Below are 111,262 nucleotides of genomic sequence, written 5' to 3'. Positions count from 1 at the left end.
AAACTATTTTTTAAAATCATTTTTTGTCTCGCACAAAGTGTTTTATCAAATTGAAAAGTTAATAATACAAGTCAGCATGGGGTTGGCTTTAGGAAAACTCAAGGTTAACTTTAATGACTAACTTTCCCATGATAAGCCCATGCAGCCAGTCACAAAACTGACACGAATAATAAAGGCCAGACTTAACACAGAACATTTCTGTCCTACCATACAAATTTTCTAACATCTGTTAAAGTGAGGGTTGACTTATCAAGCATGGACTGGTCACTGGAGAAATATAAATCCCTTTATTTCATATATTTAAAGCAGACAGTATGTGTCTGTGTTTCATATTATATACATGATTGGGGGGAAAATGTCTTTACTCGGGGAAAAAGTTTGGGAATTTTGGTTCCAGCAACATGTGGGGATCTTGACTGGTTTCATTCCAATTACTGAGAGCCTTCAAACAATGTAATATTACTCCAAAGATCCAACCTAAATAACTCCAGGCTTTATTTTCAGGAAAAGCAAGAAAACATTTTTCACAGTCAAAGTGTGCAAATATTTGCTTTGATGAGTCTCAATAAAAAGCAGGTCAATAAGTTTACAGAAAAATATGATAATTGGACAGAGAAACAAGTGAACTGAGGAAAACAGGTTTAGGTTAAAAATGACACATTGTCATGTTATTTAGTGCACTGTCTGCAGTAAATAAGTTTTGAAAAAAATATTTTAAAAAATAAAAATAAATTATAACTCATTTCCTGTTCATAAATCTCAGAGACTCTAACAGGAAGTCTTATATTTCTGAACATATACTTTTTTGGAAAATCTGCAGTACTACTGAGGAATTTTTTAAAAAAAGTTTGGATATATTTAATTTCAGTCATTAAATTAATGTAATCTCCATTTCTGGTGTTCTGATGCTGTAAAAATATTCAATAGTTCCAATTTTAGGAAAACCTGTTTTCATCTCAGTGTAACAATTATATAAAATGATAAGTTGATGCAATGAATTTGTGACATTTTGCATGATATATATTTGATGTCTTTCCAAACTGGCATCTTATTTCTCAACCTTCATTTTTCAAACTTTATGAGACAAATCATGATCACATTTACATCAACATAAGTGAACTTTATATTTCAATAGGTTTGGGTATTGGCTTCCGAATATGACGCATAGTGGTTCCTGCTTCTGATGGTTTAAATGGTGCATGCTTTCCATATGGTCTTGGAATTGGAAGTTCACTGTCATCATCAGGAATATAAGCATTTGGTCGAGGCTCAGCTGTTGTTGTAACACCACCAGATATCTGGTACTGTTCTTCCTCCTCCTCTCGCTGGAAAAATAATGATTCTATGAAGCTAATGTATGAACTGTATTACTAAATGGCACAGGAAAGAAATCATTTCTTTAGTGTATACAGCTGTCATAATGACGAAAAGCCTTTATAAATCTCCCTGTACTGATGTTTTACATTGACATGTATAATATTCTTTTGTGACAGACTTTTTTTAAATTAAAAGATGCCATTTTAAAAGAGTCTTTTAACAAATCATTGAAAGCCTGATGCATGTGTTTTGCCGACAACCCAACAAGAACACAATCATTCTTTCTTCAGGAAAATTTACATTAGTAACATATTGTGATAATTTAAACACTTTTCTTTAAGGCAGAGAAAAATGGACATTTGGTGTCCTCTGTAAGTCAATATATCCTACAATCATTGGACTGAAGTAGCGTATATATCATCATGTAGACAAAGATGATATGGATGAAATACAAATGTAAACATTGTCTATTCTAGGACAAATCCATTGTGTGAGCCATGCTTATCTAGATAACTTTGGAGAAAAAAACCAAATGCTAGAAAATCATGCAGAATATTCTCAGGCCCTACCTTTATTTCTTCATTAAATCTGGCCTATGTTCAGAAATCTCCCTTTTTTTTTAATCAAGAGATGAATTTCCCTCCTACATCTTCAGTTCTAGAGTAGACCCAGTGTTTATTTAAAAACAGTTATCGTTGATAAATTTACAGGTGATTTTCCAGCAACTTGCATTTATCCCGGTAACTAATGTCTATATAATAAGGTGCCTTTTGGTGTTTGAAAAACTGCCAAGTTCATAAAATTTAATCTCACCAGTTGTTTCTCATCTTTCTCTCTCTGTCTTCTCTCCTCATCTTGGAGAAATCGCAGCCACTCCCGTGCAATTTCATCATTCGGTGGTTCTCCCTTCTCCATGCGAATGTAGCATTGCTCAAGTTCTGCTTCTGCCTCTTTAAGCTGTTGCTGCTGTTTCATTGCATTGGCCTGGTTCATGGACAGCTCCGATACCATGGCCATCATCTTTCGTGTGGTGTCCTTAATTTTAGATTGAAGCTCATTGACCTGGAAAAGGTAACATGGTAGTAGAGTTAAGAATTATCAGTTGTTCAGAAAAATTCCAAAGACGACAATTTTTAGAATTATAGATGAATCTTTTTTACTGACCAGACGCAAAGCAGTTTCAGCTTATGGATTTATGATGTCTGTCCATCCGTCTGTCCAATTATTGTAACACTAAGGTTAGATCATTTTCTCAGACATTATTTATTGCAGTCAGATTACTTAAGATGTAAATATTTCATGTGGAATACTGCAGCCATCAATGAAAAATGAGGTCATGTCATGTAACTTGTCACGCATATGCATCATGAAGAATACCAGTATTGCACCCTTAACTCAAAACTAAGTCTATACTTTTTGGACAAATAAAAATATGAGAGGTAAAACCTAAAAACTGAATATCAGAAAAGACTAGGATCACTTTGAACAAAATAAGATCTACATCAGATTTTAACAATATATTTCCAAATTCTACTATATTGGTACTGCAAAGAACAGTTTTATTTTCAATGTGGGCATTAGTCTTTTCTGTTTCTGATGCAAAACAATGATGTCATTTTATAGCAGAAAATGTCAAATGACATGCATCAATGTTCCATATAACAGTGTAATCTTTTGCTTGTATACTACAGTGTATGCACAGCTGTGTATAAGCAAGGAATTTATGCCCTCTATTTCTTTATGTTCAGATGTATATTTACCAAAATAGATATGTGTGCTTATCAGTTTCTGTATACTCAAAAGATTTGAACTTTCTTGCACTTGTTACAAGGTTTATAGTATTGGATGCCTGACAATTCTCAGCTATATGATTGGGAATAATTTTCTTGATGAAAGAATCCAATTTATTCCAACTACAGTGCAACCCTGACATAACGCACCCCGCTATAACGTGAATTTGGATATAATGCAGTCGTGGCATGGCTCCCGAAATTTTGTATATTCATTTGCACATGAAAACATTTTTTTTCTTCTTCAAAGTACATGAAATAGTGAATAACAAGTTTATTATCAATATGGGAAGAGATCACTTATGAATTTGAATTTAATATGATTGTGGCATGGTTCTGAAATTTTAAATACATGTATGTGTATATTTCTTGTACCGGGAAAAAATATTTTTTTTAAGTATGAGAAATAGTGTGTAAAACGTTTATTATCATTTTGGGGAAGAGTTCGCGTATGAATTTTAATATAATACGATCGTGGTGTAGTTTCTAAAATTTAACAATATCACCAGGTTCTTGAAGTGTTATGCCAAAATAAACATTATCAAACATGTTACCAGCAAATAATGTCCGCTTTATTAGCTGTAAATTGAAAATGGCTTGAAATTGTACATCCGTTCAGCTTTAAAAAAAATTTCTTTTATAAAAGTGACTCGTGACCATTGCAGGCCTACTGCACTTAGTTCTCAGGTTTTACATGTGTATGAGATTCACTTACGAACTCATTATTAATTTCCTATCTTTTTAAATAAAAAATATTTTACCATTATGGTAACGCAAGTTCCCAAACATAATTCATTCTCTGCACTTTGTGCCAAAAAAAATATTATCATTTTGGGGAAGAGATCGTTTATGAATTAGAATATAGTACAATGCATAATATGATTGTGGCATGGTTCCTAAAATTTTAAATACATGTACGTGTACTTTTATTGTACCCAGAAAAATACTTTTTAAAAGTAAGAGAAATAGTGTGTAAAACGTTTATTATCATTTTGGGGAAGAGTTCAAGTATGAATTCGAATATAATACGATTGTGGTTTGGCTTCTGAAATTGAATAATTTCACCAGGTTCTTGAAGTTTTATGCCAAAATAAACATTATCGGAAATGTTACTTGAGACTGATCCATGAGTAATGCGAGTAAGTCATCTTTGTGATTGCCTTCAATTAATCCTGTATACCATCAGTGCTCAAACAATAGCCAACATGTGTTTCTTTAAATGCATACACAAACAAGCAGCAGAAAATGCGGTGGTTGATAACAGATTCTCACAATTTAATAAACATCAAAAAAAGAAAACCGCCAACATGTTTGCTGGGCTTGGCGGTGCTATTAGACGCAATCAGTTGACCCACAAATAATGTCCGCTTTATTAGCTGGAAATTGAAAGGGTATCAAATTGTACATGCTTTTAGCTTTACATTTTTTTAAAAGTGACTCTTGACCATTGCAGGCCTACTGCACTTAGTTCTCGGGTTTTACATGGGTATGGTGTTTGTTTATGCATTTGTTATTAATTTCCTATTTTTTATACAAATATTTTACCATTATGGAAAAGCAAGTTCACAAATGCAAATCATTCTCTGCACTTTGCACCATGATTAGTATAGTAGTTTTCACATGTTTATTTCGATAGTCACAAAATCTGAAGTAAAAGTTATATGCACACTGAAAGCATGTGTTGATTTGTAATTATTCTTGTTGTAGTCGTTCAAACGAATAGGTGTACATGCATTAATTATTGAAAATGTGCAATGGATAAATGTACATGGAAACACATATGAGAAAATTTTAGTTTAAATATATATGCAATTTTTGCAATGGAATTACATATTTTATGGATTAATTTCAAGTCACGACAGTACGATATCAAACGGCAAGTAAACGGTGTTGATGCTCTGTTCATGCTATATATTAGACATTGAATTCAGGGGGAAAAATACTGAATATTGTAAATCTGTGTGCAATTTTTCAATGGAATTGCATGCATTATAGACGAACTGAATGCCACAATGGCACGACAGCAAACGGTGTTGATACCCTATTCATCAAATACCATAGACATGAATACACGTATATGTACCAATGAGTTGTTTTCTCAAAAAAGTAAAATACTGTAAACCCCACATTAACGCGACCCCGATATTAACGCAATCCAATTTTGTGGACCCCAATTATCGCATTATAGCGGGGTTCCACTGTACTTATATTAGTAATATAGTGTAGTACTATACATACATGCTTACAAGTCAAAGTCCAATGCAAACTGCAAAGCTCTAGATCCGTCATCACATAATGCATCAACAGATCTGGGTCTGTGCAGTCCATTAGGAGTACTCGGTATAAAGTAAAACCCAACAGAGACAATAATCTGCTAGCACATCAGGCAATGGCAGATGAGGGTATATGCTGTATATAGTTGTAGGCTATTTATAAGTGAGTACATATGGTAAGTATTTTTAAGTATTGCTATTATTGGATTAGTTGAATATATAGCAGTTAGCTGTCTTGCCTTTTAAGGAGTTATGGATTTTATGAAAAAAATGAAACATTGCGGTGATGCTATTACTGCAGTCATTGACCAGCATCACAATATATCACTTACTTTTCTAATTGATGGTCATGATAATGGAGCAGCTATCATACTGGTACATTGAATTTATACATACAATACAGTGTAAGATATCTAATCATTAGGACAGCACATACATCATCTTACTAGCATAAAATTTCCACAATTTACATCCTTTTTAATTGAGTAATGGATTGAAAGTTGCTCTGAATACAATTAGTTAAGGGTTCAGGAATGAAACTTTGATGATTTAAGTCCAACCTGATGTAGCTTTATTTGTTTGTGCTGATGCTTATACATGGCGGTGATAATGAACATTATAATATGGTACTCATTTGAACTTTAACTGGTGTTGAACATTTTTTGACAGACATACAACCATTCATTAAAATTTATTGTTATACCAGATTTTAGGACCATTTAGAGGGTAAAGTGAATCCAGTCATTTTTAACACATGACGATGAAAATTCACCTAATGATGTACGCTACCCCTTCATTATCAACTGGTTCATGGGAGTTATAAGTGTACTGTGTTATAAATAAAATGTTATAATGAGAAATGTGTGCTCTGTTTTAAATACAATCGTATTATAATGTCATACATTGATGCGTTTGTGTTTGTTATGAAGAATGACTGAAACGATGAAAGTAATTACCTTCTTGGCAAGTTCAAGAGTATCATCTTTCCCACCCTCTGCTTTGCTTCTCACTCTGTTAGATAACCGTGTCACCTGTTCAAATATCAAATCCTTTTCCAGCAATTGTTCTTCTTTTTGGGCTAACCTCATCTCAAGCTGATGATAGACATAAAAAAAAATTGATGGATTCATGTATGGAAGCTGTCTTAATGACTTAAAAAAAGAAAAAGTAAGTTAGTATAAGCAATTTTCAGAACCTCCTGCTCTTGAAAATTGGGAAACGTAAGACTAAATACTGACCTGATGACCCAATTTGGTATATCAAATCTGAATTCTCAAAAAAGACAAATCATGTTCCTTTTTACACTCGTGTAAAGAGGAAAGAAAAATATCTTTAGCAAGAAAACTGTATGCCTATCTATTTGTCCTTCCTGTTTCTATTTTATACCTGTCAAGTGTATAATCTCATACAAAATTTTTATCAATCACTTTTATAATTTACCAAATGCAAAATCAACTGTTTGTTTAGAAATGAGGGGTTCTTATACTTGGTGAAAGATTAAAATGAATACTGTGTATGTGTATATAGTGAAACTGCAGACACCCACATAAAAAGGATACCTTCTGATAAAGGACAATATTTATTAGACTCCTTAATTTCATTATCATTTTCAACCTATAATAAAGAACAGTTCTAGAGAGGGAAGCTTTTATAGTACCTTGTGCTCTTTATAGACAAGGTCTTGTCACTTCCAGTCAGAAATTATTGGGAGATTTTTTAAAAATATAACATATACCACAAATGTTAGAAGGAAACCTCTCAGAACCTCCCCCTCCAGACACATACACACACACACAATACTTCACTGAAGTCATGATATGTTATACACTTGTTACCAGTGAACAGAGTAACTTAATTGTAATTAATTCAATAAGCATTAACTGTGAATTCTTTGGCACCAATATTTGTACTATACTTATTTAACTGAATTAAATTCAGTGGAAACTATCTGTTAACAATAAGGTCATCATTAAAATCTACACATTTTGGCACTAAATGTAGGATATTTTTTTTACCGCAAAAAGAGAGGATAAAAATATCATTGCAGTGTAATACACATTGTTAATGTTATGTTCAAAGCACAGGTTACAGTTGAAAAGTCAAAGTTCAAGTTTAATGTGCAAAATATCACAATAAATTTCAATTTAGTATTCTTGCTGGACTAAATTTCAATTCTGTATTCCATTTTAACAACATGCCTACTTTATTTCCGCTCTAAATTAATAGATGAAACAAATCTTTTACAATATGTCATTCAATGGCCCCCTCTTATCAGGTCCCTGTCAAGTGGGGCCACCCCTTGGTGGCACAGCCCTAATGCAGACACCATTGCATCCTTTCATTTTTAATATTTCACTACCCATACCTGGGGCTCCACTCTTACAAGTCATTGTTTTCATAGCCGAAGGAGATTTATAAAAGGTAACTAGTGTATTAGAAATTCTAGCCAAATAAGTAGTTGTGCAATGAATATAAAACAATATAATATCAATAAAACTTTGGCATGCAGTGTTATACAAAAACTACAACACTGTTGACAAAAAAAACTCACATCTTCGATCTTTTCATGTAGCTCTGCTGGAGGTGGATCCTTGCCCTCCAGATATCGAACTCTACTATCATCGTATGGATTCTCCAACTCCTTTTCAAGTTCTAGCATTCGGTCCTGGCAGTCTTGTAACTGAAAATATGGTTCCATTTTGTTACTGTATATGCATATAATGAAGAACAATGTAATCAGAAATTTTACACTGTTTTGAGGGGAAAAGTATGATTTTTTGGGTTCAAGTTTTCAGTACTTTTTGGTTTCTAAAATCACACAGATGAGAAGGCTTTCCACTGGAACTAGAACAGTCATGGGAATAATGCTGAAATTCTGAAAATCTAAAGTTGGAGTCATCAAAGTGTGACTGCATATAGTATCAATATAAAACAGCACACCTCATTTAGTTGAAATCTACCACCTGCATGTGACTGCCCAGAAAGATCAAATCAGAAGATTTAACTTCAAATGAAGAGCTTTTGTAAATCTGTGTTTGAGTATGTAACTGAAAATCAACTCAGTCCAGATCTCTTCAATATAAGCTTCCAACCAAATCTGGCTAAATTCCAACCATAAAAAAAAAGAGATGTGTAAAAAGTGTAGTTTGGCCTAGTAAAGATCATAATTCTGAACAATAATGATGAAGAATGCTGCAAATCAAACTTGTACAAACTGCATATTCAGTGATTTGTGTCCAACTAGGATGAGGTCACAAAAGTTCACAATAATGAGATCTAACTATGACTTGTAAGCTGTCAAGTTACTGTGCATGCATGTATTGAAAGAAACCACATAGGGTTTCTGGTAACTGTTTAACAGTAACAGTAAAACAGCTGTTTTTCGTCCAAAATCAAAAAATAGTAAACAGCTGTTTTTTTTCTAACTGTTTTACTGTTTCTAATGGACACTGAGACATTGGATTTTGACACTCTCAAAACTCTTCTGAAGGCAATGGAACCTGTGAAACTTGCTGTTGAGAATCTAAGTCGAGAAGACACGAAGTTGATGAGTGCTGACACAATTTTAGAATTCATGTTCAACAAGCTCTCTAACCTGAATAATGACATTAGTACCAAGCTCATGGAAAATTTGAAGTGTCGCGATGAAGAGCGATTGAACAATGATGTCATGAACCTCCTGCACAGTCTCAAAGATCCATCTGTTGCCCTGTCAAAAACTACGCTAAATTTCGCAGGAAATCTAGCGTCTCATCTATTTGAAGTCAACGATGTAGAAGATGTTGTCGAACAGTCGTCAAATGATGCTGAAAGTGTGAACTTGTCTCTTCAAGATGAATTGAATTTGTTGCTTCAAAAAGATGGATCATCAATTGCAGTTGGAGGGCAAGACAGTTTCAAATGGCACAAGTCCGAATTCACACTCTTCAGGAACTCTGGCCAGCACACTGAAAATCTCCAGAAATTGTACAGTGCAATTCTATCCATTAAACTGACATCAATGGATGTTGAAAGAGTTTTTTCAGTCTGTACGAATTTCTGTACAAAATTAAGATCGCATCTCTCAGACAAGTCGCTTAATGCACTTGTATTCTTGAAATATTATTATAAGAAGTAAAAATGTATTGATTTAGAACTTATCACGAAAGATATATAATAAAATGGTGTTCATCACAAAAATAAGCTATTGACTGTAAAATTAGTGAAAATATGGAAAAAACAGTAAAAACAGCTGTTAACAGCTGTTTTTTGAAAATTGAAAACAGTAAACAGCTGTTTTTCAAAAATGACTGTTTTTCAGAAACCCTAAAACCACGTCTCACTGCCCTATTTAAAGGGCATAAGAGGAACAATGCAGAAAAGGGGTGTAAAGTTGCTCAGTAACCATGACCTTGAAGATAAAACCTTGAATGTGATAGATGAGATGCCTTCAAAATGAGCAGTATAATTGTGTCATGATTCATCCATGGACCTCAAACACTATATGATACAAATTACAACAAAAGAAACCTTGAATGTGATAGATGAGATGCTTTCAAACTGAGCAGTATAATTGTGTCATGATTCATCCATGGACCTCAAACACTGTATGATACAAATTACAACAAAAGAAACCTTGAATGTGATAGATGAGATGCCTTCAAACTGAGCAGTATAATTGTGTCATGATTCATCCATGGACCTCAAACACTGTATGATACAAATTACAACAAAAGAAACCTTGAATGTGATAGATGAGATGCCTTCAAACTGAGCAGTATAATTGTGTCATGATTCATCCATGGACCTCAAACACTATATGATACAAATTACAACAAAAGAAACCTTGAACTATTTACCTGTGACCTTGATGATGATGATGATGATATGACATCAATCATGTAATGCAACTAATCTTCAAAATGACAATATAAGTATTACAATGCTTCATCCATTTATCTTAAACAGCTGTAAAGATAGAAAGCAAAAGGAAAAAGATGACCAACACCTACAATATTGACCCGTGATATTGTGTGAAAATGAAAATGGATGGAAAAAAGGAATGAAAGGCTTTATTTAATATTTCCCATTTCTGTGAAAAGCAGGGTAAGATATATTCCACTTCAACATTTGTTTGTGTGCATAGCTGTATAACATAAAGAATTATGAACATCAGTGTATGTACTAAATGCTGATGATACCTGTATTTGTAATGTGACTAGTTCATCTTCAAGATTACTTTTGTTGGGCATTTGTTTGCGTAGCAGTTCTATTGCTCTACGTTCCTCATTAAGCTGCATCTTGAGGAAGCGAATCTCTTCTTCTCGACACTGCAGCTCCACGTTTCCGTTTCGGATCATCTGATCTATAAAATAAAGATACAATGGTCACATTTTAAAAGTACCATATATACTTATGTACAAGTGGAGTCCAACTGTACATAACACAGATCCTGATCTACCACTGCACAATGTGCCAGCTGACAATGGTCTATGTGGTCTATTCTACTTATTACTCCTCTCAACTGCATAGACCCAGATCTGCTGGCACACTGTGACAATGGATGTGATTTTGTGCAGTTTGCAGATGGATTGGATTTTTAAATGAGTATATATGGTACATACTTTTTTAAATTGATTTCTCTACAGATTCTAACACTTATTTAACAGTTATGAACTCTCAATGATATATTATAGGCTGTCAAGTCAAGAAAACTGGATTACTTAGGAAAAACAATCTGTCATCCTTTGCCTAACACCCATTCATACATTTGTTAATGGATGAAAGAAAACTCAAAACTTCAGAGATCATATGCAAAGCAAGTCTACAACTCTTCAATTAGCAAAGCTTATTATTACTTTCAAAATTATATAAAACCTCTATCACAGATTTCAGATCTGCAGTGATCCAATTTTAAATTTTGCATTCAAGATATGTTACGACCATAAGGTCTGGCTGAATAACTGACTTGAAATAATGGTTTTATTTTGATCATATTTACAGTCCAATTAGAGATTAGAGTGGTCTGCATATTTTATGTGCATCTGCAAGAAAGACAGAGAGGGAGAAAGTACCTTGTGTGTTAACTTTCTCATAGAAAATGCACACTTCTTCATTTCTCTCAATAAGTTTTATGCCCCTGCATAGAAAAGTAGACATGGTTACTGTCAAGGTACAAATAAATTAGTACATCCAAACATTGTAAATACATGTTAAATTATAATGATCCAAATACTGAAAACATATTTCATTATAATGATCCAATATTGAAAATATAACAATGACCCAGTATTGACAATATATTTTATTATAATGACATAATATTGAAAATACATATATTATTATAATGACCCAATTTTGAAAATGCATATTTTAGTATAATGAACCAATATCGAAAATGCATATTTTAGCATAATGAACCAATATCAAAAATGCATATTTTAGTATAATGAACCAATATCGAAAATATACATTTTATTAAAGTTACCCAATATGAAATTACGAATTTTATTAGAATGGGTATCTTATGGGCATGGATTGAATAAAGTTAAAGCCAATGATATTTCTAAATCCTGAAATTACTTGAATGATTTTTTTTTATTATTCTGGATCCTGAAGAGCCAATAATAGGCCCCTGCTCCATTATAAAGTATGGTGAAATTCCAGACTGTAGAAATTTACACCTGAAACTGTTTGCTTCCAATGTTCCCATTGCAAACAAAATGATGGGCCCAGGCTTTATGCTCAATCTCTACCATATATAACCACTTATTAGTCCAACTACAAAAACAACATAGACCCTAATCTGCCATTGCATAATGTGCCAGCAGATCAGGCTCTGTGTTGTATGTTCCAGTGATTATGCCTAACAAACTGCACAAACCAATGGCAGATCTGGATCTGTGAAGTTTGCAGTTGGACTTGACTTATAAGTGAGTATATACAGAAGATTTCAAAAATCTCTGCATATCTGTATATACGAGATGCATATAAAATAAACATGTTTCTACTTTTGTACATGTATTGAAATTGACTTATAATAACCATTGAGTTTTTATTATCACCAATGTCTATCCTGTAAAAACAGCAATAACAATGGTCTCACCTTTCATTCCTATGTGAAACAGCCTTTTCATATCTGTTGCGAAGCTTTGTCATCTGTTCCTCTGCTTGATTGATCATCGTATTCAGCTTGGAAATGTCCATCTTTTGCTGTTCACGCTTCTCATGCATTTCTTCCTCAATATGCTGTTGCTTAGCAACTTCATTCCGCATGCTGTCACGCATGACAATACTGTTCATATGCTTTAGCTTCTGTTTCTGAAGATGTCTGTTAGAAAAAGTATACCAACAGTAATACATGTACATGTGTTATTTGGGTGTCTATTGAATAAGCCTAAAACAAAATGAATGTAAATATCATGGCATTGATTTTTATTCACATGTCAGTTTCAAAGACTGTATGATTGCAGGAAGAAAATTAAGCTAAACTGCATAAATATATTTAGGTCAATAACACCAAGAAGAGTCTCCATATTACTTCATAAAATTATTCTGATGTGAAAACAAGATATGTGTCAATACAACATCACTACTTCAACAATTATGATGCCACTGAAGAAGGGCTATGTTCCAAGTCAAAAAGGGTTCATAACTCCATTAAATTTTGTTTGCAAATTATGACCATCAAATTTGGACTATATTGGGGATCTTTTAAATGTAAAGCCATATACCAAATTTCATTTAAATCTCTGCAGTCTTTCCAAAGCAACTGACATGAACAATTTTCAGCAGGAGATGACCTGACAGGATGGGATAAACAGACAAAGGTAACACCATATGCCCCCTCCTCAGATATACAAAAGGACTTGACATGATGTGACATGACAGGATAGGATGGACAGACAAGGGTAACACCATTTGCCCCCTCCTCAGATATACAAAAGGACTTGACATGATGTGACATGACAGGATAGGATGGACAGACAAGGGTAACACCATATGCCCCCTCTATACTATATACTATAGGACATGACATGTGACATGACAGGACAGGTTGGACTGACAAGGGTAATACTGTATGCCTACTCAGATATGCTACAGGACATGACATGTGACATGACTGATGGACAGACAAGGGTAACACTGTTTGTCCACTCTTAAGATATGCTACATGACATGACATGTGACATGATGGATGGACATACAAGGATAACACTATGTCCACTCCTCAGATATGCTTCAGGACATGACATGATGGGCAGAGAAGGGTATCACTGCCTGTTCCCTTGGGCAACAAACACTTTGTATATTACTTTTTCTGCTTGTGTAAGGACAAATTCATGTTCTCCATAATAAATAATAATGCAGTTGTTAAACAAACATGAGAAACAAATGGGAAATAATCTGGTAAAAAAAATTGTATGCCAGAGGGAATTTATATTTATCTAAAAACATCCATTGTATTAAATTTTTAAAAAAATGCATGTGGCAGGAGATACTACAGGATAAGCAAAATAAAAAACAACAACCAACTTGCATTTTTAAATATTTTATACTGACCTATCTTTTTGCAGTACCGCAGTGCGTAGGATCTCAATCTCATTCTGAAGAATCTTAATTTTTTCTCTCATCTCCGCTGCCTTTTGTGTACTGGTTTGGATCAGATTCACACACTTGTTACGTTCATTTTTAATTACATCATACAGCTGGGCAAACTCTTTCAGTCTGTAAAGAAAAACTAGTTTTCAGGCTTCCAAAAAATACAAGTAACTAAAAATTATTTAAAACATTTTTCTATTAATCATATGAATAAATTCTAACTTTAGACTATTTCAATTTCATACTTAGGGTAGAACCATGTACCCAAGATAGTGCTGTAATTAAACCTGTGGCCTGGAAATATACCTAGTACATTGAACATGTAATGGGGTGGGATGACTTGTATAGCTACCATCATGGTTTGAACTCTTGGCTTCTACATGACAGTCAGGTAAGTACTAAGAATTCCCAATTTTTCAGGTGGTACCAGTTTTCATGAAGAACTAGGTTTCATGGATTTGTAATCGTTATACACACTAATGTAGAGACCAATAAACAATTCTTCTAGGGTAACAATAGGACCCTTTCCCCAGTCCATAAAATTAAGTGCTAAGGAAAAAAGAGTTCTTTGCAATTCCAAGTTATCAATAAAAGTAACCGACAAGAAACAAGTAGGCTAAACTTCAAGCTTGTAGATAATCTGGAAATGTGTTGGCATAGCTAAACATTCACAAGCATAAGAAATCAATAGAAATAATCAAAACATCCATCAACTTTTATTGTGTAAATAATCTGGAAATATGAAGGTAGAGCTGTAAATTTGGAAGCAACTATCACTAAAATGTTAGGGTTGCCAAAATAACCTGAGAATGAACAAAATAAAAACAGTCCATCGTTTCTTTGAGAATTTCTGGAATGTAACAAAATTCCTATAATATTGCTCACTTCAAAAGCATTTCCTGGTGTTTCTTTTGATGGTCCTGAATCTGTAACTGTTTGGTTTTTAGGTCCTCCACGGCTTTGTGATACCTCATCTCTGCTCGCATAAAGTCCCTAGCTTTTTGCTCCCTCTCATCAGCCTGAAAAGTTCAAGCATGGAAATACTGTTCACATTCATGCGCTCACTGGCAAGGATTTTTCAAACCATTAGCAATGTACTTCTAGCTAATTACACTGGTACCAAACATAATTTTCATTCCACCTTAATTTTATTCCTGGAAAAATCTATTGAGAATAGTGAGGGCTGGGAGTGAAAATAATACCCCTCATGTTCATGGTTACAAAAAAGGACAAAGAAGTGCATCTACAAAGTCTGATTAAGTTCCTTTTGGCCAATGAGGAGGACATAGGGTAATGGACAGATGGATGAATGGATGGACAGACAGATGTATAAATGAATGGGCAGGCAGATGGTATGAAAAATATACAGCACTGACTCTGTACAGAAATTACAAATGATCTTAAATTTTTAAGTGTTTTGTTCCCACATTAAAGAAACCAGTGGGAACCAGCCTACTGAGAACTGGAAATGATATACTGGTGTAATGATGTGTGGCTGAGTAATCAGCTTATTAAGAAGACTAACATGTGTACACACCAAGCTGTTAACTGATTACCTTATGGTTGTAATATGGAGAGTTTAAGTCCAAATGCAAAATGTTTTATGAGGTGTTATAAGTAATAATGGGATCCAAGTTAATTCAAAATATCTTTTGAGTCTTTGAATAAAAATTGACCGTCATTTCAAGGAGATGAAATAAAAAGAGACTGACCAAAAAAATTAAATCTGGTAGAAACTCACAAGTTACTTTTTTAGTTTGTATACTGTTCAACTGTTGACTTCTCCCAATGCTAAAAAACATGCTAAGAAAGATGAGACTTAAGAATACATATGAACTCCAACTCAGGTACTTATCCTTTGGGGTGAACTTAGCTTGCAGAAGTATTGGAAAGCAGTCAGCAGCCTTAAAACCCTGCCTTGGGAAAACTTAAGTTTGAACTTTTCTGCAGGATGAGCATGAGTTGTTTTGTGATACCACTTGTAATGCTGGTACAAAGAATACCATTCTCCATTCTTCACAAAATACAAAGTGATTCAAGGAAAATCTGGAGCAGAAACCTACTGAGGGGCTGTTATGTGTGAAACTTAATGAAAGAAAGGAAAAATGCTTATGGAGTTTATGTGAAGAAAATCATTGCAGTAAACAATGAGATACACAACTCTCCCTTTCTCATTTAATTTAAAATATGCTGAGCAGTGTTCATTCATTATTATTGTAACACTGTCCATCAGAATCTGATTCATGTTCAAAATTAACTGTTTTATTTGTAGAATGAGAAGAGTAAATATTATGTCAAAAATTTCACTTGCTTTGATTTCAATCCCCATAAAAAAATGTAAAATTTATGTCAATAAAAAAAATCTACCAATTTTGAAGCAATCTACTGTCAATTTTTTTTAAATCTGTTGGTCTGATGTCCTGATTCTATCACATGTATATACTAAGCATATCAAATAAGTTCAGCCAATGTTTGATTTTACCTTGATTGCTGCCAACCTTGTGAGCTCAACAACTTCTATCCTCAGGTCACTCTGTTCATACAAAAGATTCTGTTCTTCAGCAGCACTGGCCTCCAGTCGGACATGTTCCACTCTGGTCAGGGAGTTCTAAAAGTAAATCAGTGGATGATTGATATTCTTCAATTAATAGTAAATTCTTAGTTTATTTGAGAATATTTTCACTAGAAACGATATCATTTGCTATATTTGATGGCTGCAAACCAGTAGAATGTTTCCTGAGTAAAGAGGTCCATTAAAATAATGAAATCAAGGCCCAACAAACTCTGTGCCTAAAGTCCAGGAGTTAACATGAACATTATACCTTGACTACCATTTGCTGAATACTCAATAGGATGGTGGCTACCATATGATATCATAACTTATTCTATATTTTTCAGCAAACATCTATGCAAGCATTTCACAAAGAGTAGTAGCTGCTAATTCAATACAGTGATCTCTAAATACAACTGTTCAACGGTTATACGTATGTTTGTCTTATACGGTGGTATGGTATTCATAGGGCTGTGATTGATCACGATAAAACTGTTGAAGGAGCCATAAAAGTATATCATGTCGTAGGTAAGGTTTGTTTGTAAAGCATTGATTTTTAGAGCGAACAGATTCCTATTAAAGTATACTGTCTAATCCCTGTCAACTGAGTCTGAGCTTAGCTACCAAATACTTTTCCAAACAATCCACTGTGCTACCATCTAGTGAAAAATTCTGTAAAAAATTCAGGTATTATAACCCTAGAATATCAAGTTACAGTAAGCAAGTAGTAAGTTATTCTCTCACCTGCTGACCCAGAGCTCTCTTTGTGGACTCGACTTCTTTCTGAAGTTCTTCTCTCTTCTTCTGCAATGTTCCATCATCCTTCGGCAAGACATCCACCTGTGATTGGACAATCACACTCAATAATGACATAAAGTAAAGGCAGCATGATTAAATTGATAAACTCTGCTGCTAGATTGAAAGATTTAGTCTGATTATAATTTGTGAATCCTTATAAAATATGTCAAATATAAAGTATTTATAAATGCAAGACACTTACTTTTTATGTGGTAAATTCGTGCCAGATATTTGGCTTGGAAAATCAGTTTGTTTAGTCTTGTAGATAAACTGAGAAAACATGATCACTGCAATTGCACTTGCATAAAAACCTGATTGTAGTGACCTCTGCTTTAAGCAAACACCTGTTATTTATAAATAAAATTATAGTGCATGGGTCAATATTTAGTATATAAATGCAGTCATGGGTGATGATCTATTAATTGCAACCACTGACCATGATTTTTTGGCTAAATATGTGTTTCAATACTGCTGTGCATGTGACTGTATCATGAACAAGATATTTAATCCTTTGTAACCACAACTGCTTAGGGACAGCAGGCAGAGTGTACACTCTTCTGAATTGCAATGCACCAAGCAGTAGAGGGAAAAAGCTGACTGGTTATAAGTTTCATTCAATTTATAGGTAAAATTGTATGGGGAAGACCATGAGCCAGACGTATCTACTTGTCACAAACCACCACTCTTGTACCATGGTTGTCAAAGTTCCTGTTTTGATAAACCAGTCCATCTATAAAGGATTAAAAATCATGGATGCACAGTCAGTTCAAAGGTCTGTATTGTCTATCTTTTGTGAAAACCAGCGCTATGCCAATATTGACAAAATGAGAGTTCTCGCCCTGCTTTTACTACAGTGTGTGACAGGTACTCTGTTAAATCAAAGGTCTTTGGAATTACAGTATGCAATGACTATGGAAAATGGGGTCTTTGTGGTTTTTTTTCTATTATTAAGTTATTTGGTGTTCTGGATGAGTTTTTTTCTATGGTTATTGTAAAGGTCTGTACTATTTGTTGCTCTATTGATGTTACTGTCATTAAAACCCATACAAGAGGAAGGACATGCTATTTCATTATCTGTTTACTCTAGCACATTGTTTATTGAGTTGACCAATTTATTATTTATGTTGTAGGTGATCAAGGTTTTGGGTTTGGCAGCAAATAAATTTATTGAGTACCAGTAAGTGTTATCATAGCTAATTTTGTAATTTATGGGTATGATAAGCATGTGTTAACCTTATCATTAATTTTGCAATACATATACCATAATGCTAACTGACTACATTTGAACTTCAAATAAAAATTATAATTGATGTATTATTAGCACTAAATAAGTTTTTATATCTGAATGCATTTTAATAAGAAATCAGAAAAAAGAACAAATTATATGTACAGTAATTATAAGTAGATTTCCTTCTTGAACCCAGCCGATTTCCCCCTTGAAAACTGGCCCATCCCACACAGTTGTGTTATGAGAGCACTGACTGATATGCATGGTATTTTACGATGCACAGGAGCAGTATAAAGAGAACATTGACTTTCCAACTCTGATGACCCAAATTTGACTTCAGGTGTTGCCAGTTTTGAAATATATTTGTTGCTAGGTACACGGTTTCTTTGGTTTTCTGACAATCTCTGCTACGATATATTCAACAGCAGTACCTAATACTAATCGGTCATCAGAATTTTGCAAATGGTTGCTACAGTTTGTCCTAAAAAATAATCATGTTTGAAAAGGGATGCACTCATGAATGTTCCATTCCTGATATGACTCCTATGCAACTTCAATTATTTCCCATATTATCTAATATTTTCCGTTTTGATTCCCTCCTTAACTTTAATTATGTTTTTTTAGGCTACTAACTTTTAATAAAACTTATGTGTATTCTTAAATCAAGTATTCCTACACATACCTTTATTTGGAAATGTCAATGTACACATTGATACAAACTTTAAAGTACACTACATTTGCAGACACCAAGCAACTTGAAGGCAAAAACCTGCAGATAACAGCAACTTAAAGACAAAAATCTGCAGATATCAGCAACTTGAAGGCAAACATCTGCAGACAACAGCAACATATGTGCAAAGAAATCTGCAGACAACAGCAAAGCCTCATAAATTTTCTGTTGCAAAATATGTTTTGTGCTGCAGTAAATCAGCATGTGAACACTGTTGCCATTTCCAATTCTGGCAATCATGCAAACATGGTTATATTATTTTCTAGTTCTTGCCGTGTGATAAAAAAGAGAAAGAATTTTATACCTGCATTAGCATGAAACACATACCTGGGTTCTGGAGTTATCAGTTAGCTAAAAATTGCTTGATCTGGAAAAAGATAGTCAAGCATTTCTGTATGGATGAAAAAAGGTGTAAATCTGACTTAAAACTAACAGCTACATACCTGAGACCGGACTTTTTCATGTAAGAGTTTGGTATGATTCAAATTTTCTTCTGCTACCTTCAACTGTAGCTCTGCTTTTTTCAAATTACGCAAATCCCTATCCTTTTCTCTAGTTTTTCTTGAAAGAAGTTCATGTTGACTTTTCTTTTCAAATTCAGCATGCCTTAGATTCAGCTCAAGAGTAGCTCTGAAAATTGAAGTTAACTATATTAGTATTATTACAAGTTTAATGTATGTACTTGTATGTAATATTGGCAGATTACTTGATGTATTTAGTACTGGTAAATTGCTTGATGTATATAATACTGGCAAATTACTTCATGTACTTTATTACTGGTAAATTACTTGATGTATTTAGTACTGGTAAATTACTTGATGTATGTGATATTGGCAAATTACTTGATTTACAAAATACTGGGAAATAACTTGATGTATGTAGTATTGGTGACTTACCATGATGTATGTAATATTGGCAATTACTTGATGATACAATACTGGCAAATTACTTGATGTATATAATATTCACAAATTACTTGATAGATGTAATATTGGCAAATTACTTAATGTATGTACTATTCATGAATTACTTGATGTGTATAGTATTGGTGAATTACTTGATGCATATAGTATTGGTGAATTACTTGATGCATATAGTATTGGTGAATTACTTGATGCATATAGTATTGGTGAATTGATGTATATAGTATCGGTGAATTACTTGATGCATATAGTATTGGTCAATTGATGTATATAGTATTGGTGAATTACTTGATGTATATAGTATTGGTGAATTTATGTATATAGTATTGGTGAATTACTTGATGTATATAGTATTGGTGAATTGATGTATATAGTATTGGTGAATTACTTGATGTATATAGTATTGGTGAATTGATGTATATAGTATTGGTGAATTACTTGATGTATACAGTATTGGTGAATTACTTGATGCATATAGTATTGGTGAATTACTTGATGTATATAGTATTGGTGAATTACTTGATGTATATAATATTGGTGAATTACTTGATGTATATAGTATTGGTGAATTACTTGATGTATATAGTATTGGTGAATTACTTGATGTATATAGTATTGGTGAATTACTTGATGTATATAGTATTGTTGAATTACTTGATGTATATAGTATTGGTGAATTACTTGATGTATATAGTATTGGTGAATTACTTGATGTATATAGTATTGGTGAATTGATGTATATAGTATTGGTGAATTACTTGATGTATACAGTATTGGTGAATTACTTGATGCATATAGTATTGGTGAATTACTTGATGTATATAGTATTGGTGAATTACTTGATGTATATAATATTGGTGAATTACTTGATGTATATAGTATTGGTGAATTACTTGATGTATATAGTATTGTTGAATTACTTGATGTATATAGTATTGGTGAATTACTTGATGTATATAGTATTGGTGAATTACTTGATGTATATAGTATTGGTGAATTGATGTATATAGTATTGGTGAATTACTTGATGTATACAGTATTGGTGAATTACTTGATGCATATAGTATTGGTGAATTACTTGATGTATATAGTATTGGTGAATTACTTGATGTATATAATATTGGTGAATTACTTGATGTATATAGTATTGGTGAATTACTTGATGTATATAGTATTGTTGAATTACTTGATGTATATAGTATTGGTGAATTACTTGATGTATATAGTATTGTTGAATTACTTGATGTATATAGTATTGGTGAATTACTTGATGTATATAGTATTGGTGAATTACTTGATGTATATAGTATTGTTGAATTACTTGATGTATATAGTATTGGTGAATTACTTGATGCATATAGTATTGGTGAATTACTTGATGTATATAGTATTGGTGAATTACTTGATGCATATAGTATTGGTGAATTACTTGATGTATATAGTATTGGTGAATTACTTGATGTATATAGTACTGGTGAATTACTTGATGTATATAGTATTGGTGAATTACTTGATGCATATAGTATTGGTGAATTACTTGATGTATATAGTATTGGTGAATTACTTGATGTATATAGTATTGGTGAATTACTTGATGTATATAGTATTGGTGAATTACTTGATGTATATAGTATTGGTGAATTACTTGGTATATACAACTGGCAAATATGTAGTATTGGCAAATTAAGGAAATGGACATATCATGCTCATTCAAATAATAACATTATGGTTTATCAAAATATATGTAAGTAATAAAAATGTTTAACTAGATACATATAAAAACACTCACTTATCTCCTGTTAAAACACCTTCCCTGTCTTTAGCATACTCAAAATCTTTCTGTAAAAGCTCAAGTTCACGGTCTTTTTCTGCAAGCACTGATCTTTGTTTTTCAACCTCAATGTCCATTTCATTTTTCTCATCTTCCAATTCACTAAACTTTTGTTCCAACTGTATTTTGTGTTCTAACAATTCCTGATATTCATTTTCCAGCTGTTTGAAGTTATTTTCAATTTCACTGGAAAGGAATGTGGATAAGATATTTAATGGCGTGTAAGAAATATTGAGTACAACAGAAAATATTTGTAGCTGATCACAACATGCTTTCATCAGAATGATGATAAATGTTTGCTAATAAGAATAAGTCATTATGTAGGTTATAAAATTTAACTTGTTGAATGATTTAAAATAAAAAAAGGTATACAATAAAAATTCTATGTGGCAAAATCAGTAAAACTGACCAACAACTCTGCCAAATTGATCTAAACAGAGTATAAGAAAAAAGTCATTGTCTCCTCTAACTTATGTTTTTCTTTTTATTTGGTAAAGCTGCAAAAAAAATCAGTCCTTGAACTCACTTCTTTTGTCTTGCTAATTTGTCGGCTTCCTTGGCAATCTGACTAGGTACTGCATTCACTTGTACTAAATCACCCTAAAAAAATGAAACAAAATAACAAATTTCATTGACTTTAATCATCATATACATGACAATAATAAAGGTTGTAAATTACAGTCAGTAATATATTTGTTTGCACTTCAAGAAAGAAAGTAAAGATGTGTTATTGCTTCTACGCTAATTCCCAGAGAAGAAGTTATGAAACTGGGCAGAATTACATTACTCAATATCAGATTAATTGCTATTACTGAAAGCTATTTTTTCCACTACGTTTTTGCTTTAAAAATCTCTAAATTATTTAGGCCTAATGATCTATTTTACAGTTGTTGAGGTTTAAATGACTCTAGATGATGTATGTCTAGTACCAATCTCTGAATCACCTTATAGAGGAAAACATATCTAAAATCCAAGTTACACAGCACACATCTCTCAATTTTTAATCATTAATGACAAACCAAGCAGCCTGACACTGCACCTTATCTAGCCAGTCTGCATCACAAGCATAGAATGCATCCCAAAACACTGACTTCACACCTTGTTTAGTAACTTTAATATATAAAAAATCTGACACAATTCTTCATCAGGCCCTGACTTCATAATCATGACTTAAAACATAAGTCCAGACACAATACATCTGATTGGTCAAATATAAGTCAGATTTAACTTTAATCTAATCATGTCGCTAAGTTTTAGCCTGGACTTCAGTTATGTTGGTGAAATTCAGTCCAGACATTTTATATCATTAATCAGTTACCTTAAGATTTTCCAGTTTGTCCTGCAATTTCTCATATTCTTTGTTGTCCAAAGAACACTGCCTCTGAGCATGCTCCAAATCTTCCCGCAGTGTTTTTGCCTCCAGCTGCCTCTGTGAAATCTCCTTTTTCATTTCATCAGCAGCAGCCTGAAGTTCCTTGATCTTCTTCTCTATTTCCTGCAACAATAGTTGGACTGAACCTTAGAATTTGACTGTAATGGTCACTTAGATATATTCACAACTTCCTAATACAGAATTCTCTTATGCGTGGGTCCCTGTTCCCTTGGGTTTCCAGTCCTAAACTTTCAATTGTTCAATATTGTCTACAATTTTCTCTTGAGTGGACCCTGAGATTTTTGAAAAAAATATGGTCCTGGACTTAATTTTCCAAATCATACATAGAGCTGTATAGATATCAACATGATCAAGAAAACAGGTTATTAAATATTGTCCTTTACAAGTAGATGTATTTTGTATACAAATGTCTGTTATAGCATCCCTCAATGAAGAAATCATCTTTGTTTCACAGCTATATTTGCAGGATTCCTACAACCCTATGAGAAGACATTTATCTGCATTAGCCAAGCACCTGTCACATGATGTATTTTGTATATACTTCATACAGGTAGCTGCTTAATACAGATTTCATTGTTTATTGTATCAAAACAGTGTAAAAGAATGAAATGATGAATATCTTTCTTGGATCATAAGAAATAGAACATAGTCTAGTATATTTGTCAGATAGTGGGAAATGAGCTAGTTCTCAGATGTAGCCTTGTCAGATTAAAGTCAAATCAGTGATAATTGGGTGTGCCACACTTCACTATTCACTAGGTTGCAGGAAATAAGTGTAAAGTAAATGTCATTCCTAAAAAACTTTTAAATGACTAAGCCATTCAGGGAGCATATCAACTTTTATTTAAAGCTATACTCTTTAAAATTCTCAAGCTATGGTCAGGAAAGTTGTACCTGGTCCTCAGTAATGGACAGTACTAAAATCCATACTCCAACACATAACAGTAATGGATTCAATTACAATTTGACTGGAGAATATTTATTTTCAGTAATAACTCTGCATTAAAAATACACTTAGTTCACGCATATTTTATGTGCTTTTCAATTTACAAGCACAGGAATTCAATTTTTATTTTGTGTGATGCACATTCCTTATACTGGACTGCACAAACCAGACCAATGGCTTTTTCTCTTAGAAAGATTTTGACTAAACTGAAACAGGGTGGCATGTCAGCCCTGAAAGCAAAGTATTCTCAAATTTATTAAACTTTCTAGCAATTCTGGTTATAATTTGACATCATAGATTTAAAGAAAGGAAATCTGAGATGAACATTTGAATAAAGCATGCACGTAACATCTGTAATTTATGATCTGAATAATGACACTCTGTAATTATCTTGAACTTGTGCCAGTAATCAATAATATATATATATATATATATATATATATATATATATATATATATATATATATATATATATATATATATATATATTCACTGATAATTCAAGTCCAACTGCAAACTGCATGGATCCAGATCTGCCATCACGTAAGTACCTACAGATCTGATTCTAAGAAGTTTATCTGGAGTAATCAATAAAACAAATAACTTAAGCCCTGTTCATCTGGCACAATATGTAATGGCAGATCTGAGTCTGTGCAGTTTGTATTCAATGTATAGGTGAGTATATCTGATGGGAAGAAGGCAATACATGATCCTTATGTCACATTAGACTACTGCTGGATACCATAATAGTGTTGAGTATTTTATTCACACTGAAGAAATTCTCAACAGCAGATGAAATAATATTTTATGAATAACTCATTTAACTAAGCAACCAAATGTCAATTAAAGAATTTTACAATATTGAGGGACAGACCACTTCATTTTCAGGGGAAAGGGGAAGGAGCTGTTTTCTGTGAATAAAACAGCTTGGAAAATAGTTTGCCCTGATTCATAAAGAAATAAAAAATTAATTATAGTACCTGAAAATTACATTATCTTTAGGTAATTGAAAAACAAATATTCTGGTCTGAAAGATAATCCTCTGAAAAATAGATGGTTGGTGTCTAAGTCTACCAGCTATTTTTAGCTTGAAAGTGTATTAAGATATTTTATTTTATTCAAATTTTCATTTTCAGTTATTTCCCTTTGGCTAAAAAGTGTAGAAACATTTGTTCTCATTTGTACAAGGCTTTTTTTAAGGCTGTGTGCACTGAATCCCTTGAGACCTCAAAACACTTTTTTCTGAGTCTAAAAAATAAAACAACCAACATGTTGGCATGTATGGGATGGGCTTAGTTTCAAGTATGGATATATCGTAAGTACAGTATATACCCATACAAAACTGTTATACCAGAGAACAATATGTATTTGACTGACCTAATGGAAAAGTTAACTACCATCATGATAATTCATATTTCAATTCAAAAAGAGGATGAACATGTGGTAGTGTGCACTTTAAGTTAAAATAATATGATTATTCAATTTAGTTTGTATCTTTCAAATTTGTTCTCAACAAAAATTCATTGCTACTAAATGAACATAACCAAACTAAGATCAATATTTTCTTTTCATTACTGGCATGCATGCTATTTAACAAATGCACCGATTTATCATCAATGATATGTATTTTACTAAATTCTCAATTTTAGCCTTTTTGGTTGCTAACTTAAATTACTTATTATAGCTTTTCAGCACTGATTTAAACAGTACCATATATACTCTTATAAAAATTGAATCCAACTACAAACAACACAGATGATGATCCGCCATTGCATAACATGGCATCAGATGAGGGTCTATGTTCTACTCCTAACAAACTGCATAGACCTGCTGTTCAGTGGATCTGAGCATGCTGCAGTTAAACTTGACATATAAGTGATCATATACAGACTGAATTAAAACAAACGCTTATGGAATGGATATAAAAAATTCATGCATCTTCATGGTTCACATATACAGTTCTGATTTTTCTTACACTATTGTGCAGTTTCATCCTTACCCCTTGTTTAGGCATTCTTGCATATTCTCTGTCCATTATTTTTCTTTCTTCCTGCAGTCTGCAAAACAAAAGTACCTGTATTTCTTAACTTCTCCATTTGGCAGTTAACATGTGCATGTTTTAACTCTCTTTTGTGGCATATTCTCCTTTTGATTAAATTAAATGAACCATAAATATTCTGGGAATCTGTAATAAATCATTCAAAATGCAAATGAAATTAATATATAAAGTAATATAGTTCCTGTAAGCATCCAAAGATCTAGATGATTTTCTTGGTTCAGCTGATTCCCCGTCCAATTCCAAGACCTGCTTGCAGTAACACTTTACAATAGAAATGAGAGAGGAAAATTGCTATTTTATGTAAAAGTTAACCTTCTTCTCAAAATCTAAACCTCTTGGAAACAACTTATGGATCTGCCCAAGACCAATAAATCTGCATAATGATTTTTAAAATTCTGATGGTCTTTTACTTTTTATACCAACAATGACCATCAGAATATAAAAGCATTATGGAAACAGATTTACTGATCCATATCTGAATCTACTATCTTTATTTCTTTGTGAGAGATGGAAAAAGTCACAAAATGACAATATTAATCATAAATTATAAACATCAAGATATACTTAAGGAGGCAGCAAGAGTGTCTAGAAATCTCATTTTTGCAATGAAACTTCCATCCCCATGTCAAAATTTTGTAACAAGCAGCCTACCAGATCACTTTGATGCATTTACTGCTTTTCTGAAGCAAACTTGACTGGCACTCAATTATATTCCTCATATCCAACCTAACTTTGATAATAAATATGCAGTCTGTCTTGCAAATGCTGATTCAGGAATTATAGTGCATAAACTCATATAAAACTTTATGGCACAGGTGTTCATTTACTGGTTGGAATAAGTCATCAGTATTAATTTCACATGATTATACAATCATTCCCAGAGTCTTTACAAAACTGGATTAAAATAGCTACAGTTCAAACTCAGGCAGCACATTTCAAACATGTCTGAACTACCATAATACTTATGATCATGGAATAGATACTGAATATACTTGACTACATCTATGTTTAATCCACAACAAATTTTAAAAAGTAATTTCCTTTCTGCCTGTCTCTGTCTCTTTGGAAGCAACAGTTAAATACTAAATGTATTAAAAATATACATACGTTTCTAATTTATATTGTAGCTGATATTCACGATCCTCAGCTTGTTTATATTCATTTCTGTATTTCAGAAGTTGCTGTCTTAACTTGGAGACTTCTGTGTTTTCTCCATCGGGAAAAGTGTCTGCCTTCTCCAGATCTACTCTCTGTTTTTCCAGTACTGATGAATAATCTCTGGCTTGTCGTAAGAGTTTTGTCATATTATCTCGTGAACTGAATGGAAATGAGACTGTGAATCAAAATTATGTTTAAAAAGTCCCAAAATGACTACCTAGAATTGATACTCTTTAATTGTCTACATTTTCTTTCTTCTCACAATATTTTACTGTAACTTTGCCTTACTCAGGTACTCTGGCATACTCATATAATGGATAAATGGTGCTTGGAAGATGTTAAGAACTTGTGAAAAAGAAACTCTGAAAGAATGTAAGTTTTAATTAATTATCATAATGTAAGGGCCACATAACAGCAATACATTATTTTAGTTGTTGTTGTTGTAGTAGGGTTTAATGCCATTTTTCAGCACACGAAAGGCTATACATGGCGGCCAGTATAAATGGTGGAGGAAGAACCCAGGAAAACCCCAGAAAGAACCATGACCCACGAGAAGCTACTGGCAAGCTTTCTCACATACCCACATTGGCTGAACATTATTTTAGGCCCAACACATTTGAGTAAGGGCCTTGTAACAACAACAGATCATTTTAGACTCAACATGTTACAGTAAAGGACAAATAACAACAAAATACATTATTTTAGTCCAACACATTACATTAAGAGCTCTCAAATGCCTCTGGTGGTGGAAAGAATGTTCAAACCATGAGAAATTAGCCAACCTAGCTGCAATTCATAGGTGACCATTAACCTTTGGAAATGCACACCTTCCATATTTCTTTAAAGTGGTGGGACTTTTTTTATGACTCAAATTGGGGGAGGGGGTATTGTGGTCCCATGGAGGGGTGCTTTATGTATCTGAAGAAACTTTTCATACTAAATTAAATCTTAAGGCGTAGTTACTAATAATCAATATGTGTTCATTTCACATTGATATTAATTAGCTGACATAAAATATGTTATGACTTATACTATAAAAGAACTAACAACAAGCAATTATTGACTGTTAAATGTGTGATGGCCATGACTCTGTTAATCATACTTTTTTATTTTACTGCATTGTATTATTTTGGAAAGAGAAAGGACAACAATTTTAGTATAAATATTTTTCTGGATTTTTAAAGTCCTGTTGTTTTTCTTGGTTAAGTGTTTCAAACTGTGTATTTAACTAAAATTTAACATAATCAATCAGCTACCTTCCCAGCACACTCTAACACTGGAAAGAGTTAACTTAAGGTTACACGTCACAGCTTTGCATTTTGCACAAGTTCATTTCTAAAGAAAAAGTGAGTCTGGATATTTAATCCTTGAGATTAAAAGTCATTTACAAAATAGTCTGAGAATGCTTATGTTGGTATGAATCCATTTTCTTTAGGCATTCAATATGTACCTGATGAGGTGGGTATCTAGCGAAGTATGAGGTATGAATCCATTTTCTTTAGGCATTCAATATGTACCTGATGAGGTGGGTATCTAGCTAAGTATGAATCCATTTTCTTTAGGCATTCAATATGTACCTGATGAGGTGGGTATCTACTTAAGTATGAATCCATTTTCTTTAGGCATTCAATATGTACCTGATGAGGTGGGTATCTAGCTAAGTATGAGGTATGAATCCATTTTCTTTAGACATTCAATATGTACCTGATGAGGTGGGTATCTAGCTAAGTATGAATCCATTTTCTTTAGGCATTCAATATGTACCTGATGAGGTGGGTATCTACTTAAGTATGAATCCATTTTCTTTAGGCATTCAATATGTACCTGATGAGGTGGGTATCTAGTTAAGTATGAGGTATGAATCCATTTTCTTTAGGCATTCAATATGTACCTGATGATGTGGGTATCTAGTTAAGTATGAGGCATGAATCCATTTTCTTTAGGCATTCAACATGTACCTGATGAGGTGGGTAAGTATGATTATCACATGGTTTAAATGTGAAACTATGCACATAGACTAAATTGCCATTTTTAGAAAGCAAAAATGTGTACCAAATGTTTAAAGTGAAATTGAAAATAAAACGTTTGGCCAGTAAAATTGTCTTAAAATTGTATCTAAAGACCAGTAAATTTAGGTATCTAATATCCATATTAGCACAGATGAAGAAAAATTGGTTTGTCTGAATGGGGCCAGTGCAAAAGTACCAAAATCTGGCTTTTTTGAAGTATTTCTGCTAGTTTACAAACTGGATTTAAATGAATATAGAATAGGTCTGACTCAAATATACAATAAACTTGCCAGCTACATTACAGAGTGTAACCTCAACAACAACTTCTTTGCATTCCATTGGATACAATTTGTATAAAAAAACTGCTCCATGCTTGGTACTACCTTTGCTCAAGGTAACAATAACCTTAAAAGTCTTGTTCAAGCTGAAAGCTGATATTCTGATGAAGGATATTTGTTATGGTGGTGATTATAAGCCCCCTCCCTCTTTTGTGAGACATGCAATTTGTTGAAAACATGTTTAGAGAAATGTTTATTATGTTTAGGGATTTGGGTCCAAAAGTATGACTTTCATAAGACATGACATGGTAGCTATGGTATATGTCAGTAATAAATAAAGTTCTATAATGCTGGGTCATGAAATTAAAACTAATTGTGGGTGTTCACATTTGTGAATACAAGGTAAATAAGTTGCAAAAAAATGTATTTAAAAAACAATTCTCCTCTTGTTTGGGGTGGGGTGGTAGTGTCAGTAAAATTTCTGAAGGAGGTTCATAATTATTTTTCTAAAATCTGTGCATTCAAAACTTCCTAAATAAAATGCCTCCAGACTATCCTTTAACAATCACCAGGTTAAAGTCAAAATCCCAAGGAATGATAGTTGTTGTTGTTGCTGTTGTGGGGTTTAACACCATTTTTCAGCACACAATAGGCTATATATGGCGGCCAGTATTAATGGTGGAGGAAGAACCTGGGAAAACCCCGGAAAGAACCACCGACCCATGAGAAGCTCTTGGCAAGCTTTCTCACATACCCACATTGGCTGAATCTGTGACTCGAACCGCCGCAGACAGAGGTGAGATGGCAGTGATCCGTAACGAAGAGCGCTTTAGACCACTCGGCCACTCGGGGCCCCTCCAAGGAATGATAGTGTCATTGTAAAGAATAGTATAAATGAAATGTGAGTTTATGTTACTGGGAAAGCAGTAACTTGTAAAATATTGAAATAGTTTTTAAAAAATTGTTTATATTTGTACGTAGCTAAGGGTTCAAGCAATCCAATATCAAACAGTTTTGGAGAACATTTTCTTACACTACTTCAGCTAAATATTTATCTCCCAAATAAAGTGTCAATACACAAAAATGTATGGGAAAAAGTAACCTGTCACTAACTGCCAATAAAATAATAATTAGATGAAAATTAATAAGTTTTTTAAGGTCGAAAACTCTTTTTATCAAATATACAAAGAAAAGTTGGTGAGTGAAGTTTCTCAGTAGAACACAATTAATAAGAACAATTACATTTTTTGCAATAGAAAGCCTGGGTGGCTGAATCATGGCTAGTTATAAATCACCAAAGATTTCAAAAGGTCTCATTCTTTTCATGGGCTTTATCATTTTCTTTCAAAGTGCTGTCATTACAATGTTTTTTCTTTTCATTATTTCAAAAGACATTAAAACCATGTAATTTTATGTCCAGACTCCCCAAAATTCCTAATGCTTTAATAAACACTGGTAAATGTAACACTGATGATGTCATTATGTAATGATTACAACATTTTGAACTGTGCGATGAGTATTTATTTTCTATCTATTCTCATTTATTAGTTGAGTTCAACTGTAAACTGCACAGACCCAGATCTGCCATTGCAAAATGCATCTGCAGTTCTGGCACTATGCAAGTGGTTAAAAGTAATCAGTAGAACAATCAATACAGACCCTGATCTGCAGGTGCATTATGTGATGGCAGATCAAGGTCTGTGTTATTTGCAGTTGGACTCAACTTATTAGCAAGCATATATAGCAACAAAAGCAAACTGTCCAAATGGAACCCAAAGTGCATTCTCCTATGACAAATGATCCTTTAATACAAATTTTTTAGCATCTAAAGTTTCAAAAATTAATTTCAAAAACAGGTGGTCTTTTAGCACAGGTTAAATCAATATACAGGAATGTAAAAAAAAAAATATTATCTGATAAGTTAAGAACAGTTTTTTTAGCAATCAACATTCACTGACAGTTCTTATTGTTCTGTAATTCGCTAGGAATCTTACCCTTTCAGGGTTTCATAGAGTTCTGTATATTTGGCCCTCAAGTGAGCTACTTTTGTTCCTGTCAATTTTCCTTCTTGAAAAAGCTGTAAATGTAATATAAACAAAATCATGAAATTCATACACTGTGTAATACAATCATACAAAATAAAGTCACTATCAATACGAGTTTGTTCTATGTGTGAAAGCTGATTCTGCTCTCCAGTTTTTGTCATCTTTAATTTTGTATTCAGATTAAAATGTCATTTAATAATTGCTAAATGAAATTTCATCTTCAGGGCAGTTTAATCTAAATACAAAGGTGAAAAGTGGAAGACGATATTGCAAAAGATGTAATGTGTGTGTGTGTGTGTGTGTGTGTTCTAGGTATTTACTCAAAAAGATAAACATTACTGTGTGTGTTGTTTGTTTACTTTCTTTAGTATTATTGATGATTATTAATGATACTGATGATAATTTATAAGTCTTCAGATTTTTCAATACAAAGTACTTCAAAGAATTCCTTACATACTAACAAAAGATTATTTAAAATTAAAATCTCATTATTATGCATCTTTTTCAATGAATCTGAAGAAATTATTACATTTATTTTTTGAATAAGATAAAAAGTACTGATAAATTTTGTGTTACATCTGAGGGTATGTTATACTGAGTTAGATTTAATAGTACATACCATATTACACAGACCACACATACTCTCTTGTATGTCAAGTCTAACTGCAAACAACATCGATCCTGATCTGCTGTTGCATAATGCATCAGCAGACCAGGGTCAATGTTGTTTGTTCTACTGAATACTCCTAACAGACTGCGCAGATCCCGATCTACCAGCACATTATTGCAGTTGGACTTAATCTCCATGTTGATATGGCACCAATTTCATTTAGGACCAACTAGACCCAAGGATGAATACGTATGTAAAGTTTCATGTGAGTCATCCTGGTACTTTATGAGGAGTAGTTACAGCAAACTTACACTGGGATACATGACAGATGATTATGGCCATTATATAAGTTCTTCAAGTCTATGACAAGAAGAGCTAAAAGGAAAGTTGTTAAACTGAAGTGAAAAATAATATCTTTCACATGACAATTAGAAAATTCAACCTTTTTCCTGTCTTTCTTTTATTTATAGGCTAATAAGGTTTCTGTGTGTGTATGTGATTTGAATTTTCAATTTTAGCTTTTAATTTTTCAGTCATATTACTATGATGTCTGCAGTGTGGCAGTTTATGGTGATGTCTAGTACTGGGGCATCAAGCTGGAGACATGTAGCATCATATCCCACCCAGTCACATTATCCTGACTCCGAGCCAACCAGTCCTAGTACTAATGTCTTAAAGCTGAGTGCCAAGCATGGCAGCTGCTTGTACCATTTTTATAAGTCTTTGGTATGACTCTGCCAGTGTTCAAACCGGTGACCTCCAACATTTGAGGAAGATGCTTAAACCACTAGGCCAATGGAGCAGTCTAATATGGTTTCTGTGTCATTCTCAAATCTGAAACTTTACAGTTGTAACCAGTCCAAATTGTAATCCATGAATAAAAATCATAGTCATTTCCAGATAATGTAATAATTTTCCTTCCTGAATCCCAATTAATTGAGTAAGAGCCCATCAAGGATGATCCTGACAGGATCCTAGTATGATTATGAATAAGGCAAGCTTTTGCAGGTTTCTTCATCTGCCTGTCAAATAACTTACTTCTTCTAGAACCTGGAAGGCAGGACTAGCTGAAACCTCCACCTGATTCTCTTCCTGTTGAACCACACGAGGTGGAACAGCAGATATCGGAGCTGCATATTCCAGGGGGTCCCCAGTGTCCTGTTCCTCTTCTCTCTCATCACCAAACCCTCCTTCACTCATTTTGGTTCTAAAATACAAATTAATGGTAGATATTAACTAACATGTTAACAAATATAAATAATACAATACACTCAATGCACTGCTTCCATTCTTAATTGTCAGATCATACAAGGAACTTTCATATCTTCTATTCACCAATAAATATTCCTCCTAAACTGCCAATTCTCAAATTAAAAAAAATATAAGCTAAACTTTAGATCCTTTGCAGTTATAAATGACCACAGTCACAAATAATGAATACAATTAGCATAGAGGATTTTTTAAAAAAAATATCCCATTTCACAGGAATTAAAAACTAGTGATATAAGGTTGACTGAATATTCACATGCTAAATATTGCCTTTGTAAGTAACTCAATAATGTCATTTTTAGTGAGCTCTTAAGTTACATAACAAGGCATTTGAAATTTAAGCTAAGCAGATAAATCTGTGGCACAGGGACGTGCCTCTCTCTTATTATCTTTTAGTGTTTTGCACATATTCCATCACAACTGAACAAAGACAAGTAAGTGTTCATACTTTTTCATCAGGATATTTTTGGGATCATGAAGCACCATTACAAATCTCCAAGATCTGCACTTATTTTCATTTCAATTACAGTAGCAAAAATATTTTTTCAGTCAAACATTATTTAACACTAACAAAGAATGCTCACAAAACTCAATATACACATACATGATTATAAGATACCACTGAACAATTTTCGACTATGACCAGGGTCAGCAATGTACCCTCTGACCTTTGCCCTGATATGTAAAAAAACCTTCATAAGCATAATTCTTAATGAAATGTAAATATATTTTAAAAAATACATGCAAGGGGTAAATCTGACAATGTTATTGGTTATTCTGACCTCTAATTTTTGTAATTCTGACTACCATGTCAAAACACCAACCCCTCTGCTTGTGTAGCTCTGACCCTTCCAGTTTAGGATGTGTGTAACTGAGTTTAGATCATGCAAGGACCAAAACATAGAATCCAGTGAAGATCATTTCAGACATGTTTCATAGTGTTATACAGAAGCTTTTAATGGTAGTCCTGTTGGAATGTTCATGTCTGTTTAGTCCAAGACTATTTGCAGGTATGGAACAAATACATAATTATTTACTGATCTGAGTTTGTTGCATTTTGAACTAACTAACAAGCACTGCATTAAGGAAAACACTCTACAACTCTGTCACTCTACAACTCCGTCAGCCTTTGTTTTTCTAAGTTAGTGTGTGTGTGTGTATGTGTGTGTGTGTGTGTACAAACATGTCTGCATGTAAAGCAGTAGGAGATATGTTTGACAATTAAATTGGTGACTACAGACACAATACATAATTTTACTCAACAAAAGTCCTCCTAGATATGGAATAAAGAATACATGAGAACATGTGTTCATTTAATTTATTACAACAATGCTTGATAATCATGTTTGTGAACAAAAGTCAAATGTGTTCATGACCAAGAACATAGATGTTATGTCAAGTGTTGAGTGTCCAAATTTTATACTTTATTTCATTCTTTCAACACTTTTTCTAGCCACAGCACAGACTGGAATGCATCCATTTCTTTAGCTACAAGCAAAATTCCAACAGTCCTCCAAACATTTTTACCAGCTAAAGGACTAGTATAAATGCCAAACCCTACACAATAAATCACACAATATGAAAATTGCCGTAAATGCATAAAAACAGATAGGAGAAAATAGATAGCCACTCAAGCACACTGTAGGCCAAAATTTAAAGAACTAAAGAAGTTTCATTTTCAACTTATTTGTAAAACTTTGATACCTAAAAATCCTATTTTCATTGTTATTACAAATTTCTACTGCATCATATATGAATAACTGCATCTAAATAAATCGACCCACACAAAAGTTGGTGCAGGTATCAGAAGTGATGTATCAATAGAAGAATTCACTAATACAGAAATTATAGTGCTGTGAATATGCTGTATGATCCTGTGGAAATCTACAAAATTAAAATGTAGCACCTATGGTCATTGATATAATGAGAGTAAATAGGAAAACAAATAATGACAATTATTGTAAAGAATTACAAAAATAATGTGCACTCAACTATGGAAACTCAGTCTCTGAAAGCCCTAATTTTCTATCATGACATCAGTTTGATAAATAAAAACTAAGCATTCAGTGCAAGTTTAGGATGTTACATGCATGTTTAAATGACAGTACTTGATCACTCTGAAAATACTCACTCAAACAAAATCATGTTTGAAACACTCCTAAACTACTTTCCTCCTTTGGCGCATTCAAAAAGACATTAATGTATAAATAATTTGACTGTATATTAATTTTTATTTTATAGTATTCACAAAATAGGCCATCAAAGCAAACTGAGCCTAGACAAGAAAAATAATGCAGTAGGTAAATCCTACACAATTTCCATTCATTCATATTTGTAGCTGTAGATTTTGGAAATTCTGTTGGAGCAAATTTTACAAGAAATAGATTATAATCTGCACATAAGCTTTCAAAACAATGCATGGGAATTTGAAATTTTGAAGGTTTTCTCCTTAAATAATCTTTCATCTTGAATCCAGGTGGTACAAATACTTTTTAGCACTAGAATCATCCCTTTTGCACATAATAAATTATACATTCTTGACAAAAATCTTATTTACATGGGAGAACCATGAACATAAAGTTCTTCAATCAAAAATTTACTCTAGACCAATCATATTAAACTATTTAGTGCTACCTCAGCAAGTTTCTGATAGAACTAAAATTACAGAAATTGGCAGATTCACTATAAAAATGCAAATGAGGTTCTGAATTCGTATAATGTTAAACAATGTTATGTTGGAAACAAAAATCAAGAATTCATGCAGTATCACCATTATCATCAAACTTAACTTTCTTATAATGAATAAATAAAGTGAAAAAGCCAAGCTTAAAGTATTATAATAGAAGTCATACATTTCATGTATGCACATCTATTCAAATTAAATACAAATTGTTGTTTTAAAATATAATACTAATTATGCTTAACCAAAGCCTATTCAGTTCTCATTATTGACTGATCTGCACCTTAACTGCTACCAAGAAACAACCTGATGAAATTTTTTTTATCCCTATAAACTTTTACCATGGTGGCCATGTAATAAAATGGGTCAAGAAAAAAGTAAGCCGAGTCTATTCATGAAAAAAAAGGTAGTATGAATTTGTTTATCAACATGTGTAGCTTTCATTGTGATATCACCACTTGTAACATTCAATCTAGGTTGTACTCAGTCACACCTTTAGGTTGATCTCATACAAAAATGTCCACGTGCTACAATATTGGTTTTTATGTATGTACTTCTTGATGCATGTAAATAATGACCTTCCAAAGGTATATGGATATATGAGGGTCCAAATTAAGTGAATAATTGCCATGTAAAGATATTCTGAATCAGATTCTAAAAAGTGATACCCATTACTGAAATATTCAGTGTTGAATGCCAGGCTACAGGACCTGCATGACTTTATAATCACTGCATTTTTAATGCTTTTCGATTATTAATTAAGTTTCATTTCTGTATTACTCATACTAAATGTGCTTTTAGAAAAAAGGTATGCTTTTGATTATCGAGCAAACTTTACAATTAACTCAAGAGGTTTATCTTTCATAACTTTTGATTCTAACTAGCATACATAGTCAAAATAACTACATCATACTGGTACATTGTCATATCCTTTACAAATGTAAAGAAACTTGTATAATAGTTGTAAATAAATAAATAAATAAATAAATAATGACACAATGTGGTGTACTAATCAGGTAATGAAACGTAAAGTGTTAAGTGTGTGAAAGTTTCTGCGACAAGACAGATATAACTGATGAGGCAGAGATGTACATTATATCCCCGTGTATAACTTAAGCCCATGTTTCACATATTTCAAATTATGTTCATCAGCGAAAGTGAGAAGAGAGATCGCATGATTGAAAACAAAAAGCTAAAAATTCTAAATACCAATACGTTAAGAGATAAGGTCTTAATTTCCTCCTTGCGTGCACTAATCACTCAGATTATGACGCTTTCATTGCCAGTCATGAATTATTCCTGAACCGACAACATGGCTGTCTAAACATGGAAACAATCACCATGGTCTATGCGCATGCGGTTGAATATATGTCGTAAGAAATCTCTGTAATATTTAATATAGTATATTTATTTAATTATAATTTTAACGATAAATAAAGCAATATAATCATTCTGAATACGAACTTTTGAAATTATTGGACATAGTTAAGTGATTTTACTACAACGAGGTTGTCGTTAATTACGACCGTTATGTTGCACACATGTTTTCGGCGTTTTGCCGCATGTTTTGACTCGACGCTCGGAATTTGCGTGATTTCAACCAAAAATGAAGATCGAAGAAGTAAAAAGTACCACAAAGACTCAGAGAATAGCAACACACAGTCACATCAAAGGACTAGGCTTAGACGAAAATGGATATGCCATCCAAAATGCAGCTGGTCTGGTCGGGCAAGAATTGGCTCGAGAGGTTCATTTCATCTGTATTCTAGAATTTTCTAAACCATTTATAAAATTAACAAAATTATCACTGGTATCCGTGTACGGTATGATTCTCGAATAAAATAATAGATGAAACCGGTAAAAGTAATAGCAGTAAAGTGTATCATGGAGATGTGACACAGTGAATCTACTTTGGTATAGATACTCGTATGGTTATGGAACATTAATTTTTTGTTGTTGCTTAAATCAGCATTTGTGAATCGTACTGCCAAGGCAGCAGTATTGACCATTTTGTAGGGTTAGTTTTAACGCGTTCCAAATAATGCACAATGGCTTAAATTTATAATAGTAGCTTAGAAGTATATATCTAATGTACGATATTATCAAACAGAAAATTAATGAAAATCTTAGTCATGCCTCGCAGAAACAATGTCATAAATAATCCTTACTGGTACATTTTTTCTCAGTGACAGTACCATTATTACCAATTAGAAATTAATGTTTATCTTTGTAATAGTAGAAAAACCATCATAACTCGTGCTGCTATAGTCTTTTGAAAAAGAAAGTCCTACTTCACAAACTGTTAGAATTCAAAGCTACAGATGGTCTGCACTTAAATAGTGGTGAAGGAAGCTAACATAATAAAGCATGCACATGTAGCAATGATGTTCAGAACTTTGAATATATTTGTCTCAAAAAAAGTATCTTATTTGAAGGTAATTGATATCATATGTAGCATATAATTTGATGTAAGAAAAGCAAGCATTTCTTAAATATTTTGCCATATGACCTAAAACAAATGACTTCATATTTTAATCAGCATAAAAACAATGTGATCAAATTTTTTACAATAAATTCTTAGAAAGTTTATAACAGTTAAGAATTTAATTATTTTGTGATTAATGTTATTTTCAGCTGCAGCTATGTATGAAGTCTTGCACATATGTAATTGTTGTATGTCCCCCAAATCTTGATTCTCTACAGGACATGCTTTTTTGTTTAAAAAAATAAGCAAATATGCCTATACTTTTTATTAGTATGTCCACTCACGTCTATGTTGGCACTGGCATTGAGCACAGGCAAAGGGTGATCAGACTGGGATGGCAGTGCATATCAATTTTAATGAGCCTGGCCTTGAAAGCATTCAGGATTTTTGTGCTTGTTGGCCAACTTGTATTTTTAGTGTTTATTTTTGAGATAAAAGTGACCCAGTGGCAAGATTCAATTTATTTTGAGGTTGAAATAATGACAGAAGAAACCAAAGTTATGCAAGGACACAATTTGTAATTTAAGTAATCTATTAGACTGCAAAGAAAAATAATTCAGTAAACATGGGTATTTATTATTTATATTTGTATTAATAAATGCTGGTTGATAATGAGTGTAGAGCAACATTAGGAATAGAACATTCTATGGTGCAACTCATTTCAAATATTCAAACAGGAAGAAATATTTTTTTGTGTGCAATATCTGACAAGTTTTGATAGTGTCTCTTAATAGTTGAATGATATTCAATCAAGTGTATTGCTCGAAATTAAAGCTGAAGATCGTGTAGTATTGCTGCATTCTCATAAGGACAAAATCGAAGTCATGCTTTGTTTGGTGCCTGGCCTAAACTGACAAGCTAATATCATAGCCAAGAAATTAGTAAGTACACTAGAATAATGCTATAATTGGGGTCCAAAAATTGGATCACATTAATATAGAGGTTGCGTTAATGCGTGGTTTTACAGTATTTTACTTTTTTTCACAGAACAAGTCATTGGCACATATATGTGTATTTATGTCTAATGTATATGATGAATAGGGTATCAACATCATTTACTATTGTGCCATCACGGCATGCAGTTCATCTGTAACGCATATAATTCCATTGAAAAATTGCACACAGAATTACAATTTTTTCTTTTCTTCCCAGATCATTATATCTGAATTCAACGTCTAATATACAGCATGAACAGAGTATCAACACAGTTTACTTGCCACCTGATATCATACTGTCGGGGCTTGCAATTAATCCATAATATATGTAATTCCATTGCAAAAATTGCATACATTTTTAAACTATTCAATAATTTGTCACACATCATTGAACGGTATCTGTACAAATTTCATACTGCTAAAATTTTCTTCTGTGTTTCCGTGTACATTTATCCATTGCAAATTTCCAATAATTAACACATGTACGCCTATTCGTTTGAATGACTATAGCAAGAATATTTAACAATCAACACGTTTTCAGCTTGCATATAACTTTTACTTAAGATTTTGTGAATATCGAAAGAAAAGTGTGAAAATTAGTATACATATCATTGCGCAAAGTGCAGAGAATGACTTCTGAATGCATGTACAATTTCATGCCCTTTCATTTTCCAGCTAATAAAGCGGACATTATTTACTGGTCAACTGATTGTGTCTAATAACACTGTCAAGCCCAGCAAACCTGTTGGCAGTTTTCTTTTTTTGATGTTTGTTAAATTGTCAGAATCTTCTATCAACCACCACATTGTCTGCTGCTTGGTTGTGTATGCAGTTAAAGAAGAAACACATTTTGGCTATTGTTTGAGCAACAGTTTTATATAGAATTAATTGAAGACAATAACAAAGATGACTTACTGGCTTTACTCATGAACCAGTAATAAATAACATTCCCGATAATGTTTATTTTGGCATAACACTTCAAGAACCTGGTGAAATTGTTAAATTTCAGAAGCTATGCCACGATCATATTATATTAAAATTCATATGCAGACTTTTCCCCAAAATGATAATAAACGTTTTACACACTATTTCTCATACTTAAAAAAATGTATGGAGATTCCTACTTTCATTGAAGGCGGAGGGTAATACTTATCTGTGGATGGAATTTTGACACAGTTGTCGGCATAATGTAAACTAAGTATTGCTGACATGCAATAGCATTCTTTTTAAGAGGCCTATATCTAAATGAACTAGTAAAGAAGAAGATCTAGCCACTGAATAAAGTAAAAATCATACTTCATCCAATGAATTTAAATGAAGCATACAAGAATTAAAAGAAATATAAAGGCTAATAAAATTGAGAAATTTCTTAAATGTCACCTATGTTTATAGTCATGATTATTATTACTCTTGGTATGATTTTTAATTTGTACATGTAATTAACTATTCATTTGATTTCCTTTCAGAGTATTACTGACACATGTATACTTAGCTAAGGAAAGATGAAATATATAAAATAACTAATATCATGAAAAACTGTATGATGAAGTTTCTACTGTACATTTTTTTGGTGGAATACATATTTAAAACAAAGATTTTTCAGTAATTTACAAGGTACCTACTCCCATAATTAACAAATTTTACAATAATAACAGCAACAGTAATTAGAAGTGAAGGTGGTATCCTTTTGATCATGAGATAATGGTTCGGTGTTCCATTTAAACATCTTGGGGGAACCACCAAATTAGGAGTTCATATCTTGGAGACCTTTTAATGGCAAATAAGTCTTGTCATCAGGATATAATCTCTGTTGAATGTTACAAACACTTATTCATCTCTATGCTTTGCCATAATGGAGCTCTTCATGCTTTTCCACAATAGAGTATGTGCAAAACACTAGAAGAGAATGGTAGAGACCATTGACATTTTCAGCGCCATTGTAGATTTCTGTTTTACCAAGGAGTTAGATGGGGGTTGGTCATCTTTAATGACCAGAATTACATTACATGATATAGAACAGAGACATCAAAGTTAATCCTTGGTGGCACTGTGGCATAGACTTTGGTGATTCCTTGCTAGTGCTTATTTCAGTGCTAGCAGTGGATTCATTGTAAATTTGGTTTTATTTGTTATATAGTAAACTGTATACATGGGTATCATTTTGTTTATTATTCAGGCAGCTGGTGTGGTTGTGGAGTTGATCAGGGCCAAAAAGATGGCAGGGAGAGCAGTACTGTTAGCTGGTCCACCAGGAACGGGAAAAGTATGAAATCAAATCGAATACATTGATTTATCCTTTATTTACAATGCTGAATTTGTACACCTGTGCTTTAGCTTTATTTGATACCCTCCAGTGCTCAAAGATTTTTTTTTTTAGGCACAGGCCCCAGGCTGGTGACTTAAATAAACTCACAAGCCCTGACTTAAGTTCCACAAGTCCAGACAGTTCATATCTGTCATCTCTCAAGCAGGGAGAAAAACCTCTCGATTTTGGAAGTATTTCTACACCTACCTCCCGGTCTCATAATATCTCCCGATTTTTTTTAAAGAAACTCCCAATTATTACAATTTGTCTGGCAATTTTCATTTAAAAAAACAACAACTCCAAACAGCCCATACATAAATAGATATATGCACTCCACAGATGCCATATTCTATTTTATCACTTGTGAATACTGCTGTGAAAAAATAATATCACACTACAAAGTGATTTTCTTCAGTAAATAGAATGTTAAGATTGAACATTATTCACATAAATTTCAGATATTTTAAACCCCTACAACAGTACTATAGTAAAATATAGAAAAAAAATAAAGTTGTCACCAATTAGTTTCAATCCCTTGAATGATCACTGTGAATGCTGTGTAATTTTCTCTGCAAGCAAAATCGCATCTCCATTCCACCAAAGAAACTAAGCCAGTAAACATCTGGCCTTCCTCTACCCTATATGTAAACTTCAGTTACCATGATTAAATTAAAAGAAGGAATACAACACGATTTGAACTGGTAAAATGAAGTCCTAGGCATTGTAAGTTACAACAAAATATGGCATCGTTTATTTGCTAATCAATTGTTGGTGCTTATATACACACACTGTAACACATGGTTTCTTTGAAGTATGTCTGCAGTGATAAATCTACAATTTCATCCCAAAGAGTCCCAGGACTCGCATATGTTCAAATAATGAGTCCCGCTCAAATGTAATGAGTAAAATGATTCTGCTAATAAATGGCAAACACATTGAGATACATCAATTTTCTTTATTTATAATACAGAATTATTACAACTAGGTCATTATTAACTACAAGATCAACTCCTTCACATTACTTTAGTTCATAAATTCGCCTGTTTTTCTTAGATCTCCAGGCCTGTAATACTGTCTTGTAATCAAATGGCACAGTACATAGCTTTACAGCCATCAGTTTGTGCTGAGTCTCATTATTCAGACTGTTTCTAGCTTTAACCAGGATTCTGTTCTGGGCAGAAAACCCATGCTTGTACTGCTGAAGTTAGTGCAAGTGCTGCTAACTTGAGCAAGTTTAGAAAATCCTCTCTCTGGTGGCGGTCAATTAAATGACACAGTTTACACATCACATCTTGAGGGTACTTCTAAGCCATAACTACTTTCTTAAGGAAAGTCCACTCTAGTTTTGGCTTAACAGAGTCAGTAACAGGTTCTGATGGTTTTTTCTCAATACTTCTGCTACTTTCCCATTGTGCACTTTTTGCTTCTCCATAATATGTACACAGTCTGTCAGTCTCTTCATCTCCGTCTGTATCCACTTCTCTTTTTGACATCATGCTGATAGGTCGCATAGCAAGAATATCAAAGCTTGTAAGAAGGTCATCTGCTGGAAATCTGGATTGGATGTTCTCAACTAATGAGTCAGTGAAGAGTTTAGTGATTTTCTCAGAAGTTGTTCTTTGTGATATGATGATGCTCATTAAATTTATTGCCTTCAGGTCTTCCTGGAGTTTTTGCATGTATGGAATTTCAAAGCTATATACCTTCTGCAGATCGGCATTACACTCATCAATTTTCACCTTCACAAGGGCCACACCCACATTTTCTTTCTGGAAGAACTGGCTGAGAATGTTTACAGGAGCCATTGCTTCCATCATCATGTATGTTGTCGATATAAAACTTTCATTAGCTATCTTTTTCTTCATCCCCCCAGCTTTGTGGTTCTTGTGACTGGCTTCGGCCAGGTAGGTAAGCAAGCTATCAAGAGTTCTCTGTACAGCAGTCAGGGCACTAGAATAAGACAACCACCTCACTGAATGGAACTTCTAGAACCTCCTATATGGCATGTAGTCAAGCCTCGCGTTGACTACTTCCCTTAAAATAGTAAAAACGATCAGTCACTACTTGCTGATGCTTTTTTAATGGTTCTATTTTCTTTGCTGCCTGGGACATACACAGTGCCAACCTATGGGCAACACAGTGAACATTATGCATATGAGGATTTTCCCTTCTCAATATCGTAACTGCTCCTTTTTCCTTGCCCATCATAGCAGATGCTCCATCTGACCCCAAACTCATTATTTTTGCTATTGGAACACCCTTTTCTGACATTTCTTTCACAATGGATGCAGCGATTCCTTTCACAGTAGCATTTAAGCATTCAATATTGCACACATAATGACACTCTGGAATAAAGTCTTCATTCAATGTCTGAGCATACAAAACCAGCCTTTTCCTGTTGGAAATGTCAGTGCTCTCATCTGCAAGTAATGTTACCACAGGAGATTTCTTAATTTTAACAGTTACAGCATTGTTAGCAAATTCTGCTAATGACTCCAGCAGCTCACTGGCAATCACTGAAGATTCATAATTAATATTACTCTTTCTGAGAATGTCAAGATCTTGAATTCCCAATTCATGTAAAAGATTCACAAAAGACTTAAATTTTTTCAGTGGGATGTCTTCATCTGCCATCCATTTAACAACCTTCAGTAAGGCAGTTATGGCTTTGTCTTGATCTGACATGAGCTTCACACTACATTTTTCAAAGTTAGTTCGTAACTCTGGAGATATTAGACATAATTTGTGGTCAGCAAGATCGCATGTTAATGTTGAATTTTGAAAATTTCTGTTTCTAGCAATCTTGTTCATACCATTTACCTTTTCATTGTCTGTGCATATCTCACAATACATAAAGTCCTCATTTTTGTTTGCGCAGCCATTGTGATATCGTAGCCACGAGTGCGTTTTTAACCACTTCGGCTGAAACTGTCAAATTTTTGGTAATTTATGCATTACGCTGGAGGCTGAGCACGTTTGTATCCTGAACATCAAATGAAGAAACCAAATGCTGCTGATCAGTGGAATTTGAATCATGAAACAAAATATCCAATGTCCTTTGCTTAGGGTCAATTTTCATCTTCTTTGGTGGCATTTTAACTGGAAACATGAGGGGAACTGATGACATCCCATAATAGTATACTGTTAAGGAGCAAGTACCACATGACCGGTGCAAAGATAATATTTGCCTAGTGAAAAGAAAGTCCTGTTAAACAAAAATCACAGTAAGCACGTTGTTGTTCCTTTAAAATTTCTTGCATCCAAAGGAATGCACATATAAACAACAAATGAGTCCCAGTCATTTTTGTGCGTGCGGGACGCAGGGGTTGATTAATCATTGTATCTGAATGGTAGTCCTTTTCACATGATAAATGCAATGATAAAGATTAACTGTTAATTTGTCACACTGTCCTTATGCTTGTGTACTCAAGTCTAACCTTTAGCTATTATAAAGTTTAGCCACAGCTGACCAGAATATGAAAATGGGGATTTGTCCTGTGGGAAAATAAGGTGTCACAGGGAAAAATGGCATATTCCGCACTCGCACATTGGGGCAGGGGAGTGGGAACAATAGTCACCTCCCCCAATTTCACCTTTAAACATGTTTTGGTCTACATCCATAATATTTCATGGCTGACCGCTGTGTCCCCCCCCCCCCCACATACACACACACACAAAAATGTGGACGTCTCTGGCACAGCCTTTGACAATTTCACCCTCATGGACCTGGAAGATCAGTCAATATTTACTGAAACCAGCACTTAAAAATGCCATGTAAAAACCTCTGCTCACAAACTTTTTCCAAGCCTGACTGGAACTTCACTTGGAATACAGGACAGGCCTGAACTAAAATTACAGGGGCCCTATCATTGGGCTATCAGATTTTTTTAGCACTGGCCTCAGATTTTTTGTGTTTTCTGAATCTGGATTTCACCTTTGAATATGTTCCCCAATCACATTACGTTAGGAATATTATCCTGCTACCTAACAAATCCAGTGCTGTGATTGGGTAATTATTCTCTGAGAAACATAATTTACTTTTTAAAACTTTTTTCCTGCAGGTTTTAGTCCTTCATCCTGATCCCTGGTCAAACTTGCACATTTGGTAAATTAAAAAGTGTTTGTACAAAATTTTGTGACTCTTATGTGAAAAGAATTAGGAATATTAACTTAGTACATGTGTTTTTTCTTGGTAGATAAAGTTTTTCTTCGGCAGACATGAAACAGTTCTGGAAATAAATTCTGCATGCGCTCACTGTTTTGTGATACATAACTAATTACACTACCTGTTTCAGTGACCTGCACTGTTTACACAAATAATTTGTCCAGATAATTTTTTTTTTAAAACTGACATTGATATGGATAAACAACTGAAATTTGGAATTCAGCATTTGAAAAGAAATTTGCATCAAATTGTGTATTATAGTTGGGTAACTACAATTCCTTGCTTTTTAACTGATGATGATTCAGGAAATTCTAAAATAATGTTGTTTGGTTTTTGGTTTGTTTTGCTCTAGGCAAATAGTGATGCTGAGGTTGTGCAGTATTGGACTCATCACTTAATGGTAATTTTGCTTAATATCTGAATAACATCCCAAATAAACAGACTTAAAAAACAGTTAAATAATTAAGCATGACATGTTGTATAGTCAGTCTATTTATCCAGCCATCAGCAGTTAGACACACTGTTACATATAAACATAGTTTTGTCAAAAATTAATTAAAAAAAATACTGGAAATTATTTACCAATCCAAGCTTTGTTCCAGTGTGGATACAAACTTCTCCATCTTGACACTTGAAGGGAGAAGTGACTTTTTCCAAAAATTCTGACCAAGCTTGAACCTTGGCTATACGTGTTATGCAGTTAAATTTTTGTGAGCTGTTAAATTGACATACTGGCCATAGCTGATCATTCAGCTTACAAACTAGTTTTGAAGGTGACAAGATCTGATGGTCTGATACTAATGAAATTACTATACATGGTCTTCCATTAGAGTTAAAGTTGGAGGGTGAGTTGCAAAAGTAGGCAGGTGGTTTGGGGGACCTTTCACAATGGGAATACATTTTTTTTTTAAAAAGTAGCTGGGTGTAAAGTAAGTAGAGGAAATGCTGGAATGGAAGATAATAACAATTGGGGCATTGCCTTAACATATGCTTGAACCTTGATGTAAACATTGCACACAAAAAATGAATTAACACACTGTTTGTGGTCTCAGATAAAAACCAATTGGCTTCAAAATAATACAAGAAAGATTTCATTTTATACCCCTGCTTGTAGAGGCAAATGACTTTTTGTGACCATATTTTATGATACATTTTGTTAGCACAACTAGTTCTGCAGTTTTTGATGGATTGTAATGAAACTTGGTAAACATTATGGTCATCACATTCAAGATTTCCTTTTTAACAGTTTATTACCTCAGTCTTGTTAACACAGGTAGTACAGATTTGATTCATTGTCATGAAAGCCCACCTACCCTCAGGCCTTTAGCATTGGCACCAGTCTTCCACCTCCACTTTTTTGCATTCCTAATCCAAGTTCAAAGGATCAGTAAGTGGGATTACGTATATGTGCATGCCCTCCCCACCTTTAAGTCTGACTCCAAAAATATTTGTTCAGGTAGCTCTCTTGTGACTGCTATGGTCATAGTTCAGCAATTTCCTCAACCTGTTGGCACATGAGATCAGAAGGTTACACAGCCAGAGGTCTCTGAAACAATTATGCATATTTTGATGCAATTTTTTTATCTGGGATTCAGAAAAGCACTTAGGCAGGAGTCTTCTGTACGCATGTAATAGGTGGGCGGTAAAATTCTAAGACTCGGTAGACTTGCTGTAGCCACCTGCTGAGTGGGAAAATGTGTTGATCAGCTGTGCTGATATTTACAATGATAGAATTCAGTGGCTGACAATCCCCTGATGGGCATGTTGTTATTATAAGAGTGTCTCAAAAGAACTGGAATAGCTGGGTAATAAGTTCAAAACCCAGAGATCTGCATGTGGTTATTTATAAGAATACATCAAATAAATAACTTTAGGTTCCATTATTGTGTTTATTTCTGACTGTAGCTGAACAAATAGTGCATGTGACCTCAAAATCAAGACATGTTGAGACTTGGACAAAATGCCATTTGCAAATTTGGATAAGTATTTTGGGGTTAAACAGCAAACTGATGAAAGAGTATAATGAGATTCAGAAGAATGCTTAAATTGCTGAAACTAATGAGACATTTGTAAGGAAGTATGTGATGCCTGGTTTAGTGTTTGGATAAACCCTTACCTTAGATTGACAAAACTGATAAAATTCGGTCACACTCTGATGTTCAAAGAGCTATATGTCAGTGTTATAAAGAATGTGGAAATTGAACTCCATGGCAACCAATAGTTCTTCTAATCTGCAAAGTTCACATCTTCTGGGAGGAGACTGTAACTTTTGCTGGTGGGACTCCTTTTCTTTACCAGCAAGACCTGTGACAGTATATGAATATTCCACTGTGCTTTACAGCAGTCCAAAGTCTTGTGTGGTTGGCAGTAGGAAGTGCTTTTTTTTAGCTGTATATCTTATGTGCAGTAGTCAACTTTTGTCTCTTGGCTTTGTGGAAAGAAATGTTTGGTTCCATCATTTGAATTCTACAGGCCAGCCCCTTTTCAGCACACATAATTGTAGAGGTGTTTTCATTGATTGTATCTTCATCCTTCTGAACTCATCAGGTATTGTGAACATCAGAGACTGGTTTCTTGCTTTTTTTTGTGTTCATTAAGGTTTAAAATAAAATTTGAAAAAATGAAACAGACCCTTAGGGACTGTTCAGTGAGGCTTCCTTAGATGTCTCAGTGAGTTCGGTCTCATGCTCGCTTTCAACTCAGTGAGTAGCTGTAAGCTTCTTAACTTTTCAGTAATAGAGGTTAGTTTACAGTTAGTGGTGATTATGAATTTGAATTCCTTGCCAAACTGGGTTTCTGATCATGAATTCAGCTCCCTTCAGTAGCTTAACTTTCAAGATCCCCAGTCTCAGTCATATATTTGCTTGAAATGATCAAGCCAGACTTCTAGCACATTTAGGGTCACAAGATATTTCCTCACTCAAAGGATCATTTTGGCACCTAAGTTGAATTGACTGCAACTTGTCTTATCTGTATCCTTATTCATGTTGATGTGATGAAAACTATGTGTACCATCTCTTATTTTACCTTTCATCTTTGGGACACTAGAATTACAGCAATATTTTTGATTGGGCTTGAATTTAACTGCACAACTCTGGCTCAAGAGGCTATCGTCTTATGGTAGTGGACACTCCTACCATATGTGTAGTGCATAATTCTAATACCAGTTCCTCTAATTAGTTGATAACTTCAGACATGCAGAAATGGCAGATAGTGCATTACTGATATTAAAATATAGGTTTTTGGGATGTAAAACTAATTTTAATACTGAAATACTTACCAACCAATATTGCAAGGATTCTCTTTTCCAACCCTGCCCTGATGCCCTTTCTCGCGGTTCAAGAAAAGAGGAAGTAAATAGAATGTGGGGCTGTTATGCAGGCCTCAGACTGGGACAGGTTTTTATTCCTTAGTTCTGGAACCATCCATCCTAGTAGGAGGAATGAATCATGTACGATCATGTATAATCTGTAGCTTAAACATGAAATTTTGCATCCTGGCAGGTCATTAATGCAATACATTATAGGTAGGTAAATATTACATTATTAATATTAGTCACCCACCCATCCCCATAAGAAAAAGAAATTACATATGTATATTTGTATGTTTATAGAAAGTTTGAATAAAGGTAGTATTTTGGTTATTCTATCTTAGAATAACAGAGTACAGCTCATGTTCAGCACTGTACTGGATTTTGGCCAGGCATAGTATATTTGTGTCTAAACATAGTTTTTGAAGAAAAGTTTTGAAATGAGAAATTTTATTCACATTTTCAATTTGTTCATATATTTGCTACAAACATTAGATATCCTTGTTGTTACAAGGGCAGGGCGGGCTTGGGTAGATGGTGTCACTTAACTGGTTACCTGATTGAGTGACCAGTTACCTCTGATCTTAAAACTTGTATTGGTTATCAGAGTAACCATTACAGACCTAGTGGATGATATCATCAAGAAAGTCAAATTTCCAATATTTATTTAATTTATGTGAATGTATCATTAAGTCTGCTTCTTGAATATTAAATCATTATAAGAAAAAAAGAGAACTATATGCAGATTTCTGTAGATTACATTTTCATGAATTTTTTCTAAGTTACTATAGCAGAAAAGTTTAATTTTGAATAATAGTTCACATGGTAAAGCTTTTCTGAAAAGTGGATGTAATGTCCATTATTTTTCACAATTTCCCCCATGTTGTATGTTTAACATTTGATAAATTTGGAGATGTTTAATGAAGCTATAGTAAACTGATTTACATTATTCTGATTGAGTTGTAGTAAACATCGGATTTATTTGATTTTTGCATTCTTTACAGACTGCATTAGCACTAGCCATTGCTCAAGATTTGGGAAGCAAAGTTCCATTTTGCCCTATGGTTGGCAGCGAGGTATACTCCTCTGAGATAAAGAAGACCGAAGTACTGATGGAGAACTTCAGACGAGCGATTGGTTTGAGGATTAAGGAGGCCAAAGAAGTATATGAGGGAGAGGTTACAGAGCTTAGTCCTGTTGAAACTGAAAATCCCATGGGAGGTAACTCAAGATTCAGGGTCATTTATGATCTTATAAGTGGATTCAATTTGAATTTTGTATGGTGAAACTCTGCTGAATGTTTGGACTGTGAATTTATGGATGCAGTGCACCTGTTGTTAATGTAGAATTACAGATGGAATAGACAGTGTTTTGCATAAAGCAACTTACATCAGTACTTTTATGTAATTTTAAAATTAAAATTAAGTCTCTCGCTGTTTGTAAACAAGGACATTTTGTCATTTCTGACGTAAAACATTGAAAATTATACAGTGTACAGTTTGAAATTTGTTTAAGTCTCATGTTGATTCAACATCATTTTGTGCAAGCTATAATTTTTTTCAAAACTTTTTTGAATATTTCTAGAAATAAAATCATTAATTGGACACCTTTTAGATTAAACACTTCACACGACATAAATTATATACATGCCTGAATATAGCTGTTATCCCTGCCAAGTTATATCAAAAACTTACAGAAATGGTACTAACAGGTGCATCGCTTGACGCTCAGCATTAAGAGGTTAATATTAGGACTGGTTGGCCTGGTGTCAGGATAATGTGACTGGGTGGGACATCATGCTACATGCATGCAGCATGATGCCCCAGCGCTAGACATCACTATAAACTGCCACGTTGCAGACATCTTAGCGATATGACTGAAAATTATTAGAGCTACGTTAAAAATCTAAATCACATCACAAAGCTGTTATTCCTTGTTTTGAAGATAAGATGGATGTTCTGATACTGTACTTTAATGCTTAGTGAATGCATGCATTAATAATGTCACACAGCATTCTTCACGACAGGAACTTGAAACCTTGGGCAGAAATTAGGGGAGATCTCTAGATGTGCACATTTTTTTATATTTTTAATTAGTTGAATACTATATAAACTGTGGCTTGATGCATTTTAAAATAGAGACTTGAAACCTTTGGATGAGATTGTGGTTGATCTATAGATTTGCATACAGTAGAATTTTGATTCATCCCATAGGGGTGTAGAATGGGTCACAGGGACTGAAAAATATTTTCTCACATTCCTATATGTGTGTGGTTTTGTATTCCAGTGTGGTACATTGGTGTAGGATAGCTCTATCCTCCTTCTCATGTGACATTTTTTCTGGGAGGGTTTGTGTTCTTCACGACAGGACCAACCTAGTCTTTTTTCTTATCATGGATCTTCTGGCCAAGATCACAACTGTTCACCCTTACCTCCCTGTCTTTGGAACTCAGAACTTTGCTGTTGATTTTGTCCCCCTAGGGAGACTTTACTTCACTACCCCAGTTCTTGCTTCTGGCAAACTGAAGACCACACAGTGACCTGCTTGCAGCTTGAAACTCCCTGGGATCTGTCTTTTAACCATCATCTGTGTTGGTGTATAAACCTGGACTGTTTTCTGAGTGGAGTCCCAGTTCACATCCTCGAACTCCATTCCTTTCAGTATGTCACATTCCTTTCAGTATGTCAAGGCTTCAGATTCTGGATGGGTGCTCACCTGGAGCTAGAGGGAGTAGTTCTTAAAGAATTTTGGTATAGTTCTTCAGATGGTCTTAAGAAGTGACCCTTCATATAAACAATTTGGAAATGGAAGTGTTTCTTGCCTTACAAGGGCGTGTCAACCTCATAAGGCATCATTAATTTGTTATGGTCACCTCAGGTAACACCTCAGTAGGTGCTTACCTTTGATGTCAGGGAGGTACACATTCTGCTTCTCTTTGTGTGGAAGTATGGAACCTCCTCTGATATGCAGCCTCAGAGGAGATAACTCTTGTGTCTGCCATATTCTGGACATAAGAAACATCCTTTGGGACAGTCTGTCCAGATGGGGCTGTGTGGTCCTCACAGAATTGTCTCTCTAACAGTTGGTAGACGAGTCTCTCTTCCAACTCTGGGGGAGACCCTTAGTACACTTGATCAGGCCAAACAACAAACTCCCTCTATATGTCTTTCCACCAGATATGAGACTTCTGCAGTACATGCTTTCATTCTAAAGTAGAATCATCAGTACATGTATAACTTCCCATCTTACAAAACATTCCACAGATGCTCCACCAAATCATGCTATCCACTTCTTGGCTCATCCTTGTTGCCTAAATGTGGATGAAGTGGTTTTGGTTCAGCAACCTAATCAACCTGTTGGATAATGAACCCAGGATATTATCACAGAGGATGGACCTGCTGTTGTAGCAAGGCAGTCTGCTCAACACTTGCCCACAGAGTCTTTACCTTCGTGATTGGTTTATCCTAAGCTATCAGTTTTTAAGCAGTGTTGCTAGCTACATCATCCAGGCTAGGAGGCAATCTGCTTCCAGGGTTTACATTGCAGATTGGAGAATTATCTGTAATATATGCAGTAGGAAATGTGTTGAAACAAGCTGACCCCCTTTAAATGCAGTTAGGCTTTTTTCTCTTCCTTTTTGAAGAAAGAGAATGTTCTGTGTCCACTGTTAAGGGCTGTAGGGCAGCCTTTCTGACACTCATGTTCTCAAGGAGTCACGCCATTGGTTCAGACCCTCATCTTTCTGATCTCATCAGGTATTTTTAACTTCAAAGACTGGCTTCCTGTTTACTAATACCTCAACGAAATCCTTCATGTTATCTGGGTGTTGTCAAATCTCCCTTTTAGTTAAACGTTTTTGAGAACCTTACCCATAAGACTTTTCCTGTTCTTTTAAGTGTCAACAAGGAGAAAAAGCAAATTTCTTGCTTTGTCATTGGAAAAGGTTTTCTTATCGTTCAGAGATTTCTTTGATTCAGTTTCTCTTCTTTTCCAACCCCAGTTTATGGCTAATAATCAACTACCTTCGGTAGTTCTACTTTCTTTTGAGATTCCCAGTCTCAGTTGTATCTGTGCTGGGGATAATCAAGATGGGCTCCTCTGCCCATTTATGGCTTTACGGTTTTATTTGGCTTCCTGTAGAGGGAGATGGAAGGGTCAGAATCATCTCTTTCTACCTCCTGGGTTCCTGTGATCAAAGTCATCACCATTTCCAGATGGATTGTCCTCACTTTCAAGAGAAGTTTCAGTCTCTCACTGTGAAGGACTTTTCTTTCATGAGAATTAATTCAAGTCCATGAAGTTAGAGATATTGCAGAATCTTGGGTCTTCTTTAGTCATTATTCTTTGGATAATGTTATGAGAGCCATCTTCTGGTTGTCTTGCAGTACCTTCTTTTTCTTTTACAACTGATCGTTGGTGCACCAAACTGAATTCATTGCAAGGGGGGGGGGGGGCTATAATGACGGCACAATGTGACCCAATCTTTTACTGCCCACAGTAGTGACTTCTTCCATAAGGGTAAGTGCATTTGTTTTCTATACTGGTTTTGTTTATGCAATCAGCCTGGATCCTAACGTAAATTCATCAAGAGGCTAATGTTTTGCTCTATTAAAATGTAGGGTTTTTTTTGGTAGGCAATAAAACAAATTTTAATTATGTAATACTGTCCTGCTATTGTGCAAAGATTCCCTCCTCCTATCATACTTAGATGTCCTGTACTCTCGATCCAAATGAAATGAGGAAGGTATTCTGTATGTTGGCTGTGACTAAGGAGTCTGACAGGGATCATGTTCTTTTCAGTTGGAATAGTCGATAATTAGCTTGCATGGGGAACTACAAGTCCCATAAAGGAAAGCATTACATTAGTATCAGGTACATATTATATAATTAAATGTAGTTTATACCCCACCCACATTGTACATGAACTGTGCCTTAAAATAAATAGACACAAAGCTTTTTGCATACAGATATGCCTAGGTATAATTGCTGATTCTGTGTTTTTCTAGGTTATGGTAAGACAGTGAGCCATGTGGTGATTGGACTGAAGACAGCTAAAGGTACCAAACAGCTTAAGCTGGACCCCTCAATATATGAGAGCCTACAGAAAGAGAAAGTTGAAGTGGGAGATGTCATCTATATTGAGGCTAATAGTGGGGCAGTCAAGGTAACTAGCGGATCCTTTTTCTTATTTAGCGTGACTGGCTTTGTCATAGAGAAAATGAGCTTTTGAGATAAGCTGTTTTCTTTCATCCAGCCGTTAGTGCAAATTTGAAATCTCTGCTATTCCTAAATTACAAAATGACAATTATGACACTCGGACTGCCATTATGGCCACCTTGGTGTCGATCTTCAGAATCTTATCACAGCATTTATTGAATTGCTGGTTATATCATTATGGGATTTCCACTGAAAAAAAATTGTGTTTATTTGTCTACTTATTCCTAAATAAAATAAATGTGCTAATCAGACATCCTATATGGCTGTCATGGCTGCCATCATGAAAATCTTGTTGCTACTCGTCCTGAATAGAAAGACATATCAACTTTTGATTTTCAGCACAGTGCTTTTTATGGTGTCTGGTTGATTCTAAATAAAATTGATACCAATTTGACATCCATCTTATGTCCCCCACTAATGTTAATATGATTGGGTAAGTATTAAAGAAATATGATTTACTTTAAATTTGCTTTCCAGCAAATAACAACTGTGGCTCACTTTGATAAATTCTCAGTTTAAACAGCTAATAATTAACAAAGATTAAAGTACTTTGTATCAATGTGTGTGTGTCAGATTGGCAAAATCATTGATGTAGTGGTTCTTTCACCCCTGGTTGGGGAGGGATTATGCTTATATGTGGGTCCCCGACTGGCCGAGTGGTCTAAAGCGCTCTCTGTTACGGATCACTGCCATCTCACCTCTGTCTGTGTGGGTTTGAGTCTCGGATTCAGCCAATGTGGGTATGTGAGAAAGCTTGCCAGTAGCTTCTCGTGGGTTGGTGGTTCTTTCCTGGGATTTTCCTGGGTTCTTCCTCCACCATTAATACTGGCCGCCATGTATAGTTTATCGTGTGCTGATAAATGGCGTTAAACCATACGACAACAACAGCAAATTGCTCGTCATTCCTCTTGAATTTATTAACAGAATGTTTAAATTTAGTTGTCAGCAATTTGCACAAAACAAATACTAAACACAATGTTCAGAGATCTCTTCTGAGCACAACATGGTGTATTGCTGAGCAAAATACTAAAATTTCTGTTACAGAGACAAGGCAGATCAGACAGTTATGCCACAGAGTTTGACCTGGAGGCTGAGGAGTATGTGCCACTACCAAAAGGAGACGTTCATAAGAAGAAAGAAGTTATCCAAGATGTCACGCTTCATGATCTGGATATTGCTAATGCAAGACCGCAGGTAATAAATATATACCATTAATACTTGCTTATTAGACAAGTCCCACTGCAAACTGCACAGACCCAGATCTGCTGTCATGTAATGCGTAGACAGATCTAGGTTTATGCAGTTTGTTAGGAGTAATCAGTAGAACAAACAACATAGACCCTGATCTGCTGGCACATTATGCTACAGCAGATCACTATCATTGTTGCTTACAGTTTGACTTGACTTATAAGCAAGTGTTGACAGTAGCGATGTAAATTGAAGTTTGGATTGACCAACAGTAGATTGCATACTTTGCACATCTACTGGTGTCCATGCTAGGGTGTGGTTAAGGCGAATTTCCCTTGAGTCTGTCATTTTGCTTAAACACCTGCCAAGAGCGAAGTTCAGTTGGCCTTGTCTTGATCTCCCACCTCTCCTGTTCATTGATAATCAGAATAAAAGTGCATTGATAATCAGAATAAAAGGCCAACTTTAATGTTTGTTAATCCCTCAGAGAAAAAGGTGGAAATTTTATTTTAAAAAATAAGGTTTATACTCTGTAGATGAGAAATAACATTGTTGTCTGAGGAATTAATGCTGAAAATTTTGCATGATTCTGAAAGCGATTAACTCGTTTGAACTCATTTCATTTGATCAATCGAACATTTATAAATGTTATTGTGTGTAACATAAACTACCTTAATTAACTTATCCAACTCTTTTATAATTGGGATCAAAGATAACAAGGCAGCCAAGGGAAATGAATACTTGGTAAAATAAAAATTTGATTTCACAGATACGGACCATTGTGGGCAAGAGAGTTTCAGAGAATTCTTGAACTGGCACTTAGAGATATCCTCAAGGATGATAAGAAATTTCATTATTAATTCCAATTAATTAATTCATGACATCAATATTGTACTAACTGAGCAATACAAAAATTGAGCTTCAAGTTCAGCGTAGACAATTGTCTCAGGAAATAAACATCGCATGTTTTTGAAAAAAGAAATCTTGTTTGGTGGTGTATCAACAGTTAGTCTAGTTCCCTGCTCTATGGACTCCCGATTTGGCAGGATAATATTAAACGCCACTACAGGAACCAGACTCCTCGAGAAAACAAAAAGCAGATATTTGTTTATGCGTACACGTGATGCTTGTTGAAACCAGTTGGAATGATCTTTCATATTGTTGAACATTTTGAAAATAAATGTTATTTAAACAGAATAACGAACAGCTTTATTAGAAAAAGCACACGATTAAAAATTATTATCGACGTGATTGTAAAATGAGGAGTCAGTCAATAAACAGCCAATTTCCCTAATGCTGCCCCTACCACCCCCACCCACCCCGCCATTTTCTCAATGTGAAAGCGATTTTTTTTCTTCAATTTCTGAAGGTCCCTCAGTAACTCACACCTCACTCATAGTGCAGTCTATGTTTGTGGACCCTGTTGTGCACATGTTATTGAGGGAGAAGTGTATTGTCTTTTACTATCATATTTTTTGGCACAGAAGTAGCTTAGTCTGGTAGACAATTCTATAGAATAATATATAAATATATGAAGAAAGATCAGCTGTTAATGCTTTTTGTTGTGCTGTGGCAAATGATGGACAGGTCTGACCTCTAATATGGCAACCATGGTGGTCATCTTGAAAATGTTATCGATACTCTGGATGGATGGATGGTTAGATCAACATCAGATGTGTGTGTGTGTGTGTGTATAGATAGATATATATATATATATATATATATATATATATATATATAAACTTCACTTTCCATTTATAGGGAGGACAGGACATTATGTCAATGATGGGTCAACTAATGAAGCCAAAGAAAACAGAAATCACAGGTAAATTCAGAAAGAATTTCATTCAATTCATTAAATAGCGTAAGTGAAATTGTAGAAAAAATGAGGGATATGTATGTATTGGTAAATGGTAACATGATTGTATGTATAATTGGTAAACAGTTATAGAATAATATTTGGATTCAGGTGGCACCTAATTTTTATATCTATTATCAGTCATCGAGTGCATGTTGCGTATCATATCCACACCATTGGCTCCAAGGCAAGTGTCACAAAATAGAAACTGAGTGGGTTTTTGGACTAAATGAATAAGACAAACACAATGTGAGAAAGATGGAAATTTATTAAATGAATTAATAAAGAAAAATATATGATGTAAAAATACAATGATTCTCTCATGCTCTCAACATACGATTGACTCAAATCACTCTACACTACATTCACACATTGAAAATAAACCAAAATATTAAATCAATATGAAGTACAGATCCAAGAAGCCTCATGGACTGCAGATACGCTTCAAACAGTATTTTACACTATAAGAGAGGTTCACATAATCTCGAATGTGAACTCTATTAAGATTCAAAATAATCTTATGAACACAACTAAGATTCAAAATAATCTTATGAACACAGCTAAGATTCAAAATAATCTTATGAACAAAACTAAGATTCAAAATAATCTTATGAATATAAAAATGCAGTGGAACAACAATTGATCCAAACATATGCTTCTAGACCCCTTGTACAGTCGCACGATTCCTTGGGTTGGCCCACACTCTTATAGACCACTCGCACCCTTTATGAATCCACCACGCATACAGTCATACGTATACACACGTACAGACAGCATACAGTACCCTTTTTAATTTGCTACGTCTGCGTCCATGGCACAGACATACGTACATACATACGTATCGACAGCACGCAGCATTAAATATTCTGGAAACTCCAGACAGCTCTAAACAACTCTAGACAGCTTCAGACAGCTCTAGTCATATTCACAATCACATTGACAATCACACTTCACAGCGACAGTCACAATCACTGCGACAGACACAATCAGCTACAATAAAACCAAATTGGTCATAATAATAGTTTCTGTATAATCTCTAGATATATGATAATACTTTAACCTCTAACAGTGACTTGTAATTCAAAGTTCAAATCTGCGTTGTAATAAATGCATTATTACGCGATAAGACATTACAAACCAAATAAGCTTCGCATATCAAATAAAAATGTAAATTTAACACTTACCCCTATGGCTGGAGAATAATGGAGAGCGTACACTCCTTGATGTGATCCAAAATGACCAGTGTCAGTTTTAGAAATTGATCTTACTTAAATCCATAGGAGAGTGAGCACAAGTCAGGGTAGAATACCCGTGCATATCATGTTATTAATGTTCCTTCGTCACAAGTAATCTCTGGCTAGGTACATGTTAATACAGTTGCTTACCTGGAAAAACACGTATTCACCCTAGATAACGTTGTATGCATGTACAACGAAAAATAGTCGAATAGTTCTAAGACAAAACCAAGTTATTTCTTTGCCTAATTCTGTGACAGCAAGGACATGGCAAGTGAAAATGTAATCCTGCGACTTGTATCCTTTTTTTCTGTATATTGACTTCACAATCATATCCTCTTCATTGAGGTCAAGGTCATTCTGAGAGATAATACAGGTGATTTATTCTATTTCATTATCTAGCTGTCACTTTTTAACATCTGTGGATAGTTTGATAAAACTGTACTCTGGTTTGCACCTCACTATACATTAATTAAAGCAGTGAAGTTCCTAGCTCAAAGATGAAGGCCATTGGTGGTAAAAAAAACGTCACAAGATGGGCATTTCATGTGTTGTTTGCAGTACTCTTGTTTTACACTGTTTAAGTTATTTCCTTCCCCAAGTCATTTCATTTACCTTTTGGACAGGGACATGAAAAGCGTTTGTACATGTACATCTGGTTATGATATAAAAAAAATTAAGTCTACTTGGCAGCAAAGCCATGTGTGCCTGCATCTCTTATTCATTCATTGCTATATGAAACTTGTTCTCTAAAGCCAGTGAACAAAACTGGATCAGATATTATCAGAGGGCATCCTGGCATAAGGACCTTTCAAGTTTATACATAATTTGCCAGTCTGTGTTTAAATATGGCTGTCATTTCTAAAAATAGATATTTTTTTAAGACTACTTTTTCTCAAAACCACTCACTTCATAAAAAATTTGACAGAAAGCAGTTTGGTATAAAATGGGGGAGGAAAGTGAAATTAATAATATATACTATCCATCTGTGTGGACTACTGTGCAGGTGGATAATCAAACTTGAAGAGGTATATTTTCTTGCAAAACTTTGTGTTGAATTCAATTGACTTGAGAACCAAGCAACCAGTAACCTGTCTGCATGAACCTAATTAATGCACATATCTATTAATGTGCATCAACTTAACTATTTTTAGATTGGTTGAGCTGTACTGTTTTGTTACGTAAGATGTAGGCAACACTATAATTGTCTTGAGGGGTACTGCCTACCACAGGGAAAAGAAAATAATGGTGACCTTACCTTCACACTCCTCTAATTATGTTAGATTTTGCATTTGGGAGCGGGACCTCGAGTGGTCTAAAGCGCTCACCGTTCAGAATCACTGCCATCTCACCTCTGTCTGCATGGGTTCGAGTCCAAGGCTTGGCTAACGTGGGTATGTGGGGAAAGCCTGCCAGTAGCTTCTTGTGGGTCAGTGGTTCTTACCTGGGTTTTCCAGGGTTCTTCCTCCACCAGTTATATTGGCCACCATGTATAGCCTATCTTGTGCTGAAAAATGGCGTTAAACCCTAGAACAACAACAAGAGCATTTTGGAGCAATGCTGTGAAACTCTTACATAATTTACCAGTGGAGCGAGTAAAACATTGTATTCTGTTGAAAATCTTCTTGTGACCTCACCACAGTTGTATGGGGACATACTTGGTGAAAAATTGTATTGTTAATTTTTTTATACATCTTCATCAGTTCATGTCAACTTGAGCTAGCCATTAATGTTAGTACTGGAATTTAAGTGAGATATATGATTTAAGGACACTAAGCTTTTAACATATTAAGTTAATCCTTGGATTTTATCTTTCCCATCCAGATAAACTTAGGAAGGAGATCAACAAGGTTGTAAACAAGTACATAGACCAGGGTATTGCAGAACTTGTTCCTGGAGTTTTGTTTATAGATGAAGTCCACATGTTAGATATTGAGTGTTTTACTTACCTTCACAGAGCTCTAGAGTCTTCCATTTCACCTATCGTCATATTTGCTACCAACAGAGGAAAATGCACAATCAGGTTAGTGTTAGGAATAAGTTGTTTAACCAAATATTAGTTTGCTTGCCACATTTATCAAAAGTTTTACTTTATGTTTCTTAAATGCCTTAAACGATCCTTGTCATATTTGGCATGATTGATTATGACGCTAAGACGGATCATTCTTCAACATGCATGTAGGTCCCTATTTGTCCACTTTTCAGAGGCTTTATAGTACATCATGGACAAAGTGTGGGTCCTTTCTGCCACAAATGATGGCTTCTAGCTGCATTTTTGGGAACCTCCTCTCCTGTTGTGGACCCTGCCCCCATCTGGTTTCATTTGATTGGTTAATATGAGCGAGTCATAGATCTGCACAAATACAAAATTACTCCTTTGGCTATTAAGCAAAATTGTTGTTGGCAGTATTTTTTAAAAAGACACTTTTTTACATGATGCTGATGTTGCATATGACAGAATCTTGTGGATATAACTGATCACAGTTTTCATTAGATTTCCATGAACTTTTTATTTGTGTCTGTCATCTGGATATTTATAAACTAACAAATCACTGTAATCTTGCAATTTCCCTTTTTTATCTTGCCGCTGAATGTAGTGGGTGACTGAATCTTGTGAATATAGTGGGTGACTGAATCTTGTGAATACAATTTGTCTTGCAGTTGTTTGTTTTTTATGGACTGCTGTAAAACTTTGGTGCCTAAAGTGCAGATAGCTTCCATGATTTTTAGCGCCACTGATTATAGACTAGAACAGCTTATGTTATTGCCTGTTGTCTGTCATCTGTCCGCCTATTAGCACAAGTTTGCTGTCACTCCTAAGCTACTTGGAGATTTGCCATAAACCTTTACACACATTCAGTCCAAGGTTTATATGGTCCTAAATGAAAATGGCACAGCTTGGACATCCAGTATGGCTACTGCGGTTGCTTTCTTGAAAATGTTACTGCTACTTCTTATTAATTGACATTAATATGAACACCATGTTTTCACAAAAAAATTCTTATGGCATACAGTTGTTCCTGGGTGAAAATGTTGCTAATCTGACATCCAATATGGCCATCATGGTGGTCATCTTTAAATTCTTATTATATCGCCACTGCAGAAGAAATAATTGTGAAATAAACATTAGGTTTCACCATATGTCTTGTAATGGTTTTTAGTTTGTCCTAAATTAAAATGGTGCCATTCTTACATCCAATATGCCTGCCACAATGGCTACTTTGAAAACACTTGGCAGGTAAAAATGAGAAATGGACATTTGTTGAAGTCCTGGAAATTCGTTTTAGACAGTAGTTATGAGTCAAGACTCTTGTTTTACTATTGGCTCATCTCAGTCATCGGGTAATAAGGCATACAAGAAAGATAGGGTACATTTATGTGAACAAATCGTTCACCATTCCTCTGTTGTTGAAAATAGCTACAGTGAACAATACTCTTTGCTACAAAGGAGACTTGAATTGATTTATATATTTTAAAAGAAGTTTATTTCATTTTTAGAGGAACAGAAGATGTAATGGCCCCTCATGGAATCCCCCTTGATTTGTTGGATCGAGTGATGATCATCAGAACTTTACCATATTCACAGGAAGAAATGGTGCAGGTATGTCAACATAATTCTCTTGCAAGACAGTACAGGGAACATAAATACACTCATTTGCAAAATGTATCTCATCCTTGTTAAAGACTACTACAGTCAATTCCCATCCAGAGTATCATTGCATTTTTATTCATATACATATTTGTGTAGCAAAAAATAATTTTTAACTGATTTTGTTCAATCAATTTTGTTCCATGCCACGTTGGGTTTTTGGTTTAATATTATTCATTGGCAAATACCATTTTACCAGTCCTAGTATTTGCTTTAGTACAAATTCTTTAACAGTCAATTTTCTATTTCGTCTTGCTAGCGTCCTTCACAAAGCACATAAATAGTGTTAATCTGATTCATCCAGTCTGTTGGAGCAATAGTTGTATTTGTTTCTCAGTAAACAGAAAGCATGTTGGAGGGATTTAAGACCAAAAATAACTTGTGTTACAAAGGAAAGACATCAATGATTAAATTAGTATTTCTCAAACAGACCTTATACAAGTGGTTTATGTAGATCCAGTTTTGCCCCATCAAGTTAGTATTTACCATTAAAAAAAATAACGGGCCGCTTGGGTCGATTAACTTGCAGTGCAAGAGGGTCTGATGTAATATTTTGATGGGTTCCAAGTGTGAGGCCTTCATGTTTTGGAGCACTGAATATTGTCTTAAAAATGATACATTACCCTCCTTTGCAGATCTTGAAAATACGTGCACAGACAGAAGGCATTCAAATTGATGACGAGTCTTTACAAGTGCTTGGGCAGGAAGGTGTTAAGACTACGTTAAGGTAAGTCATGTTGTACCAAATGGAGATATTTTTGCCCATTAACAAGTATAACTTTTCCTTGGAATTTTTTATTTTTCCTCTTGACAGAGGACTTGAAATATGTGGGGAAAATTTCTTTAAATTTGTGAGAGATGTTGAAATTAATAAGACCATATTTATATATATTATCTATAATAAAATCCCATAGTTGACTGACTAGATTCAAATGGGACTGCCTGACCAGCTCCCAACAAATGTGATTAGGTAAGTGTTCACACATATATTACACATCACATGGGTCACATAGGCATTCAACACCAAACTGTTTCATAAATGAGCTTCATTTTTTAAAATTTGATTCTACCTACCTTTCATTAGCAAGTATTCACTTCATTTGGATTCATATACATCCATATTCCTTTGGAAAGTCATTATTGAGACTCCCCGAGAGGTGAAGGCAGCAAAATCAATGTTAGACTGTGTAGACATTTTTGGATGAAATGAACATAAAAGTGTGAATCCGCTACAATCCAGATTGAATGTCACACACAGAGATGTCACAATGAAAGCTACGCATATTGATAAATAAATTTGTACTACCCTCGATTGTGACAATTCCACTCGACGTGCTCTTATTTTGACCCCAAGTTTAGTACATGGCCATCATTGTAGAAGTCCATAGCAATAGATAATTTTCGTCTTGAAGTTTCATGGTGACAGTTAAGGTGCAGAGCATTCAATAATCAGGATTGAATAGACTTTGGTTAAAGAAAATTAGTGTTAAATTTCAAAAGAACAATTTGTATTTAATTTAAAATGAGTAAATGCAGATACATGACCCCTGTGACTTATACAATAACTGGGTGATGAGATTGCTCAGCAGGTCATTTGAGTATTTCTTATGCAGTGGTTGATCGACAGTCATCTTGCTTGGTGGAGAAGTTAATGCCATGACTTTTTTTCTGAGCATGCTTTAAAAATGAACAAGAAGTTACTCAGCATTTAATTTCTACCTACTTTTCAAACTACTCTCATTTAATGAATGTTAAACTAATGTTAAAATTTCAAGATATTATACATGCATATATGTTGGTAATTGAAAAAAACATAAAGTCATTATGTGGTTTTCACACATTTTATGATTCCACCATATCAATAGAGAGGGCATATAGTTGTACCCATATCTGACTCGTATTATGTCATGTCACATCAAATCGTGTCCCGCTTCCATTGTACCTGTAGCGAGAACATGCAGAATTAACCATATATGCCAATCACATTTTATCGTGTCCTGCTTCCACCATATCTGTAGAGACCATATAGTATTACCTATGTCTGGCTGTTAATCATCATGTCAAATCTCCTGCCCCGTTCCCATAATGTTACATCATGTCAGATCATATCATGTCTTGTTCTGTCGGTGTAGAAATTCATTTCAGCTCAATAACTTTTGAATGGACATAATGGATTGAAACCAAAATTTGGTAGGTGGTTTATTTTCAAAAGAGAAATAGGTCAGGATTGAGTTTCCTCATTTTTGGCCAGAATATATTGTCCACGATTTGAGGTTCAACTTCACTGTTCAGTTTTAACATGTTGGGAGGGAGTATTTGTGTTGTATTGACACATTTTTTGTTTTGGAGTGCAGATAAAATGAAATGGTAGATTTTTTACGAGGTTCTAAGTAAATATTTCTTTAAACTTAAACTTCAGAATGATGAGTCATCTTGTGCATTTTACAAAGTCATTTATATTAGAAATGTGATTGACAAGAAGTTACTTTTATGTACATGTAATATTACACAACTCTTGCTCTGTTGACATAGAGATTTAAAAGCTTGCAATATTTTTGAGTGCATTTGTTTGTAGACATTTAAAACATCTATTTAAAACTTTACACCCATCCCAAGGTGTAGCAGAGGAGCTGATAGAAAATGGACAGCTCTGAAAACTGTGAGCTTTGTAAATTTGTAACATATATGTTTTCAGTGCATTTCTGAAATATTCCTCTGACAGAAATAAATCTTAGATTTCTTTCCATTTTATATAGATATGCTGTACAGCTGTTGACACCGGGAAATTTGCTGGCAAGGATAAATGGGAAAGATTCAATTGGCAGAGAAGAAATTGAGGAAATCAGTAAATTGTTCTTCGATGCCAAGACTTCAGCCAAGATTCTGGCTGAACAAGAGGACAAGTACATGAAATAGAAAAAGTGCTGATATCAAATTGCATAATATCATTGGAAATTGTATAATAAAAAAACATACGACGCCAGTAGATTTGGCAATGAAATCAGTCAAAGATGGGAAGCAGGGTTGAAGATAAACCAGTGTGTTTTGGTCAATTTTCCACGCCAGAAATATTATGTCTCATTTTGAGAGGAACAACATTTTCGATTTACACTTTCATCACAAAGTCTGCCTGCTTGCCTGTCTATAATTTAGCTGTATAAAGTATAAATCTCAAACCATTCTTGGCATCTTCATGAAACATGGTACATTTATTAGAGTCGTGGTGTAGCTGTGCATTTTGCTATTGGGCATACTTCATTGCAGTATTTTTCTGGTTTTGATCCATTGCTCTATCCAGCCATCATTCACACCTTTGTGTGTCAAAACTCCAAAATCAATCAATATATCATTATGTATGTTTGCTGTTGGACTCTACTTATAAGCCAGTGGTTATGGTAGATGTACCTTTTACTATTGAGAAAATATTGGCATAAGTATCATGTGTGATATAGTTTATTCCATCTTGTTTTCATACATGTCTATGATACTGGAGAGGGCTTTGCCATGATGACAACACTAAAAAAAAAACCAGATTAATAAGATCCAACAAGTTAAATTGAATAATTTGCCATCGCTCAACCATGGTTAGTGTAAGCATTACAAACTTGTATGTACCTTCAGGCAATAAAAGCAGGATTTGAAGAGCAAATTTTTACCCCACTGGTACATAATATTGGGCATATAACTATCACAGTACATGTCTGTCCATAAAGATTTAAATTCCTGGAGCATGAATCAAGTTGTCTGATGTTTTTCACCTGTTTGGCACACAAGTCCAGCAAGTTGTGTCGAGGTGCCTTTTGATAGTTAGAATTTTCCACAGTCATTGTTTTTATGTTACCATTGGAAACAATGTGTAATATAATTAGGATACAAACTGAGAGTTGGATAGTTTTAGTAGGAGTCTTTGCAGAGGACTGGAGAAATATATCATCTATAGACAACTCTTTTAAAATTCTAGACTAGTTATTATCATTGTTGAGAAATAGCAGGTCACTTAGCAAGTGTTTTAATGTATTATTCCCTCTTTGCACATTATATTTCAGATAATACCATAATCACTGATTTTGCTGTTTCCTTATGAGATTGTTTTTTTTCCAAAATAAATGTATGCATCAAGGGATGAAGCTCACAATAAACAAAATTAGCACACTGTGTATATGCCTTATTACAATCTGCCAGTGCTGGTAAATCACAGCCTGTGTTTATACTACTCTTAAGAAACTCCATATACCCAGATTTGTGTGTGTTATGTGATAGCAGATCTAGATCTATACAGTTAAATTAGAATAAATTGTAAATATTTTGACAAATTAATGCCTATAATATTAGGGTCAAGTTTTGTCATGGATTTCTTCATTTAATTCCGTCTTTTTAAAGTAGATATTTAAATCTTGGAACTTGTTTGTCATCCGAATATACTTGTACTATGAAAACTATTCCATCGGTAATGTAAAGCATTGGAATCAAACTGGGCAATATTAGTAAAATTAAGATTAAAGTGAGCATTTTCAATTGGAGTATGGTGTTCATAAGTTAGCTATGAATTAAGGGTAAGAACTGACAGGTGTCACATATGAACAGTCATTTTGAGAGCTACAAAAACTTTTTTGGCATAAAAATAGATGTTTAATTTACATGTACTTTTACTTTGTTCATACATGTAAAAGTGTTTATTAAATAAAGAAGAAAATTACTGATGGTCATGCAAGCTTTATTTGTTGTTGGATGAAACAAAATTAAAGATTATTAGACAAGTACATCATTGTTTCTTTTCTGACAACTTTTGGGTTATGGATGAAAAAAAAGAAGGTTCATGTCATATATCCTTATTCCAAATACAGATATATCAGCCGATTTTATTATTAGTTTTTAAGACCTGAAAACTTGTATTTTGTCAGGGTAATTGGAGTTGAGTGTTTTGACCAAGGACACACCACCAACACGTACTGAGCCAAAATGATTACATCTTTTGCCCATGACCAAAATGTTCATCACCTGAAAGCTAAAGATCAACAGATGTAACAGAAGTGTTACGCAAGTTGCCAATAAAGTTAAACCTCATTTATTCCAACTCTTAAAGGGATGGATGAAAGAAAGGTTGAGCTAACCTGATAATCAAATGCGTGAGCTTGGCAAGCATAAATATGGTTCAGATAACCTGATAATTGGGGTTCAAGCGACAAATGTGTAAACATGGGTGTAGACTTGTGAAGCATGTGAATGGTAAGCATTTTATTCTAGTCATTTTTTGGGAAACTTGAATTTACTATTGATACCAGTCATTCTTTTGACTTTACATTTTTGTATACGTGTAAATATTAAAACAAAAAATCAAGCCACTTCCATAGCTTGCCATAGTGAATCCATGCATTTTGTAGTACATTCATCTTAAGATGTCCACATATGTTTTGGCATTTTTCATTGATCTGTTGACATTTGCCAGTAATGATTGGAAATATTTTCACATAGCTTCCAACCATCACGATATTGGCTTGAATTTCAGCGATTCACAGATTCATGCCACATGCAGAAAAATCACGAATTCCCCAATTATTTTAAATCTTTAATAAAATAACCAATTTCCCATTAAGCGCTAGTCATGATATCAGCAGTTGCCAAAACATTCCGGTACTGCTGGTCGTGATATTAGTGGAACTATAGCCGATTGGTCTAGTTGACCCGGTAGCAAGCATTTTAGCATATTTTAATCTCTATAAGAGTTTTACAAATGCTTTTAGGAGAAACTAGGCCTAATCAAATTTTGCTCAGTGCATTTGCAAAACACTGATTTGAATTACCATTCAGCATCGCATCTTGAAAATGTCCAACTGTGATTACCTTATTTCAGATCTTTCTTGCAGAGGTCACAAAATGCCAGTCCTCTAGTTTTCTTATAAAATGACCAACTAAATTTATGTCAACATTTTGCTCCAGCCAATCCCATACGTTTTTAAAAACTTTAAACATTTTGTGTCGTAGTCTTTCTCAACAACTCATAGCGCCACATTTTATACAAATTGAAACTTTTGACCAATCCAATTACTATCTACAAGTCATGCGCTAACTAATACTGTAATGAATAATTTACAAGGGTCGTTGCGGAATTGGACCAGACATCGATTTTTTTAAAATGGATTGGAGATGATATAAAAAGCAGACTATATCACGAAAAATTTGATTTAAGTCAGGAGAAAAGCCAAATTCCATTTTAAAACGGAGAAAAATCATGTCTGAAAATAGAAAAACCAATGGATGGAAATAAAAGTACTATATTCACAATTTTTTAAAAGACAAGACAAGACCATATCCTAATTCCTACAGATCCAGGTAGAATCCTTTCACAAAAAGTAATACCAATGTTTTAAAAAAAGGGTCAAGATATAAACAGATTTTATATATAGAGTACTAATGGATGAACTGACTGACATGAAAGACACATTTTCTTAAACAGATTTATTTCTTAAAAAGTAATCCTCATGATTGCTGTTGAACTGTAATAAAATTTTCTGTACCAAGACAATATTAATCCCTCTCCAAGATACTTTCTAGTATATGACTAAATGAAAGTTACGAGAAATAAAGTCGTTAGCTCCAAGGAATTTCTGCAATTCTTGTACAAGATTGCATTCAGCAATTGGAATTTGTTTCTGCTCGGCACACTGCTCTATCATTGTCTTGCATGTACAAAAAAGCTTGGGCCATTATCATACTCTCTGTACTGTATCTGAAACTTCGACTTGTCATGAAAACACATTCCAAATGAACTAAAAAATGTACTAAAAGTCACATGTGGCCAACAATATATGTTACACTATGATGATGAAGTTTGACATAACATGGTACATTATTACAATGAATAGCATGCTCTAATGTACTGAATAACATTATAGCATCTACTTGCAGATGAGACCATTTTTTAAATTCTAGGCATACATTTTCATTACAACTGTTACTTGTTTTGCAGCGGAAAGAACCAATTTCTTACAAAAGTTCCCGTTTCTTGAAAAACATCTACATACAAATCCAACACTGAAAACAAAGTTTACAATTTTTTTAACTGCTCAGCAGTTAAGTGAATATGTTCATGTTTGGGTCCTAATTTGTTGGAAGAATTCAAGTAACAATTTATTGTGCAGACTTTATAAATGCTAGAACCGCAAATAAATGGCACAAATCATTTAACTTGTGTACAGGTCTCAGTAAAATAGAGCTATATCATCGATTTATATTCTTACATGACTTAGATGTACCTTGAACTTGGCACAGATAAACAAAACCTTAACAAAAATCTAGATGGGTAATGCATCTCAACATTAAATGTACATTTTTGTATTTCTTCATGGCCAACTTCATCAAATATACAAACAGTAAAGAATCTCGAGTTCAAAAGTCATTCTCTCAACCATGTATGACCTCCTATGTAACATCTGAGCAAAAAATAAATAAGCTGTTTGTACTCCACACAAAATATTTGACCATTAAGTCTTTTATGAGCTGCACAATAAATGAGGTGGAAAGTTGACATTACTATGAGAAGCGATACTAAATTTAAAACAGAAGAGTGCCCATTCCTCCCATTTCACTCTGTTCCTTCACAAAGATCTCAAAGTACTGATAAATAATTGTTACAGCCAACAAAATTCCAGTTCCGCTACCAATGGCACCTGAAAAGAAAGAATAATTACATGAACTTACTAATAACCATTCTACAACAGGTATCAATCCTATAATGTGCTGTAGCAAAAATATTTTCAATTGAAATTGTAATACACTGATGTGCATAGAGTTATTCGTCTACATCAATCCAACGTGGGGAGGTGGTGATGCCAATTTTTTTTTTAAACAGGTACTAACAATAGGTCATTAAAATAAAAAAAAAACAGTCCCTGTCCAATGATGTAAAGATATGATAACTTACTTTAAACTTTTAACTGCCAAGTGCTAAAACTATCTCCGATAATATTAAGTGTCAAGATTTTCAGATTAGCCACTGCGGCTATATTGTATGTGAGATTGGCACAAATTTCATTTAGGATAATCTAAACACCATTAGAAAACTTACCAAGAAAGCTTCATGTTTATATGACCATGCATTCAGAAGAATTTGAGAGAAGATTTTCAATATGTTCATCTGACAGCCTCTTTGAGGTCAGCTTGGCATTAATTTGATTCAAGACCAACTACACATCATAATTAATCTCCTGTTTAATTATCTCTATGTTAATATGACTTTCCATTTTAAACAGTGGTTCTTAACCAACAGGTAGGGAGCAAAAAAATGGTTTGTCATGCTGCTTGTAGTAGGTCACAGAGATCAACCTTGATAGTTTTAAAATTTTAAACCCAAGTGGGACTTTTTTTTAGCATTTGATGGGTGGCAAGGCTAACATCACAAACCTAATCTGGGTCATGCCCAAAAAGATTAATAATACAGATTTAGACGCAGCAATAACAATTTTCAAGAGAGCTGCCATTTAGACTGCAATGGGTGTCAGATCAGCACCATTTTCATTGAGTATCATTAAACATCAAAGGAAACCTTCTGGTGAGCTGTTGTACTGGCCATAAAGAAAAAGAAGTATTTCAATGAAAATCCAATGCTGATATGACTTGCTTCTTCAGAGCAGCAATAACACGACTTTCAAAACGGCGGTTGTAGTGGCCGTACTGGAACATCAGATTAGCACCATTTTCATTTACAATGAAATGAAAGTCTTTTAGTATAAACCCTCTATTGATATGATCGTCCTCTCAGGAGACGTAGTGATAAGAAGATTTTGGTTGCCATGGAGTTCATACTGGATGACAGATCAGCAACACAGGTTTTAGTACCAACTAGGCGTTACAAGAAGTGTTCTTGTGATACACCAATGTCTGCATAGACTTTGTTCAGGAGGAATACCAGATACAATGCATCAGTCCCACTTTACATGAAATTAAAAATTTATTTTCTGATCATTATGTCAAATTAAATGAATAAACATAGCTTACTAGGTACTGGATGAAGAAAACTTAACATCTGAATGGTCAGTCAGAATTATGTCAATGAGGAACTAGTCAAATTCTCTTGATGAAAAAAAAAAATGGATTGTTGTGCAAAGTGAAGAACAAAAAAACAATGTTAAAAATCGATAGATCAAACCTACCTAGGAAATCAGCTAATACTGATAGAGCACCAATACACAATCCTCCAAAAGCAGCAGCTGTTGGGATGTATCTGTTAAGTTCGTGGATCATAGACTTTTCTCTGTGGCCTCTCATTACCATCTGCTGCTCCTTCAACTGTTTGGCAACCTAAAATCACAACAAAAATCACAAAGATGTAAATTCCTCACTCGGGGCTGTTCCATTTAAATATACATTATACCCATGGAAACCACTTTTTAAAATCTATATGCCAGGGTACTGTGATTGCTCCAAGAGTTCTTATGCAAATGATAAAAATTTATAACTTGCATATATGAACAACTACACCACAGTAAAAGTGCCTTCCATGGGTCGTAATTATATTGTACTGGAACAACCCTCAACAGTATCATTCTCATATACAGAGATATAAAAAGCAATACTCAATTCACTGTAAACTTCCAAGGTAATATGACGAGAGTGGACTTGTATGCCAGTCATAAAATTTCTTAACTTTTTGCTTCCTCAAATATTACTTTCTTTTACCTGTCAGAGCATGTTTCAACTCTTCTGAAAACACTGCCTATATGATACGTGTGGATTCCTGCATCGAACTTGCATGTACAACCACAGTATTTATTGCTTCTTGATAAAAACGTTTTTTCTTTAGTCAGCATGCTTTTCAAAACCAATTACCACATTCCTTCACACTAAAGCCGCACAAAATATAAAAAAAAGTTGTATCATACATGGTTAAGGTAATAAATCATATTATTATGGGACTATATTCCTCACAATGCTACTTTATTTAGTTCACCCATTTCTTGACTGACAAGAACCAATTATACCACGATTTCATGTACTGCATACCTTAATTTTTGTATTTGGATTTTGTGCAGAATATGGGCCATGATCATACAGCCTTGCCATCCTGGCATACAACTGTATCATGTGAAAACAGCTGTAGCATTGTACATGCTCTTGGCTTATACGAAAACCGTACGTTGTTAATTTGTGCTTCACGTAGTAAAGCACTGATGCTAACTACAACTTGCTGCAATCTTGTAAGAATACAGGTGCATCTTCTTAAGGCCTTTTTTAGTTTTTATTTTAAGACCATTTGTGTACAGTTTCCACTTACATCTTTAGCACTGGACCCTGATACTTCAATCCAGGTCTTTGAGAAGAAGGCACAGGATCCTAGCATGAAGATAATGTATAGTACGGCATGGATAGGATCTTCTACCACATGCTGTAATGTTTCTGGTGGAGACAGGTAGTAACATAAACCTCCAATGGGATAGGACCTGGCTGGGCCACCACCTCCAACATCCTGAAAAATTATAATTATTATTATCATTACTATCCTAATCATCATCACAATTTCACATTTAAGTGTATTTTATTGTTTGCCTGCCAAACTACAAGACCAGGAGAACTTATGGTATGGCGCGATGTCCATCATTCAATCCACCAAGCCTTGTTTCTGACAAATTTGGATCCAACTTGGAATACTGGTTTAAATTCGCAAGACTTCAAATACTGGATGAGCATCTTATCACATGTAAGTCAAAATTTAATCCAATCTGATCGAACTTTTAATAAGACATGATGCAAAAGCAATAGTTCGTCCCCTTAACATTCTTAAAACCGAAACCCAACTTCTGTAAATGCATTTGCCTTTTGTTCCGAACAAGCAAAAATTAATGAAAACGTGGCTAATAAAAAAATGACAGATTAAATCCTCTTTGAGAATATGAAGTCACAAAAACATAAACCATTTTATTCAGTTGAAGCTGAACAAGCTACAAGCACCTTAAAATGAATCTACAAGAACTTTTAAATTTTACTCACTTTAATTACTGCACTGATCTCAATAAGACCTATAAAATGTCTCGGTATAGAAGTGTCAAGTTTTCTATCCCTGTGAGAAATATATGCAATGCAGCAGAATCTTGATCAAACATGGGTTGCATATTCAGAAACTTAAGAAAAAAAAAGGTACCAAATATTGTGGTCTATTTTTTATGAGTTTCAAAATAAGAAAAACAAACTTACAGCCCAGACTCCAAGAAGATTAATAATGAAGTTCCCATGAAACTTGGTTGCCAACATCTGGAATAGAAAAAAAGCATTGCAATCAATTAATGAGGACTATACACTAGAGAATGTTTTTAAATTTTTGATTTACTTATTACTGGTACAATCTCCAGACCACTCTCCACACAATTTCAAAGTAGCTATAATATTATAGATCATTATTTACATGTACAAATTCATACAAAATAGTCAGTTGCCAGAGTTCGTCTTTGGGAGAGATTCTTAGGTGCCATTTCCTTGGTATGAGACTGTCAGCAATGCATTTTAAGTACCCTAAAACCAACAAAAATCAAATATTGAAACAGATCTGGATTACAATGAAGTATATTTTCAAGATGTACACACAAATGTGTTGAATTCACTTCTCAATGATAAAGGTGTACTTTATTTACAAAAAAATGAAACGAGACACAACTAGGCAGAGTCCATAGCAACTGGTCATCTTCATCCATATCTGATAGAATATCAGCATCGTTTACCTAATACTGAAAGACCATTACCTCATTTACCAGGATACAGGATAATTTCTGTCACAGTAGATCAAATTCACTTCCATTATCTGATAGCAAATCTGCATAATTTTAAAATACTTTTAAGCCCCTTAGGATAAAGCACTTCAGTGAAATTGCATCATAATTCTGTTCAGCACTTTTTGAAAAGTTAAAAAGTTTATATTTTTAGTAACCAAGCCATATCTGAATGGTTGATAGGCAGCACTGGTATCTGTATGCACTTTAGACACTTAATATATCGGATAACCATTCAACTAATTTCTCTCTTAAAACTTTAAAAGTAACAGCACAGAGAAAGAAAAGTCAAACAGGGAACATAACTTTCAAAACAGAACCTGGTATGTCAATCCATTAATAATTCAAAAGTATCTAAGCACATCTTAAATGTGTTACAGGCATGACGGGACAGGTGGATATACATGAGCAACACCATATGTTCAATCCACAGATATAGCAGTGGTGATGGGGCATACAAAGTGATAACTGATGCAAGTTTTACATATAAACACGTGTTTACCTGAGAGATAACATAAAGGTTAGACACCAAGGCACTCTGAAGAATGATTGGTATGTTAGAGGTGTAGAACAATTTGATTGGGTACGAGCTGTACTGGCCTCTGTAGCGAGCAGACTTGATTGGTAGATCAACTCGGAATCCCTGAAAATGGAAGGTTGATTAGATTACTGCATCCATTATAAAATACTCTCTTATCTACCAACTTCTGATATTAAATCAAAGACAACAAAGTTCTTTAATCGTTCTGTTCCAACCCTAAGCCAACATTAGTAACTTAAGAGCACTTGTTTCTGATATCTATCATGCACATGTAGCAGATTTATTCAAAGTGTTCAGAAATTATATCATAACATCGCATATCACTGTAGACATATTTGTGTACAATCTGCAATAATTATGCTTATTTTAAGTATCAGTTTTCATGGCTGAGAAACTTACATTTTTGTCTATACTTAAAATGCATGGATTGTGATAGAGATTGTTTCTACAGAAGAATCCGTTTGTTAGGTCTTTAAATCTGTACTTGGCTGCAACCTTGAAAGCCACAAAAATTGGTATTCCATAAAGCACTGTGAATTCACGTTACACCATATGACAAAATGTGAGGTTAATGTTAATGTCTTATCTGTATTTACATGGAGACGCATTTTAATACTGAAGTGATAGATATTTCAAATGTGTGTAGAAAGAACAGAATATGAATTATAAGACTGTGGCAAACTGTAACAAAGACAGGACTTGTAGAAAATCTTTCCATTAATAATGCCAGCCAAAAGTACAATCTGATTTATAAATTATTGACTTGTTGGACAAGGTAAGTCCATTATTCTAAAATATGACCAGCATATTTTCATGATCACCCAAAGTTTTGAGTCTCTAACTGTATTGCCCCCACTTCCAAATATATCAGACCCTGTTCATGAGACTGGGTTAGATTACTGAAACTGTACTGTATGTTATATGCATGCCCCATTGATGAACTAACCTGGAAGTAGATGACAACAGCAAAGACAAAGATGGTAGCCAACAGGTTCATCAGGTTGGGCAGGTTAGGCCTGTAAAAAGCCTCTCTCAGGGCCCTCACTTTGTCGCCCTTTGTGGCAAGCAGGTGGAATAAGGCAATGATTGCTCCCTCAAATTCAGTACCTTAAATGAAAAGACAATGAAATTTTTAAAAAACCGCAATTTAAAAAAATGCAATTTAGAACAATGTTTCTATTAGAATTGCAAATTACGATTTTAAAGATTATCAATCAACCTAAAATTTTGGAATCTAACATCACTGATTATAGACAAATTCTATGCACCTGTTTTTTTTAAAAATATTATTTTTGTCCCTTGGTAAATAGTTTCCAAACTCTGAAACAATTTTTTACTTAAATATAGTTTGATGCAATGTACAATTTAAGACCAATAAGAAAAGCATTTTGTTATTTGTAAAATATTTTGTATTACTCCAATGTCATTATTTTGAATGCAGAATGCATAATACACTGTTTATCATTGATAAATTGCAAGATTCATGCTGAAAAGGTTTGGAACAAGGTGTTTCGTGCAGATCTGATCATTTATATCTAAAAATTATAAAAATATTCAAGATAATCTGATTGAAATTTATATCTCCCATATGATGGAGATCCGACAGGCATTGACTTCCTGTGTTTAGTAGCCTATCGATGAAGCACCGCATTTCACGTTATAACCTGTAACAATACATTCTGAATTATATCTTTCGCTTCCAATACTATGAAAGTAGCAAACTGACTGTCGAATCAAAAGATCAGCAGGACATATCCAAGTGGTGGCCATCTGGTCCACTTATTAGCAAATCTCAGTTTTAATCGATAAACAAGGGTTAATAAGCCTGTATGATCCCCATTAACATGACTATTGAAACCTTTAACACAAAATCATGTGGCAGAAGTGCAATCCTCAAATACATTTATGCTGAGAATGGAATTGATTTGGTGATATTCCATAAATGGTCAAAGGATAGCACAATTTTCAGGCAAATATTTTTCATTTTGACACAAAAATCTGTCTCTGAATCATAATGAGGCAATATCAAAATTTGTTTATTAAACTGCTGTATTGTTAAAATTAAATTAATCAACTGGACATATTAAACCAGCATAATTAAAAACCATTCTGACCAATACATTCTGTACATGTTTACAGACATTTTACTTTTAAAAAGTTGCTGTAGGTTTATTTCAAACGGGTGACATGAATTTTTCATCTTCTTCAGAAAGATTTTTGTCATTTAACTTATCTCTCAAGTATTTTAAAAATCTGAATTTAACAAATACCGTAAACATGTGAAAACTACTAACCTGTGTAAAATTTAGCTGAGATGGTCACATTACAATTATGACCAGATTTACAATTGTTTTTAAATTACAACAATTTCACAGTCAAGCAAGAACTACACATTTTTACTGACAAGAATAAATTCAGTTGTGATAAAATTTTATTTTCAGAGTTAGTCTAGGGAACTTTTAATAACATCTGCAAGTAATTATAAACTGCTCTCCCTAAAGTAAGTATTTATTAGTATTGGAAAGTATAAAGAAAGAAGTACTTCTATTTACTTGATCAAAACAAATGCAAAACAAACTTGTTGAAAGTTCGGACTTTTCAGTGAACAAACAAATTATCTCAAAACAAATTCCTTTTCATTCAAGACTGTTAAACCTGAGTCAGTACTTGCCATTTCAATTTGATGTATTTATCATGGGCCAATACGTAACTTGTCTCAATATGAAGAAATTCTTGATAGCAAACAGTCTGTGTAAAATTCTTAACACTAAATCTTAGCATAGGCATTGCTGATGTCATTGTCACCAAAAAACTGATGATTTTGTCTTCAATCTGCCGATGAAGGTATAAAAAAAAATAATAGTTCACTTAAAATACCTTTTCCAACATTAACTGTAGCAGGACTGAAGGCCTTCCAGACGATGGTTTCACAGATGTTAGTTGCAATGAAGAGAGAGATTCCAGACCCTAGACCATATCCTTTCTGCAGCAGCTCATCAAGCAACAGGACAATCAAACCAGCAACAAACAGCTGTGGGGTGGAGAATCAAGAATACTGTCAAGTTAAGGCAACTAATAAGCTTTTTAAGAAACAAGAAACTTTTGTAAAAAGCATTATATGCAAAAATTATCTTATAGTTTTTGAAGTAAGTGTAAAAACAAGCATTTTTAAAAAAGGCTTGAAACATTCTTACTGCATTTAATTTTATTCATTTTATAAAATGTGATATCTAATAAGCACTAATGTAAAATTCTGTATTTACCTGAATAATGATGAGAAGGCAAACCCCAGCGCCAATGTCTGCAGGATCTCCATACATGCCTGTCATCACGTACACAATGGCCTGTCCAATGGTGATGATCATACCAAACACTGGGCAAAAACATACAGTTTGAAAACATTCGTAAACTAACATGTACCACAATTTATCAATGACTTATTACTTTCATTTCTAATAATCTTATACCAACTAGTTTTAAAAAAAGTACTGACTCGTATTAAAACAAGAGTACCATCAACAGATATCCGCAAAGTTCTGTAGCTGTTGATGATGGACAGCTCAAGTTATTGTGCTGATATTTTTTTTTTTACTTCAGTCACAACTTCATCTTTGACCACAATTGATAGGGTTCTTTCTTACGCCAAATGCAAGCAACCTGCAAATTTGGTAACTAGATGATTGCATGGAAACAACTTTCTTCCCCCAGAGACCATGACCTTTGGCATTCTTACTCTAAAATCCATAAAATTCTTTTTTTATGTCAAATTCAAGCCATACAAGTTTGGTAAATACTGACCATGATTTTTTCTTCTTCTTCATCCAGTCAGTGATCATGACACATTAGCTTTTGACCCTCAGGTTAACATCGTTATTTCTTACCACAAATGCAAGCAAAAACCTTGGAAGATGGACCAAATCATACCATAATAACTCCAACGTATGGATGGTGTAGAAAAAAAAAAATCATTAGCATTTTAAAAATGCATTTAAAAGTTGGGATTCTTTTGTCTCTAACTAAAGTATTAAAAAAAGATCAAAGGCAGTCCTGCACCACAACAGAGTATGATCTACAGTGCTCCCAAAGTAAAACTTGGTTTACAGATTTAACTACCTTCGTGTAAACTTGCAACTTTATTTACATGTACATGCAAAACTTCCTCACAAATGCAAGGGCAAATACTGATATCTTTGTTTAGATGTATTTTTGCTATTCACTGCATGCATAACTATTGAAATCATTTATTCTTAAATTACCACAGACTCTTTTTAAAAAGTGTGTGTAAATAATTTTTAAATGACCGTATGTCATATGCACTTTTTGTTTTTATATGTTGATCAACATTTTGTCAGGTTTGAACTATTTATTAGTCTCATAGGTTTCATTATCAACCCCATTAAATTTTTTTTACATAAAGATGTTAAATTAAAGAAAAGAAACACAAGATGGAAAAGGAATGAAATGATTGTCAGAAAAGCAAATTTTACATTACATATTTGTACACATAAAACACTCATTACTGCTACAAAGAATACAGATTTTTGCACAAAACACTAAGTGCCTATTATGTGGATTGTTACTACGTTCCATCAAGGTGCTTTCTCTTGGTTACAATACAAAAGTTTTAAAGCACAACCAAACATGAGTTTATTGTCACTTGGAGAATATGCACAAGAAAAAAACAATAAATGACAATCTTGTTGGCTTGCATGTAGACACTTAAATAATTTCCCAAATAAATAGGATAAAGTCTAAAAACATTTTATATACAACTGTATCACAAGTTGCTAATTAGTTGTTAAGGAGAAATGGACAGACTTACACTTCTGTGCACCATTAAAAAGAGCTCTGTCCTTAGGGGTGTCGCCAACCTCAATGATTTTGGCTCCTGCCAACAGCTGCATGATGAGACCAGAGGTCACAATGGGGGAGATACCAAGCTCCATTAATGTACCTGTTCAAATAAAAAACAAATTTATAATTTATTATAACATTCGTCCTTAAACATTTCTTTTATTTTAGACTCTGAAATTCTAACCTAAGATTTTGAAATCCAGAACATATTTGATCGAAGTAAATTCCTGAGATGCATCCCTGCACAAAACGATTTTTTATATATACACATAATGATCATTGTCTACGTACATCAAAACTACTTAATTTGATTATCATACTGCCAGAATACACCAAGATCATCCAGTCTGGCTTACTTTATTTGCGGTAATCCCAGATGATGTGGACTAAAAACAGTACTGATTACACTCAGTGATGTCGAAATTTTGAAAATAATACGGTCTAAAGCAGAACAGGTTTCAGGTTGGGCAGAAATCATTGAATATTGACCTGCTTAGAAAGTGACAGTATCTGCTGTATGGCTGCACAAGGCATGCTGATTTTTCACTTTTCTAATTAGGCTGATTTATATTTTATCTTGTCTGCCCAATAGTGTAAGCTCAAATTCCGATACCCACATTTATCCTGAATCAGATTTACATTTTGGCAAGGAAATGTAGCTTTAACCAGTTTTACATGTGGATGCTTAACACATCATTTTCTATGAAAATACAATACTTACATACTTTAAAAAAAGAACAAGCTACAAAGTGAACGAAATTCCACTTGCCATGACGAAAACTGGCTGAGGGAGACAAAGCTTTTTTTTTAGAACTGAAGAATCATGGCAGAAAAGTAATTTAAATTAGAAGCTTGGATTACAACATACCTCTGTTTGATGCCAAGATAACTCTCATCCAGTAGAATGGGTCAGCAGAATCTGAAGACATGATCCCAAACAAGGGAATCTGAAAAATATTTAGCAATGACAGACATGTAAATGACAATCATCACTCCATTTCAAACTTTTGACATGATCCCAAACAAAGGAATCTGAAAAATATTTAGCAATGACAGACATGTAAATGACAATCATCACTCCATTTCAAACTTTTGACATGATCCCAAACAAGGGAATCTGAAAAATATTTAGCAATGATAAACAATGACAGACATGTAAATGACAATCATCACTCCATTTGAAACTTTTCTGGAAACTGAGCTATTGCAGATTCAGGTCACAAAGCCTAAAAAACTGGGTGACACAGAATTTGAGACCCCTGTGTTTCAAATATACGAGGTAATTGGAATTTTAAGATTAAGAACAATTTATATAATTTAGTAACTATGTTCTGATAATAATAAAGCCTAATTCTTACAAAATTCCTAATATGTGGGTTGCAGGTCTGATGCACACCCAGACTGGCTACCAATCTGTGTCCTTGGGATAAACACTTAGCTCACAATTCCTTGGCGGATATGGCCACAGCCATTAATGTTTTCAAAATACAGGTAAAAACCAATATGAACTGACAGTAATATTACTGCCTACTGTACATTTTCCATATTTCTTTCTGTGTTTCTCAAGATATGTACCATTAGCCAAGTTCAGTTGCACAGGTCAAGCATTACAAAAGACTTTTAGAACTAATACTGTTTATAGGCAGTAGGCCAGACTAGTATAACAAACACTGGCACTCAATGTAATAAGTAAGCTGCAATCTCAAAATCAAAACAGATTATACTCTAAATTTAAACGTAGGTGTGGTGATCACCATTTTTTGTTTAAACTGCAGTGTTGACATGTAGTCATAAAATGCTGATATCATTTTGCGTAATGATTCTTGAGGGTGCTTGATGCAGACCATACAACATTTTCAAAAGCAAACGATGATATTTAGTTACAAATTCTACTTTTTTTTCTCTTGCAATCTGAAGCACTAATAATCCATCAAAACTACTAATCGTGTCCATGACAGAGCAAATATTAAAAATTTATAAAATTGTTATTAATTTCTATAAGTCAGTCAAAATCTTTTTTTTTAAAAAAGCAATGGCTATGGAACAAGTCCTAAATATCGTTCTTCCCAGTTAATGTTTCTGATGAATCAGGCATCTTTAAAAACAATACAGCAGACTATGTCTGTCTGAACTATAACTCGTACAGATTTACTCACCTGGCAACACACCAAGAAGATGAAGAGGGTGATAGCTGTCCATAGTACCTTCTCCCTGAACTGGATCTGCATAGCAAAAAAGTCTTGAATAAAGGATAAATGACAAAAAAAAAAAAATATATATATATATAATGTTAGATGATTCGCTAATTATTATCCATTCTTCAGGGAAGTTACATCTGATGGCAGTTTGTAGGTGTATATATTTCACAATGTACTTTCAATTTCTCCACTGATATTCTGCCCCAAATAGTGAATCTTTGCTAGTGGTTTTAGTTATAAAATCCATATGTACAGGTATAAAACAGAAGAAGTGCTTAAAAATCAACTTTGGTGCTAACTTAGTACCACCTGGATCCCTCAAATACACACACAATATTACAGAATACCAGTGAAATCCCAGGCCTTTTCAACCTGAAACCAAATACTCCTCTATGAATGAAATTTTCATGTGGAAACAAAATGAATTACTAAATTTAACCAATATTTTACCTGAACTGATAATGTAATGATTGTTCTCTTTAACAAGTATTAATTATCTATTTCCAGAAAGAGTCATGCAGCAAGCTTTCAGATTTAAAAGCTTTTGATCAGGTTAGGGTTATTTCAAGTACTCAAATGACTTTCAGAGCCAGAAAGAGACTAGTTACAAACAAACTTATTTTGCAATAATTTTTTTTCTCACTCTGACAGAAATTCAGAGTTCAGCATACCCCTTACACACACTATTATGTAACTATAAATTAAATGGATCAAAGTATATAAATGACAAAGTCAACACTTACCTTCCTGTCCGGTTTTGAAATCTCTGGCAAAACTGCACAAAATGGTTTCACAAATTCCAAGAATTTTACTGAAAAAGACAGAAAGACATTAGGCCCTAAAATCTCACCCTGACCTCAAGAAAAACCCCACAACTTTTGGCTTTTTTTTAAAAAGGGAAATAAAATTGTGAAGTTATTTAAATACCCAACTGTTCAAACTTGAGGAAAAAAAATGTTTATTACATCATCCCCGAGGTCATATTCATACAAAGCACTTATTTGATAACTCTTAATATGAGCCTCTCAGTGATGAAGATTCACCATTATAAAAGATTTATTCCCTTTATTTAGAAAAGGACCATGCCAATCAATATTGTGCAAAGCAGAAAAATGATAATACTAGTTTTACAAGAATAGCGTTACATAAAACATTTTTCATTTTATGTCCATATCTCATTATGTAATTATAATGAATTAATACTGCTATACCTGTACCGCCAGGTTCATACCATGGTATGCTGACACAGTAATGTACTAACACAAGGCTGGGGTGAGTTGCATGGCATGGACAGGACCCCATAGGTCTTGGGGTGGCAAAACCCCTTTGGGCCATCATTGACACCCTGGGCACCACTTACCCATAGTATGCTACTGTGCTGATCTTTTATGTATATATAAAATGATCACGATACTGGTGTCTGAGTAGCAGAAATAACAGAGACTAAGTGGGGCCAGGGTAAGTATTTACTCAAATTTGGCAAAGCTAATACTGCAACTGAAACCGTCTTGAAAGACCACCCCTTTTGCCAAAACACAGTCTCTCAAAGCAGTGGTATTGCTTTTTTACAGATATCTTCCAAACTTAGAAGATTAGGATATCTGTTAATTGACTGACAGTGCCCAATGATTGTTTAAGCAAAAGACTAATTACATGTGCCTGGACACATCGCTTTGATAAACACTGCTCAGCAGTTTTAATCCACTGCATTTCAAATCCTTCTGCAAAATGCTTGGAACACTTGCATTTTATTGTACACAATATTAAGAATACAAAATTCCATGTTACTTGTCATAAAATACTCATTTGTTTCTGTGTCATACACAGATAAACGTTTTAGTGATTATCACATAATGTACTTTTCTGACTGACTCTTTCACATGAAGTGCGAGGCCACAGATAAGCACGATCTTCTGGCTGATATAAAGTAATTAATGTGTTCTGTTTTTATAAAGAGGCAAACAAAACATCAAAGAGACTGAGAAAATTTAAGAAATGAATCATTTTATAAGACATTAGGCAGGAAAACAATGGAAAATTATTAGCTTCATGCACCAGAACTGATTTCCAGACTGCTGTTTATGCTTATGTGTTGCTGGTTTCACCTGTAATGTAAGTGCTTTGTTAATGAAGTTTCTCATTACAAGATCATATCAAGGCAAAGACTACTGGACATTTAAAACAATAAACTAATGAAATTTATATGGGTCATGGAAGAAGGTTAAAAAATTAAGGATTCTGATCTTAAACCTGCTGTGGATAAGATGAAATTTGTTTCAGACAATAATAACTAGTATCCTGAAAAAAGTGAACGGAATATGGTATGTATTTTGCTTTTTCCAGTGTCTTGGCAACTATTTTATCTGAAATGGAAATAAACTAATTTTAAAAAATTAATACAGAAAAGAAAACATACTCTCTTGCCTGATTCCTTCTAGCTGCACACAAAATTAAAGAATGGCATGGTAAAGCCACTGAGAACTGTTGTAATCAAACATTACAATTATTACTGTTCTCAACTGCTAACAATTTTCATCCTCTGATGACAATACTAAATAACTGATACTGAAAGAATATTATCTGATAACTTATATATATCAGTAACCAAACCATACATGCATAATGTGTTGAATTATTGCAAAGAAATCAAAAAGATCATTGAGACTCGTTTCTTTTAGTGCTTGGACATTTTTCAAAGATGGTATCATGGACTGCAAGTGTCAAAATTCTTTGCAGAACCCTGTTTATTTATCGGTGATCTTCAATGGATCTGTAATTTTGCCTCACGATATGGTATAAATGTGACATAACCTAATTCAGTTGCTGTATGAAAATGTACTGTGTCATCTTGTATGTAAATACATATAACCTTGAATGCAAATGGTACTACACTCCTCGCATACCCTCACATTTATTGGTAGCCCCCTATCAATTTTAAAAACAAAATGTATCAAGTATATAATAAATGCACAGAAGGTACTCATTTCAATGACTCATCATTTCTAACCTATCTTGAAGGGGTCCCTAACACTTGAATTATCGTTGCTTCATTGCTAATGGAAGCTCTCAATGGAAACAAGCAAACAGACTGCTAGCTATCCATTTATGTTTCTAGAATAGACTATTTCAGAAAAACTGTCATCTGCATCCAATATTTGCAACATCTAGTTTTTATATTTTAAAAATAAATTAAACAAATAAATATGAGGATTTCATGTATACATGTGTTCAAAGAGATGTAAATCCAAAATTTACTTACAGCATTATTGCGATGTTCAAAGATGAACTAAATCACATCTGTTGCTCGAAAACAAGATCAGATTGGTCCAAGCATATATGACGACTGTACTGCTAAAGAAACACCCTTCTGATTTGAAACATCAACAAGATGACTGTTTTGGATCCCCTCAAGATGATCAGGTTATAACTTGTAAATCAGTGAATGAAATAACCAAGTTTTGTGCATTTTTTTATGTCCTTGATGCTTTGTTATTAAAATGAGTAAAAACAAACTTCACAATGTAAACCATTAATTCATACAAAATTCCATCCACAATTTTAATCCAAAATGGGGAAATGATCCATTTCAATCAACAACAAAAAGATACATAAAAGCAAAAATTATTTGGCACCATCTGGAACACTCAGAAGTGCAGATTTCACAAAAAACGTCCAAAGGAGAGGCAAACATATGCTGTGAAAATGTACGATTCATATAAAAGGACAAAGTTCTCAAGAGAAAAAAATCTCTGAACTAAAACTAGTCTCTTAACTACAATAAGGATCTGGATTACTTTTCTGTTCAAAATGGATAGTCTACCTACAAGAAATAAAGCCGCTACCATTGTTGCATCAAGCACAACAATCCTCATGTATAATTCGCTTAATCAAAGTATTTCTTATTTTCCTTAAAAAAAAGGAAAACGATTAGAAGAATTTAGTCCACACTCTTACATTTTAATTGTGAAAACCTATTGCAAGTACAAGCCTATTAAGCGAAAACATGTTCAACAAGGAGCCACGTCGGCATACAGTTTTAGTTATCACCGGCAAGAACTTTTGGGTAATCACATCAATAAAATACACAGGTCAACTCATAAATAAACACCTTTAATTGGCTATTATACTTACTACCCATCCTTACTGAAACAGACTGAATTTAGTTGTTGATCATACACGTCCAGTCAACAAGTTAGTCAATCTTCTCTACCAATGTGGAGATTCTATAACCTCATAGGAGGAAGTATCGCTGTAAAAGAAAGGTCATGTGACTGTTGACGTTGACATAACTTTTTTTGATCTATGAACTTTAATTTACTGATTGAAAATTAAGTATATTAAATAGAAAATGCGTTAAAAAAAGAAAAATAGGTTTCTCTGTATAAAATCGAGAAAATTTTATAGAATTAGGAAAAACAAATAATAAAAAGAAGAAAACGACTAAGCGGTGATATTGGTAAATTCATCATAGTAGATATGTTCTCAGGATAGTTTACTACAGGATATTCAGTACCATATACATGTAGAGTGTAGAGATATTGTCTCTGGTGTAGATTTCAAATTCCCATCTTGCATAAGTTAAATTAGAAGGAAAGAAACAATAAATTCATTTAAGTAAACATCACGAATATATGCTAATTTAATGGAGTCTATCATAATAATACGTGTAAACCGTCGTTCTAAATTTACTTAAGTTACCTATTGGAGAGTATGTCGAATATAAAAATAATTTTATGGGGCTTTCGAAGGACTTTCTTTCTTGTTTGATGTTGACTCTCTAGGTCTTGTAGCATGGTAGATGGCTCACGATCACCAATGTCTCCTTCAAATTCTCTAGCGTGAACTTGTCAACACTTCTAAGAGAATCTTTAGTGACACAAATCGTTGTCTTCGCTTGCCTTTTAGTTCCATTTGTGGAAATGTGTAACTATTTCATGACAGTAGATGATTTAAATTTAATATGACTAAGGTACACCCATTACCCGTATATGAAAAGCACACCCGACATAAGTTTGTTGACACCTCTTAGCCCTTTCATAGCACGTCTTGCTTTTTAGGCCTTAGAAGTGACACCCTGTTTTACTAAATATGTATGTATTGTATGTGTTTCCCTGTCCACTCATACAGTGTTTTGATGTTTATTTGTTTTAGATTAATACTAACATAAATAGTATACGAATTTTGCAGGGTTGCTGTTTGTTTTGCTCATCATATTGTTTTAGTTTCTTTATCCCATAAGCTTTACGAATATTACGTACTCCCTTCCCTTGGCGTGGGTTGGCCTTGAGCCTGGTTTCCATTTTCCCTTAGCTTGGAGCTTTAGTCTGTACTCCCCACCCCATGGAACATTTTGTGCCACGGATGGGTTTCCGTCCCTGTTCCCATTGGCTGTTAAGAACGCGTGGTGACTTTGCCAAAGTAATGCTGTCCTGTGATTGTAGTTTATGTGTATGTTTTGTTGTTTTTGTTTGTGTTATGGTGAGGACTGGCGCTATCTTGGTCGAATCATGTATTGGTCTGAATGCCCTATCTATTCCTAGAATAATATTTTGGAATATATAAGGATTTAAGCGAAAAGGAAAAATAATAATGTCTACTTGTTGTGGTCTGTATTGTGTGTGCTTATATTCATTTCTATTTATATTGTATTGTGTCGTTCCCGTGTTATTTTGAATTGTATTTTGGAAGAGGCATGTTTTTTTTTTCTTTCTTCTTTTTTATTTTTCCTCTCCTGTGAGTTTGGATTTAATATTGAATAATTTGTTGAAGAGTTCAAGTTTGGGAATTGTAGGGTGATTTACTACAGATGTGGGAGGCCCAAAATTTACGATTCTCTTGAGATGGCTCATCTAAGGATGGCCTTTTGGTATTTGAGCTTCCCCCTTCTGTTTTCCATGTATCAATTACTGAGTGTTTGGGCAGGTAACGTTAGATAAGTAGGATGCAGTCGTGGTGGTACGCGTTTGCTGTATAGCATTACTAGAGAAAACGCTTATTCGGTTTCAAACCAAACAGCAGCAAAGGGTGGGGGGGGGATGGAACCCACAAAAACAAAATGGCGGTCAAATTTTTGTTACCGATCGCTAAACCCTCTATTGTGGAATCAGACAATTTTATGAACAAGAGAAAAAGAAAAAGTTTGCGAATGACCGAAATTTATACAAGACTCAAAGAACCACCATACCATAATCTGATCTGAGAAAAAAAAATAGCAAAATGAAGGGGCGGGGGGATGGGGCAACCGACCAGTGGGCAGTAGTGAATGGGGTCACCCTACGTACAATGGGAATTAGCATTACAGGGACCCCTGGGTCACTCTACGTACAATGGAAATTTAACATGGCGAAAAATCGTGGGTCACTCTACGTACAAGGGAAATTTAACATGGCGAAAAATCGTGGGTCACTCTACGTACAAGGGAAATTTAACATGGCGAAAAATCGTGGGTCACTCTACGTACAAGGGAAATTTAACATGGCGAAAAATCGTGGGTCACTCTACGTACAAGGGGAATTTAACATGGGATTTTTTTTTTAAATTTTAAAAAAAATTTTTTTTTAAAAAGGGGTAGGCAATTCAAAGACTATCTCTTTTCGAGAAATATGGGGGCCCTGAAAAGGGCCTTTGGGTTTTTTCTTCTTCTTCTTTTAACTTCTTAACTTCTTCCACCATCCTCTTATTTTGTCCATCATTCCTTTCTTCTTTTTCTTTTCTGTTTCCGGCAACCAGTCCGGGTGACCCATGGCTCGGAACTTCTCTTGGATTTTCATCCAGTTTGCATTTAGTTTCTCTAGTTCTTCCTTTTTCTTTCTATTTTCTTCTTCTTCTTTTCTTTCCTTTGACCACTTTTCTTTGATCTTCTTGACCTCTTCGGTCAGCACATTCCTCATTACTTCTTCCGCTTTCTTAAGCTTGTCTAAGCCCCACTTCACAAAAGACCAATCTGTCCATTCCACAATGTCTTCTAAAAAGCACCTTACACTTGTCACATAAACTATTGCTTCTTTCAACTTACCCACTTTCACATACGGTGGGTTAATTAAACCTCTGATTCTCTTCTCCTCATCCTCTATCATTTCTTTTACTATATCGATGGCTAAGTGGAGGCTGGTTACTTGTCTTGAGACGAAGTCTTTTGTCACTGCATGCCTCCATTCCTGTTCAAGCCTTTCTGCTACATTCAATCCATCCACCATCCAATACCAACTTCCCATAAGGTTGTTGTACAAAGCTGAAGCTGCTGGCATCTTCTTGTTTGCTTATTCCGTAGAATGGGCTCCAATGGCAAACACTGTTAGTTTTATACTTAAAGCGCGAACGTGAAGGAAAACATCCCCCTAAAAACATAAAATTGATATTACCTAGATCATGACCTAACAAAGCGCTTACGTGAAGGAAAACATCCCCCTACTTTCTCATTTCATATAATAAAACCCTAACTTTACTCTTCACATACGCTAAGAAACCCATAATCTACTATTCACACTAACTTACCTGAGCTCTTACAAACACAAACACACAAACGCACAAACTCATACCCTCACACTATCTTAAAAAAGAGTTAGTGTTTATTTTCACACTACTCTACCTACTCACATTGGCAAATTAATAGTTATTTCTTTTCTAGACTATTGGGTAGCCCTGAAAAGGGCTGTTTTTTTAAACTCCAGATGCACCTATCTAATGGTTGCACCTTCCTGGCCTGGCGCCGCACACGCATCTTCTTCCCCAGTCTTCTTTCACCTTTCTTCTGGGGAGCGCAGAGGGAGGATGATTCGCTTCAGCACCCCAATCCTCTGTTTCAGGAATATTAAACGACATCATCTCTTCTCTTTTCTTTTCCTCCTCTTCCCTCTGTCTTCTCTCCTCTTCATCCTTCTTTATTCTTGCTTCTTCTACTATAGCCTCCGCTGATAGTTCGTTTACTATCCGCCTGGCATATTCCAGGTGCATCTGGAGTTCTAACAGTTTCACTATTCTGCTAGTCATTCTTCTGGCTGTGTTGATCAATCAACAAGGGTAGCTGGACTGCCGAACGAGTTTCAATTTATACTGAAAGCGCGTACGTGAAGGAAAACATCCCCTAAAAACATAAAATTCATCTTACCTAAATCATGACCAAATTAACAACAACGCGCGGACCTAAAAGAAACACTCGCTCACTTTTTTATGCTACCCATCACTTCAATAGACTATCCACATACGCAAAGCAATCCGATATAACCCTAAATATACACCTCAAACAGCCCAAAAAACAAACATCATTTTAATCTACTATCCACACCAACCTACTTTATCACTTACTAACACAAACACACCAACACATACCCTCAAAATTTTTAAGAAAGAGTTAGTGTTTATTTTCACACTACTCTACCTTCACACATTGGCAAATGGATCGTTACTTCTTTTCTAGAGTATTGGTTAGCCCTGAAAAGGGCTGTTTTTTTTTTTTGTTTTGCTATGGCATTCTTTTTTAGTTTCTAAGAATGCGATGTCCTCTGAGGATAGACTTTCTGGCAATAGGTCTGCTTCTTCGGAAAGAGAAGAAGAATTCTTTGGTGTCGATACGACAATCGACAAAGCCTCTGTCAGCTTCAGGTTGCTGCTGTTGCTGCTGCTGTTGCTGTTGTTGCTGCTGTCTCTGAAGTCTGTACTTCTCTGTCCATTCTTCTTTCTCCTTGTTCATTTCTTCTCTGAAGAGCTCTTCTATCAGGTCTTCAGTGATTTTTAACATTCTCACATTCTCTATTTCTTCTGGCTTCGGTATCAGACTGTGTCTGACCCTATGCAAATTCACGTAGGCTTCGTTGAGCTTAGCTAGTTTGGAGCACATCTTCTTAGGAGGACGAGTCGACAATGGATGGCTAGACTGGGAACAACCCGGTTCTTAAAGTTAAAGCGCGGACGTGAAGGAAAACATCCCCCACACGGTTTTCGAGCTGCAACGTTCATGAGAGGGATAGTAAGAAATGAAAGAGCATCAATCCAATATTCTTATAGCTAAACAAACCACAAAGGCATTTTTTTCAAAACACAACATTTTTATTCAAAAATCACTTAACACTAAACAACAACAACTCTAACATTTTTTAACATTAATCCAACACTATAACATCTAACAATTTTTTTCAAATCACAAACATTTTTTTCTTCAAATACGATCTACTTTAAACAGGGCTGACAACGTTGTGAATGAAACTGTGATTTCCACTGTTGGAAATCATTAGGCCATTGATGGACACTACGTTTCCTAGCTTGAGACAAAAGATAAGCATAATGGTCACAAAACCATCGATCTACTTTCACATCGTTTCTAGCAGAAGAACGAGGATCAAAATGAGTCACTAAATGTTCTAAGGAATAGCCCAGGCTGCGATGATGCAGAAAATACACACAGTACTGTCCACACACCAAGGAATCTGTGCCTTGTAATTTCACGTTATTGAATCGGGTGGTTTGAGCATTTCTTCTCATAAAGTCGATGATATCGTCTTCCAAAGGGGGCAATCCGTACGAATCGAAATATTCCACACATCCTTCTTGAGGAAAGTAGACGGCTACCCAGTGGGTTCCTGGGAGATGACTTTCGTCCGTGTTGATCACGTAAGCTTGATGGTCTTTAGGTTTGCGATGAGGGAGTTCATCTTTAGCACAGACGACAGGATTCCAAGAAGCCGTATACGAACTATGGTTCAAAAGGTAATAAAGTTCCCAGGTATCCATTGATTTGTGTTTTTTTTCTTCTTCACAGGTAATAATAAGTCGTCAATTCGATCCTGACTTTTTGCTTGAAAATGTCTGACGAATAAACGGTTATTCGTTCTGTTTCCTCACTCTGATTCAGGAGAGCTTCGATACGATGGATCTCTTGAGTGGTTAATGGTGGACAAGAATGTTCACGCAAGTCTTTATACCACTGGTGCAACACGTCTTTGTTTGAGATGAGACTCCAAGCTTCGTCCAGATACTCGTCCAATTTTTCTTCTTGACTCAACATCAGGCATTTATCGTGTTGAATTTGACTGGGATGATCGTTTTGACATCCATAACAATTTTTCTTGATCAATTCCGTCATTTTGTCGACCAAGTGTTTGGCAAAACAGGAGACTAAATGGGCTTCTTGTTCTGGCCATCTCGACTTCATCATGACAATTTCTTCGTCTTTGTCTTGGGATTCTCCTTCCACGGTCTCCTCACATTTCATGTCCAAAGTTTCTTCACTAGGTAAAGAGGGATAACAGTCTTCCATGGCTTCTAGTAATCTAGAATGACTTCTCTCAAACTGTTGATTTCTATCGTATTGTCAAATTCTGCATACAGGATCACGTTCAACGTTGGATCAGCAGGGTCTCGATTTGCAAACTGAATTTCCACACGAATCTGGCCAGATTTTATAGGGTGGAAATGTCCCTCGTCGCTGCCTTGGTCTGGAGTGAAATCGAAAGCCCACAAAGCGTAGCCTCCTGCATAATCTTCGTACGTAATACCGTGACTGGTATTGGTTCCTAACTGTCCGGTGGCTTCGTACAGGGACAAGTACGATCTCAAGTAATTGTTCTGGGCAAAGTTAGGCTCAAAGGGTCGTGTACACAAGGTCTTGCCGTCACGACTGACTTCGATTTTGGACACGCTAGAGTGTCGAAACTCAAAAGGATTTTCGTTATGAAGTCCATTGAAAGCTGAATTCCTGACGATACCAACGATCAAACGCTTGGGTAACTGTCCTTGGAACAGATGATCTTCGATCATGGATCGCTGTCCAACAGGAATGGTGAACGTTTTCACTTCCACACGTCGTATGGGATACTTGGCGGTCGTTCTGCTCAACGTCTGACTGATGTCGTTTCCCACTTTAGGTAACACTTCCACACGGCGTACGTAAAGTCTGGCTTCTTGGATAACAGTTTTGTATTCGTTGGCATGGGCCATCAAATGGAAAGCGGCAGTGCTACGATTCAGTCTCAGGCGAATATCAACTCCGTTCAGTAAATACTTTTCTTGTAACCACATGTCCAAATGCAAACGATCCATCAGTTCTAAACTACGTCCTTGCAAAATTTTAGTTCTACGTGTGTTAAACCCCACATTGTGAGGATTGTCATCTTCTGTCAGGGCTGTGTCGCTAAACGTGCCTGCACCTGCCGTGTCAGGTTTCCATACCACGCAAGCATCCAGATGAGTATTCTTGGCTTCTTTTCCGTACGTCAAGAGATTTTCCAAGTAGGCACGATATGGGTAAGTATCCATGCTGCTGCTGACCAGTTTGTTATTCAAGTACAAGTCCACTTCGCTGAACAAGGAATGCATGAAATTGTTGACGGGCGCTACCCTATCATTGGCTCCAGGATTGGTGTTGTCAGTTTTGATCACTTTGACTTTCAAATACAGGTAACTGCTATTCAGATCGATGTAATCTTCGGGTTGTCCTTTGATTTCGAACTCGATGGGAGCGGAATCCGTCAAAGAGGAGACGGGATGAAATTCCACCCACTGGGATTCTTGCATCGTCATCATGGTGGGGGGCATGGCAAACATATCCAGTTCCGTCTTGGAACAAGCACATGACTCTCGGTGCATCATTTTTTCTGTGTCTCAATAATCGAAAACGTCTAAGTCTCGAACGGTTCTTCTTTTCTTGGCTTTTCTAGCTTGAAGTCTGGTGAAAGGGTGTTTTCTTCGTCGTCTCTTTCTGCCTTGTCCTTGCTGAATGCCTGACTCGGTAGCGTGCAGGGCATTTATAGGTGTGTCTCGTCGGCCTAAAATGTCTTTACCCGTTTGCAACAGGACATTTTTGCCTGCCCTCATGAAGGCTTCTTTAGGGTTTTGTTTGTCGATGATGACATTTTGGAGAAATTCTTTGCCTTGCGTCAGTGCCGCATCTTTCAAGGCGTGCAATCCGCGTGTCACCATCGGTTTCAACACCGGGGCCACCGAACGAAAGGCCGATTTTAACATATCTCCTAAACCGTGTCCTCGCTGTCGTGCAACCCCTTGGTACACTGGATACATGACTTGCTTACGAATCGTGAGAGAACCGTTTTCGAAAATGGAGTTTCACCGTGACTTTTCCTTTGGTGAATGGAATATTTTGTCCCAAATCTCCTTTTATAGTAATGTTGACCGTGTCCAAATACGACTTGCTGACCGGCAAATAATGAGGATGGACAAATTCGCGGTGAACGTGGTAAGTGTTTCCACCTTCCTCGTCAGCGTTTGCGGCAGAATCCACTTTGAAAGGAATGACACGCAGTAACGGCACGGAGGTGTGTCCCACCACGTTGTATTCCACCACATCGGAGTACACGAACATCAAATTCAGTCCTTGGTTCAGTTCTACTGGGGTACGAAATAACTTGCTAAAAGACTCGTTGTCGTAAACGATGGGTAATTCGTTGTTCTTGAGTATGCTCATTCTCAGGTTCATGTCTCCGCCCAACATGTCAAACAATTCAGGACAAAATAAAATGGACATGATTTTACTCCGCTCAAATCTCATCGAGAAGCGACGAGCTACTTTGTGGTACTCCATGGTGACACTTATTTTGGCATGCTCCAAAGCTTTCCCAAACACGCCATTAAACTTGGCAGCTATGACGTTGACCAAATGTTGACCACTGAAATAATAACCTGGGGGAATTAAAAAGTGGTAGGTCCATTTTTGAGTTTTCTCATTATAGATTTTATTGTCATACGTGACTTTCTTATTCAACTCCTGTTGCAATGACTCGTCATGAACTTCCACATGAAAAAAATTTTGATTGGGAATGACATTGAGGACTTGGGTCGGGTGAATGATTTCCACTAAAGCCACTTCCCAATGGGCTTCGTGATCTAAGGGGATGGCCTGAGGTAATTTGGCCGTGTAACAGCACAACGTGTTGTGGGGAAACACCTCCATGGAACTGTCACTGGGTAAGGTTAAGTAAAATTGGTTTTGGTGACTCATAATTCCAGAGTTCTGTGGCTGTCCGAGGGAATATTAGTGGATGTCAGAGGTGTGTCTCCGCCCAAAATGGGGTTCTGGTTGTGGTTGTTGGAGTGGTGACTGGCACTGGCACTGGACACAACGTTCCCGTTCGAGGAGAATTTCAGGGAGGGATTGGGAAGCAGGTAACCGATGCAACTGCTCAATAAAATGGTCCACAATTGTTTGTCTCCTTGTTGCAAACTCAAATTGGCGATGGCTGCCCCGATGACACAATACACCACGAAGATTTGGCAGAAAAAGACGATTTGCGTTTTAGGCACACGTTCTCCACACCACACCCACAAGGGTTGTTTTTGTAAATCTTGCACAGAAGAACTAGGGGAAGAAGGACTGGTCGACGTAGCTGCGTCTGCTGCTGTGTGAAAGGGCATGATGGTCACTTCTTCTTTTTATAGTCGATGACTTGCGAAGCGTCGATCCAAGAATCGAAACTGGGTGGATATCCTTTCCAACGTACTTTGACTTCTTTGACACGTCGTTTGCCCACTTTACGGGTTCTGCGTTCGAGAATGCTTTCGATGTCGTACACGTCGTCTTCTTTTTTGGTGACACGTTGTAACTCGGGCAAATAAAACGTTCCTTTGAGTACTTCTCCGTTCATGTCTTCCAATTTATAGACGGCAGGATGACGGCCATGTACTCGTCCAGTGACGCGAAACAGTTCGGTCGTCCAGTTAGGTAAGTAACCTTTGTCGAAAGTGCGTTTGGTTTTGCCAATGCGCACCCAATCTCCCACGGTCAACTCTCCACTTTTCTTGGGGACAGCCCTCGTCGGGGACGTACCGAACAGGCGCTCGAACACCAGCACTTCGTTGTCGGGAGTCACGTCTTGCGGGGCACGTCCGATGCTTCGATGGTAAGATTGGTTGTACGCTTGCACCAGGTGCGGTAAGATATCGATGTACTTCAGAGTGTGGTGATGCGTAAAATATTTCCACATGCGTTCTTTCAAAGTACGTTGAAAACGTTCCACGATACTGGCTTTGGTTTCGGGATTCTCGGTGGTAAAAAAATGAATGTCACGTTTCTTTAATTCTTTTTGGAAAGCTTGGTTCAGAAATTCGGTGCCTTTGTCCGTTTGCCATCGAAGAGGGCGACGACCGCTTTGTTTCAACACCCGTTGCAGGGCTCGCACTAACTCGCTGCTCGATTTGGAAGTCAAGGGCACGACCCAGGCAAATTTGGAAAAGACGTCGATGACACAAAACAAATATTTGTAGCCGCGATTGTAGCTGGCCAAATGAGAGACATCGGCTAAATCGGCTTGCCATTGATGATCGATGCCTTCCACTCGGGTGCGACTTCTGGCAAACTTGCGTCGAATGGGTTTGTGTAAAGTGTAGGTAGCTTGTTCTTGTAACCATCGTTGCACTTGAGGTAAACGGAGACTTTTCAGTCGAGTTTTGGCAGCACGATACAATTTTTGAACTCCTGCGTAACCTGCAGGATGGGAGGGATCGTAGTAAATGCTGGCTAAGACTTTTTCCATTTTTTGTGTTGGTTGATGTGTTAATAAGGCACCCACTCTTGGAAGAGGCTACTCTTTTTCTCTTGGGGTATTTTCTTGGATTGCAAGGCTTTGCGTGTGCGACCAGCAATAGGTGTCGAAGAGGAGGAGGATGTCTGTGCAGGGGATATCTGTTCTTGTTTCACTTCTGTCTTCACTTTCTTTTTCTCTTGTGATGAAGAAGGGGTGGCCATCATCTTTTTAATCCATCCAATTCTGGAGGTAGGTGGTGTTGTTAACTTGCGTACTTTTTCTGGTGGAGTTAGAAACCCTTCCTCTTCTTCTTCTCCTTTTTCTGTCTTGACCACTGGTACTGGTACTGGTACTGGTGATGGTGCTGGACTTTTCATCAAGGTCTTAAAATCTTTCAGAGTGGGTAGAGCTGTTTCGTCTAAAGCTTTCTGGTGAAAGAGTTGCAATCGTTGCAAGAGTTGACCGTACTTTTGCGATTTTTCTGTTTCGGACAAATCTTGGCGATCCATCAAGGACTGCAATTCGTGTTGTAACTGGGACATTTCGCTCAAATTGGGATTGGGAGGTAAATGCGGGGTGCGTTGTTCTTGCCACCGATGGTATTCCATCCATCGTTTGTAAGGCACTAAAGCTAGTTTTCGTCCTTCCATGGGGTTGTCAGGGATGAATTCTGAGATCTTGGGACTTCCGAAGGCCTTTTTATCTTGCTCCCATCAGTCCTCCCAACATGGTTCCCAAGACTCCTTTTAGTATGGGGCCTAACAAGAGAGGTAAAATGCCTCCACGTTGGACCAACATCTTCTTTTTTTGACGAATGGGAATTTTCTTTTGAACCATTTTCCGAAGAACGTGACGATGTTTGCCTAAGCATTGTTTCTGGTGTTTGGACAAAGGGATCGTGCCTTTCAAAACGTTCAAACAACATTCGCACACGGTATCGATGACCTCTTTGGAGGCCGTTTGAATGAGTTTTTTTCGTAGGGGTGGAGAAGCTTTGGACAGGACAGATAACAGGTCCCCATGTTTGGCTAAACGTGGTGGCAGTCCTTTCCTTTTTTTTCCTTGGGATTTTCTGGAGGGTGACATTTTTGCTTGTGGGTTCCGGGACATTCACCGAACAGACACTAACGTCGATGACTTAACGCACACCCTTTTATCTTTTTTTCTGGGACTATCGCTTTGTCATAAAGGTGACAATGTTTTTCCGAAAATCGCCAAGGAATCCTCCCCTTTGTTGACGCCTCTTTTTCTTGGAACGACTGTGTCTTTTTTTAGGGTAACGTCGATGCTTGGCTAAGCGCTTTGTCGGATGACGCGTCTGCCTTTGTCTCTTTCTTTTGTGGCTTCTTGGAGGTGACATCTTTTACAAGTTCACTGATACCCCCGACTTGGTCACAGGTCTTTTTATACTGGAACTCGTCGCCACTGATTGTCTTTACGTTTTATCAGTTTGAGGACAGGCATGACACGTCGTGCAGGGGTACGTAACGGACTAAATCGAGCCAGTTCTTGCTTGGACAAATCCAGTAAACTTTGTAACATGCCCGATCTTTCATGGACTTTGATTTTGGGAGAAGGTACTTTGTGAGCAGCAGCCACTGCCGCTAAATTGGAAGGTCCTGCCACTGGGGAAGTTCTTTTGGGGGTCATCAACGGAGAAGTTCTTGGTGTGATCAACGTCTCCAAGTACTCTTCAGTTCCTGGTGACATCAACGGAGAAGTGGACAAACGTGAGGCTGCCGGAGACGCTGTGGCAGGTCGTGGCTTGCGAGTGTAAGGTTGCGTCCTGGCCGAAGTGCCTCTCTTGCGACTAGTTTTCTTCTTCTTCTGTGGACTTTTCTTTTTCTGGGGACTTTTTCTCTGTTTCTTTTTCTGGGGGCTTCTTTTCTTTTTCCGGGGTGATGGTGGTGGTGTCTGGTAAGAGGAGGGTCCTGCCACTGGAGAAGTTATTCTTCTTGGGGACCTGGTCTTTTTCTTTTTCTTCTTGGGGCTTCGTTGGACTTTTGTCTTGGGGATAACTTTGGGGGCATTAGGATCCCATCTTAAGAGTGAGCGAATGATGACCCCTCCTAGAGTACCGCTCCCTCCAGGTTTCAAAATGATTTGTTTTTTGGTTTGAGTGTCGATGCGGGGATCGGCCAGTTGGACCAAAGCGACTTTGTTTCGATCGAAAAAGCGTTGGGTTTGATGAGGAATCTGAATGATTCCTTGGAGTAATTGACGTGCCGTCACCGTGAACCATCGTAAGACTTCTTTGAGACTAGCTTCTAAGACACGAGCTCGTGTTTGTGGATCTTTTTCTCGACTGATGCCATACAAGGCACGAATCAATTTGACGGGAAGATGTGACTGAAGGGACGTCATGTTCACACTGTGTGAGACAGACGAAAAAGGGTCTGAGGTTTTTATAGATTTTTTTATGGGGAGTGAAATGAAGTCGAGGACGGAGACGTGTACAGGACAGGCCCTCCGTCTTGGCACCAGTGGTGAAACAAGTGGGTACGAAATCGCAAATCCTCGGGAGTCGTAGGTTTCAAATCGACGAGTAAATAGGCGTGTGGCGTTTGAGTGGCATCGTCGTACGCCTGAGTCAGCCAAGGCGTTCCTAACTGTTTGGCTAAAACTTGCACTTGCGATTTATCTCGAGGGCTTTTAAACAAGACCACGTAATGCGCATTGAGACTGATGGTGCGATGGGCTTTACTTTGTTGAAACAAATTTTGGGTGATGTAAATGACACTGGCATTACGGTGATGCCCTTTGCGCGTGAACCACAGTTTAATTTCTTCTTCGTCTTCTCCTAACATGTCGTCGAAAATGACCAAATGGGTTAGACGGGAGTCAGAGACGATGCCATCGTCTTCTTTAGGAATGCCTTCCACAAACACGATGGAATCGCCTTGACTTTCTCGCAAGAGGTTGTACGCCGATTGCCACTCTTTGTAACACCACACGATCCGTTGAGGGGGCCGATCGATCAAATGATGTTTATGTTCGATCAAACGTTTGACGAATTCGGTTTTGCCTGAACCGCTAGGTCCAGCAATGAGCATGTTAAAGGGATGGCGAAGATACAAAGCCTCCCAACTGGCACGATCTAAGTGTTCGTCGATGACTTTGACAGTAGAGGAAGAGGGAGCAGAGACAGCAGAGGTAGCCATGGTGTGAGAAATGTCACTTGTGACACGAAAAAACAAACAAGACAAGAGTTTATATACTTTTTCAGAACACGTTTATTGAATGTTTCAAATATGAACACGAAAGACAAAAATACATACAACCCAAATAGTGATGTACAGGAATATAAAACACAGCAAAGCGATCAAAGTGGAATATAAACAAGTGTCTGTACAACATGTTTTGGTTAACCAAGATGTCCTAGGGACAGTGTGTAATGTTCTTACAGTCTCTACATGAGGTATTGTCACACAAGTGTCCTCCCGGAATGACCTTTCAGGCATGTCCATGACAGTCCTGTCCTGAAGCGAGTGGTTGTTCTCGGTGACGGGTTCTTCTGGCACCGTCACTAACACGGGTTGAAAAGTAACTTTTTTCCTTGAACAACTCTTGTGCATACTGGGCCACTTCTTGGGTCCAAGCCTCAAAACCCCCCTTTTTCCAATCACGAACATCTGTCCAATGAGGGTGTAAGTCACAAGCTACACACACATCGTCATACACGTCTTGGGTTGCTAAAAGTTGACGAATCTTTTTTTCCTGTTGAGGTCGAGAAGTATCCAGATGAAAACGCAAGGCTTTGAACAAAAGGAGTTTTTCGTGACCATTTAAGGCCATGGAGGTGGTAAGTACTGATCGTAAAGAGTCCACAAAGAATCGGCTGGTAAACGAAATCCCAAAAAACAAGTCACTAAGACACACACCACTTGTCGTCCAAAATTGAATGGATATAGTTGTTGTAATAATTGATGGTAATGATCCACGGTTTGAATATGGTCATTGAGTTCCTTCCACGGAATCTGTTGGATGACATGTGACATAAACCGTGGCATGGCAGCCTGTTTTTATATTCTCTTTTTTTCGGATGCAATAGACGTACTTTCTAGCCAGAGATCTTCGTTCTCCAGTAGGGAATCTAAATCTTGCATACTGTAACCGAAACGTCAGAGTTCGTTTAGGTGTTTCCTCTTCCTCTAAGTAGATTCCACGTAAAATATGTTTGTAATCCTTTAACTTGTCTTCCTCAATGCGTTGCACTAGGTGAATCTCGAAGTAACCATAATTATGAACATGTCGATCATTAGCGACCTCAAAGTGTTGAACAATGTCTGACCATTGAAAGAATTTCTGACGAATCAGTTCTCTTATACCATTCAGGTACCAGTGGTTAAAGATCTGGTGACGTAACGGATGCAATTGTTCTTTACGTTTCACTTGTATTTTCACCAGCTCTCGGTAAATGCGTTCTCTCAACTCCACAGGCAAAGCACGAATGTTCTCTAGCAAAGTATCCATGAATAGGTCATACTAAATCCTCTTTGGTCTGACACAAGAAATGTACTCTTTGCACAAACATGGTTTCACTTCAGTGTCGAATTTAAATCGTTGAGTCACTAATCTACACATGACAATTCGTTCAGAAGTTTCCTCTTTCACCAAGTTGACATTGCGTGAAAGATGTTGGTAATTCGTTAACTCTTCCTCTGGAATTCGATGCAGTACGTTTACAATGTAGTAGATAGAATCGTCAATACCAAACCATTCCTTTTTATAACCAGGAGGTCGTTGATCAATGTCTGTCCAATGGAACACTTTCAATTGAATCAGTCCTTGTATAGCCTGAAGGTACCAGTGGTTCAAACACCGGTGACGTATCGGATGCAATTGTTCTTTACGTTTCACTTGTATTTTGACCAGTTCTCGATAAATGCGTTCTCTCAACTCCACAGGCAAAGCACGAATGTTCTCTTGTAAAGTATCCATGAACAGATGATTATGGTAAGAAGTTACTTCAATGTCTCGGTCCCACTAAGGGTAAGTAATGACAATTCGGTGACCATCGAGCATGTTCTACGTAGGCCGAATCTTGCGGTTCCCAGTGGTGAAGTGACACACCGCAACTGAAGCACTTGACTTTATCTCCTTCGCCCAAGTAGAAAAATCCGGCTCTGGCTAATTCTTCGGGGGTCGGTCCTCCCAGATACTTTGGCCATTTTCCTTTGAACGATTGAAGACGATTTTCAAAGTCGCAGTATTCCGACAAACGCACAGGAAACGAATATTCGTCTTTCACAGGTTCGTTTCGATGAGGGTTGAGTGACATGGGTAGGAGTTTGCTCAGGGCTGGATGACATCCGTAAGGGGGTAGACGTGAAGGTGGACATTCCCCTTTAAAACGAAACCCAGTAAAATGTCCAAGAGGACGAGCAGCATCACTTTCGCATCCCACAGGTCTGACACGCACAGCATCACTTTCCATGATAGGGGTAGGGGTACTAAAGTTCCCATGATGCTTTACGGCATCGCTCAGGTCACAAGGTACAGCATCGGTCCCATCGCAAGGCTCACAATCGCACTCGTCTGCAAACTCCGTTACGCAATTACAATGGTAACCACATGGACAATCGCAGTTTCCTTCCGGACATTTTCCGTCGCAATGCATGGGTCTTATCCATCCAGTATTAGTCACACTAGAGGAAGATACAACTTTTTTACAATCCCCAAACTGAAACGATGTCTTTTTCAAAGTATTCATCTTGTTCGCTCGGTCTTGGTAGTCACAATGAACTATCGATCTTGACCATAGCCCCTTTTTTATACTAGTCTCAATGCAGTCTCCAACTTGTACATCTTTCCTTTTTTACGTTTTTTATGTCCTGTTCTGGAAGGTACCGTCTCTAAGGTACCGTCAACATTGTACCGTAGTGTGATGGGTGGAAAGGCCATAGAAAGGTAAGGGCAATTCGGAGACCATCGAGTATGCTCCAGAATAGCTGAATCTTTATAGATACATAGATCCATTCGTAACTTCAGTCCGCAAGCGAAACACTGTACCTCGTATCCCAATCCTGACTCAGGTCCCAAGTAGACAAATCCTGTTCTAGCTAAAACATGCGAAAAAGGTAATCCTTCCCTATCCGTAGGCCATTTCTGAAACGTGTCCAATCGACGGGCACAATCACAATAGTCAGGTAAGAAGACTGGAAAATGGTAGGGTTTGAACTTGGAGTTCTCATCGGGTTTCTCACTCGATTCTTGCTGTGGCGAAGTCATCTTTCTGGTGGGGTAACTATCCTCTTACAACCAATGTTTTATACCAACGTGTCCATACGGTAAGGTGAAATGATTGGGAAGTCGAACTCGCTTCTGGTACACGATTTGATAGACTTTTTCCAAGGGCCGACTGACGATGTGGTGAGTGGGTAAACGTACAATCTTGTTCGGTTGATAGGTGGTCACTTTAAAGTTTCCATCCTCTCCCGATTGCAAGGCTTCTTTCAATACCCCAAAATTGACCACTCGACTGGTACGATAATTCAGAGTCAGTCCTTTCACTTTGCACGTCGTGTGCACTTCTCCTTGTTTGTCCCGGTATTCGTAGCCGTAATTTTTGGGACCGCCACTGACGAAACTTAGAATCTTGTCGTCGGGATGCTCGTCTGTCCAGGCTCCTAAACGGTCTCCTTCGATGTTAGGGTGATGTTGAATCGGGTGATGGATGTAAATGCAACTGTCCGTGTCAAAGTACAGGACGCGTTCTTCTAACAGTTCTAAAGCTTCGTACAATTTTAAGCGAGCATGAGCTGTCACGTAAGCCGCAATGATGACATTTCCAAAAGGGTCGTCTTGTACAAAGTCCAGATCTTCTTCGTAATTGACCAAGATCAAATTCTCTCGAACGACGTCCACGTGTTTCATGTATTTGGTTTTGTCGTGAATCATCTGGAAGTAGCGGGAAGGTTCTGTCAAATATTCCGTCTTGGGTAAACACGGTCGTTGTGCCATTTTACCCCACAAGCAATTTAACATCACTTTGGCAAACGATCGCCTGCCTTCGTTTTTCTCGATGTGGTCTAAAGTGATACCTTCTTGTGCGTAATATTTCTCTTTGAATTTTATTTGGTCTTCGGGAGTGTGACACCAGGAAGGATAGCCGCTGGCTTCTTGCTTCAGTTTCAAAAAGGCATCCACGTAGTCTGCGAAAATGCCTTTCTGCGTGGGGTCACCCTTGTGGTACTGTTGTGTCTTGGGAAAGTGGCAAATTTCGTACACTTCTAACAGTTGGTATCCCATGTCCAGAGCTTTGAACAATTCCACGCTGACCCAGGTTCCCGTCAAGGCCCGTTCTTCCTGGCTGTGCTGACAAGGCTGGTCTTGGTTGCACGTTTCGGCACAAGTACGGCACAAGGGAAACATCAGTTTGCCTTGACAATGGTGAGGTAAGACGGGATGGTATAGGTTCGTGGGAGGCAAAACTTTGCACTTGATCAAGCCTTCGTATTGTCGAATGTTGACCAGGTCGATGTGTTCCGTCAGCAATTGCGGGTGCCCTACAGGAAAGCGACAATATTTGCACACGTAGGGATACAGCGAACACACGTCCAAGTATTTGATTTCTTCTCCTTTCTCTTCGTCGGCTTGGTACAGCAAACAGGTGGCATTGGTCCTTCCTCCGTACAAACTATCCCTCGGGTTCAGCGGGTCCATGAACTGGTAACTTTCCACGAGACGTTTAAACTCGGGATCGGTTTTCATACGGTGATCGTACTCGTGTTCCCACATTTCCACCACTTGGTATCCTTCCTGTTCTAACTTTAGGCGTCGCTGACAAGTATCCTGGTACAAGTCTTCCATGGTTCGTTGCAAAAACTGATTTTTAGTACCACGGTCAGGGTAGCAGACGGGACATCCGTGAAATAAGCAACCGTTAAACTCGTACACGATCTTGGGGTTTTCTAAGTCCCAGACATCAAACCGAATATGTTCCGATGGTCTTTTCGCCCCCTCCGTTGCGGGCATGCTGAATCCACTTGTCTTCCTTGTCGCACAAGTAATGTAACCAACGTAGGGCTTTGACCGAGTATTGACGTTTGACAAAGTGGGTCGTTTGAGGACTGATGACAGCCACGGTGTTTTCAGGCATGAATCGTTGTCGATACACTAAGGAACACGCTTTGGCAATGGTGCAAGCTTCTTTCAAAGGATCGACCCCTCCGTGTTCCATGAACAGTTCTCGAAATTTTCCACAGCAACGCCGTAAAATGTCCACGTCGGAACGACAATACTTTAGCATTTCTTCCTGAAAGTCGAAAGGGTCCGAAGCGTGAGCCTGGTACCAAGCGTAGAAAGCTTCTCGTTGTTCGGTACGCATGTTGTCGGGGTCGTAATAGTGAGCCTCAGGTAAATGGGGTAGAACGGCGTGTTGATTGGCTTCCGTATTGAAAAAGTGTGGAAAGTACCCTTTAGCCATTTCTGTCATTCCAAACGTTTTAGGCATTCGACTCAAAGGCATGGCCAAATAGCTCATCGAATCTTTAAACTGTACTTGTCCCACTTGCATGAAAATGATTTTGGCTCCGTTCAAAGTCACTTTAGGACGTTCGGTGCCTTGTTCCGTATAGTACCTCAAAAGAAACTGTCCATCGTATCCGGAGAAATTGTGAGCCATCACCGTGGCATGACGATGACAATCTCCGTAACGTTCGATGTCCTCTTGGCTCCACGTCTTGTCGATGGGGTCTAAGACCCATTGTGCAAAATCGGCTAACGTGTTCGGTCCCCGAAAGATTTTTTCACGTCCTCCAGGAATCTTGCTGCAGTGAGGGCAATGACTGAAGATAGGTTCTTGAATGCACTTCTCGCACGCTCGATGAGCCACGCAAAAATTAGGAATGTGAATGCCGGTCTCTTGCATGCATTCGAAATCGAAAAAGATGAAATTGCCTTTCTTCTTGTGACCGTCCTCTTTCTCTGGTGGGGGTTGGTATTTTTGCACGTAACATTGGTGTTCCAAGTCCACGATGTGGTGACAAATGTGACATTTTTTCTTTCCTGAACATACGTGTGCCTTGACACTATTGGTACGTATGCCTTGTCCACACGCGGGGCACAATCTCAGCAGTTGACAAGCGCATTTCTTCTGTGAACCTTGCGTCTTCAAATGTTGTTGGTAACAGGTAGGGCTGACAAACGTGCGCAGACAAGTGGAACAAGGCACTGGTTCTTCGCTCAGACAGGGTGGAGAGGCCAAACATCCTGAGCATTTCCATCCACAATGTTTGTGTTGCTCTCGATTATTATAACCATAGTCACATTTCTCACAATAATAAACATATCTCAGGAATCCAGTGATACTGGTAATGGTATCGAAATGGTCATCGTGATGATAAAGGTGAATGTATTTTCCGTCCTTAAAATCTTGGCCTCGAAACAATAGAGGCCCGCGCATTTCTTGAGGGTGCACTTTCAAGGTGTATCGTGGAGCTAGGACATCTTGCAATTTTTGCATCTCGGGAATGCCACAGGGTGTGTCTTTGGGCAGTCCGGCTTGTTGTAACAGGAGTTCTGCTTCGTTTCGTTGTTTGGCTCGGTCGGAACGTTGAATAGTGTTCCAGGTTCTTTTCCATTCTACCGTGTCGTTCTTGTTGGCATAGGTTCGTCCCACCACGATGGCACGGGCTAAACACATCTGGTCATGAGGGTTGTTAATTCGGACGAGACTCGTTTTGGTGTTGCGAAGGTCGTCCACCAATAACATCTTTTTGCGTCCGGTCCCTTGAGGAGGAGAGACGTGGGTCATGTCCAATGTGGCTTTTCCATCGGTGATGTCAAACTGGTCATTAGATTGTTGCACGTGTTGAATCTTGTCCATGACTTTGGAAGCGGTCAATTCTGCAGGGGTGCTAAACTCGATCCAAACAGGGGATTTCAAACCGTCGTGTTGTATGGAAAGTCTCAAGCGATCGTCTTCTTTGGGTTGACATTGTCGCTTGAGTGCAGTGAGCAGAGAATCCCACACTCCGGTGATGAACCCTTCTGCTTTCTCTAACGGTACTTCGGACTTGAAATCTTTAAACTTCACCGTGTATTTGTAAGCCGTGGTTCTAAATTTTCTAGAGGAGCGCTTTTCCGTCTCTCGAATGGAATAGTATTTTTCAGGGTTGACTAAGGGTGGTGAACTTGGTTTAGAGGTTTCAAATTCTGGTTCACTCATGTCCTCTTCAAAATCACTGGCATGAATTTGTGCCAAGATCTCAGCCCTGGTACGAGGCGATAGATCACGTTTCTGCCTCTTACTTTCTTCTTCTTTCTTCTCGAATGAATGGGATCGTTTCATCTTGAAAGCAAAAAGTCAAATGACTCAAGTTCAAACACCATAAACTACTTTATAGTCATAGCAGACCAGCGTATATAAAAGGGTGTGTGTCTTGTCCTTTCACTATTCATTTCACTCTCGAGCCGAGCACAACGATGGAAGAGACTGACCAGATGGAACGTTTCGTCAGAGCTTTGCGAGGGGTCATTAGAAAATTCTCTTCAGACCAGCCTACGGACTACTCTCCTTCCTTTAGAGATAAAAGTCAAGATACTTGCTATATCTGTCAGAAGAAAGGGCATTGGTCTTCAGAGTGTCCAGACCGTCAAAAAAGAAAAAAAAAACAGGGGATAAAAGAGACAAAAGTCAAGATACCTGTTATTATTGTAAAGAAAAAGGACATTGGTCTCCAGATTGCCCAAAAAAGAAACAAGAGGAGTCAGAAGAAAAGAGGAATTCTTCAGAAGAAGAGAGGGATTCTTCAGAGGAAGAGAGGGATTCTTCTGAGGAAGAGAGGGATTCTTCTGAGGAAGAAAGAAGACAGGTGAAGAAAAAGAAACAGGAGAAAAAAAGAAGAAGGGAAGAAAGCGAGGAGGAAGAAGAGGAAAAGAGTGTGACGGTGAAGAAATTCAAAAAACGGAGAGACTAAACAAGGAGAAAAGAAGAAATTAATGAACTTTTAATTAAAGTGTTGTGATATAAATTGTGAATTGGATTGTAAAAAATGGAGAAAAGAATAAATGAATGATATAAGGTAAGTGTCTTTGAGTTGTGATTTTAAAATAAGAAGCTACACTCACGCACTCATACACAGACACGTATTAAAAGGGTAACATGGGTGAGTTTTTTTTTGAGTTATTGGCAAATTGAAATTGTATTTCTTTTCGAGAAATGTGGGTGGCCCTGAAAAGGGCCTTTTTCTTCATGGTGTAGGGGTGAGTTTAAGCAATCAATTTTAACTGCCTTAAGCCTTTGCCACGGCCAAGGCCTACTTCTGGACTGCGTAATGTTGATGATGATGATTGGGTTGAAATCACTAAGGGTGGTACGGTAGGCTTAGTCACAGGGTTGACATGTTTGGCTCGGGAAGGTCGTATTCTCTTCGGTCGTGATAAAGAAGTCTGATACATTTGTTTCAGACTTCTTAACTCCGCTAAAATGTCCAACAGTACCGTGACCGTTTGATTTTCACCCTCTTGTTTCTTTGCTGCTACTTCTTCTTGCTGTTGTTGCTGTTGTTTTTTTCTTACCTCTTCTTCTTGTTGCTGTTGCTGTAGGAGAAAAGTCTGTTCCGCTTCCTTTTGTCGTTGTATAAATTTCTCCAATTCTTCTTTCTGTCTCTGTCTAAAATTCTCCACTTGCGGTAATGAAGAAAGTAACGAAGGTTCCGGAACAAATTCTTGCGAGGAGAGAAAATCCACAAAATCCCAATTCACCTCTTCTGAAAGTAAGTCCGGGTTCCCTTGGGCAGTCCCCCCTGCTGGTGCACCCCACTGGATCGTTTTCTGAGTTTCCGTCATGTTGAATCACTGTCGCATAGATTGACTGCACACAAGCGCTAGCGAATCTATATTGACTACGTGACGTCACAGACTGCTCTCTTCGGATTGGATGCGAGCTGACTGAATTCTGTAACGCGTGTTCGGATTGGTAAATGAACTCAATCCGTTTCAATCCTTCCTCCGCCTATAAATAAGCGCCGTTCAATGCATTGATTCACCTGTTCTCGTCGCTTCAAGATGTGGACTACAGTTGAGTCATCCACCCTTGTGTCTTCCATGATGTTTCGGACAGACTTGCTCATGTATGTCCGATCGAAGTGGACCGTTGTCCACAGGACAAACACCAGCCTGTGGATACGTAGGATCTACGTCGAAAGACAAGGATGCCTGAAAAGAGTGCTGATGTACGGACCAACAGTAAGACGCAGCCTAAGGACAAGAAGAAGACCAATGCGGTGCCATTTATGTTAATGAATACATTAACATAAAACCCAAAGGCCCTTTTCAGGGCCCCCATATTTCTCGAAAAGAGATAGTCTTTGAATTGCCTACCCCTTTTTTAAAAAAAAAATTTTTTTTAAATTTAAAAAAAAAATCCCATGTTAAATTCCCCTTGTACGTAGAGTGACCCACGATTTTTCGCCATGTTAAATTTCCCTTGTACGTAGAGTGACCCACGATTTTTCGCCATGTTAAATTTCCCTTGTACGTAGAGTGACCCACGATTTTTCGCCATGTTAAATTTCCCTTGTACGTAGAGTGACCCACGATTTTTCGCCATGTTAAATTTCCATTGTACGTAGAGTGACCCAGGGGTCCCTGTAATGCTAATTCCCATTGTACGTAGGGTGACCCCATTCACTACTGTGGGCGGATAGACACGAGTAAAAATAATACGCCAAAAAATAGATGAAACCGTCGTAATGACCAACGAATAGTAACATAAACTATATGTGACACATCATGATGCATTTTATGTACTATAAAATGTGAATATTTTATTTGATTTTTTTTTAGTCAGAATATGAACAATATAGTAAGACAAGATGGGAACATACGAATATGGAGGCCGGACCAAGAGAAAAAAGGAGACGGTCGACAAATTTATCTGACCTAAAACAAAATAGCAAAAGGACGTGCCTGCGACCGGGTTAAATGACGTTGGATATCTGTCAAATCTTGGGTTTTCCACTGTAATTGTTGGATCGCTAATTACGAACTTTTTAGAGATTCAGAGGATTTATCTTTTTTCATTATTCCTTTTTAATTGTTGGATCGGTAAATGCAAAAGTGGGTTTTTGGTTTGTTAATTTATAATCAAGCAACCTCCACAAGCAAGCCCTCCCACCCCCCAAATGAACCCGGGCGCTTTAAAATGAACACCCATTTGGGGGCTTGGGGAGGATGCAGGCAATTTGCACCTGGGTTAATTTTATTTTTATAGTTTACAATAGTCAACCACATGACCAGGGCAATGTATAAATAGCTGGGAAACCAAGCGTGTTATTATTAGTGGATATGTAATTTTAGCGCAAACACGTGCCCAGGGCAATGTCTAAACTGTGAGTATAATTGAGATCAGGCAATTCGCTATAGCTGAGAAATTGCGTCTTGTTACTGTAATACAATAAAACATTGCATATCTGATGACTTCGTAATCTGTAATTAAATTGTTGTTGTATTAATAATGAGTGATTCTGCGTTTGCCATGATATCTCAGACAGCTAAATTAGCTCGACAACGACTCGATGCAATTAAGAAGTATCTTACAGTCGGTGATTCTGTAAAACAACAACGCCAGGAAGCTCATATGGCATTTACAGTGGGCACAGAGCAGTTATTTAAACCAATTGAAGAACAAACTGAACAAGTTGCTACAGCAACTGAGGAAACACAAAAGACTCTTCAGACATTACCTGATGATATTGCTTGCCGTAATCAACCATCAGCACCAGTTTAGCAATCACCAGAAGTTCAACTATCACGACACCATCACCGAGAGTTTAAAGAGACATAGTGGATAAATTTACTGAGGAAGGCATTCTCGACGTAGATGTTGCCAGCAGATACAAAGAGACTGAACCGTTATCGTCTAAAACAGCAACTGAAGTCTCAGTAGCGTTTGAACGAATTTATTTGCGAGAACCCCGGTCACATGGTTGCAATGGACATAATTTCTACAGGTTGATCCTGGCAAAGAAATTCTTAGTGCAGTAACGACGCTGACGCAACAACATAACGCTAAAATCAGACTGGATACACCGCGATACATCGCAATCAAGCAATATTTGAACGATTTAAAGGTCACCTGCCACCTGTATTGTACAAACGTGTGATATTATTATAGTTATAAACAAAACGAATTGGTTATGTATGCACACCATAAAAATGTTTAATTAGACTTAAAACTCAACTTTATAAAATGAAAAAATTATTCAGCAATCTCCGTAAACAATCGGTAGTTTCCGCGTGCCAAAACCGGATATGACGTACATTTATCCCTTCTATTCAACCTAGCCATTCAAGTGCCTTATTTCCCCACGTAAATGTCTATGTGATATAGCGTACGATCGTGCTTTTATACAGCAAATATGGTGCACTGTGTTGATTACGTATGTAACCAAAAGAGTGATGATGGGGAAAAAGCGTTCTTTCTTTTTCCGAAAAACCATGTTTACCAGAAAAAAGTGTATTTAATCTGTGGGATCGAACTGGGGAGGGATGGGAATGTCGTATCATTTATGCTGAATTATAGTGAATTTGGCCCAAAGACAATTCGGCCCAACTCGAAATACAACTCGGCCAAACTTAACAATAGTTTGTACGTTCTTTTTCTTAAACAAAAAAGTAGA

At 36.0% G+C, this 111,262-nt stretch overlaps 3 protein-coding genes across 4 annotated transcripts; 1 reads left to right on the top strand and 2 right to left on the bottom strand.

Annotated features, from left to right (window-relative positions):
• Nucleotides 1-737: 737 nt before the first annotated feature.
• On the bottom strand, nt 738-37,790 carry LOC149788023 (coiled-coil domain-containing protein 146-like). Of its 2 annotated transcripts, none has more exons than XM_089974294.1 (20): nt 37,678-37,790; nt 33,558-33,726; nt 31,859-31,941; nt 27,527-27,736; nt 26,360-26,417; nt 23,340-23,516; nt 22,548-22,621; nt 21,980-22,207; nt 19,711-19,897; nt 17,256-17,351; nt 16,443-16,568; nt 14,846-14,979; nt 13,922-14,086; nt 12,465-12,689; nt 11,434-11,498; nt 10,561-10,724; nt 7,932-8,060; nt 6,337-6,474; nt 2,131-2,379; nt 738-1,325 (listed from the first exon to the last, which is right to left on the bottom strand). In XM_089974294.1, exons 2-20 carry the CDS (start codon nt 33,717-33,719, stop codon nt 1,122-1,124), a joined length of 2,874 nt encoding a protein of 957 aa, XP_089830420.1. In that variant the 5' UTR covers nt 33,720-33,726; nt 37,678-37,790; the 3' UTR covers nt 738-1,121. The 2 variants fall into 2 exon arrangements, with proteins under 2 accessions (XP_089830420.1, XP_089830421.1); XM_089974295.1 differs by having other exon boundaries at nt 37,684-37,784.
• A 217-nt stretch (nt 37,791-38,007) lies between these two features.
• LOC149788022 (ruvB-like 1) lies at nt 38,008-67,521 on the top strand. The gene is made up of 10 exons (XM_089974293.1): nt 38,008-38,215; nt 42,065-42,151; nt 50,673-50,889; nt 54,675-54,832; nt 55,930-56,079; nt 57,835-57,898; nt 60,991-61,189; nt 62,665-62,767; nt 63,451-63,542; nt 65,572-67,521. Exons 1-10 carry the CDS (start codon nt 38,075-38,077, stop codon nt 65,729-65,731), a joined length of 1,371 nt encoding a protein of 456 aa, XP_089830419.1. The 5' UTR covers nt 38,008-38,074; the 3' UTR covers nt 65,732-67,521.
• A 1,735-nt stretch (nt 67,522-69,256) lies between these two features.
• On the bottom strand, nt 69,257-86,450 carry LOC149788021 (protein transport protein Sec61 subunit alpha). The gene is made up of 13 exons (XM_089974292.1): nt 86,296-86,450; nt 82,908-82,975; nt 82,123-82,188; nt 80,835-80,913; nt 79,935-80,066; nt 78,376-78,485; nt 77,990-78,143; nt 76,059-76,219; nt 75,074-75,214; nt 74,003-74,059; nt 73,086-73,277; nt 71,965-72,112; nt 69,257-70,482 (listed from the first exon to the last, which is right to left on the bottom strand). The coding sequence occupies exons 1-13, from the start codon at nt 86,300-86,302 to the stop codon at nt 70,367-70,369; spliced, it is 1,431 nt and encodes a 476-aa protein (XP_089830418.1). The 5' UTR covers nt 86,303-86,450; the 3' UTR covers nt 69,257-70,366.
• Between the last annotated feature and the right edge of the window lie 24,812 nt (nt 86,451-111,262).

Source organism: Sinohyriopsis cumingii, chromosome 11, assembly GCF_028554795.1.
Source record: "Sinohyriopsis cumingii isolate HCF-2022 chromosome 11, ASM2855479v2, whole genome shotgun sequence".
In the NCBI taxonomy this organism is placed as follows: Eukaryota; Metazoa; Mollusca; class Bivalvia; order Unionida; family Unionidae; genus Sinohyriopsis; species Sinohyriopsis cumingii.
This window is presented reverse-complemented; position numbering and strand designations above follow the sequence as displayed.

Bases quoted from the DNA above. Each gene is read 5' to 3' on its own strand.
- LOC149788022 (XM_089974293.1), top strand. From the start codon at position 38,075: ATGAAGATCGAAGAAGTAAAAAGTACCACAAAGACTCAGAGAATAGCA. The intron at 54,833-55,929 runs GTAACTAGCGGA...TTTCTGTTACAG, and splicing joins CTAATAGTGGGGCAGTCAAG to AGACAAGGCAGATCAGACAG. The intron at 57,899-60,990 runs GTAAATTCAGAA...TTTCCCATCCAG, and splicing joins AAAGAAAACAGAAATCACAG to ATAAACTTAGGAAGGAGATC.
- LOC149788023 (XM_089974294.1), bottom strand. From the start codon at position 33,719: ATGAGTGAAGGAGGGTTTGGTGATGAGAGAGAAGAGGAACAGGACACT. The intron at 22,622-23,339 runs GTAACTGATTAA...TCATTTTTTTAG, and splicing joins ACAAACTGGAAAATCTTAAG to GGTGATTTAGTACAAGTGAA. The intron at 10,725-11,433 runs GTACTTTCTCCC...TTTATTTTATAG, and splicing joins TGAGAAAGTTAACACACAAG to ATCAGATGATCCGAAACGGA.
- LOC149788021 (XM_089974292.1), bottom strand. The intron at 76,220-77,989 runs GTATTTTAAGTG...TTTTCATTTAAG, and splicing joins TACAGTTAATGTTGGAAAAG to GTACTGAATTTGAGGGAGCA. The intron at 74,060-75,073 runs GTAAACACGTGT...TTTCTATTCCAG, and splicing joins ACCTTTATGTTATCTCTCAG to ATGTTGGCAACCAAGTTTCA.